This window comes from Dicentrarchus labrax, unplaced genomic scaffold, assembly GCF_905237075.1.
Source record: "Dicentrarchus labrax unplaced genomic scaffold, dlabrax2021, whole genome shotgun sequence".
In the NCBI taxonomy this organism is placed as follows: Eukaryota; Metazoa; Chordata; class Actinopteri; family Moronidae; genus Dicentrarchus; species Dicentrarchus labrax.
Window position 1 is genome coordinate 2,216,692 of NW_026136707.1, and position 101,318 is coordinate 2,318,009.

At 41.8% G+C, this 101,318-nt stretch overlaps 5 protein-coding genes across 12 annotated transcripts; 2 read left to right on the plus strand and 3 right to left on the minus strand.

Annotated features, from left to right (window-relative positions):
• The first annotated feature begins 7,745 nt into the window (after positions 1-7,745).
• On the plus strand, positions 7,746-14,850 carry LOC127367531 (cortexin-3). Its single transcript, XM_051407440.1, has 2 exons — positions 7,746-8,092; positions 12,795-14,850. The coding sequence occupies exon 2, from the start codon at positions 12,872-12,874 to the stop codon at positions 13,121-13,123; it is 252 nt and encodes an 83-aa protein (XP_051263400.1). The 5' UTR covers positions 7,746-8,092; positions 12,795-12,871; the 3' UTR covers positions 13,124-14,850.
• A 2,331-nt stretch (positions 14,851-17,181) lies between these two features.
• Positions 17,182-33,122, minus strand: LOC127367747 (GA-binding protein subunit beta-2). 4 transcript variants are annotated; one of them, XM_051407844.1, is made up of 9 exons: positions 32,961-33,122; positions 31,542-31,649; positions 28,627-28,794; positions 27,001-27,195; positions 23,878-23,980; positions 23,283-23,426; positions 22,159-22,274; positions 21,581-22,045; positions 17,182-18,341 (listed from the first exon to the last, which is right to left on the minus strand). In XM_051407844.1, the coding sequence occupies exons 2-8, from the start codon at positions 31,647-31,649 to the stop codon at positions 21,596-21,598; spliced, it is 1,284 nt and encodes a 427-aa protein (XP_051263804.1). In that variant the 5' UTR covers positions 32,961-33,122; the 3' UTR covers positions 17,182-18,341; positions 21,581-21,595. The 4 variants fall into 4 exon arrangements, with proteins under 4 accessions (XP_051263804.1, XP_051263802.1, XP_051263803.1 ...); XM_051407842.1 differs by lacking the exon at positions 17,182-18,341 and having other exon boundaries at positions 18,440-22,045; XM_051407843.1 differs by lacking the exon at positions 17,182-18,341 and having other exon boundaries at positions 18,440-22,045; positions 31,542-31,671.
• A 1,461-nt stretch (positions 33,123-34,583) lies between these two features.
• Positions 34,584-51,828, plus strand: LOC127367745 (tyrosine-protein phosphatase non-receptor type 23-like). The gene is given in 25 exon segments (XM_051407835.1): positions 34,584-34,846; positions 36,609-36,683; positions 37,869-37,996; positions 38,582-38,658; positions 39,139-39,188; positions 39,289-39,420; positions 39,508-39,588; positions 39,683-39,814; positions 39,977-40,024; positions 40,538-40,594; positions 40,781-40,839; positions 40,948-41,027; positions 41,796-41,910; positions 42,023-42,088; positions 42,485-42,630; positions 43,228-43,545; positions 44,099-44,253; positions 44,414-44,745; positions 44,852-46,256; positions 46,258-47,394; positions 47,926-48,110; positions 48,240-48,344; positions 48,806-48,944; positions 49,372-49,485; positions 50,446-51,828. Coding segments are annotated over 25 exon segments (5,808 nt in total). The 5' UTR covers positions 34,584-34,762; the 3' UTR covers positions 51,034-51,828.
• A 1-nt stretch (position 51,829) lies between these two features.
• On the minus strand, positions 51,830-85,401 carry scap (SREBF chaperone). 5 transcript variants are annotated; one of them, XM_051407839.1, is made up of 23 exons: positions 85,148-85,401; positions 79,754-79,954; positions 75,995-76,115; positions 75,324-75,481; positions 74,182-74,402; positions 72,648-72,753; positions 71,999-72,171; positions 70,882-71,008; positions 68,368-68,480; positions 68,150-68,244; positions 67,793-67,891; positions 66,385-66,597; positions 64,799-65,184; positions 64,099-64,248; positions 59,851-60,052; positions 59,491-59,606; positions 58,505-59,057; positions 58,119-58,204; positions 57,603-57,685; positions 57,091-57,257; positions 56,825-56,905; positions 56,370-56,576; positions 51,830-55,722 (listed from the first exon to the last, which is right to left on the minus strand). In XM_051407839.1, the coding sequence occupies exons 2-23, from the start codon at positions 79,873-79,875 to the stop codon at positions 55,477-55,479; spliced, it is 3,825 nt and encodes a 1,274-aa protein (XP_051263799.1). In that variant the 5' UTR covers positions 79,876-79,954; positions 85,148-85,401; the 3' UTR covers positions 51,830-55,476. The 5 variants fall into 5 exon arrangements, with proteins under 5 accessions (XP_051263799.1, XP_051263801.1, XP_051263800.1 ...); XM_051407841.1 differs by lacking the exon at positions 85,148-85,401 and adding an exon at positions 84,373-84,391; XM_051407840.1 differs by lacking the exon at positions 85,148-85,401 and adding an exon at positions 83,458-83,615.
• A 1,730-nt stretch (positions 85,402-87,131) lies between these two features.
• Positions 87,132-90,737, minus strand: elp6 (elongator acetyltransferase complex subunit 6). The gene is made up of 7 exons (XM_051407384.1): positions 90,445-90,737; positions 90,274-90,352; positions 90,109-90,179; positions 89,412-89,536; positions 89,116-89,332; positions 88,763-88,924; positions 87,132-88,232 (listed from the first exon to the last, which is right to left on the minus strand). The coding sequence occupies exons 1-7, from the start codon at positions 90,496-90,498 to the stop codon at positions 88,107-88,109; spliced, it is 834 nt and encodes a 277-aa protein (XP_051263344.1). The 5' UTR covers positions 90,499-90,737; the 3' UTR covers positions 87,132-88,106.
• Between the last annotated feature and the right edge of the window lie 10,581 nt (positions 90,738-101,318).

Consider the following 101,318-nt stretch of genomic DNA (forward strand, 5'->3'; position numbering starts at 1 on the left):
AGCCAGTCGGGAAAAGAGCGAAAAACATCTTTTCCCATCAAGAAAAGCCTTCAGTGCCGTTCTTTTCTCTTCTTTCAACGGAGAAATACTCTGCAGTTCTGATATAACAGATAACAGATGATAACTTCTTTAGCAGCCGCCAGTGTTGTTTTCAAGTAGTCACCTCCCACATGTCGCCACACACACCTAGCGTTAAACCACACCCGTAGCTCATCTCGTAACTGCCTGTAGTTCCTCAGAGGACGGTGGTCGGTCCGGTACCAGTTTGGTTGGACACAAGCACATAGCTTGAAGACTGCTGAAATGGATTCTTGTGTCTCTGAATCTTGCGAGTCCAGCTGGCAAGAAAAGTTCAAATAAAAACAGGTGGCTTGGCAAAAATGTCTGTAGCATCGAACATAGTGAAGTACTGAAAGCTGGTGTCTAACGTCTGATTAAATGTGTTTAAATTGTTCACTTATTCCAACAGTTCCTGATTTAAAGGACCAGTGTGTAGGATGTTTTGCCATCTAGTGGTGACGTTGCAGATTGCAAACCTTTCAATACCGCTCCCCTTCCAAGTGTATAGGAGAAACTACGTTGGCTATGAAAACTGTGAATGGCCCTATCTAGAGCCACTGTTTGGTTTGTCCATTCTGGGCTACTGTAGAAACATGCTGGTTCAACATGGTGGCCCTCTGTAAGGTAACGAAAACACAAGTCTTATTTTCAGGTGATTATAAACTAATGAAAATGTTTATTTATATTCAATTTCTGCATAGAAATACAACTGTTTATTTTGTCAAAAGTAAAAAAAAAATGGTTGCATTTAAAACCATTCTTATATTCCTCAAAGTCAAGTTTATTTTTGGCACTGGTAAAACTATCAAAACAAAAGTATCAAAACACTTGATACACAGCCCTGCTGGGGGAGGTTTAGTGGGATAAATACAAGACATTTGTTCTTATATTCTATAAGTCAGTTGGAGATTCATCCCCAGTATCAGCAGGCTCCATTTGTGGACTCTCTGCTTGTCATCTTCCAGAGTTCACGTCAAACCAGGCCCCCCCTGGGTCCCAGCCAGTTCCCTGTGGTTCCCAGGGCACATTTTCTGCTGTGTAGCACTTCAGATCTTCTGCTGCCGGCCACCCCCGGAGTTATCCAGTCAGTCAACCCCTCTGCTCCCCGGTAGGTTGTTGACCCCAGCACTTCTTTAGCCAGCCATCCCTGGTCAGGAATTCTCTTTTCTGTCTTCCAGCTTATCGGTTTCTCTGAAGCAGTTTCTTTTATAAAATGTTAATCTCCTGCCTTTCTGCCAGCTACTTTACCCTCTGCCTCTCAGTCAGCTAACTTTCCTTATGGCTCTCAATCTGAGATCCTCCTCCAGTCCCTTTAATCTATTAGTTTACTTGGTTTCCCAGAAGTCCAGGTCCCTTCAAGTGCAGTATCCCCTATTGCTACCTCTGCATCTGGGCCCAAATATGTGTCTCTCTGAGCATTACTCTGAATCTGTCTGTCTGTCTGTCTGTCTGTCTGTCTGTCTGTCTGTCTGTCTGTCTGTCTGTCTGTCTGTCTGTCTGTCTGTCTGAACCTGGAATTGTCTTTGCGTGAGCCTGAACCTGTCTCTCTGACCGATCCTGAACCTGATAATTGTCTTTAACTCTGTGATCTGGAGTCTGCAGTTTGTTGTCTGTTTCTGGCTGAGGAGCAGATAATCTGTTCCTGTTTCTATCCTGTTTCAGATTGAGCTCCAGTCAGATCCATTTCATGTTTCCTAAACAGATTTGGTTTCTATTTCTCATCTAGGGCCTGTATTGGTTCATTTGTCTATTTCTGAGCTTCAGCTCCAGTTTGTTTCTTCTGTTCCTCCTTCGAAGTCAGTCTGTTTCCCTCAGTTCTCTGCCCCTGTCAGTTTCTATATATTTTTAGCCTGCGGCCTAGCCACCACACTGGCCAGCCTGGGGGGAGATGTCGGATTAAGTCCCTAGAGGGCCTTTAGGGACAGGGCTCTCTTCATCCTCAGAGTCCCACTGTGTCTGTTCTGAAAACTTCCAAACTCTGCACTTCTTCCCCTGCCCTCCAGTTGCCCTCAGTGCATTTTCCTCCTTTAGAGATCACCTGATCCAATCACCAGCCAGCCCAGGTGCTCTCCAGTCTAAATCGGACCCAGTGTTTATATATAGAGGCCAAGGTGCTGTAGGTGCTTCCAGCCATTGCTGTCACCTGTACCTGTTAGTAACCCATTTCTTAACTTTAACTATTTGCTATTTGTTGTGCCTTCTGGCCTCAACCTCTTTGGAATTGTTTACCTGATTTAACTGCCTGCCCATGGCCAGATATAAGTCTGTTTTAGACTTTTAAATAAAGCTAAATGTCTGAAAGCATGTCAGAAGTATCTGCATTTGGGTCCAATTACCTGTTGCAGCAACTATAACTGTGACAGAATCTGATAGTGGTTCAGTCCGGCCTCATTGTTAACAAGATTATTCACACAGCACCTAATTATACTTTTACCAGATTAAATAGGAGAAGTGATTACCTTTTACATGCATGAAAATCGTCTATTTGTGTTATCTTGCATGACAAGAACTTTTGGTGTGATTTTCCCTCAGAGCCAGAGACAAAAACACCATAAAGAATCTGGCAAAATTCAGTCTGAAAACAGGAAAACAATGCTGAAAGTCAAATGGTGTGGATATAAATTTGATCTTGTACTTGTTCTGAGGCAGTTAGACCCATCATCAGGTGGCTGTGTTTTGGGTCAACATCAGGCATCCCAGCCAGGGTCGATCAGTGCTTGTGTACTTAATGGATTTCTCCCCTTGATTCATTGCCATCTTGACACAAGCCAGGTAGGATTTACAAAATAAAAGGATAACTGAGCTGCTGAGAGGTATCGAGTGGTGATGAGCAGGTTTCAGCCGACAGCTGCCAAGTTGCTGGCATCGCATCATGCAGCATGTGTTGGCTGCGAGTTTTGGCAACATGCTCGTTTATTTTTCCTCCAAGGCTGTTAAGAAGACAGTGTGTGTGATGGGTGTGTGTATTAAGGTTACAGCCATGTTATAGGTTTTCTGATGCCAATATTAGCCTTGCAGTTAAACCCAGATGTTGGCCAGATAGTGGAGTCTGCTGCCAATATGACAGGGAGAGGGGTGTGATTTTACTCAACCATATTGTAAAGCTGCAGGGATTCCTTCTTTAAGGATCTGTTTACCTGGCTGAACTCATATATTTGTTTGAATAGTGAGTTTTCTAAGACACCAAGGTTACATTTTACTATTTTACTGCATTTCTGTAGACATTATATAAACTAGGACTGCAACTATCTTTTAATTTTATTATTGGTCATTGATTATTTTCTACATTCATTTCTACATTTTTAACTATAAAATGTATAAATATGCAAAGTATAAATTAAAAAAGCCAAAAATATTTTTTACCATGTTGGACAGAGAAAGGCTGAAACTGAAACAGGTCTAGAATATTAGTTTGAAAAAATTAAATTAAATTAACCGCTTATCAAAGTGCTAGAATTGCTAATTAAATGTCTATTGATTCATTTAATCGGTTAATTTCAATAACCTCGGTTTTAGGTTCACATGAGGGTCTAATTTTTTTATTTCTTTTCACCCCAAAGGGAATAAAATCTGAAGAGGTACCATACTTTATTATCTATATATAATTTATCTATTGCATAAAAATGAAAAAATCAGTAGTTGAAGTTCAAAGCATTTCCTTTTCAACCATATAAAAATCTATATGAAGCTAAATATGTATGTACTGTCAGCATATGACTTGTGAGCAGTCAGTTGAGTTCATATAAATTAACATTCACTGCCACCTGCAACCAGTCATCCTCTCATCCACTTCCTCTGGTGTCTCTGTGTAGCTGCATCCAAACCGTTAGCAGTCAGACTAAGGAAATTGGTTGCTAGCCCAAGGAGATATTGGGCCTTACAAGGTCAGCTAGAGATCCTCTGCAAGATTTTTTTCTTTATGGAGAGCTGACAGGAGAGAGCAGAGGAGATGCTCGCCCTGCAGGGGCTCCAAGATGAGCTGGTCCTGCCTCGCTCCTCAGTGACTAATGCATGATAAAACATGGAAAAAACAAAAATCTACTGAATTGAAAACTTGCCTGACTGGGAGATATTTGACTCACCAGAATGATTAAACTGAATATTTACTGAAAGTTCAGAACCACCCAACCAAGGACTTTGAAGTTTTCAGTTGTTCAGAGTGTAGTAGGCGCAGATTGTGGTGACACAGTGTCGTCAGTTTAATACTGCCAGTATGTTAAAGTCCCCCTCCACTCAAAAACATGTTTTTCTTCTTGTTCCTACAGTTGGATGTTTGAGCTTTGCGATGCAGAATAATGAATGTGTAGAGTTTGACACTAAAAGGATGTTTTCATTCATCTACTGAAAGTGGAACGTTTCTCTGTGCTCATTGAAAATCATAATTTTTAAGTTGAGAAACTTGAAGCCACCGGTGCACATACACTGAGAATGGACTTTACAGTGAAGTAGGAGACATCTTGTGTTCAGCAAGGAAAAAAAGGAGTTTTAATGACATCAAACAGGTAGATGCCATTTTAAAGTAAGATCTTTAAACATCACACCAAGTGGCAAATGTTTTCAATCAAGAGGAAAACCTCAAACTGTCATCATGATTCTCTGGGGGAGTTTATGTGTAGCACTGTACCCTTTGTATTCTCACTGGTCACCATAGTGTCACCCCGGATTTTCAGATCCGTTGTTGGCCATGATTTGCTTGACCGAGACAAATCTCTTTGATTTAAAACAAAAAACCCTTGAGTCTGCACGGAATCTGCACTCATCACAACAGGTCCTCTAGTTCAAGCAGTTCCAAGACTGGTCTTCACCTCAGCATGAGCTGTCCCAGATGCTCCTCAGTTTTTAAACATGTTTGATTCTCTCGTAGCCAAAATCAGCATGCGCTTGTAGCTGGAGCAGCTTGGAGATGAGTCTGAGATGGAAGCACAACTGGGAACCAAATCAGGGCAGGGAGGGTGGCAGAGGACACATACACACACTCAGAGGACCAGATAATTAAAATAGTGCAGCACGCAGCCACTAATTACATTTTTAATGCAATAGGAGTCAATAAACAAGTGTCATTGTATTTCTGTAATTTCTTCAAAGAATCTGTTTTTAATTCATTTATTATTAGTTTAATAATAGTTTATTTTTTGCTTTCTGGTCTTCAGTGAGATTTCTGTAGATTAAAGGTTAATTTGTGATTTATTTTCTCCACCGCAACCTCCCTTGTGGCTTCTGTAAGTCCCATCTGTTCTATTTGTATGCCTGCTCTTTTGTTTGGTACAAATAACCGCCTGTGTCTGTGGCAGAATGCATCCAAAAAAACTGAAAATCTACCCAACAGTTTATTGAATATCGCAATCATTTTATCCAATGAGGGATTTATCCAAGTGGAATAATCTTGTAATCAATACACCTGAGATCAGTTGTGTGGCATGGCAACAATACTACTATTCTAAGACTCTAAGAAATTGTGTATTTAAGTGCTCAAAATTGTTGATGCAGATATTTCAAAGTGTAGTTCACAGTCTATGTTTTACCTGAATGATTAACAGACACATTAAAGGAAATTAGTTCTTGCTGTAACAGTAACCAAGATTCAACAGAAGGAAATGATCACATGCAGTACAATCAAACTGTTGCTTTGTTATTTCATCTTTCAAACGGGTGTGTAGTGCAAATACAAAAACATACATATGTGGTTTGATTCAGTGCTCATTGAGTGTTGTTCTTTAATGCCACTTGTGCATCTGCTCCAGCAACCTGCTATAAATGGTGAAATTGTGCAAAAGTAGGCTCTTCTCTGATCTTTGTCTTCTGAAGCATGAACTGAGGGCTGAGAGACTGACACAGCAGCAGCAAGAACCAATCGGCTACCTCCGCTGTCCTAGCTGTCCAATCGAAAACTCCCCCACCCAGCCTTTCACAACCATGTTGTGCACAGTGTATTAGATATATGTGTATTTTCATACTGCATGTGTGAAATACATTTTAATTGGTATAATCTCAACTTTATATTCAGTGAATCACTCATAGTTGATAAACTCAGACCTCGTTTATACAGGTCTTCTCATTAATGCACCTATTAAACATATGTTGTCAAGCTGTCATGTGAAATGCAGTAGCGTATATATGCTTTTTGTAATTCATGGTGCATCTAGTTTATCTCATTTATGTGTACAGCGCATTAAACTTATTTATGCATACAAATTATGTTGGGCCAATAACAAGATATGAGTCTGATCCTGACTGCATTTCAAGCAACCCAAAATGGGGTCCAGACCCCAAAGCTCCTCATCTGTGTAGAAATGGTGAAAATCAGCAGTTCTTATATGTTTTCTGGGTAACTGGTGATTGTTTCCACTGTATTGGTACCTGTATTGTCCACACTCATATGGAGTACTAACACAATCCTCTCATCTGATACTTTAAACCGCCTTTAAAACATTTATTATTAAGATGAAGGTGACACATGCATGAAATAAGGACATTTAAGGGGAAAAACAATAAAGATTAATATTGACCATACAGATGTGACAGCGGTATCAAACTGATACTGAATATGCATTTTCCCCAAAATGTCTAAGTATTCCTGTAAAGGTTTAACTCCTGACTGAACTTGAAGGATCTGCGTTAAAGGTCCAGTGAGGAATATAATGTTTATGTATGTTTCCATCAGTGTTTAATCACCTGAAGATAAGAATTGTTGTGTTTTGGTTACTTTAGGATGAGGCATTTTTATTTACATAGGGAACGGGTCCTCTTCTACAGGGTCCACACTGTTAAACCATGTTTCTACAGTAGCCCAGAAGGAACAAACCAAGCACTGAATCTAGACTGGGACTTTGGTGAGTGAGTTTTCCAGCCACTGAAGTTTCTCCTATACGCTTGGACGGTGTAATATAATGAAAGTTGAACCTTTACCAGCTACTATTCACTATCCTGTGTTCCCCCAACCTGTGTAAAAGAAGAAAAACACATAAAATGCAGGTAAATTGAGCATCATCCATCTCAGCACTTGCAATCCTTTCTGACCTCCACCAGGTGGAGACAGTGCACAGCATTTAGATGCTGACAGTTGAGCAAGGACATTATGTAACTTCAGACCCCCCCACCACCACCACCATCAACTGCTCTGCACAGTCACTCTCTGACCCCTTCATGGACAGTCACGTCCTCCCAGAACTCTGAGGGGGTTTGGATCTGTCAGGGCGAGACAGCAAAGACTCTAAAGCCTGTCACCAAAAAATACACAGGATGCATGTTTCTGCTTGAGATGCTCGTCACACCTTAATCTCAGAAGAGTTGCTGCCCACACCCGGCCTGACCAACCATTAGTCAGGCAAAGTCTGTACTGATTTCCCAGTGGGAGTGCATGTCTTTCCTGCATATTGTTTGTTATTACAAAGCTCATTTTTGCAGAATATGCTACTAATTTCATTTCATTTCACATCATGACAAAGTGTATTCATAATAAAATTAAAGGATTGTGATAAAAAGATATAAAAAGATACCATAAAGGTCACCATAAACTCACCTTTGACCTTCACTGACTTTGAGAATATCACTTTAACAAGATTTTTTTGGTTACTTCTCTTTAAATGTGTGTGTTTGAGCTCTTCTTCTCAGTTATATTTGTGGTTTGATACCATATGAGGACCACACCTTTCCCTCATCCGCTTGCAATATATAGCCTATCCTACCTGGAGGATTGCTATGGCAACAGGTTGCCAGTAGCGACGGGGTACCACTACATCTCTGCGTGTGTCTGCGGGGATGAGCGGCGCGTCAGGACGAGGAGGAAGGAGAGAAAAAATACGCACAACGGAGCAGCAGAGAGGGTGAGGTCTGCCCGGCTCAGTCAGCAAACAGAAAAATAACCACTGCGAGCTTTTTCTGTCATGAAGTGAGGAGCCCTGCGGTCCGCACCGACGCTCCTTGTTGCTGTTTCGGTTAAAAAAAAAAAAAAAAAAAGAGTGAAAACAGAAACGTCTGCCGGAATGGAGAGCCACCGCTGACGGAGATTCCCGAGCTCCTCTGATAACAACAGGTTAGTGTTTACAGACTCGGTCACTCTCACCTGCGGCTGCTGCTGTCACCACCACATTCACCTTCACCTTTCATTTATGTCATTTTATTTATTTATTTATTTATTTATTTACAAATGTGTTGGTGTCGGGCTGTGGAGGTGTGCAAGGTGCCCGAAGACGCACCGGAGAGGAGAAAGATTTTGATGCATCCACGTGTGCGGTGAGGAGTCCAGCTGTGGCTCATACACCGGCGCAATGTGCAGCAGCCGCAGGTGCAGACAGAATGCATGCGGGGGTATTAGCATTATTAATATTTTGCGTTCATTTAAATGGCGGCTCCTTATTTCGCACTGACTTGTTGTTGAGCATTCCTGCGTTGAGGCTGCGGGTGTGTCTACCTTTGATCACAATTGGATTACATGCATTTGGAGGGATCAGGCAAAATAGATTAGACTGTATCAGTGTAAGGATTCGTACTCTTACATGCATTATTTTGCATTCATACATTTATTAGATGCATATTTTTGCATATACTTATCTAGAATGGCGTCATATTTGTAGCTCAAGTAGTAATTTAGTCATGTTTACCCCCCTTTTCCTTTTTTCCCCCTCACATTTCTTTAGATAATAAAAGGCTATGTAACTTATATAAAACAATAGAAAATAAGAGTTACATTTAAGGAATATTAGACTATAATCTTTTTTGATATAGTTATTTATATATATATATATATTTTTACAATTTTCTAATTATTGCTCAGTTTCACTCAGTGTTGTATTGAAATGTGTGCATGTGTCGGCTTATAAGGATTCAAAGGTTAATTTGTCACTTACACAAGCAATATGTGTATTGAAATGCAATGTGGCTAAATAACAGAATTTAAAAATACTAACAAATATTTATACCATTCATTTTATAGTTAAATGTGTTGTATTATATTGTATAGAGCGAGTGCAACAACTCCTTAGTGGCCATTCATAATGTAATAATACAGGACATTTTATATTGGGAAATGATTGACTACATGCTAAAAAATAAAGTCCAACAATTCCCTTAAACCATTTAATTTCACCTCCACTGATGCACTGTGAATTCTCCATTAGTCATAGACACACACACACACACACACACACACACACACACACATACACTCAGCCGTGCAAGTTATCAACTTTTCAACATAATTGGTTTCATTTCTAAATTTGGCTCCATGTCATTGCCACACTTACCTTGTCAATATTACTCTCAGTGCCTGACATTGTTTCATCTCCTCATCACAGCAGCCGTGACTGATCCTGTACAATCGGACCAAAATAACTTGTGCACTTAATAATGCTGGTCAGTTTCTAAAATCAGACAAAATCTGTATCTGTAATTCTGTCATCTGGAGGCTATTTCAGAGCTACAGAGGTCATTATTTTTTCCTGAAGTGGAGCGGCTGATGAACAAAGTCTACAGACAGATAATGTGACCTTGTTCAAGCAGCGGAGATCTCATTTTGAAATGGGAAGTGTATCTCTCTCTAAAGTTGTCATGGGAAGCTTAAATGTTTAGCGTATCTCTGTGTAAGACTGTCAAGAAAAGCTTCAAACTCTGAGCTCTTAGTCATAGAGCTGCTGCTGATGTGAATGTTGGGAGTCTTTGAAGTGCATTACGTAACCTGCCAACAAATAGCAGAGTGGCCCAAAGTGCTAATACCCGGTAACCTCACCGTGTCCTTGGAGGACAAGCAGACAAGATTATGATTTGACAGTAAACGCTTATGGAAAACCAGCAGACAAAGGAAAACACCTCATTCCTTATCATTTTTTTTAACAGCCAGGGCAATGAATCACTGCTGTGAAATATAATTTTTGAGTTTTAAGTGTGATGGATTACAGGCTGCTGATCAGCGAGGCAGGGCTGAAGGCTGAAGGCTGCTCCCTCTCTGTCTCTCTGGCTTTCCACTGAGATCTTTTTTTTTTTTTTTTTAAGGCAGAAGGAGACAGCCCGTCTTGTCACTTCAAGCAGTCTCATAACATCCAGGACCCCTCCCAAGTGATTGTCAGTCTCTGTGACGGCTCTTCGCGCTTACAGAAGCGTAACCAAAGGACACAACCTGCAAAAGATAGGACTCTGGGTTATGCAAACATTCTCAGAGGCAATTGTTAATCTGGTAGTTATGTAATTGATCTTAAAATGATAAGTGGAGCCAATTAAGCAAAGTTTTTCAGCTTAAAAGAAAAGCCACGGTCACAATACACAACCTGGCTCTTATTTTCTTCATTTTTATCTGTATTTCCTTTTACTTGGCAACAAAAGTCATGAGATATGGTGACACAACAGACAAGCAACACAGGAAATCCGTCAATCAGAGAGTTGTGAATTTGTGTATGTGCATTCACATTTTGTCAGTACAGTGGGCAATTGTAAATTATATTTTGGGGGCGTTAACCTCAACGTCATATCAAGACAATTTGAATAACTGGTTCTCAAAAATTAAATCTGATTGGTTGTGACAAGATTAATAGGACAGGAATGTAGAACATATTGTATTGTGTATTTTTTCTTGTTGTTTTGTTGAATTATTTACAGTGTTTCAGGCCTTTTAAAATCATTCAGATGTAGCAAGGGGTTGGTTGAGCTGGCCACTATTAGTTGTAGACAGGCAGTAGTAGATGTTTGTTTTAAGAGATCACAGGTCAAAAAGTTTGGGAAAACTTGGGGTTGGATAATTGCATCTGACAGCTCGTGTTGCTTGCTCTGACAGATTTTGTTGGTGAACAAATAGATTTTATGTCCAAAGCTATAGAAACAATATGTGAATAAAAATTCCCTTTAAGCATGAGAAACAATATGTCTGAGCCATCTCACATCATCTAAGGCTTGTTTGTGGTGTTCCTGCACTGTAAAAGAAAAATATATAAAACTGGTTTGCAGAATCACTCAGTGAGAAACAATAAACAACCAACAGTCCTGCTGGCTGTTTATGGATTAATAAATGTATCTCCAACTCTTTTTATAGAACAGACAAGTCGATGGTCTTCTCCAAATTCAATGTGTCGTGCCTCTTTTTGCCAGAACAAATGATCCACACAGAAAGCTGCAAGCTGCTCCTCCTGTTTTAGCACATTATGTTGAAAAATGTCATGTTACTGGTTTGTTTTCTGGAAAAATTTGTGTCCAGTGCTAATGAGTAGGCAACCACAGCTGACTGACTAACCTGACCTAACCACCTGTAGAGTCAATGCTGTGGGAGTATTCATTGTTCACTCACTCCATAGGTCGGAGCTTAGATATGAAAATACTGTATGAGTTAATTCTGTGTAATCATAACTTAATCTAATTAAATTAACCTTAACCACCTTTAAAATATTAGAAGTATGCATTGAATAAGCCAGGAACTGAACTCAACTTGTTGCATTAAAGGTGAATTTTTTGTCTCATTGTGACCAGTGGTAAACTACTAGTACAAGGCTATTTCAGGCCGGAATTACCTGCCAGGGAGCCAGAGGGCAAAAATGAGCTGCTGCCCCCCTTTTAATCCCCATTTTCCCGACTAGCTGGTGTCACGAATCCCATGAAAAGGCCCAGTAATAGCCAATATAACAGCTGAGCCCTGTAGTTTCTAGCAAATGTAATTCAAACATGAGGAAATAGTGCATTTGTTTGGGACTACTTTCAGCTGTGGATTAATACTAGTGAATATTTGCAGCAGTGGTGTATGTGGACTCAGAATACACTACAGTCTGTGTGTGTTTGTGGTAATAAAGGAACATGTCACTCAAGTACAACGGTGCGGCTCACTGATGTGTTTTCAATATGTTTTGGACAATTGAGCTCTATAGCACAGAGGAATAAGATACGTCAGGCTTTGGATACACAGACAACACTTGTGGGTGGCAGAAATTCATTGACGGTTTTGTTCTTTTAATGGGAAGGCTTGACAATAAGACAAATATAGAATACCGCCAGACTCATCAGTTAAACACAAATGCTTTTAGTGATGTAGGAATCTGCACCACGTACGAGCACAAACTAGATTTTTGACCCAGGGTCCGCTACAAGGGCAGAGCTTCATGATTAGATAATAAAGCAGGAACCATGTTACCGCACTTATGACATATTGAACATAAGTGGTGTGTATTCCTGGGCTAATTTTCAGTTGCATTAGCACAAATCAGTTGACATGTTTGTGTGTATGTAACCTTGTCTGAGAGGAGAACTTCATTTCTTCTCATGTATGACAATGTTTCTAACTAAATGGTTCCTCTGAATATAATTTGCGGATGCAGATTGGTTGCATATGGATATAATTCGAGACAGGGTTGGACATTTCCGAATAGTGGATGTGGACTGTGGTTTAATGAAGCCAGTGACACACCAACTTTCAGAGCAGTGTTTCCTGCAATAAATGTTGTATAACTAACACTCCAAAGTGCCAATTCAAACCCCCTGAGCTGCAGCAAACTCAAGGCCAAAGGAGTCCCCTGAGCCTTCTTTACTCACAGAACGGGCTTTTCGCCTAGAGCTCCAGAAATAAACTCATCTGAGAGCCACTTTGTTCTGGCCTGAGACACATTTTTCTTTGTTTCTCTCATCTCTTTAAAGTCTTGAGATTTGAGACATTTTTTTCTGTTTCTGCGATTACATTAAATTGATATATTGGTTTGCTGTTTCATCTGTCAAACCACAGAGGACACGATCTCTAGTATAATCCGTCTGTTTGGATTCTCTCACAGGTCTTATCCGCTGAGCCCATCTTCCCCTCCAAAATCTTTAAGCAACCGACAAAGAGCTGGAGCCGAGACGATCAAGCATGGATGTGCCCAGGATGGCTGAGGGCCTTTTCAGCAGCACGCTGTCCTCGTCGGGCGGCGGCCATCACGTGCCTTCCTACCTGACGCTGGAGCAGAAGGCGGCCTTCGTCTTCGTGCTGCTGCTCTTCATCTTCTTGGCCCTGCTCATCGTGCGCTGTTTCCGCATCCTGCTGGACCCCTACCGCAGCATGCCCTCGTCCAACTGGACTGACCACACCGAGAAGGACACGTTCGATTACCGCATCGTCTGAGGGGCCCTGCGGGTGCACAAGTTAGAGCAGAAAGGAATAAAATAAAAGACTGATTTGATGCTAAAAAAGCACTTTGGCCCTACGAACAAATGACTGCTGATTCACCAGGAAAACAACAACTTTCGGAAGATCTTCTGAAAGTTTGGACTGAAAAGAATTTCCATTGGCGGTTTGTCGTCAAAATGAGACCTAACCAACAGCTTCTCCCTGCCAAATCAGAAAATTCTCAACTATAACAAGACAACCAGAACTATCTATGCTATGAAGATTATTGATCAAACCGAAAACTATCATGACCCTCAGTCCAAGTGATGCACCAGAGACACTTACTGTTACCCATAATTCCCTTTCCCTGCCATCAGTTCTCTTGTGGACTACCTCGTTCCTCCTCCATCTCATGTGCGAAAGACTTAGTATTTTCTCACATCTCACACAGGGTCGAATATCTTTTGAGGTCCAAGCCAATTGGATAATAACAGTGTTTACATCTTATCATGTTTACGTCCTTAGATTTTTATTGATAATGTAGACAATCAGTGTTTAAAACTGTTGGTGAAAAAAGAATTTGCAGAGTAAATAGTTGAGGTCTTGTTTTTATTGTATTTTTTTCTTAATTTGTGGACAGACACGAGCGGTCCAAAAGAATTTGTATGACTGATTCAGGCGAAGAGGAATTTAATGCCTTACTGTATGTCTTTGTGAGATATTCTGTGGTGGTCATTTCCTTCTTGACAGTTAAGTAAGGCTGGTTTCAAGGTTATAAAGCAGGTTACATAAACACAAAGCAAGAAACTGTAGTGGAAAAGTGTTCCCTTTAATGTTAAGGTTTGGACAGATAGATGCCAGCAGTGAGTAACTGTAACTGTTCTGTGTGTGCCATAAAAAAATTGTCCTTTCAGACTTGGAAGGGATCTGCGGTGTCCACGTCTTTAGATGTCAACAACCAAAAGAGGTATTGAAGAAAAAAAAGTTTACTGTGCTGTACCTTGTGCCTAATTTGAAGTTTAGATTGATGTTTTAGGAATATGAAAGAAAATGGGTTCATATTTTTGTCTTCAAATGTAGGTTGTTGTTTTATTTTTGTGTGGTGCCCATTCAAAGAAACTTAAACAGCATTTTACTGCCTGCAGTTGGTATATTGACAGTTGGTATGCCAGATCTGCAGAGTGTTGATGATGAAGATGGCGATGCATTTTCACATCAAACCCTTTACAAACCGATGTTGTGGCTCTTTCGTTGGGCAATTTTTCAACTGTGCGCCTTATAGTGTAGATTGTTTACAGTATCGTAGGTAGCGGAGACACTGGAAATCAGCCAGTCACTGATGCGACTGTGTCTTTGCACTTCACGGAGATGTCATACAACCCCGCTAAAAAGAAGAAAAAAAACACCTTCCCTGCTCTTGTTTCTGCCGGGGCAGGAAGTGAACTCTGACCCTTTCGGCGACGTGTGTTGTTCTTGTGATCTGCCGTGGCCTTTTCCTACCTATCGCAGATGTTGCGATGTTGTGCTGAGGTGATGTGGTTTTTTCCCCCCCCCTGCATGTATTTCTCGCAGAGTATCCTCTCCGTGCATGATAAATGGTGAAGTGCTTTAATCCTGATGTTGTAGCTGTGGGTCAGTTGCTCAAGCAGCTCTTTCCTGTCTGTACTGGAGCCTTTTGTTTCGATCTGTTTCTCGCCCGGAGCCGCCGTTCGTTTTGTAATAAAAATGATCAGAGTGCAAAACTGCCTTTTAATGTGTTTTATTTCATTAGATTCATTCACCAGGCGGTAAAAGTGGCAGGTGTTAAGGACAAACAAAAAATGGATGAGAAAAAAGCGTTCTTCCAAGCCTCCCTGCCCTTTTCAAGGAGGCCATATGTGCCGGAGGCCCAATACATTCTTTTTCCCGTTTTATCAGCGGCTGGCAGTGGTAGCCGGCAGGTGTCTCGATTGGTTTTCTGTGAACCCAGACACTTTGTCTGGCTACACACACACACACACACACACACACACACACACACACACACACACACACTAGTCTCCAGGCTCCAGGCCCAGACTGCTCTTTGAGCCGAGACCCTCCAGAACGCCATGCAGAATAACAATCTGACACCAACACTGAATATGTTGATATGCAATCATCTGCTGCACACCTCCCTCTAACACCTGCATCCTTTCTCACATAGAAGCAAGACGTGGATAGATTGACCTATGTATTTTGTTTGCGAGTGAATACGTGCATCTGTTGTGTGTTACTTAATAATTCTGCTGATATCACACATCCACAGGTTTTTTGTTTTCTTTTAGGAAGGGCTGGGAGCTGGAACGGATCAGAATTTTAAATGTGAGCTGATCCCACAGAGGAGAAATGTGCAGTCTGCGCTTTTTGGATTATTATGTAAGAGACAACCTACGTCTTTACTGAAGCCTTTTCACTGTTTGCTCATTTTTAAAAGTCAAAATACTGGAGTGGATGCCTTCCTCAGCTGATAACGGCTGTAATATGAAGGCAGAACTAAACATGCATCATTTGTTGATACAGAAACCTGCTCACGCACAATGCATGCTGGCAGCAGGAGGAAGCCAGTTTGTTACACAAGCAATTATAGATGGGGAAAACAATCTTCTGGGATGTAGAAAACACATCTGGGGTGTGATTAGATATCCATCACTTGAAATGAATGACACCTGCACTCAATAATGATTCTGACACAAAAGAAAAACATCTAAAAGTTATCTGTCTTCCTAAAACCTTTGCTTCTCCAAAAATACTTTTGTTTTTCTCCAAGTATCACCCACAGGCTTCGAGATTCTGATCATTCTGAGCGATAACCAAAATAGAAACAAATCATTTTGGAATGAAAGCCTTCATTTTCTGTTTCTGAAATCTCATTAGTTCACGCCAAACAAAGATTATAATCCAATCTAAACACGCCCATACACAGCAAGTAGGAGCAGCAGCGGGGAACATTAACCATTATGGATCAATATCACAGTCATGCTTTATGCAACATGACTCATATTAAAGAAAGCCACTGATAATTGAATTATTTTCATTCTCTGCTGTGCACGCTCAGAGGCTGTATGCTGAATTTATTCCCTTTCCAAACGGCCCATTTCACTATTCAGTCTCCAGTTAATTTAATGGTCTCTGAACAGGTTGGAAGGCACTGTTCCCTTGTGATTGTGAATAGCTGTGCAAGAGGATAACAGAGGAACGACTGATATTGTATAATTGATTTTGCAGCAATCCCTCTTATTCCTGTGACCCGGTGACGTTTACAATACTGTGAGGCTTCAGGGAACATTGGCACCAAAGAAAAGATGATCACCAGCATCATTCAAAAATACTTCTGGTCTGCAGCTTTTAGAGAAATCTTGGATTGCTTTGCGTCTGTGTGTTCAAAGATAAAATGCACTGTTCATTATGAAAGCTTAAGTGCTTGAACAAAAAGTTGACAGAAGATTAATCAACAATTTGGATCATTTGTGAAGAAAAAAAAGCGAAATATTTGCTGGTTCCTGCTTTTTAAATGTGAGGATCTGCTGCTTTCCTCTGACTGTATATCATTGCAAATTAAATAATTATGGGTTGTAGATGGCTGGTCGGGTAAAAAGAGAGGATATGAAGCTATCCCCCTTGGAAAAAGGGTAAAAATAGAAAAATAAGGACTAAATCTATAAAGTTGGTTTCCATAGTAGGAATCAGTGACACCTGCTGACCAGTGTTTCCATGGTAACAATCGGAAGCACCTGCAGTGGCACCATATGACAAAAAAAAAAAAAGTCTATTTGTGGTTTGGCAACAATGTTGTGAAGCGAGTGATGAGGAGGAAATGAGAGTTTTTCCTGAGCCTGACTGATGAGTTAGCGCTGAGCCCCCGCCACATTAAGAGACCACAGCGTCCCGGCTCTGCCATACACGTCCGAGCTGCATTGATTTTACGCTACTGGATGAATTTCCACAGCAAAATATTTGTGTGATTCTTATAAAAACCCTTCTCGTCGTGAGTTGCAATGCATTTAGCCACTTGTTAGCGACCGCCTTTTTTAATACACATAAAAGCTTTGAAATTCACAGGTGGGTTATTTAGTTTATTATTATAAGCTTGTGTTAGCCACGGACCCCATTTCAGGATTTTAACCAAAAACCCATAAAAAAAACATTGCCTTTGAGGATCAGGGATCTGGAAGGGCTCAAATGTTAACTCCAGGTTTTAGGAATTCCTGCAGCACTCTATCTGGAAAGTTGAGGGATAGGCAAAGTGATCACAATTTACCCTAAGTGGAAGTTTCAGTCCTTCCAATATGCTAGTTGTCATGATGTTTTACTCAAAACCACTTATGTCAACCACATGGTTGATCTACAGGAAATGTCAGGGTATCACTAAAAGTCAATAGGATTAATTCCCGGGGGACCATGAATGTCTCAACAAAATTTCCATCCATCCTGTAGTTTTTGAGATATTTCAATGGCACATTGCCGCCCCTAGAGCCAAGCTGCTAGCACGACTAAAAATAGAAATGACCAGCTCGCTGACAGTCTCAACAAAAGCTAAATAATGTAAGCCTCACAATGAAACTATATGTTTTCAGTCTGTTGTATTGGATCTTGTAAGGGGGTATTTTAACCCCCCCCCATTTTAACAAAACAAGGAGGAAAAGGTGATTTTAATGATGACATTGATTCTACTAGCCGTTCTCCTCAGGCAGGTCGTTCTGACCCTCGGGGCCCTGACAGATGAGGCGCTGTCACTCCTCGTCTCTCTGGGACAGCCACAGGGCCCCTGTCAGGTGATCTCAGGCTATGTGAGTGCTCACACAGCCTTCAAAGCTCTATAACATAGCAAGCACCCAGGCCATGAAGGGCTTTTAAGGCAGTCAGTTCTGGAAATTACAGGCAGCCTGTGTGAGGCATCCTACGTCTTGAGAAAAGTCTGGATCTGGTTTGTCAGATTCATGTCAGCCACAATCTGCTTTAGCCCTCAAAGTACATCAGAGGACGACAGCTGTTCAGGGACACACATCACATCAAACACCAGCACTCCCTCCCACTGAGCCATTTAGTGCCCACTTTTTCAAGGGTTTTAGGAACAGAGAGCCGAGAGCATCGATATTCTTCACCACAGTGTCCGACTGCTGGCCACTGGGAGCTGCCCAGTATAATGACAGTCATTACTGGTGACCACTGGAGATCTTCACTAGAGCAGCTGGAGGATAAGAGCTTCCACTGGCTGCAGTACAAAAACATTTACATAAAGGATAGCAATCACATGCAAATAATAACTAGTAAGTCTTTGGATCTTTATATACATAAACACATAACGCCAACTGCAAATAAAAAAAGAGCATTTTTATTGAAATGTAAAACATTTTATTTAAAAATATCCCAGATGTAAAACTCTTAGATTTTGATTAAATATTGTACTATTTTTAAACCTCTTTCTCTCGCATACTAAAAAATAATAAACCATAACGACCACAAAACCACTCAGTAATGAGTACATTAACTTCCTGAATTCACACAGAAAATCTGACTTTAAATCAACCCAACAGGGTTCCCCCGTCTTTTATTTGCAAATCTTTTGGGGGTTTTCTTACATTACATAAGAAATGGTTTTTTTTTTTACTTTTTAGGTGCCTTTTATTGCCTCAGTGAATTACACAACTAAGTTTTACAAAGTAAAGTTAGTACAGTATATTTCTATTGTAAGTTGGGGGACAGATTAAGAATTGTCAAAATCAAAGCAATGGAGGAGGAGTTATCCTGACTTTGAAGGCCCCTTTACACTGTGCAGTCTCATATGACAGACGACAACTGTGAGAGCAACGTGGTGAAATCCTCCTTCGTTGAGCTTACGATGATGGAAGACTTCTAAGACCAAAGACAGCTTGTATCAAAATCCACAAGAAATGTAGGACCTACAACCGCTACAACCTCCTTTACAGGCTAACCATCCTGAATGTGATATATAATGACGCAGGATCCACTGGTGTAATCCTCCTTTACCTCCAACTCACTTCATTTCATATTCTATTCACAGAAGTGCCAGCACTGAGACCAGCACAGATGGAGTTGGTGACATTTCCTGACATGATGACAGTTTTTACATCCTAAAGCTACGATTCATCAGGCTTTAATCACACCTTACAACATGCTCAAACTTGATTTCATACAGTCTGACACAGATGGCGCCCAAGACTTCATCAAACCCACCTCGCACAATGTGACAAGTGATGAACAAACATTGTTGTCGGCACAGTGTATAGGCGCCTTTAGTCTTTTAGACCCCACTCCCCAGCTTTGTAACGCAGCTTTCTGTTCTACATTTTTATTCTGTAAACTGAGATTAACCCTGATAACATCACTATGACGTCATTTGGGGTTTGTTTTCTTTGACTTGACAAAAGACGAAGAAAATATGTATAATATCTCCTGTGGCTCTGGACTCCTCCTCCAGAGCCACAGGAGATATTATACATATCTTCTTAGGCTGTGTAGTCCTTCCCATAACTAGTGAACTACTGTAATGTTAATGTGTAAAATCAGTGGAGTGCCCCTTTAAGAAACTGGCAATGTTTTAGGAAATGATGAAGTATAGGTATCTTTGTAGTTTCTGAGGCACTTCCTTATTTCTCTGTAAGATCTGTCCCAACTTTTACCTGAAAACAGACTTACATGTCAGATTTTCTGCTACTGCATGAATACAGCGCTCAAAGGACCAGTGTGAAGGATTTAGTTGCCTTTAAAGCGTGTAGGAGAAAATATGGCGGCTGCGAAACCCGTACCTATCTAGAGCCAGTGTTTGTCCGTTTTGGGGTTCCTGTAGAAACATGGCAGTTCAACATGGCAGCCTTTGTAAAAGAGGAAGAGGGAGCCTCTGTAGATAAAAACGTCTCATTCTAAGGTAACAAAAACACAACTATTCTTTTTTCAGGTGATTATAAACTGATAAAAACGTACATATTATATTCCATTTCTGCCAGTAGATTCCTAAATGTTACACACCGGACCTTTAAGTGCAAACATGTAAACAAACATCCCCTGACAGCTGGTGGGCTGTGTACATCAGTGGTTCTCAACCTTTTGTTCTGGCCACACAACCAGCTCAGCCTCTTCCTTCATTTGTTCTAGTGGACAATGACACTGATGCTGTCGTGTTTAAAGGTGCTGACGTGTTAAAATCAACACGTCACTTTCACCCACTTTTAGTTTTTTCCTTTAAAAAAAAACAGTCAGATCTGTCTTTTTGTAAATCATGTTGAACTCATAATATCACACAGTAAAAGAAGTGAATGGCTGGTGGTTGAGAAGAGGCTGCTTTGAAAACATAAAGGTCACAAGTTTGATTCCCAGAAAAGATAAGGTGTATCCATCAACTGCTGTGCATTCTGCTGAAGAGTCCTTGAGCCCAACACCGAGCTCCTATCTGCTCACTGTAGGTCACCCTGGATAAGAGAGCATGAAGTGCTCTTACTGTAATTGCTTCATGATTATCTTTGTCCGTACTGTGAACCTCCACTGAGGCACAGTGACACACCACAGTCTGAGGGCCCTCATCACAAACCCTGGCAAAAAGAATGATGTAAACACAAAAAATACTTGAGAATACAACACCGAATAATGAGTAACTATAAGATGAAGAGGAAGTGGGGTGCAAAGGTTTTTTTTTTAGACACTTATAAAGGTGAACTCTTTTGCTAGTACTGTAACTGTCACTATGAGCGAGGACGGCTGAAGGAACAAAAGCTAGAACTGCATTGTAGCAACTGAGAATGTGAATTTGTGTTGCAATCAATATTGGATCAGAAAACTATGGCTACATTCACACTGCAAGCTTTAGCGCTAAATTCTGATTTATAGCTCAGATCACATTTGTTTGGCTGTTCATATTAATGTTTAAACGTGTCCCATATCAGATTCCAGTGTAAACAGGCCACTTCCCCATTAATTCTAGCCAGTTTTGTTCTCTTTTTTTGCCTTAATCAATCACTTAAGACATATCTGTCCCATCTGCTGTGATTGCATGGAGCAGTAACCTAATGTTAGTCATGTTAAGAGTTACGTTTGTAAATCAGCTTACAACAACCTGTACAGCTGCATCAGTCTCATCTCATTATGTCCCTCTTTTTCTGGCTCTGGCACAACGAGATGAGGTTTCCGGTCTAAATCCTACCTACATACATTTCATTGGCTCACAGCTTGCTGTGGAGATCTTCTTTACAAACGTGGCCAAAAAAAAACAAACACTTCATGCAGGTTTGAGTGTGTACAAAGAGTGAGAACCAGTAATGTAACTGTCAGGGTGTCCTAGCGTCTATGTGGCCCACAACAATTATTGCAAGTTTAACCTGCCGTACCAATGCGAATATGTCAGACCCGTTCTTAACCTTTCGCAGCATGAAACTGTGACATATTCACAAAGTCTTTTCCTAATCTTCTACAAAAGGATTATTATTATTAAATAAGTACCACAAGATATGTCAGCTAGTGTCTGCGTCCCCCTCTGCCTCGCCCCCTGCCTCTCCCTCGTCGAGAGGGGGAAGACTTGTCTGTTTCCTTTGTGGCATCGACCTCCACATCCAGCTCGCTCTCAGTCACAAGAATCGCATCTTCTGGAAGTTCAGGGACGACCTCTTCCGCCTCCTCTGTGTATTTCCTCTCCCCCTCTTCCACCTCTTTTGTTGCAGCTTCCTCTGTGGTCTCTAGCTGCTCTTCTACCACCACCTCCGCCTCCTCCTCCTCCTGCTTCACTGCAGCACCATTCTTTAAGGTAACAGTAATGCTGTTGTTACTGGTGGCTATGGCCTGCTCCAGTCTGATGCGATACTGCTCAGCCTCTTGTTCCTTCTGCAGGAGCTGCTGTTGGTACTTTTGGGCTTTGAGTGTGGCTTCCTGCAGCTGCTGCTCTAGCTGCTCGCGACTTTCTTTAACCTTCTGGAAATAAAACAAACAGATTAGAGGTTAAAGCATCAAATGAAATGTTGTTTTTAGAAGATTTTGGTGTATAAAGTTACCCTTTAAATAAGTCGTAAGTACTCCTGACTTACCTTGTCTCTTCGACTGATGTGATAGGCTGTGGAGTCTGTCTTCCTCTTGCGTGTGGGCGTGGCCTGCTCCTCAACCACCACCTCCTCTGTGATTGCGCTGGCTGGCAATGCCACCACTGCAACCGCAAAACAGAAGAGTGTCTGAGACGGTGTGTGTGTGTGTGTGTGTGTGTGTGTGTGTGTGTGTGTGTGTGTGTGTGTGTGTGTGTATACTAGCACATCTATTAGATCTATTTTATATTTTAAAAATGTCATTGTGTGGTCCCCGTCTGTGATTGGCCACCCATCCTCCTCCCTGGCTGCCACCACAACCCATGTAATTGGAAAAGCACCCAGTCCAGTTTGTCACCGCTTTTTGTTTTATTGCATTAGATGTGTGAGTAAAACTACATCTTTGTAAACTGTGTTTCTAAGGCACTTTCTTTTTATTTTCCATCTTTCATTGTTTTAGTCCAATAAACCTCTGAGTTAGGAGTCCTCTATTGCTATATTTCTGTCTCTGACAACCCACAGGCCCTTTTCCCTTTGTACTTAAATATACGTTTGTCAACTACCTCTTCTTACAACAAATGACTGGATTTATGTTGCATATTTTTTCCCCCAAGAGATCCGAATTCTTGTATTTGTCATATTTAGTCATTATTTCTGCATGAACAATCCTCCACTAATAGTCAAATAGTCTCCAGACACTGATTTTCACACATCTGTTTAGTATCTTCTTCCATCACATGAAAACCCCATTTAATAAGCAGCTTTTTGCCACTCACAGTAATACGTATTCAGGATTTGTTCGAGGGTTTTACATAAGTCACGTTTGAATTCAGGAAGCAACTAACCTGCAATGTCATCTTGAGGTTGTCTGAACTAGTTACAGCGGGTATAACTGTGAGACTCCCTGTGTCATTTCAGTGCCTCTGTTTTGCTTGAATGCTCCACAGCGTCTCTGTACAATAAATGTAATAATCTAACTGACTGATTGCCAACGTATGTTTTGATTTTATTTTTGGTATATTTCTGCCTTCTTTTTTTTTTTTTTTTGAAACTATCAGCAATTATGACGTCAGTGCATCCCTATTCTCAGTTAGGTCCGGATCAGAACTGGAGAGCCCACTGAGCCCACTCACTCTGCTGCCCCTGCAGGGTGAAGATGAACTGCTGGCCCATGGCGGCTGGCTGCAGGTTGCCGTGTTGGTCCGTCACTATGGTAATGACCCTCTGTCCGCCGTCGCCCACCACATGCTGTAGGGTTGTGTCCTCCTCTGACTTGCCTGAAGATAACAGTTGGCTTGTATTGTTAGATAACAGCCGCTACCAAGAACAGACATTATGCTGCTGTACAAAAATGAACCAGGACCAGAATGTTACACAATCACATATAAAGAAAAGTTTGACATGTTTGATATTTCCTGACACTCTTTGTTGAGAAACAGGGAAGGATGAAATGAAAGCAGTGAATGGGTGGATGAATTTGGTTTATCTTAATTGTTGTTCTATAATTGTCTGCTATTTTTGTTTCTGTTCTAGATCACACCAGTCCAGGTGTTTCTTGTTTGCTGTCAGATATGATTATACGTCTCTTGGGATAACACAGTAAGTCCCCTGAGGTTTCTTAATTCCCACCTGCACACATTTAAATTCCATCTGCTGTTTATTCATCATTTCTGTCACTTCATTTCTACACCTAAACACAACTGAAGGATGCATGTGTGTGCTGCCTACCTGCAGCGGTCTTGGTGATCAGCTCTGAGAGGTTGACCAGCCCACCAGCAGGGATTATGTAGTGGGACTCGGGGTTGATGTTTACCTGGTTCTGCATGCCGTCCTGCACACACAGAGAAGGAGCTGTGGTTATACTGGATTCTGTTGCAGTTAATGATAATTTACAAACTGATCTGTTACATAAGAGGGTGAAAACATTTCAAATGAAATCATATTTAATTCCATTCATGAGATAGAAAGTGTGGAAAATTCTGCACCAACCCAAAACAGTCAAATTGACCTAAACCTGCAATAACAGATTTTCTGTGGCTGCTTTGCTGGGCAGTGGAAGCGCGCTGTACACAGAACACTGACATACTGGATTTATTGAAAGAGTAGCCCCATGAGACGTAGCATCTCACTTTCAAAGGGGTACTGTACACACAAATACAAATCAAACGCACACAAACAAAAACAGCATTACATAACAAACATGCACTGCAAATACACAGACAGCTCGCTCTCGCCCTCCCACCCACACACATTATCACCTTTCAAGTTGATATTGCAAACTTGTTAGCAAATAATTGCTTCTATACACTCCAGCAGTAATGGAGTTATGTGTTTGTGTCTTTTAGCTCTGTGTTGCTCTCCAACAACTCTTGGGAAACATATCTGGGTCTTAAGCAGTTAAATTCTCCACTATGTTCACCAGCTAGTTGCTAACTTTGTCTGTCATTTGGTGCTGGGCAGGTAATGTACAGTGGGTCTTTACAGCTTCCACTGACTACAGCTGCCTGTTATGAAGCTGTGAAGGTGAGAGAGAACCAGAACACTAAAACAAAAAACAATGAGCTGAAAGACACTAAAATGTTGGTATTGATGGCGACAATTACATGTGGGTTCATCACTATGAGTGACCCCTTTCATATTACGTGACTAATATGATCTATTGTTAATATAAGAATATTATTTATAGCCACTTCAAAATCTCCTGTAACTGCTAAATCTATCTGTTATTTTGTATATTATGCACCTCTTGGTCACCAGTCTTCATAAAGAAATTTTGAATTTAAGAAAAACCCAAATCTAACATTTACATGCCCTTTTGAGGGAGAAAGTGGTATATAATAATAATAGTTCTGATCTCTTATTACATTTTAGATGAATGTGTAATCCAATTAAAAAAATGACAGGCATAAAATGAAACACTTTGATGTATAAAACAGGACCCTGCCAATTGTTTCCATTTTTTATCTCTCTAAAACTAAGATAAAAGGTTTACACACACGATAACAGAACATTCATCTAGCATTAGTGCCTTTCGTTGACATCGCTCAAACAGAGAAGATAGCATCAGTATTCTGTAATTAGGAATGACACTTTCAGCCACTACACTCATTCTATTAGAAAGAGTCAGATAAACAGTTTTTGCCCCGAGGAATTGCAGGTGGAAACTGATCTGTGCTGCTGAAAGTGAGAAATCATTTTGGGAGTAATTTCACTGATGGTTTGACATTCTCTTTGTTAAAACTGCCCCGCTTTCCGACCAAAAGCAATCACGCGGTTAATGGTGGATAGAATATGATGGCCGCAAGAGCTGTAGGTTGACGGTTCAAAACAAATAGTTTGCTTCATTGTTTATCCACTGATTATTCGTTTTCATTGCAGTTTAGCATCTCGTAGGGTCGGCAGTGATTTCTTTTGAAGGAGACTTTTTATCTGCACAGACTTAATAAGAGAGGAGAATGAGAAACGATGTCATTATTTTTGGTTTTATGTGCGTCTCAACCTACAGTTAAATTTTTTTTCTTGGCAGTTAAAGTGTTTCGCTTCTTCAGAACACAGCAGTAAGTTTACTTTACATAATAAACACATATCATGATGCATTTATGGTGATTCAGCCCCTTCAGACACTGTCCTCAGGGGAGCGTTTCACACTCACGGCCGAGGTGGGTGTTTATGTTTCATAAACACGTGTCGGTGCCCTCCTGAATGCAGCCATCCTGCACGGGTCAACCAGCTGCTTTTGCTCGAGGCCCTACTATCTGTATCCTGGCTAGTTGAAGAGTCATGACCAAGGAGGGGAGTTATCTAACGCTAACCAGAACCTCCTACGTACCACCTGAAGGCCCACACACACCTCTGTTATATAAGGCCTTTGTAGGAGAGCTTGTGGGCCTTTCCTAATCAAATTTTTCCAAATACTGTGTCTGATAATTTAACATAATCCTTAACCACAGTTCTGTTATTTCAATTATTAGTGTAGCTTCCTCATGTTTTCAAAGAGGAGGTCTAATCCGATCTTGCGTGAAATGGTGTCTAAATGCGGGTGTTATGGTAAGAACTGTTTGCAACATGGCTGTCTGACAGAGAGAGGCTGCACGGCCACTGAAACCATAGCAACGCCGGCGAGAGTCCGACCGACGCTTCGCGAGTCGCACTTGGAAAACATCAAACGTATTTTTTGAAATCACAGGGGCACTGTGCAAACATGTCTGCGCCTGCAGTCTCACACTTCTTCTTATTCTCTTTTCACTTTTCCTCCTCCTCTTTCCGTCTTTTGGTTAATCTCCTCGGCTCCCCCATTTCTCTTCTTCTCCCCCCCTCCTTTCTGTTTTCGCTCTCCCCCTAATCTCTGTCCATCTTTCTCCCTCCCTCCCTGCCTCTCTCACAAGCCTCTCATTCATCCATCTATGTCTCCTTGTCTTCCCTGCCTTCATCTATCTGTCCATCGCTCTCGCCGTTTCTCCTCCCCGTCTTCATTATTACCTGAAATGTGCTTGGTCATTTTCTGTCTTTTCCTAATGTCTCCTGTTCTCTTATCTTGTTTTATAACCTTGCACCAAAGTGTACAACAGTGATGGCCCGCCTCGTCTCTGCTTTTCTGTCCTCCTTCCTGCATGCCTCACCTGTCTTTCCCTATATCACTTGTCTGTCCTTATATCTATTTCTCTCCCCCGTCATCAGTTTCTCTTCCCTTTTTTCATATCCAACCCCTCATCATCTTCATCATGTCTCTCGTTCTCTTTCCTCTCTCCCATTGACTCTAACTCCTCAAATCTCATTCAATGTCTTTGCCCCGTTCCTGTATGTCTGTCGGTCTCTCTGTCTGTCCCCATCCCCAGCACCCCCTTCATCCACCTGTAGCAGTATCATCAGCTCAGTGTTGCTGGTATCCATGGCGATGTCGAAGGGCGTCTTGTCGAACTTGCTGAGGCAGTGGACGTCGGCTCCGTACCTCAGCAGGAGCTCGGCCACCTCCCTGTGGCCGTGCTGAGCCGCCCAGTGCAGCGCTGTCATCTTCAGCATGTCTTTGGCGTTGATTTCGGCGCCGTTCTGCACAGATTCACGGTGCCCCCCGGTGGCGAGGAAAGGTAACAAACACAAAAGAGAGGGAGACAAAAGGGGAAGTGATGAGAGAAGATGTCTGTGACTAGGCACGTCTGAAAGGTAAAGTAAGGTGAGGTGGAGTGCACACAATCTGATAAACAGTGTAACATTATTATTATTTAAAACACACGTTGAAACGTCAGTCGAGCTTTAAATGTTTTTGTATCTCCAAACAAAGTATAGAAAATTATTTGATGGCTTTTTGGTGCACATGGAAACAATTTCAACACTAAACCTAAGGCCATCTGTAACACATTTACATTGTAGAGGCACAATCTTGCATCATACACTGTATAGCCAAAAGTATATGGACACATGAACATGGCTGTGTTTCATTGTTTTGGTTACTTCTAATTTAGGACATTCTTAATGCAACAACATGCTGTCATATTTAGACCATAGTGTGTTTCCAAATTTATAGCAACAGTTTGTGTTTAGCCATTTCCTGTTTTAACACGACAATGCCTCCAAGATATTTTTTTTTTTTTTTTTTTTTTTATTATATTATTTATTTTTTTTCTTTAAATTTTTTTAAATTTTTTTGTTTTGTCTACCAATTCGTTTTAAAGTTGAGAATTAATTTTTTTTTTTTCTTCCGCCGGGTTAAATATTTTTATTTTTTTTTTAATTTTTTTTTTTTGTTAAATTATATAATTCCTTTTTTTCTTTTTTTATTCCCGGTTCCCCCCTTCTCGTTTATTTTTATATGTTTTGGGGGTAGGTGGGGTTGGGGTTTTTTTTTTTTTTCTTTTCTTTTTTTTCTTATTAGTAGGAGGGGGGGGGGGTGTTGGGTTGATCATGTTTTTTTTTTATGCCCCCTAGTTTTTTTTTTTATTTTTCCTCCTTTATTGGGGTTGTTTTTTGGTGTTTTTTTTATTTTTGTGTTTTTTTTTTTGTTTTTTTTTTTTTTTTTTTTTATTTTAATTATTTTTTTTTTTCATTTCAAAAAAAAAAGATATTTTAAAATATTTCCCCCCCCCTACCCCCAACACAAAGCAGATGTGTGTGGAAGAACGTGACTGGTCTGCACAGAGCTCTGACCACAACCCAATCACCCAACACCTTCGGGATGAACCAGAATGAGCCAGAACTTTTCCCCCAACATCATCGTTGGACCTCACTAATGCTCCTGTGGCTGAATGGGAGCAAATCCCTGCAGCCAGGTTCCAAAAGTCAGGAGAAAGGTCAACAATCATATGGGTGTAATGTTCGAGTGTCCACATACTTTTGCCCAGGACCTTCTTACCTACTATATACTATAATAACTAGAATATTAATACAGTAAATCTGAGAAGACAACTGCAAAACCTCACTTATATTCATATTTAATTACTGCACTGTCAAAATACAATACCACAGACAGATATCGCTCCTCACCCGCACTAACAGGTCCACTATGATGGAGTGACCCTCTGAGGCGGCCATGTGAAGAGGGGTCTTGTCCACCTTGGTTCGGGCATCCCTGCTGACGCCGGCACGCAGCAGCACCTCAGCGGTTGAGTGATGGCCGTACTGGGCTGCGAGATGCAGCGGCGACGAGCCCAGCTGGAGGAAAAAGAGGAGAGAGAGAGAATAAAGTATGTAGAAAAGCAGCTGGAGGTGATGACTTAAAAGTCCACTTAACATGAAGTGCCAAGGTTTGCATTCGCACAGCTGCGCACCGTCACATCTGGGTCCTGCTGAGTTACTGAGATAATGTTCAGGGGAAACTCGGTAGCAGTCATTATGGTTTCTGCAGGTGTCTTTTTTTTGTTGGCATTTCTGCTTTATTTTGAAGTGATAGCTGGAGAGAGACAGGAAAGGCAGGGTAGAAAGAGAGGGGATGACATGCAGCAAATGGCCCAGGCTTGAATTGGCTGCAGTGGTAAGGACTCAGCCTTCATACATGGTACGCGCTCTACTAGGTGAGCTACTGGGCGGCTCCTTTATGAAGGTTTCAACAGAGTAAATTTAAGACGTTTTAAAGACCATTATGGATGCAATTTAAGACACATTTCACGTCCATACTGGCAAAAAAGTATGAAAGGATATAAAGGAAAATCTCTATTGATTGCATGTTGGTTTCATTTAGTTGTTGTTACAGCATGATCAATACATTTTTTTCTCAAAACACATTTTAAAGCAAGACTGAAACATTCTTAAGACCTGTCAAATCATATTAAGACATTCAGATTATTGGATTTTAGACTTTTTAAGACTGAGCTGAATCATCGAAGAAGGATAATGTAAATCGTCAGAAGGTCAGAAGGTAAAATCTCTCTGACTTCCACACTAATTTCTCTGACTTTTAGGATACTGAGGACTTGATCCTAGCTGAAGGGCATTAAAAGAGTCCAGGGATTTAGCACCGCATTTCATTAAAGTTGGGGAACTCTCGAGAGACACCTTAAAAACAGAATGTTTAAAATAAATACAGCAGAGGGACGGATAGCCTGTCATTTAGTCCCTTGTATGGGTCAAGCTCACTTCCCATTAATGCCTGTTAAATGCCCACATCTTTCCAATTCCACACCCCCAGTTTGTTGAACACAGTCTTTCTGTTAAAAAATCTGTACTTTAAACACAATCCAAGATAATTCCCTTGATGTAATTTGAGTAATTTTCTCACAGTGAAGTTCCTCTAGAGCCACAAATTATGCAACATGAGTAGTACTCCTCATGATGTTACATAACTTTAATGAATATAGTGACTAAAACGTAAGTAACACACACACACACACACACACACACACACACACACACACACACACACACACACACCTCTGGCTCTCACTCTTCTCTAATGTAGTGCTCACGACTTACCGTTAACACAACCTACCAGCTGAGAATTTTTTTTTTTTTCTGTGTAATTACAACCGCTGTAGGAGTTTGTCAAAGGCTTGAAAGTCTCCCCTCTGCATCATACACTGCGGCACACAAGACAGCTAATCCACCAGCGTTGACACTCCGAGGTAATGGAAATCTAAATTATCATCAGTTATATTCACACAGTCAGCTTTACTTAGGAAAAGAGTGACAGATTCATTTCATTAATGGATGAATTTGCAAGTCATACATATAAATGATATGGGATGTTGTCGTTTTAAAAAATGTAATAGGTGAATGCTTATATTTCTCCCCTTACTTTAAAACATCATATGAACGTGACAAGAATCCATTCATTCACGTGGCCTCCACTGCACCCATTCTTCTACGTACATTTCTAAAATGTGACACGCTGTCTCAGACAGAACTCCACTTTAAATATGATGAATTTTGACACCCTGCAATCCTTTCTTGTGTAGTAGATAAAGGTGGCATTAAGGAAGAGAAAATTAAATAAAACTGCATTAGTGGCTTACACAGTGCCTGTGAGCAGTAAATTATAAATGAATGTTATAAATAGATATGATAATAAGAGTCAGAGGAAATGCCTGTGGATTCTTTTATGTAGGCTTGAATGCTTTTTAAAAAATCTAAATTATTTAAGACTTCTTTTTCATTATTGTAATGAGTATATAGAGACAATAATTAATGATACAAAGACATTAAATGTTCTATACTTGTAGGAAAAGTTCATGTAAGTACTGTACATTATGGTGTAATGGAGGTTTATCAAAACTGATTATGTGGTGCAGCTACTGGTATCCTTTTGTGATTGAAACTGTGTAAAATATGGATAATGATGGAGCTGAAATAATACGTTCATTAATAGATTAGTCAGTCGACATAAAAACAGTAAGTAACTATGTTGTTAAGCGATCAATTATTAATCACGTTATTGATTTTTCAGCTTCCCAGTTGTCTCATTTGACCGTAAACTGAATATATTAAAATTGAGAGGACATTTTTTCCCTGTTGTCTGACATTTTGTAGGATTAATAGGTTAACCAAGAGATAACAACGATTAATGGATAATTAGTTTCAGCTCTAGACTACAGTTCAATAGGTTTCACTGACAAGTTGTCATATAGTATGCAACGTTTATGCAAATTTGTAAAGCCTTGCACACCTATGGCACTGCAACTGATCATTTTCATTGTACAGCAACCTTGTTGGTCGGCACCTACGGTAAAGCCATAAATCTGTTTATTTTCCTTCAGTAAGAGTCTGCTAAATGTCTCGTTTACTTTGTCTTTTGAGCTCGATATGAGCCCTCAGCATTACTGTCGCACTGCCACTACATGGCGACAAAGTCCAAACACAATAACAGCTGACAATCCCTGTTTCTTGGCAGCAGATGAGCGTTAACACTCATCTTATTCCGGATTAGCCTGAAGATTATTCCACAATTAACCCCCCATCAGCCTCACCCAGTCTGTGGTGAACGGAGCTCCATTGGCCATCAGAGCTTTGACATCATCATCCTGTCCAGTTCGTGCGGCCTCCAGCAGCTGCTGCCCGAGATACATCAGTGACATCTGCTGGCGGGCAGGAGAAACACTGTGATGAGACGTTAGAGAGCCAAAGAGAGACATCTGAACTGAGCACAAGCTGATGTTACTGTGGGCATTGTTTCTTTTGTGTATATACAGTTTTTCTTATAGCAAATCAAATCATAATCTTGACAAACCAATAACTTCCTTTAGTTTAATAGGAAAACTTTCAATGGCGGACTTTTTTACTATAGTGCTGAGATGACGGACAGGAAATTAATCAACACGTTTGATAACCTGTAAAATATTTATTAAGGAAAAATGCCAAACTTGTTTCAGTTTCCTGTGTGAGTAAGTGTGGGCTCTATGAAAACATTTGTATGTACTTTAAGAATTAAAAGTAAAATAACTGACTATGAACAAAAGTAGTTCCTGTCAGAGACTATTATCTATATATTACTTTATATTTACTATTATTATTAGTGATGCATTAATGTGAACCAGCGCTTTATGTTGCAGGAACAGTAAAAAAATGCAATATATTTTATAAGATCATCACATTTTAAATAAAGTGACAACTAACTGCAGCTGTTTAATGACATGGAAAATTAAAATATTGATATTTATAAAGCAGCACAAAATGGAAAGTACATCTACTTTCAAAATAAATGTTACATTACTCCATTGCACACATGTTTCAGTGTTGTTTAGTGTAATGTGTGAGTAATTACAGTGTTAGCAGGGAAATAATAAGCATTTAAATAAAGAATAGCGAAACTGAACTTTAAAATCATCATTTAAACTTGACTTGGAGTAATTTTGGACCATACACAACAATATAATATAATAATGAGAGGAACTATGACAGACTCATCCATCAACTCTTTGCAAAACATCAATTTTAGATTATTTATTTTTTAACACCGAAATGAAAACCTGACTGCGTTTACATCGCTTATCGAAAACAATACGAGCCCCCACTCCCCGAAAAAGAAAAATAACACAACTCGACGAAACAAGAAGAGGTTGCACGTTGCGTGATTTAAAAATATTAAATAAATATAGTTTTATAGGTTTGTTCCGGTGGAAGTTGCTGCTAGCAAATGAGCTATTTCCACATCCGCTACTCAACCCAGACACCGCGGAAGAGGACGGCTCGGCTCGGATATAAAATGACTAATAAACAACAACCAACAGGCTGTTAAACATTAAACTATTCTTGCCTGAACATCTCCGCACTTGTAGTCACAGCCTATAATCTCTGAACTGACAATAAGAGAGCTAACTTGTGACTGTTAGCTCATATTACTAACGTTGTTTGTATAATTTTATATTTTTATCGTGGTGTATACTTGCCTCAAAAAACGACGATGTCGGAGGACTATCTGCTAATTGCGCTGATTTCTTATGTGCGTTAGTTGATTGTTACACTTTCGTAACTTCTTCGCGAAAACAAAATATCATTTGTTTTTATTATTTTGGGGGGGATCAAAAATGGCGGCGACGTGAAGCTGAGGCAGCTTGACACAGAGAGGGCTCCGTTTGGAGCTTTCAAAATAAAATATACACGGAACGCGTTTGAGAAATGTGTGAGAAATCCAGTTGGTATATACAGAACATATTCACTACACGTGTATCACAGGATACACTTTAATAGTATTAGAAATATCGTGTGGTCACGGTATCGTTTTCAAAGGGGTAATAATGTCTGACGCTTTTATTTTGAAGGTACAATCCGGTTACAGCTTTGTTGTCTTTAGTGGACTTACAGAAGACAGCAGAAGAAATTGTCCATGCAGAGTTGTTCATCTAATCATAACACTTTGGAAAATGTATATTTTCCTTAGAAAACTTTTTTTTTATTCCAATGAGGAAATGTAAGAACTTTTTTACTTTAACAGAAGGAGGCCAGTAGAGGACTTATTACTCTGTACTGTCTTTAGTACACTCATAGGCATAGGTATGAATAGGTTTTGCTCTCATCATAATTCTCAAAACTAAATTAATATTAGCTTTATTTTATCGTTTTTCAAAAAATCACAACACAAAACAGATTATTAAAGTAACAAAGTTAATGCTGTAATTAAAAACAATTAATTACATACATTATAACATTTTAAAAGCCAAAACAAGATACACTTATGATAAACAACATATTAATAAATATTTGGATACAGGTTGATGAAAATTCAAGGAACTCCTTACAGTCAGTGTATAACTGAGATAATAACTCAATAACTGAGAGTGAGTTAATGTACAGGAAGTTCCACGAAAACCACTGGGGATTGTTAAACAGCTTACATTACTTATTAATGATTCAACACACAATACAGTCTGAGAATTACTTTATACTGTGGTGATGTGCTTTCGTAAGCTCCAGAAGCTATTTTCATTCTTCATTTTGCTCTCTTAAATGTCTGTTTCCCATGCCAATAGAGCCTATTTGAATAGAAAAAAATGACATTAAGTCTGTTGATGTGATATCTGCCTTGCAGGTACATAACAAACAGAACGAAAGGAAATAATTCAAGATGCATTACTGACTGACCGTGGGGGCCCTGATCAGACTCTTGTCTCTGTTTTGCTCTATTTTATACCTGTACTGTGCAATTATTTACAAATTCTTATACACACATTCTTAAAATTATATAATACATGTACTGTATATTAATAGCCCTATATGTACAGCCTATAATACCTTTAAATTACACTGCTATACATATATTTTGTCCTGTGCAATTATATTTATTTCCACAGCGTGCCACTACCACTGTTCACTCACATTTGTTTATAAAAAGTTGTATATTTATAACTCTTATATTTTTATTTCTATCATATATTTTTTCTATTGTATTCTTATTTAATGTGTTTTTTTTAAATATAATCTATCGTTAAATAAATAAATCCTTTTTTTTTTTTTTTTTAAATCTTATCTTACTACATTTCCCACAAACCTACGCGGCACGTATTGGGAGCTTACGTTACGTGCGCTCCCAGCTTCCGGTTGAAGTGTAAATGGATACATGACACAGTTGTTTGGAGGAAAGCTATCCGTTTGGAAAACCGTTAACGTCCACGGAACCACCGACGTGGGGGGTTTTTTTTTTTTTCCCCCGACATCCTAACGGCTGACAGTCCCCCTCTGAAAGCCGGCCGCGATGGAGGCGGTCCCCCGGATGCCGATGATCTGGCTGGATCTAAAGGAGGCTGGGGAGTTCCAGTTCAGCCCGGCCGTCAGGCAGGTGAGCCGGGGCGGGGAGCGGAGCAACAGGGGCTGAGGTCGAAAGTCAACCGGGGCGAGGATTACCCACTTTTAAAGCCACGGTTCAAACCAACCGTTAGCTCCAAAACCCGACTGTCGGGAAAAGGAGAATTTTCCAGAACTGGTAGCTGTGGTCCAATCCCCCCCCCCCTCTCTCTCTCCGGACCACCGCCTTTTGTTTGCTAACGTTAGCCGCATGCTAGCTGGTAAAAAGCTAACAGCTCATGTCGAAGTTCATTAAAAAAAATAAAGCAAACAGTCGACCGACGTTAAAGGCAGAGGTCTTTTAAGGGTGCTTCCTCCGGGCCCAGACACACTGTCGACACGTTAAATGATAAAACCGTGATCTCATCGTCACATGTACCTGAACACAGGCTGCTCACTAATGTATTAGGGATGTCAGCCAAAAGGGAAGGAGACAGGGCAAAACAACAGCACGCCGAGTCATTAAGCATCCTGTGTGTCTTTTTACAGTTAGAGGAAAAAAAGTTAAGAATAAAAATAACACCAGAAATAGCCAGCGCATACAGTAAATGTCATAATGTGAACACAGAAGACGAGAGGAGATATGGATGATGGATGGGAAGACTGAAGAAGAGAGGTGTAGGGTCTGATGTGAGGCCTCTAGTTAGACTTTGTGCCAAATTAAAAAAAAAAAAAAAAAAAAAGCTTTATTTTTATATTATAATGACAGAATAAGCTGGTGCGTGTTAGGTGTGATATTTAAAAAAAAAAAGGGGTTTCACAGTTGGGGTTGTTGTATTTCAACACAAACACACATAATAAGGCACTTTGATATTTACAAGGAAGGAAAATTCCCATCATTCAAGTGCGTCTCGTCTTTATCTGGTGAGCCATTTTTCCAGCACCTTCCTGATTCAGACACAATAACGGACCTTTGGCCTGTCGTGTGACTGTAATTCTCCTCCGAGATATTTTGCAATGGACTTCCCACGTCTAAACCTTGAGTCAAACAATGCTGTGTGAACAGTTGTTGTCTTCTGAGATTCACAGAGCGGTACTATTTCATATGCTTATGTCTTTAAGAGACCCTTTAACCTCAATATTATATATATATATGAATATATAGCCTCTAATACAACCCTTACTGTTGGACATTTTAAAAGCCTGATCTAATGTTGGAACAAGTCAAACTATAATATGTGAGAGTTTAATGTTGTGTTTTTTTTTTTTTATTGGCATACTGTTGTTGCTCAGATTACCATTAAGACTATATTAAATTGGCTACAGTTTCCTCTGTTTTAAGGCTGGACAAAAGGCAGAATTGAACCATAACTGGCTTGTGGAAGACGGGACAATGCCTGCCTGTCTTGTCGCTGTGTCATTGTGCGTCTTTTTCCAGAAGCCCGGTGACTTTCCTGCGTCCATGATTTAATTAGAAAAAGAAACAGAAGCACTAGGAGAATAATGAGTGTGTCTGCAGTATTGTTCACCTCCTGGCCTGACATTAAGTAGCTCGCTGCTTATTACAGTCGCTCACAGGGACTGAGAATGTCTTGGCAAAGCATGATGGGAGTTTAAACTCTTGGCTCTTGCCCGGGGCAAAATATTAGCCTATTGATTAATTAGCTACAGTTTGAGGACATTTGAATGTTTTAAAATGTGATAAATGTGGTTTAAACCAAAGCCATAAATAAAATTACAATTCCAGTCTAGAAGGTTTGAAGCTGATTCAAAAATGTGCCACATTTACCCACTTGTTCTTTCCGTCTCTTCCCTAGTTCATCCTGAAGAATTATGGCGAGAATCCCGACAACTACAATGAACAGATGAAGAAACTGGAGACGCTGCGGCAGGTAGCTACTGTGTGAAACTACCGTCACCATGTTTGACTAGATGTTCCATTTTAATTCGCCAGTTCCCTGATTCCAGGCTCAGTTCATTCCCATGTATGACCACCAAAGTAGAGATATCAAGAGTTATTACAATGCTTTAATTAAGTCTATAAGACTTAATTAAATTATAGTGGTGAGTAAAAACACCGCTCATAGCAGAGAGTCACTTTGCACATATCAGTTGAAGCCCTGTAGAGCAAATGTGATTAAATTGCTGCTTTTGTTTGGAGAGTTGGAGCATCGATTCTGTCAATGTTACAAGGGTCCTGATGTGTCTACAAAAATCTCAAAACACAATATTATATAAGACAAAACATATGCAAACATAAAACAGAGTCAAGAGTGAAACGTATCAAACACACTATAACTATGGGCTTACGGTTAGGCTCGTACTGCTCTGCGTTAATAGTCTCAAACATGAAGATCAAAAGGACAAAGGCGTTATAAGAACTGTGTTTCCATCTCTCCGGTACTTGAGTCAGATTGGTAGGTGAGATGATGTGGAATCCTAAATGTACAGTTTAGAGCCTTCTGCAGGATTTGGTTGAGTCACGCAAACACACCTGTTAGTTCTCCTTTTTGGGACGAAATAAAATCTCTTTCTGTCGTACGTGCAAATTTTGATCTCCAACGCCCTCCCTCCCACCCACCCCGTCCACTGAAGGTGACAGAAGTAGTTGTGAAGCATCCATCAACTACAGAACCCACTCTGGAATATGATGGAGTCGAGGTCATCAATGATGAGAATGTAATCGTGAAAATATCATTTTATTTCCTGGGGGGGAATTCTAATGGAAGACAAGTGGAATACTCAATCTAACCGCTGATGTGTTTTCCACTCAATACTGGTGTCTGTGTGCCAGATTGCACATCCAATCCCTGATCCAATCCCTGATCCAGTCCCTGATCCAATCCCTGATCCAATCCCTGATCCAATCCCTGATCCAATCCCTGATCCGATCCCAGTCGGGGGAAATAAGCTTTTTGCAAACGTCTTCAAGAAAATGATCCTTTCTGAAGGTTAAATGCTAAAACTCATCGCTCTAAACGGAGGTGTGTTTGCAGAAGTGCAGATTCTGTAGCTGCAGTTATAAAGAACAGCTGATCAAACACAAAAGAAACACAGTGTTTGTGTCTGTTTCACAGAGTGCGGTGAATGTGACGAGGGATTTCGAGGGATGCAGCACACTGAGGAAGTACTTTGGCCAGCTGCATTACCTCCAGAGCCGAGTACCCATGGGAACGGGCCAGGAGGCTGCTGTACCCATCTCATGGTAGTAACACACACACACACACACACACACACACACACACACACACACACACACACACACACCGTCCTCCTGCAGTCTGAACTATTGTTGGCCTGGACACTAGAGGTCTGAAGCTAATTTTAGTGTTCGCTGAAGTTTGCTCTGGAAAAGAATGTCAGCTGACTGCTCTGAATCTTCAGGTACAGGAGTGGACAAAATAATAGGAACATTTTACAAAATCCGGGGACATTTTTTCACAGAACGGGGTCAGACTGATACTGTATGTTTATTTGCTGATGTTAACCTTTTTTTGAAATATTGAAAATCCTGTCATATTCTCCTCCTTTGATGTGAATGAACCTCCTTCTTAAATGTAGCAGCATAAAGTTAGTGTGCTCTATTAAACATTGAATTTATGTGATTTCTTCAGCAGATGATTTGTAACATAGCTCATAACTAGCTGTGTAATATTTCAAATGGATATCTCTTTATAAATTATATTGTTCACAAAATCATGTCAAATATACACACACATGTACACAAATCCACTGTATTTCAAGTGTATGCTGTGTGATATGCCCTTTTTTAATTTTTGTTTGTCTGCAGGACTGAAATCTTCTCTGGAAAAACAGTCACCCATGATGACATCAGCTATGAGCAAGCATGCATCCTCTACAATCTTGGTGAGTTAAGTCACGTAGAGCAAAAAAAGAAATCCAAGTCAGGCTCACAATCTGCAGCTAACGTCTTCGGGATTCATTTGATTATCGCTTTAACTGGCAGCTATTTTCTCGATCAGTTGTTTTGTTCAATAAAACTTCAGAATAGTAAAATATGCCCATCAGAATCTTCAAATAACTTTGTTTAGTTCAACCAACAGACTAAAACCTAAAAACAAAACAGTTGCTGATTGCTGTCGATTTAATAATAGACTTTAGCTCTAGCTACACGCCTTCATCATAACTTTGATATTACCAGTCTCATACTGGATTCCTGTGTCTCTCAGCAGTGCTCTACCAAAAACAACAAAACTGTAGTGAGCTAATGTTCCAAGTAAACAGAAGGCTTACTGTAAGGAACAGTAGTACTGATCATAGTCAGCGTTGTTTTGTAAAAACCAAGCCTGCTAACCTCACTGAACCGGTTTGTGGATTCCCCTGTAGGGGCCTTGCACTCCATGTTGGGAGCCATGGATAACAGGGTGTCTGAGGAGGTAAGACACACACACACACACACACACACACACACACATACATCAAACATGCACGTGTACGCACACACAGTCCCACTGAGACTCTCTGCTCTCCGTCCAGGGAATGAAGGTTTCGTGTACGCACTTCCAGTGCTCGGCCGGGGCTTTCTCCTACCTGAGAGACCATTTCAGCCACAACTTCAGCGTGGACATGAGCCACCAGATCCTTAACCTCAACATCAACCTTATGCTGGTAGGTTACACACACACACACACACACACACACACACACACACACACACACAGAAGAATGTCTCATCAACCTGTGTCTGCCTCCCAGGGCCAGGCTCAGGAGTGTCTTCTGGAAAAGTCCATGTTGGACAACAGGAAGAGTTTCCTGGTTGCTCGCATCAGCGCTCAGGTCAACTTCTTATCATTAAATATTAGATACATCATATCATATCAATCAATAATTAAAATATTAGAGGTTAATAACTGTGGTTGTGGTGCTACAGGTGGTGGATTACTACAAAGAGGCCTGCAGGGCTCTGGAGAACTCAGAGACTGCGTCTATGTTGGGAAAGATCCAGAAGGACTGGAAGAAACTGGTTCAGATGAAGATCTACTACTTTGCCTCTATTGCACATGTGAGTGTAACAGGAGTGTGTGTGTGTGTGTGTGTGTGTGTGTGTGTGTGTGTGTGTGTGTGTGTGTGTGTGTGTGTGTGTGTGTGTGTGTGTGTGTGTGTGTGTGTGTGTGTGTGTGTGTGTGTGGCATTGGATTACTCAGACTTTGTTTTCTCTTAACAGCTTCACATGGGAAAACAGGCTGAAGAGCAGCAGAAGTACGGAGAGCGGGTAGGACCAAATTTCACACATATAATAATTTTTCCATCCGCTGTCTGGGTGCTTGGTCGCTGCATTGTTCCATGCAGAAATGAATGCTCTCTCCAGTAATTTCTGCAAATTCAACCATTGCTTGAAATGTTTTTGAGATTTTCAAGAAAAACTGAAATAAATTCCCCAATTTTACAGCAATTTCCTGTATAATGATTATTCAATTTGGTACCACTTTTACAAGCCGATGTCAAACAAAAAGCCTCAATCTCCACAAACAATCCTTTTTTTAACTTCAGGGAGATGGACTGGCTGCAAACTTTACATATCATCCCAATTTGATCTTAAAACGACAAAAGTAGTTTTCACTTTTTGGAAAAGCTGCAGCAAATTCAGTTGGGATTTACTGCAGTCATAGTAAGCTGCTTTCCCTTCTGCTAAATGTCTCCAATATGACTCAAAACATTTCCCATAATTTTCTATCTTCAGATTTCCACTGCCCTGTGGCTTACTTAAATGTTCTGTTTCCAACAGTTGGCGTATCTACAGAGCTCCTTGGACAAACTCAGTGAAGCCATCAAGCTGGCCAAGGTAGACACATGATAAGATAATTCAGGTGTCACTGTAACCTGTGTGTGTGTGTGTGTGTGTGTGTGTGTGTGTGTGTGTGTGTGTGTGTGTGTGTGTGTGTGTGTGTGTGTGTGTGTGTGTGTGTGTGTGTGTGTGTGTGTGTCCACTGTTTTACAAAACTCCTTTGTTTTGTCTGGGTACAACAAGGGTCAACCCGACAGTGTGCAAGAGGCCTTGAGATTCACCATGGACGTTATCGGGGGAAAGTGAGCACAATTGTCACAATTTTGGTATTTTCATGTAGTTTAGCTGCTGTCTTTGTCCCGGTTTTCACAATACATGTTAAAATGTTGTCTTTGAACTTTGACTTTCAGGTTTAATTCAGCCAAAAAGGACAATGACTTCATCTATCATGAGACAGTTCCTTCTCTGGAGACTCTGGCCTCAGTGAAAGGTAACAGGAAGAAGCTTCAGTATGTTCAGTTTCCTGTATTGACGCAGTGCCTTTATCACTGTGCGCATGCAAAGCTGCATTTACATATAGATGTATTTTGTTGCATGTGTGGAGAGTGAGTGCATACCTTGTTGTGTGTAACTGTGTTTAACTGGGTGTGCCAGTGTTTATGATGACATTGTGTAGATCCTTGTGGAATATTTTGGACTTTTACATGTATTGGGTGACTCTCTGAAGTGATTCTGATACAGTTTTGTTTATAAGTGCACTCCTGCTCAGTTTGTAATTGCAGCCACATTCATATACTTTTAAAGCCACAGTTACTGGACTGTACTTGCAGGTCAAAGCTCAGGTTAGTGAGTTCATCCCTTGGTGGCAAGTTTAAAAATTTGTGATTGTATTTGTCATCAAAGGTGTTAAATAAAGTGATAAAAAATGTTTTAGATATAATTTGATTCTCTGTCTTAAAGGAAGGCAGCTGAGCAAAAGACCTCTTTGCGAATTAGGGCTGCAAAAAATTATTATTTTCATCAGCGATTAATCTGATTATTGTCTTGATTTAATATGTTAATCAAGCAATTTCTTATTATTGGGCTGCCTCACATCCAAAATGTGTCTGCATTCTGTGTTATAAGGACAAACTACAGAAGCTGTAGCTGTAGCTGTTTCTTTTGATTTTGATCTCTTGTCTTCTGTTGATGTATTCTGTATAAAATCGAGCTCATGCGTTACCGTGCCAGTAAAACCGGCTACTTTTGGCCTTTCTAGGTGCCCCACTGGTGAAAGCTCTGCCAGTCAACCCCACGGACCCCACTGTCACTGGGCCAGACCTGTTTGCCAAGTTGGTGCCTATGGCTGCTCATGAGGCCTCTTCACTCTACAGGTAGGCGCCTTCTTTAGATGCAAACTTCATATTAGACAGGTGAAAAAGAGCTTCATCAGTCAGCCTTTCATGCATTAATAAGGTTTATTAATGTCTGTGGTTCTGTGTCCAGTGAGGAGAAGGCCAAGCTGCTGAGGGACGTCATGGTCAAGATTGAGAGCAAGAATGAAACACTAGAGTAAGTACATGAGTTTGTGTGCATCATCAAGCCTATATGAAATTATACCGTTAATTCATGATCATTTGCAAGAAATCAAGTGACATAAACTGAGTTGTCAGAAAGAATGATAGTGACCCCTTTCTAAATATAACACGTTATAGTGTATGTGATGTTTATATGTACTTTATTGAACCCAAAATAAGATCCCACTATGCTCAGTTCCTTAAATCAAATTCATAAACAAAAAAAATCTTTGGACATCTTGCTACAAGAACTTTGGTAGCCTTTATGGCCATTCCCTACTCTGAACTTAATATTGATACTGAAAGCAATAGTCATGTACTGAAAGGAATAGGATTTTATTTATCAGAGCCTGTGCGAGTTTGAGCTGACTGGTCTCGTCTCTTCCCGCAGGCAGTTTATGGACTCTCTGGGTTTGGAGCCGGAGTCGGTGGACAACCTGGACATGTACAGCCACATCCCTCCAGTCCTGATGGAGAAGTGTGCTGCTCTCAGTGTCCGACCCGACACCGTCAAGAGCCTCATCCAGTCAATGCAAGGTCAGTGGAAATATACACACAGACACACACACACACACACACACACACACACACACACACACACACACACACACACACACACTGACTGTGTTTTGGTGTGATAATGCAGATGATAAATAATTAACAAACAATATTCCAAACTTCAGTGTTGGTTTTTTATTACTTTTCCCCCTAGATATGATCCTGTGGCTACTAATGCTTAGCAATGTCAATAAACTCACATCTTGACTGAACAATACAAATCTTAATTTCTGATATAATCAACCCTAAACAGCTAAAACAAACTGATAAACAGGCCACCTGAGGAAAACCATGACAAGTATGTTAATGTTACATTATTATGACCATTACATTAATGATAAACATACATTTTGATGATAATAATGTTCACATTTCTGTGGATTATTAACATTTACGGGTAGAATAGGCCCTGTGGTGTACGCAAGGCTAATTCTACTGTTTCATTGTTAATGATCGCCTAAAACACAGATCAAATCTCCTGTCATAACTGTGTATGCAAGATATTTTTTCTATGCTTGTGTGTTCTATGCAGCACCTTGTCGTGATCTTCTTCTGTCACATTTCTTGCCTCTGTAGGGCTGTCGGGTGTCTTCACTGACGTGGAGTCTTCACTGAGGGAGATTAGAGACGTGCTAGAGGAAGACGAGACCGGCCAGCGAGCCCTCCAGGAGGTCTGCGGCCCCGCCGCAGGTGAGGTGCACCCGGCAGCACAGGCCCAGGCTCTGGCTGAGATCCGCAGGGACCTGGAGAAGTACATGGAGGCTCATGAGAAGGCCAGTTTCACCAACACGGAGCTCCACCGGGCCATGAACCTGCATATTAGCAACCTGCGTCTGCTCGGGGGGCCCCTCGAAAGTCTGAAAGAGGCCCTGCCCCGGCCCCAGCTCAGTGAAGGTGAGTGTGTTTGATGGTGAGAGTTTGTGTGATCTCTTATAATATATTATAGGGCTGCTTAGAGCTGCTTAAAAAATAATGAAAAAAATGTATTGGTAATGAAAATAGTAATTCTTTTTCTGCAGATTGACTAATTGATTAATTGACACAGTTACTAGGTGGCAGATCTTGTTTGCTACATTGTGTTGTGAAACATTTTCAAAACATGTTATGAATATAAAGATTTTGGTATAAGCTGAATGTAAGAAAATAAAACTTTCTTTATTTAGCCTTTTCAAAACCAGTGAAAGGTGCTTTACAGTTACAAAAATATGGCAAAAAAAGCATTTGAATAAATATTATAAGACATATTATATTGCCATATTATAAGAACAAGCAGATTGAAAGAAGGCAAGGAAGCATCAATAAAATGCCACTGAAAATAAACGATGATGTATTTGATGCATCAATCAAGCTGAATTATATTTCTTTCTGTTTTATAATGCGGTTATGAATGTGTGTGTGTGTGTGTCGGTGTGTGTCTGTCGGTGTGTCGGTGTCGGTGCGTGCGCAGAGGAAGTAGCAGGGCTGCAGTGCATGAAGCGGATCCTAGGGAAGGTGCAGGAAATGCGTGAACAGAGAGGCTCTTTGGAGAAACAGCTCCGTGACCTAATCCAGCAGGATGACATCACCTCCACCCTCGTCACCACAGAGAGGGCAGACATGAAGGTATGCGGCTGCCCATGTTTCCCTAGAGTCCACACGAAACATGCAGATTGTAACATGGAAAACTAAGAGAGAAACATTAAAACTAAAATGATTCAAAGAAGACGCTTATATTGCAACCAGAGGGTTTTGTGAGACCGCTAACTAACCTGTGTCCTTCCAGCGTATATTTGAGGAGCAGCTGAAGAAGTACGAGCAGGTGAAGGTGTATATTGACCAGAACCTGGCAGCTCAGGAGAACATCCTGAAGGCCCTGACCGAGGCCAACGTCCAGTACGCTTCAGTTCGCAAGGGCCTGAGCCAGACTGAGCAGCAGTGGAACGGCACCGTCCAGGGACTGGTGGGCTCGTACGAAGCCTATGAGGACCTGATAAAGAAGTCCCAGGAGGGGAAGGAGTTCTACGAAGACCTGGAAACCAAAGCATCACGTCTGCTGGAGAGAGCGAAGACCCTTTGTCAGACCAGGGCAGAGGAGAGGAAGCCCGTCCTAGAAAAGTAAGGCAGACATTGAAACAAAACATTTTTCCTTTGATCTCCAGATAGCCAAAGCAGAACTTACTCATGCTGTATCCTTGCTCTCTGTTGTTTGTCTCTTCCTTAGAGAGACCCAGAAGAAGCCCCCAGCACGGCCTACAGCAGCTAAGCCCTCCTTGAACACAAAGGCTTCAGATGTCGATTCTGCCTGCTCTAGCCTGGAGGACCCGGAGCTGGCCCAGCTTAGTGCAGCCATCTTAGCCTTGGGGGGTGACCTACCTGAGGAACTCCGCAGCCTCCCCCCTGACATTGCTTCCTACCCCGCTGCAGCCCGTCTACCCAATCCCGAAGCCTTCGTACCTCCAAGTTCCAACCTGGGTGGCAGCAGCTCTCTGCCTTGGCCCGGAGCTCCATCTGCTGGTCTTCCTCGCTTCCCTGCCAACCTGCCCCCTCCAGAACTCCTGGCACGGATAGCTCAGTTTCCTTCTTCTGGGGCTCTGCCACGGGGGCCCCTCCCTCAGATGACTCCACAGATGCCTCCACAATTGCCACCCCAGGCAACTGTGTCAGGTTATCGGCCACCCCCTACTCACGGCCCCCAGCCTGGACGTGTAGCCCCAACCGCAGTCCGGCCTTCGACCACCACTGTGGATAGCATCCAGGCTCCTATCCCCAGCTACGCCCCTACACCACACCACCCTGTCCCACCTGCAGCCTCAACTGGCTACACTGTACCACCACAGATGGGGACCTACCCCCACTTTATGCCCCAGCCAGGCATGCCCATTCATGGCCCAACCCAAACTCCTGCACCCCAACAACAGCAGCAGAAGCAGCCACAGCAGTACCCTCAGCCCCTTGGGCAACCACTGCCTCAGGGATACCAGCCTGGACCAAGAGCTATTCCTGGTCCTCACGCCTACCCACATGGATATATGCCCCCTCAGCCTGGTGTTCCTCCCCAGTACCAGCAGCCATTCCCAGGTCAGCTGCAGCCACATCAACAAAATGGCTATCAGCCCCGGCCTCAGATACCCCAAGGCTACCAGACTCCACAGGGCTATGTACCCCAGCAGCACCCCCAGATGATGCCAGGCTCCATGCCAAGGCCACCTCAGGGCCAGATGCCACCTCAGACTGTACATCCACAAATGCCCCCAACTTCTCAGCCAGCACCTCCTGCATCTCAACCCTACATGCCCCACCCCAACCAACAGATGCCCCCTGGGCTCCCTCACCAACACATGTTGCCACAACAGCAACAAATCTCAATGCCCCCCAGTGCCCAGCAGCTCCCCCCCCACCCACATATGCAGATACCAGGTGGCCCCAGAGCACAAATGCCCCCCACAAGTCAGCCAATGCCTCCAGTCTCACAGAACTACATGCCCCCAACTAGCCAGCCCATTCACCCAACCATGCACCCACAGATGCCTCCTGCTTCACAACCTCATATGGTCCCCAGTCCTCAGGTCCACCTGCCGAGGGGCCCAATGCCACAGATGCCCCCCAGCGCACTACCCCCACAACATCACCCCCCACCCTGGACAGCCTCCTATGCCAAACATGCCCCAACAGCCCATGCGGATGCCCAGCCAACCCCAGGCCCAGCCCCCTCATTCTGTTGGAGTTTGCTACCCTGGAGGGGCTCCCATGATGCCTCAGCAGCCCCTGGCTCCACAGCCTGCAGCTCCCCAACAACCTCAGGCCCCTCTTACCATGCCCCACCCACAGCCCTCCACTCTGTACCCTTCAGCTCCAGGAGCGAATGTACCTCCAAGTGCCCCACAGCAACCCACTGCCATGGGCCCACACGGTCCACACGTTCCACACGTTCCCCACGTTCCCCCCGCTCAGCACATGATCCAGCCCTCCCCTGGAGGTCCTTCAGTGGCTCAACCACCAAACACTGTGCCTCCTTCTCCTTCGCCTTCCCCCTCCCCATCTCCCTCTCCAGGTCCTACCTCTTTGGGTCTAAACCCCCAGCAGAGACCCACACCAGCCCCCACCCCCGGAGGCTCAGCTCCATCCACTCTTCCCTCTCCCTCTGCTATCTCTCCCTCCACATCGCTCTTTCTGCCCCAGAACTCAAGCACAGATGACCTCCTCTCTTCGAGTCCCGAGAGCCAACCTGGAGGTACCAAGGCCCCCACCAACGTCCTCCAACCCACCAAAGCTGACCCACAGGATGGGGAGCGTCGAAAGAAGAGCTCCCAGGGAGTTCTCCTGATCCAGGGTGACCCATACCAAGCTCCGGAGCGCGTCGCCCGTCTTCACGGTGAACTGGAACGTTACAGAGCCCAGGTAGACTCCCTGGAGCACCCCTCAGAAAATGAGGGTGGCCTGTCTGTGCTGGACGCCCGCTGGAAAGAGCTACAGGACCAGCAGGAGAAGGACGCCCGCCAACTCTCCATCGCCATCGCCCGCTGCTACACCATGAAGAACCGTCACCAGGATGTCATGCCCTATGACCTCAACCGCGTGGTGCTGCAATCAGGCAAAGATGACTACATCAACGCCAGCTACGTGGAAGACTTATCGCCATACTGCCCGCGCCTTATTGCCACGCAGGCTCCGCTCACCGGCACAGCGGCAGACTTCTGGCTGATGGTGTATGAGCAGAAGGTGTCACTGATCGTCATGCTGGTTTCAGAGCACGAGCTGGAAAAGGTACTGAGTTCAGTTTTCACTGTGAGTTAATGTGGAAGTGATTAAAACAACATGTGGTGTGCTGCTGGAGAACATTTGAATGAACCTTAATAACCTTTTATTCATTTTTTAGTTAACAGTTTCATCTCAATCTCAAAGTCATTTAGTAGCTGTTCAGTAATGTGTGAAGTTATTTCACATGATCTTCATCAGCAGATGGAGTATGCCCAGTTGTCATCGAATTGTAGATTTTCTTTTTAGAAATTTAGAAAGGACTAACAATTAAAATAGGAATAATTAAAGTCCTTTAACCCTCGTTGGTTTAAAAGCTGAAGTTTGTTTTTTGACCTTTGAATCTGCAGTTGAGAAACAATTTTACCACAAAGTCCATTTTGTACTTTGGAGCTTTCAATCGTGTCACATGTTGATAATCGGATACAGATAGAATGGATCATTTCTTTAAAGTTTCTTTTTGAAAACAGCTCCTGCAGAAACCTCACACACTCTGTTGTTACCGTCTGTTTCTAACGTTGTCGCCTCAATCTCTCCCAGGGAAAGGTGGTGCGCTACTTCCCAACGGAGCGCGGCCAGCAGCTCTCTCAGGGACCAATCACACTCAGCCTAACCACTCAGAAGACAACACCGACACATGTGGAGCGCATGATCAGCCTGCAGTACCGCGACCAAAGCCTGAAGCGCACCGTCGTCCATCTCCAGTTCACCTCCTGGCCAGAACTGTGAGTGCTTCCTTTTAATCAGTAGCTTCTGTAGAAAACACAAATGGCTCTGATCATGTGTAGAGGTTGTTGTTGTTGGGATATATTATTATTATAATTTGTTTATTATAATTGAGCATTTCCCATCAGGGGTCTTCCTGACAGCAAGAGCAACCTGCTGCGGTTCATCCAGGAGGTTCATGGGCACTACCTCCACCAGAGGCCGTTACACACACCTGTCGTGGTGCACTGCAGGTAAGAGTGTGTGTAAACATCTCAGTTTATATTTGATGCTTAACGTCACAGTAGCTGACTAGTTTATTCCTCAAGCTTCATTGGCAGACGACCAGCAATCATTTAGAGTCAGTTTCTTGTGAATTTAGGGATTTATGTTAAATGTCTATCCTGTCTTTTTGATGGATTGCTGCTGAGGCCTATTTCACTCTTCATATACATATGTTCCACCATAAGTGCTACACAAAACGAAACGGATGCACAACAAAAAGGATTTTGAATACAATCATACAAAAGACTAGAAAACAGCCTAAATAGCACCTGAAAACATTCTTTTATTGAGATGCATGTAGATAAACTCTACATAGTAATATATATATATAAAGTACAGTGGTGGATATTGTTCTTTGATCCTCAGTCATTTGAACTTCTCGGTGGTGTTGTGTAGTGTTGCTTATCGGCCTGTTCCCTGTCTGTCTCAGCTCGGGTGTGGGACGCACCGGTGCCTTCTGTCTGCTGTACGCTGCAGTGCAGGAGCTGGAGGCAGGAAACGGCATCCCAGACCTTCCACTGCTGGTGAAGAAGATGAGACAACAGAGGAAGAACATGCTGCAGGAGAAGGTCAGACACTGAAATCTGAAGTTGTGTTTGATGTATATCATGAGTTGAATGCTGCAGTAGGAGGGTTGTTCAGGTGGCAGCAAGAGCCAGTTATTAACAGTTTGAGGATTTCATTATGCAAATGTAATTCAATGTAATATGAAGCGCTCCTTGGTGGCATGATAGGAAAAGCAATTTCGGAAAAAGTGATGTCCTGGATATCTGTTAATAAGGTTACTGGGTGTCTATTGTAGCTCCACTTTGTGATTTATTCTGATGAAACAGGTGTGTTGTCACAGATAAATCCTGTGTAGTGCAATTTTAAAACCTGTTTATAAACCTATAGGTGGCAGGATACACAGAATTTCATTGTGAACTGAACCAGTAGCTGGAATTACAGTGTATTCCTCAGGGTGAATACATTCTCACTCTCTGTCTGCGTCTCCAGCTCCACCTGAAGTTCTGCTATGAGGCTGTGTTGAAGCACGCTGAGCAGGTCCTTCAGCGACACGGCATCACTACCGCCACCTGCAGCAAGAACACCAGCCCTGCAGCCCCAAAGGTTTGACACTCACTCACATGTACTAGATGGTTATAATTGTTACAGTGGAACTGGGTGTAGTTTAAAAACTGACCCTCAGTATCCCATATTCCCCTGCGCACCAGTTCATTTAGTGTTCAGGTGATCCTCAGGAACATGTTGACAAGTATCCTGTAATTATGTCATATTTAACATGTTAAACGTATCACACCTGCTAGATCAATGAAAAGGCCAATAATAGAAGCTAGATTATTTGTTCTTATAAGCAACCTGGACTTGCATATTGTTGATCACAGTAACAGGTACATTATTTACCAGTTTTTCAATATTTTCATTTGAATAATTGTTTTGTTTATAAAATATAAGAAAATTGTAGAAAATAGCCAATGGGACATATTTGAATTGCACACTTTGTCCCAACAGTCCAAAACCCCCAAGATATTCCATTTACAATAACATTAAAAATTATATGAAATACATTTAAGGGACTCGTATCAGCAAGTGTTTTTTTATTTTTGCTTGTAAAAGTAACTCAAACTTACCGGTTTATGTCATAATGTCATATCACCGAGCTCACATCTCAGATGGACATTTTGACTCGTCATAGCAGAAGAAGCACATGTGTAACTAATAACATTATTGATGGCTGGTGATCATACCACCATTTCAAGTTCAACAGGAACTTATTTACACGTCTTTAAAGTCAGAATGTCCGCCTTCAGAAAGGAGTAGAGTAGAACTGCTGTCTCTAGTGTAGTCTTTGAATCTCACTGCCTGGTAGTGCCAATCATTGTCACTATAATAAGTTCTAATGTTGCATTTACTTACATTTTGCACTCGCTCCAAAGGAATTCTACGAGTTCTGGTCAGACGAGGTACTCCTTTTATTGTCAGTAGAGCTTTCACAGCAGCAGCAGTTAGAGGCACTTTATTTTCTCTGACTCTTTTTATCTGAACATGTCTCTCTGTTTCTCTCCACAGCCTTACCAGAGACAGGAGTCCCAGCAGGATCTTGTCCTCGGTGGTGACATGCCCATCAGCTCCATCCAAGCCACCATCGCCAAGCTCAGCATCCGGCCGCCCAGCGCCACAGACCCAGCCATGGAGGCCTCCTTTGGCCTGGAGGAGCAGCTCGGCACAATCTTACCCGACCTTGACTCGCTGGGCGACGTCCAGGCGCTGCAGTACCCCCCCACAGATCCCCAGCCCCCTTCCTCCTTCAGCCCGCCTCTCACCTCGCCTACCAACTCTCCACCACCGCCTAACGGCCTGGATGCTGTCTCCCCCTGCACACCACCAGCAGCCAACCATCAGTCAGTCCCAGAGGCGACGCCCAGCATCAGCCCGCCTCCCGCTTCCTCTGCTCCGGCTCCTTCGTCCCTGGAGTTGCTGGCCACGCTAACGCCCGAGGCCTTCTCCATGGAGGGAGGGGGCAAGGGGAAGCAGCGGGTGACCAAGCAGAGCTTCTTGCAGCCAGCGGAGGGTCAGGGTCTCCACGGGACTCGAGGGGAGGAAGGTGACGACCCGCTCAGTAGCCTGGACCCCCTCTGGAGCCTCAACAAGCACTGAGACAAGTCCACGGATCTCTGCTTGTCTTTCACTTTACCACCAGGCGTCAGCGAAGGCCTGTAGCTCTTTCTAACCCTGCTTTTAAGAAGAAACACACACTGAATCTTGAGAGTGGGACCTTTTAGTGGTGTCGAATTACCAAGACGTGCCTGGTGGCAGACGGTAGGGGTTCAGTTTTGAAGTTAGGTGTATTTCCACAGGTTTAGGGGTGTGATACCTGACACACAAACGCACTCGCTTCTCCTCCCATCACCGGTGGCTTCTGGGACCAGATCACTATGCACTCGTCTGTATTCCTTTTACTCCTTCTGTCGCTCTTTGCTGCTTTTATTTCTGCGTCTGTGATGGATGGATGTTCTGCACTTGCAGCACCGGATCTGGGCCCAATAAAAATCCCAGCATGCACTCCACTTTCATAGCCCCACCCCACTTCACAAGTAATCACCAGGGTGTGATGGTGTTCGGCTGCTCCCTTCGGCACTGGCCTGCGATCGTTTTAATGACTGGAATAAAGAGTGCATGGAGTCGCAGGCGGGGCCAGAGGAGCTTGGTGGAGCTATTTTAAGGACACAAAAACCCCACTCAACTCAATCAGTGCGTGTAGCTCAGTCGTCATGGTAACACAGAGCAACATACAATTCAGCACGTCTTAACAAGTTGATTATTTTTCTTCATCTGTAACACTGTAAATATCTTTAAAAAATTAGACTATTCCGAAAGTCATTCTGGAAAAAAAACCCCATCACTAATCATTCATTATTGTAAAAATATAAAATAAATCCAGTAGACATAAAACTGTTGTATCAAAGCCTCTTTATTTGAAAATTAGTAAAAAGTCTTGCGCTTTTTTTTTTGTTTGTGTTACAAAATAGTAAAGAAGTTACCTCCACTACTACAGCCTGTGTAGATTGTAGCCAGCCAATGAAGGGTGGAGGCTAGAGGGGGAGAAAGGAGCAGATCTGGAGATTTACAGACTTCATTGAGATCTTTGTTTTTTTCTCCCACAGCTGTCTAAACAACAAGAAACTAAATGATTTCTGCTTGTTTAGGCAGCCAGCGGGGGGATCAGATGTGGACCACAAAAGCCTTAAATATCAGAGCCGTTACAGTGAGGATGTCACGGCTGCATCCACAAACGTTTGATATGGTACACTGACGGGATGAAAAGGTATGTTTGAAGCACGGCCGACTGTAATGGATTGGACAGAACCGTACTCGTGAACTGACTCTGTTTGGATATGGATTGTTACACGGCCGAGTCCGTATGCGATGAACCAGAACATTCAAAGTAAGCTAAGATTCAGCTGAAACTGCCACACCAACCCTCCCTCCCTCCCTCCCTCCCTCTTTTAAAGGAACAGTTCGACATGTTGGGAAATGCTTTCATTCGCTTTCTGCTAGATGAGAAGATCGATGCCACTTTCATATTTGTCTTTTAAACGGAAGCGAACAGCCGGCAGGAGCGTAGCACAAAGACAGGAGACGAGGGGGAACGAGCAGCCTGGCTCTATAGAACGGTGACGGAGTCGGTGACCAGCACTTCTTACGCTAACTAACGTTAATTAACACATTGTATCTTGTTTGGTAATCAGCACATAAGTGTAAACATGTTCAGAGCCAAGAAAACCCCCCCAAAATAGCCAACGTGTTAATTAGCGTTAGGTTGATTTTGTTACATTTAACAGAACCAGACCAGCTGTTTCCAGACTTTGTGCTACACTAACCGCCTGCTGGCTGTAAGTCAACAGGGACCTTTGTTTTAATGAGTGTAGTGGCAAGAAGTCTCTTATTTAACTCGCTGCCAGAAAGTGAATACCAGTAAGCACATTTCCCCAAATGCCAAACTTTAGCTTTAAATCAAATTCACATTTGCTTGAAAACACAAGTTAAAAAAAAATAAAAAATAAAATCTAAAAAACTAGCTACACATTTTCCCCATTCCTAAAGCTTCTTTCGACTACGGCGTACAACAGAGGACACAAAGCTAATAAATTAACAGGTTACAATGCCAAGGATGTCACAGGTCTGGTTTCTGTGGGATGCAGATGTCTCTTCAAGCTTTTGTGCACAATGCAAACTACTCGGTCCCTGCATCCATCCCAGTTCAACCAGACCCGTAAGCTGCCTCCTCCACATATTTCTGCAGTGTGCGTGTTTACTAGTGCTGCAGGCGTCTACTTATGTCCACATTTTCTATAAGTAAGCTGATGTTTGAAGAAAAAAAAAAAAAAAAAAAAAGTGCCTAACGTGTGTGAGCATGCGCGTCAGAGAGGGTTAGTAGTGCATTGAATTAGTGTTGCGATGCGATACTGTAAAAGGATTGAGTCGCTGGTTTTCTTTTTTTTTTTACGGATTCGTTTGTCAACACCTTCTGGGACGACATTCAGTAGACGCAGCTACAGCAGATGGTTGATCTGGAGAAAATACATTCTGGATGTTGTTGTTGTCAGTCAGGGAAAAGTCTTAAACCTGGACGCTACATTCTTCCAGCGGGTATTCAGAGTGAAGAGGCGCTGACTAGTTACTTTATCAATGACATCAATGTTTTGAAATTGAACTCGTCAGTTGGGATTCTAGTAAAATTTGATAACTTAAAATATCAAAATACTCATTAGAGAAATGAATTAACAGTAGAATACCAGTGAATTTGTTGGATCTGTCACTGTCATTTATAAAGAGAGAAAATAAAATTTAGCAGAAGCAGCTCCAACACGGTTTCTTCAGTCAAACCTCTTTAGGATAAATACACATCTCCAACCAATCACAATAAGCAACAGATATTTGTTGCTGCGTGCTCTATTTCTGTCTTGGCTTGTAGCAAATTGCCTGTAAGACTGGATAACTGGTGCTTATTGGCATTGTTTGGAGTTGTGTGTGTGTGTGTGTATAATGTAAAGCATGTGGAAATGTTTCGTATTGAAGATCTTTCACAATTTTGCTTTTTAGGGGCATAAAAACAGCCAAGGTTTTTTAAAAGAGACACCAAGTCTTTAGGTAGTTTGGAGTCTCTAAATGGAGATTATCTGCTGGATGTATTGACTGACTATTTGTTGCTGTTCTTCACATTTTCACTGACTGGCTGCAGAAAGAGGCGGACAGGTTTTTACAACAGACTCCACTGAAGTTTGCATCAACAACACGTTGTGGCCAAAATAAAAATCCTGGATTGGAAATGATTTAAGTTGAAACAGTTACAGTAAACAATGATTTTTTTAAAAAATCTCTAAAAAAAGGGCACAATTTATAAAAAAAAAATACGACGTGACGTCAGTATTCTCATCCAAAATTCAAGCAGTTTGGAAAAATGGAGGTAGCCTAATGAAGGTGTAGCACACAGGGGCGTCCCCTCGTACAGCATCAGTAACCCCAGAATCAGAGGCCGAGGCTGGGACGAAAGGAGGAACCTTTTCTCCTGCAGCCCCCCCTAAACTCCATCACAACACACACTTCAGTGTTTCCAGTTCAATATTACAAATAATCGTTACATAACCAATGCCCCAACCCTGCCAAACAAATAATCACCATCTTACATTAATGTTGTTATTTCCACATTATTATATTCTTGTTTAGGAGCCGGGATTAGCCATTCATAAACAAAATGTTATTCAAAAAAAAAAAAAGGTATCGCTAATAAATAATAGATTTATACATATAAAAACAGCCCCCTCTGGAGGTTTACTTTTTACAGTAATCATCAGTTCTCCCTCACGCACACATTTCACACATATCCAATCCATTTTTGTTCTCAGCAGTGTTTTGCAATAAAAAAAAGGGCCTAAATTCATTCAGTCTCCAACACACACACACACACACACACACACACACACACACTCACATTAATGTAGAACTGCGCAGCTCATCCCGACAGGCCGTAGAGCCGCCGGGCTCGCTGTGGCTGCACTTCGCCGTCGAGCGAAAGAGGCAGCGGGAATATTAAAAAATAAGGAGACAGTTTTATCTTCCTCTCTGGGCGGGTGGGGTTACCGTGAAGCCCCACCCGTATCAGCAGCATAGAGGGCAGAGCCACAAAACAAACAAACGCACACACACAAAAAGCACAAACTGGTGACTCGTGGATTCTCTTTAAGTGAGAAACATCCAGCTTCTCTTGAACCTCGTGACCCTCGTAAATGTCAACACTTGGGTATCGAGGGTCTGTCACCCCCCACTCCCATAAAATGCAGCAGGTTGCACAATCAGTCCTCAGCGTTTGTTTCCTCCTTACATCCAGGCTTGTACTTTAAACAGCAAAAAAAAGAGAGATGCACATGGAAAACGGTCTAATGGTCGTGTCTCCTTTGGGTTTCAGAAACAACAAAAGAAAGCCAAAAAAAACCAAAAACAAACAGGGAAAGTCAAAATGATGAAGAAAATGATGTTCAGAGTGCATGTTTTTTTTAAAGAGTGCTCCCGCTGCAGCTGCGGCTCTTCACCTTTCCCTCCTCAGTCTAGTTTCTCGAGCACCGAGGGCACGTAAACCAGGCTGAGCTCGCTGCCGAAGTCGCAGACGATGGCGGCGTTGTCGAGCACCAGCAGCTGCCGGACGCCCTGGCCGTCGCTGCTCTGGCCCAGGTAGACGGTCTGCAGCAGGTCGCCGAAGTTCAGGTCCCAGAAGGAGACGCAGCCCTGGCCCCCCGTCACCAGGAGAGACTCGGAGATCACTCCCAAACTGGCCCCGCAACCCACCTCCTGGTGAGGAGAGAGAGAGGTTAGCTTGAGTCACCCAGGGTAAAAGGTAAAAACTGTGCTGTTGTGTAAGAAGGTCAATATAAGATATATATTTTATATATAAAATAATGAAAAATGCCCAGAGCCCAAGATAAATAATAATTTCCCCCTGGGATTATTAAAGTATTTCTGATAAGTGTTTGTACTTGTTTTCTTAATCAAATAGTACACAGGCTAAATGTATTCAACTGACAATGACAAAGGATAAATCATCACGTTTGATAAGCTGGAACGAGCATATGTTCCAACATTTTGCTTCGTCAATGACTTAAAATCAGTGATTATGATTAATTGGCTTATTGTTTGGGTAATGTACTGTACACACAAACAACATTGTTAGTTTTTGTCTTTTAATGGGACAAAATTCCTTCCATTAAACCATCGAAGAGGGTTTGTTTTTGGGACTTTTCTTTAATCTTTTCTTTTTTTAGTCTTTATTCTGTATTGTTCACTCTTTTGGCCAATAAGAATTATTCAAATGTCACAGTCTAAAAAGCAAAACCCCATCTCGAACTGAACAACAAAAATGTAACATTGAACTGCTGGCCCTGGCCGGACGCTCGCTGGCGATTGGTGCGTTACAGCCGTATTAAAAACAAACGCTGTACCTGCTGTATGGAGTAGAGTTTGATCCCCGTGCTGCGGTCCCAGATACAGATGAGGTCATCCAGTCCCGAGCTGATGACACAAGAGGTGGTGCAGACCAGCGAGGTGACGTCTCCTCGGTGACCGTAAACGTGGCTGACGCGGCTCCCTGTCAGGACGTCCCACAGGCAGATGGCGCCGTCCTGTCCGCCGCTCGCCAGAACCATCGTCTGAGGAGACGGAGACAGACGAAAATATGTTGGCAGGAAACAGGAAAAAAGGCTTTGACTGATTTGTTTATGGATTTTATGATTTAAGATGCTTACTAATGTAAAATCTCCACTTATAAATGTTATTAAAATCAAGTCAGTCCCAACCTGAATCACATTGACTTTTATCACTCCTGTATTTGGTGTATGGAGAGTAGAGACTTATACTGTGATATTAAATAGTATTAGGAGGAAGGTGCATTACCAACCTGGTCTATGTAAATGGCTGTGATCCCTCCAGAGTGACCCTGCAGGGTGAAGAGGCAACACGAGTCCTCTAGACGATAAATCTGACAAACAGAGGAAGAACTGATTAGAATTGAACAGTAACACCAATAGATCCACTGTCTAGTAATGTTTAATCTGTACTTTGGAGTAACATACTTTAGTTTAGTTAGAATTTTAGTTTTACAGCTGATTGAAGATCTGGTGCTTTTTCTTCTTACAGATTCTGTTAAAAACATGGAAGAATTACCCGGACAGTGTGGTCCTGGCTACCGGTGACGACCCTCCCGGCGGCCGCTCGCAGCACCGTGATCGGCTTCTGGTGAGCGCACTGTACCGAGCGCGTGAGCTGGCAGCTGATCACATCCTCGCTGCTGTAACAGGGAGACGGAGGCATGCTGCCTCGCCCAGGGGCGCCTGTAGGAGGACGTAAAGATTTAGGAACCTTTATGATCATTTCTTCTTCCCGTTTCATTTTTAATTTAGTGCAATAACTAGTTTATATACTGACATGATAATTTAATCATTTGATCTATTTATTTTCAGAATCAAAAATGCCCATTGCACTTTCCTACATCCCAGGGTGATGTCATGAAATAAAAAAAGTCATAAAGAAAAGAAAAAGCCTTCCTTTGTCACACTTCTTCAGTTCTTCAAGCTCACATTAAACTAATTAAGGCAGCTAGTTCAATAATAACAATTAAACAAGCTGTAAGAATATAAGAATAAAAGTAATGAAAGGCATCCGTTGTTGAGCCTCACCTCTGTACTGCAGCAGACACAGAGGTTTGTTGATCTCAACAGTGAAGAAGTCTAGAGACCCGTTCAGCCGAGCCGCTACGATTCTGAGGAGGAAGAGGAGAAATACAGAGTCTCAGGATAAAAAGTCATCATGCTTGTCTTATTTTACCAATACACATATGAGACACCACAACACTGTTCATTGTAAGGTGAGAATAAGCTTGTATCCACTGACCGTCACTGAAGTTAGCACATCTGAACTGTATTTAGTTTTATATTCACTTAAATGGAGCTAGCTGATATTTTATGACGTCTACATGTAAATAAAGAAATGCAGCAATAGAAACCTGCAGCTGCAGCAACTTCAACCATTAACCTAGTGTTTAGAAACTGGTTTTATCCCAGTGAATTACCTACATGAAAGGAAAACTTATGCTCTAAAATGCACATGAATAAAACTTCAAACAAATGAGAAATGCATGTGGAAGCAAAAACCAAGTATTAGTCCTATCCCTGAGGATGTGCTGTGTGTTCAACCTGTTATTGAGGAAGGCTAGAGCTGTGATCCCAGAGACTCCGTCTTCATTACTGCAGCGTAACGAGCCTTCCACTGCGTCCCACAACTGCAACCAAACAGGAGTTTACATTCATTTTACATGTTCATCATATAGTGTATGCAGCATTGTATTCATTTTAGTTATTAATTATTATTATTACAGAATGAGGAGATAGGGGTTCAGTAAATAAAACATTTAGAGAGGTGCAAAGAGTGAAAAGACAAGTATCTTTCAAAATACACAAATCTTTACCAAATACACAGTGAATCTTAATAAACTTTAACTTTTTGTACATTTTTTAAATGTGGTCATCATCATGCAGACCGCCTCTTCTCCTCGTCAAGGTACACTTATTATTTTACACACCTCCAGTTTACCGCTGCTCCTCCCGGCAGCTATCAGGTTTCCTCTCAGCTCCATGGCCCAGACGGAGCTTTCCCAGTCTGCCGTTGCCTGCGTCCCTGCTGTGGAAGCTCTCTCCTGGGTTAAGAATGCAGCTGCATCTCCTAAGCTGGGTCTCCTCTGGAGCTGAGCTCCTGAGGGCGGCGAGGAGGAGGCAGAGGAAGGAGAGGGGTAGGTGGAGTTTGAGGGGGGCTCGTGCTCTATGTAGGCCCGCTCCACCAGACCTCCAAAGTCAAAACCTTCTCTGGGTGGAGTGGAGAGGTGGGAGGGGGGCTGGGAGGTGAAGTTGGTGTCAATGAGCGGGGTGAGATCGGGCTGGTCGGTGAATAGAGTCGGCCGGGCGGGAGCGGTGCGGTGCCTCAGCGGGTAGCTGTCCTCCTCCTCTGATAGGCCGTCACCACTGACGGAGGGGCCGCGAGCTTCAGAGCCTAAACACTCTGGCTCCGTGGCTCCGCCCACGCTGTCCCAGCCATCCCGCTGCTCCCAGCAGCCATTGCTGCTGCTGCTCCGTCTGAGCCTGAGGAGGAAACGGTACTCAGCTGTGTCAAATAACTTACTTAAGTTAATAAGTTAACTTACTGCAGATATACAGCTGTATCAGCATATGTGTGCTGACAGGATTTATGTAAATGTGTCAATATACTGCTATCACATTTTTAAAACTCAAAAACATATCTGCCCCAAAAGATCAGTATCAGTTGTGCTTTAATTTAGAGTATTTTCTTTTACACATATTTAAAAGCTTAAATTCCATAAAACAGTGAAAGAAGAGTTTGTGTTGTGATACAATAAGGAGTAAGTGTCACCAGATGATACTGAACTCACGTTTAGCTTGAGTCAGCAATAATACAGCAGACCTTTAAATAAAAAGTCTGTTAAGTCCTGGACAATTATACAGGACAACGTTACTGTCAAAGCACTGGAACAAATCGATATTGTGACGTTCTCACCCGTGGTTTGGGATTACGGTCAAACAGTCACCAGTCTGGGCGTCCCAGACCCGAATTTGCCCTGCCAGACAGCAGCTAGCCAGCAGCATCCCGTCACTGGCCAAACATTCGATGTCCTGCAAGACAGAGAGACAAAGCATGAAGCCGATTAAACAATGGGCTTTCATTAACTTCCACAGTCTGAATTTCTGGGTTTATTCTTGGCTAACACCTCTTCCATTCCTGTTCAAATGTCCTTATTTGGCACCGTGAACTACTTTTTTTGTTGTTGTTCCTAACTGAAACTGTAATTGGACTCACGTAACACGATCTAACAGTTCTTTCAGTCATCTTGGTCTATGTGTCTGAGTCCATTCTCACCATACTGTGGCCCCTCAGCAGCAGTGGTGAGATCTCGCTGACGGGTGGCGAGTAGCCGTAATCGTCGCAGGGAAGGTCCCCTCGGCGCCGGCGCCCATGAGCGACGCCGTTCTGACCGTAGTTACGTGGGCAGAGAACCCGGTAGAGACAGAAGAGCAGCAGAACCAGCAGGACACCCGCCGCCAGGCCTAGAGCTGCCACCCTGGAAGGAAGGGAGGACGAAGGAGGAGTCAAATAAAGAAGGTTTCTTGCCAAGCCCAACCACAGCCTTCTATGGCCACAACTTTATATATGTTTATTTAATTATGTAAAAACATTTTTAGGAGACCGCCTCCACTCAGAAATGTGTTTTTCTTCTTGTTCCTACAGTTGAATGCCTGAGCTTCCTGTCACAAATCATGTTTCTAGTGTCAAACTCTGCACATACATCATTCTGCACAGAGAAGTCATTCTTGGTGCTGTATGCAAATTATACAACTGTGAAAGTTGAAGCCACCAGCACACTGAGAATGGACTTTACAGTGAATGAGACATTTTGTATCCAGCAGGAAACTTTTTAGGCATTTAAATGTTAAAATTTTACTTTTTGGTGGATAAAAAAAACCATATCAGACACACATTATTGTACCAAGATGATTATTTGTATTATGTCTTGATACGCGTCTGGAAGTGATCTCTGAACATTTAACTTACAAAATGTGCCACACATTTTCAGTTCACACTTCTAACTGGAATACAATTATTATTAATATTAGTCCTGACCTTATGTTTCATAAACACACATATTCCTGTAAATTAATATTGGCATTCTTTAATTTTCAAACAGCTTTGGATACTTTCAGGTAAGCAACTTTATTCATAAATAAAACTTTTTTGAAGATTTACCTAGTTCAAATTATTGAGCCACATTTAATAAATAAACATACTCTGTGTGTCAAAGAAGCAAAGAGACAAATTCTGAATCAATACAACATGACAGCTACACACTCACACGTTCAACCTTTATAAACCCAATCCTACAATGTGCTGAACTATCCACCTGGCAAAGCATGACGTAGCACATCGGCCTGCTCTACTACCTGCTGTGGAATGTAGCATAACTGTGACAATGAAACCTGCCATAGGAGTGTGACCTACTCCGCCTGAAATACCAGTCCTTTAAAACTAAAACTCCCCTTTTAAACGCAAAGCTACAAGTACACAGTGAATCTGGAAGTGTGAGGAATGTTGCGTCATCGAGCTTTTATTAGATGGTAGATGGAGAGGAAATGAGAGATGTATGAGATTACATGACAAAGGCCACTGGTTGGACAAAAACTGGGGGAGGTGTGAGGACATTTCCATTATCTTAAACTGCTTAAAATGGAGATTTATCCGTATGTGTGTACGTGTATGGTCTTTTAATGACCAATCATACAGTTAAATAAAAAATACAAAAAAACTTTAGTAGCATGCATTTTTTTGTATTTGGTTTCTTTGGGCTCACACTGTCCACTTACCAATGAAGTGGGGTTACAGTGGGGTGTGAGAATATAACTTAATAGACTCACAAAATAACTCACTAATAAGGCTGTTTGAGTAACCCATCAACCCTCTATCCTTTGTAAAGTTGATGCGCACTTCTGGAAATAACTGAACTTCTGTTATCTGATGTAGAAACAAGAGAATATGAGTCAGTACTTTTGTTAGCTTTCAGAGCATGAAAAAAAAGTCAGCCATGAGAAGCAGGGTGTCCTTCATTTGTGTTCTCACTCCTACAAGAGGCCAGAGGTGCAGATGTTAAGGGTGAGTTTGATTTGTTAACAAACTGAACTAGTCAACAGAAAGTCAACATTTGGTGTGTACAAGTTCCGCTCAACTGCAGAGAGAATCAAATCTGATCTTGGCACTACCCAGTCGAGCTGCACATGGCAGTGCAGCACGTACACAGAGAGTCAGAGACAGTGCCTGAACCCCTCCGGCTGAAGGCTGTGCAAGGTTGTGATTCTAGCAATTGAGAATTGTGATCTTGAACAATGTGGAGGGTTCTTCTTATTTTTTGAAAGTGCCCATGAGCTTGTGAACCAGCCGGCAGAGCCTTTGAATGAACACGAACACACAATGAGAGATACATTGGAAATTCAACCTAATTTAAATGCTAATGCAGGAGGCGGTTGGGGATGTGATCAATTTGCTCTGACGCACACAGATCTAGCAGCAATGAGGCGTTGAGTGTTGTTTTGTGCAGACTGAATTGAAATATACGGGCCACAACTGCTTGAAATAGCTTGTGCTCATATATGGAACATTTGACTGGAAATAACTTGAACCTGAACTAAGGCTCCGTTGTTGTTTTTTGTTCCATGCAAAGATCCTTTCTAGCGATTAAAAAAATAATCTGCCTCTTTTGCAACCTGCTCTGTTCACCTTTTATCACACTGGCCTTCTCTCTGTCTCAGGGTCGTCTAAACAAGCCGTAAACTCAGCTGTCACTTCCCCGCTGTAAAGGTCATGACCCTGACCTAACTTCAGCTGATAGCCTTCGTATCTACTATCCAAAGATGAAAAGAAGAACTCAACCTTCCACTTATCAGTCAAGGTCACAACGCAGTGCCTTACGCTACACAGCACAGAGAAATCGACCCTGCGGAGTCTTAACAATACAACAGCGCCAACAACAACGTGTATGAAGTCATTTATGAGACGACTGAATGTTCCCATCTATCACAGGCTTCCCAAACAGGTTTACCCGTAACATTACAAGGATGAACCCTTGATTCCCAGAAGCTGTCAGCACTTCTTTGTTAAATACTTCAGAGGTAAATGAACAGAATCAATACATGATGTTATGTGTTCTTCTTGAAAATCTAATCACTTACCAAAAGTGAAACAATAAATCCAATGTGGCATTATCCCCTTTCTTTTTTTCGTCTTTCTCCCTCTCCCTTTTTTTTTTTTTTTTATACTTTTTTCTTTTTCTCTCTTTTATCAAAAAATTTCCATATTTTTTTTTAAGGTTGGTTGTGGTTGGTTTAATTGGAGGTTTTTAAACCTTCTTTCCCCCCTTTAAAAAATTAAAGCAAAAAACCATAGAACCCCTTGAATTTTTTTTGAAATTTTTTTTTTTTTTTCTTTTTTTTTTTGGGCGGCGGGGCTTTCCTTTTTTCCCCCAATACTTGTTTTTTTTAAGTTTATTTCTTACCAAAATAAAAATAAATCCAATGTGGCATTATCCCCTGCCCAGAGTTGGCCTCAAATCTGTGTTAGACATGAACCTGAGAGCTCGAGATGACCTTGATTGTTCTACCTCCAGATGAAGACTACTGTAGAAGAGACTTCAGCAAAGGTTTCTATGTACACTGTGCAATCAGTTCAATGACACACTGGTGCAAAGACCCAAGGCCAAGGACCTTTAACTGCTGTGGCCTCTGCTTACACTATTCCGAGTGTTGTTTCTTCTTTTTTTTACAAGGTGCAGATTTCCAAATAAATGTTTTTTCCCCCCAAATTGATCAATTTGTGGCAGACTAAAAGAGAAAAGAAAGTCTTTCATTGATTGGATCAGGTTGTACGGACATTTCCATTTCAACATTGTTTGTTCATTGTGTAAAAAAGCCTGATAATGAAATGATTCAATGTTGTAAAACAATAAAACATTAAAAGGTCAATAAGTTGGATACTTTTATGAGTTTATGTAACTATTACAACAAATGCAACGATAACAAATACTTGCACTGTAGTTTACTACAGTATACTTTAGTCTAGTTAAAGTTTTCGAAGTATAAACTGTCACAATATTTACATGGAGAAAAGAAACCAGCAGCCCGAGACACCACCAACCTAATTACTTTAAACAAACATTTACATGCAGCTGGTCAGTGATCTAATTTCTCCCCTACCTATTGCCAAATTTTCTAATGAAGGCTGACATATTTGGAGAGCTTTAGTAATATGACATTACAGCACGATGTTTCTCCCCCTGCCTTTTGGAAGGGATCATTTTTTCAGTTGTTGCAGAAAGAGTGTTTTACAATAACTTTCTGTTGAGCTGTTGAAACTGACAGACTTTGGATTTATTTAGTTATTTAGCATATATGATGCATCACTATGACTGATAATCTTTGTTTGCTGTTTCAGTGTTACATTACTGCCACATTACTGCATGTCAACTCTGTGATTTAGAGGGCTGCTCTTTAAATTCAGGTGGAAGGATGTGTGTGTGTGTGTGTGTGTGTGTGTGTGTGTGTGTGTGTGTGTCTTAGTACTCACTTGTAGAGGGTGAGGTCCGTCTGTAGATCTGCAGAGACTTTGGGAATGGGTGGTGGGGGGTGTCTGGTGTCCTGGGGGTGACGTGTCTCAATGGCCTCCTGGGGACTCACGTGAACGGTGACGGGAATGACAGGCAGGATGCTGATGTATCTGAGGTGTAAAAAGGAGGATATTACAAAACCTGATGGCGAGCACAAGCAAAAACTGGCCAAAGCATAGTTATGTAGGGGCATAAACAGTTCTAGTCAGGAATAAAATGCTAGTATGTTATAGTTATAGCATAAGAAGTTCACTCCATCCATTACAGAGAGATTTGCAAATAGTGTTTGTCCCTGCCGTTCACACCATCCAAGTCAGAAAGTTGTTGTTTGACAGGTTGCTGTATGAAAGAGGTGTCAGAATTCAATGTCTATATCTTGCTTTTTTCAGAACACAATAAAAGTAAGACTTTAGACTTTATTTACAACATGAATCTCTTTTTTTTAAAGATAAAACTGGAGTTAGGGGTTAATGAAGGAGGAGTTTTCCTAACTGACAAATTAGCTTATGCAGTTACGACATCACTGAATCAAGCAATTTACGAGCATTATGAGTCAGTTACTGGTCAACCTAAAATGGAGTCACTGGGGTCAGTGGGGGAAGAGCAACATTCAGATTTATCTTCTACTGGGAGTAAACACTGAATAACTCTCCTGCTCACCTCTTGGCTAAAGTGATGTTGTAGTAGCTGAAGAGCGATGGCCAGTGCCTGAAGGAGAGCCTCCTCCAGCCCTCCTCGTCCTCCGCCCCCCAGGTGATCTGGGGCACAGCGGGTGGAGCCTGGGGGAGGGGCCCTGCCCTGGCTGAGCCATGGTGGCCCTGTGACTGGTTCTCAGGTAAAGGAGTTGGATCTGGTGCGGGGTGAATGCTGAGGGTGCTGGTAGGATCTCCTCCACGAAACACAGGGGCTACTCCCAGGTGAGGGGGCAGACCACCTCCTCCGGGATCTCCCAGAGGGCTTTGCTCGGACACCTGTGCGGCCAGGTACGTGCGTATTCCGGCCGGGTCGGTGTAGACGAGGATGCCGATCCAGATGACCGTGCCAACCTGGAGATGAAGCGAATGAATGATGACTATCAGTCAGTTGAGGTGTCTTATCTGCTCGAGCTGCTTTAACTTTTGCTTTCATTCGACTGATGTTCAGTGAGGCCTGAAAAAGTCCCGTCTCCACCCTTTCTCGTTCTTTACATTCATATATCTTGTTCACATAATATATCATATCACATTGTCAAATGATATAAATCATAAAAGCATATTTTCTATCTGTCAGAAACATTTGTCATAATAACTAATCTCTCTTTTACCAACTGTCATAACAAACCAATCATTCACATGCAAATGTATTCACAGTGTGCCATAGTCAGCAGAGAAACTTCATCAAGCAAGTGGGTGACACATTTAGTCATGTGTCCCTGTCTGTGACCATATAACATATCATTTGGCAAACAGCAGAAAATGCATCTGTTCTACATTATTTTGGCCACACTAAAGCTGGATTTGTACTTGATGCAAGGGGTTAATGGCAGTCCTGCCACAGGTACCTACTGCATAGGTTTTAATTTATAGTTCAGTGTCCCATTTCACTTGTTGACAGCTCCACTGCAACACTACACAGGTGATCATGCTTTCATTGTATTCCCCAAAGCAACTGTGTTCACATTCTTTCATTGACATTATAATATAAAGCACAATGGGAGTCAAAGGTTTGCAGTGGAGATGGCTTTGCTAGACGCAGATTATTAAAAAGGAGAGCCTGTCTACAGCTTCCTTAATGTCGTCTTCACCGTCAACAATCTCAAATGGGAGAAAAAAAAGCTGCTCAGGCTGATCAATTAGTTCTTGAATTTTCTATGTGGTATCTTTGTGGCCCCAGCGTGTGGTCACATTTTGAGGAAGTTCACTTCAGATACTATGGCTATATGCATTGGCTCAGAAGCTATGCTGTAACTCCTTACTACACAATAATAAATCCAGCTTTATCTGGCATTTTCCATCCCTGTGCCTGATTTAAAAAGTGGATGAATCTGTAAAAGCCTGTCTCACATGTGGACAAGGAACACTGCAAAGTCAGCTTGAGGGTGCGGCCACACTGATGTGTCAGTGAAGTAACAAATATTTGACCGGTCCTGTCAGTGCACACTAATACAATCAGAATGCAATTAATAAGAATGTGACTCCAGGCACAGGAACAGTGTCAGTACGTAACGCAGTACACATTTACAGTTAGCTTTGAATCCATCTTCTTACCATGATAATGCGCTGAGCCAGGCGAGTGCGGGCCAGGAAGTACACCACACGCAGCCTCTTGGGAAGCCTCAGGTTCCTGAAGGCCGGGGTCTGCAGGGTGATTGTGTGTGGGGAGGGTCGTGGTGGTGGGGGGACCTCGCGTGGGCGCAGCGGGCCAGGCTTGGGCGGCGGTAGTCCTGCTTCAGCTGGCAGCCGGCGGTTCAAGTCGGCCAGCTGGAGGGGGGGTGTAGGGAGGGGAGTGAGGTGGGTTACACATCTGTTTGCACTAACTGGTGTTTGCCTTCAGTGTCAATGTCAAACAGTTTTTTACTCAAGACAACACCCAGTTGTATCTCCTGCTACAACCTGGTGCTCCAGGCTGAACATGGTGGTCTATGTTGTTGCTGTATTGTGCAACTGTGTTTGTTGAATGACAATAAAGGGTTGACATGAAAGTTGCTTTACAATTTGGCGCTATACAAATAACAGTGAACTGAACAGAACAGATGTAAGGTGGCAGAAGAATGGAAAAGGGACGGCAAACTGGTTTGTAATTAAGGATTTCGAAATCCCTCGTCACTCGTGCTGATTAACGGGGCTCAGCGGGCGGACATGCCGCTCCGCAGATTCTAGAGATTACTTATAACATCTTAGTTCTGATAGTAAATTAATTAAAATCCCATTTTAAATCGGTGTAGTAAAACCAATCGTCCCTTCAACCGTTGATATAAGATCTGATCACCAATTGGCACAAACCTATTGGTCATTTTCCACTATTTTGAAGACTAAAAGATTATTAAAAAGTAAAATAAAAGAAATCAACAGATAGTAAGCCGCAACCATTGTATTCACATATTTTACATATAGCACATATTCTTTTAAGGATTAAGGGTTTAAGGATATTTTAACCAGATTTCTTGTGTAGGTACATTTATAGGCTTACGGTGCTAATGCTCATTTAGCAGGGCACTGAGCTAAAGACCAATGAAAGGTTTCAGTATGTGTGACAGGAAAGAGGCCCGACAGTAGATCAGTAAGAGGTTTTAAACAAAAAGTGCACATGTGGGAAAACAGTAATCTGAAAACATGAATGTATGTGGGGCTGAGACTGCTATCTGACCTCCTGTATAACCTACATCTGCTCATGAGACAGAGGTTGTCCCAGTTTCCATAGTATTCTGATATTTACATTTCAGATTTTTGCATTGTATTATTAAGGCGCTATTGTTTGTCAAGAACAAATACAGGCAGTCTTTAAAACAGCCGTAAAAACTGTCAAACAACCTGAGTTTTATTTACTTTTGAGAAACTGTGACTTAGATCTGTTTTGTCAACGCAATCATGATCATGAAATCATGAAAATGTAACATAAACTGGTGACTTAATGAGGTAAACTGAGGTTTGAGTGTTTGTACGTGTGAGTTCTCACCTCCATGCGTCGGATGTCAATGGATAGCACTGTGGTGAAGAAGAACATCTGCAGGAAGAAGTCAGACACCAGCCCCACAACAGCAAACAGACAGAACTCCTACAACATACAGAAACCAGAGGAGACATCAGACCAGCATCCAGGCAAAGCACATGTTAGCATTTCTCACTGTAACAAATGGTAACAAGCTGTGGCACAAGCAGTGCAGTAGCTTGCCTGTAACATTACATGGCAGATTAGAATGAGAAATGTTCTAGTTTCCAGATTGAGTGTGCCAAAAAGGACATACAATGCTTAGTGTGACAACTGGAATATGGTTGAGACATGTCTCCCATATATCTAAGATATTTCTGTTACCTGAATGGCTGGCACCAGAGTGAAATACCCAATGAGGATGATGCACAGTTCAGTGGCCATGTTCTTCATGATAGACCAGCTCTCATTACTAAGGCCTGGAGAAACAAAAAAGAGATACTTAACATGCCAACTTATGCAGACTCCAAAAGTTGAAATATTTACCATTTCTTTTAGAGAAGAATACGACAACCATTTGGTTACTAGTAGAATTTATTTACCCTGAGCGATGCGGAGTTTGACCTCGAGGTCGACGGGGGTGGACACCACGGACTTGGTGAGGACCAGGACGTTCTCCAGGCCGATCACCACCACCAGGTAAGGAAAAATCTCACTGCAGACAGAAAACAACAAAACTACTAAACAAAGGAATAAAACGGAAAAAAATAAACCAGGACTCACTTCTGAGTGTAGGTGTGCACACAGAAACACATGATCATTACCAGGTAAATGTATCCTTGCCACATTAGAAAATGTTTGTTCTTCTTCTTAAATGTATAAGCTTTAGTTGAGTTTGGTAGAACAAACGTTTCTGTCTTCCAGAAATGGCTGTGAAGAATCACTTTAAAAAACAATGCACACAATGACTCATTCATTTCACCAGCAGCTGTGCAGTCTCTGAAGTGTTGCCATCAAGATGATGATTTACAATAAGGTCAGCTGTAGCGCTGCAACAATTAAGTCAACTGACTGATTAGTTGATCGAAAGAAAATTAATTGCTAAACTATTTTGATATTCAGTGAATCATTTCTGTCCATTTTCAAGCAAAACTGGCCAACATTTGCAGGACCCAGCTTCTTAAATGTAAGAATTTGCTGCTTTGCTTCGTCATTTTTGATAGTAAAGGAGAGTTCTGTACCGTTAGTTCGACAAAAGAAGCAATTTGAAGATGTTTCTGGAAACTGTGATGAGAAATGTTCACTTTAATTGGAAATAATTGGTTAAGAGATAATAACTGCTAGTTGCAGTCCCAGTCAGCTGAATCAGTAACAGAATAGATCAAATGATAACCACACTCAAAATTGTCTATAAATATTTGGCAGGTGTCTGCAGGGAATTTCCCACTCTGTTGAAGTGTACAGAGAGATTAGATTATATAGATAAGCTTGCACTGTAGAGGTAAGTGTATAACTGGGTCACGGAGGAGTCAACAGCTCTGCATGTTACATCAGACGCACCCAGTAACACTGTACATATCAAAAGGAACACACAACTCAACACTACTCAGAAGCCCTGCGTGCAGAGTCAACCATGAGTAAGCAGGATGCGTAGCTTTCATGCATATCTCGATTATGTTGACCTTGATGTGTGTTTATGCAAACACACACAGAAAACGTACAAGCACCAGCCCCACAGTTGACTTGCGTGGATCCTGGTTAGTGGTTGGACAGCGGTGTGCCGTTATCACGCCACGATGTCCGCATTCTAACAATCCTCAAATGATTGGACAACCACTGAATGTCAACACCGGTATATCTCCACCCCCTCGAGAGGTCCCACCCACATCCACGCCCCAGTGCCCCCTTGCTGTACACATTAACGCAAATCCATTTAAAGTCAATGCAGAGGAAGTGGGAAGTCAATAAGTCGGTGTGTGTCTGTGTGTTTGTCAGTCTGTCCTTGTCTTTCCGTGAATAAGATAAGAAATAATGATACTGCAATGGGCTGATGGGGGCAGTAAACATTAACAGGATACATTTGAATGTCAACAGCAGACCACAATGAGGACTTCATAACAGCTGCAGAAGTTCTTCCATCTGTGACCTAGGAGCGAAATCCAAACAAGTTTCTGTGACCTACCATAAGAAAATAAATACTTCTGGTTAGCGCTGTGGCTTCCTCTACAGTTGATCTTGATAAATTTACCTTTATCGAAATAACTGTCTGCACAGCACATTGGCTCCACACTTGCAGGCTTTAAGTTTATGGAAATCATTTCAGTTAAACTATTTATTTTCTAGGGGCAAAAATGAGTCACAGCTCTGTTTTTGAGGCATACTGTAGGCCAGAGATACTCACTGTGCGGCTCGTCAAACTTTAACTGGTGGCTCGCATGGTAGCTTATAACAATATGGTAACACAGCCAATACATTTTTTCAAATGTGCTACATAAATATACAGTGATAACACTGCACTACAAAAACGCAAACATCTGCATTATACTTCTCCTTTCACCTTAATTAATGGTGTTTCCTAAAGGGGGCACTGTCAAACCTGGCCACTTATGGCATTGTTTACACTTGACTGCAGTGCACGCTTGCAGCCAGGTTATGTTAGCTCCGCTAGCCAGCGTGAGATACAGGCACAAAATGGATCGATTTCTAATTAAAAAAAGGGCAAAAACCAGACGGACAGACACACAGCGTTGTAACGAATAGTGAGGAAAAAAGAGTCTGAGGAAGCAGCAAACAAAAATCAACATGAAGAAAGTCAAGGACATGCATGCCAGCTTCCGCTCATCCCAGTATTAAGGTAAATATGGTCTTAATTGAAAATGTATTGGCTGTGTTGTTTCTTTTTTGTGGGATGTCCAATTTATATGTAGAAATGCACATTTGCAAAGGTGACTTGGTATGTTGTCGTAAAAGTGGCTCTCCCCTTGATTCTGCTCTGCCAATGTGGCTCTTGTGAAGAAAATAGTGAGGGTCACTGCTGTAGGCAAACTAACGAACAAGGGTGGAGATTAAAAACCTCTTTGGTAATCTTGTGTGTAGAAAACAGTTGGCATTCCTACCCTCCATTGAGCGTGGGTGTCAGTCCAAACAGGGTACACAGTCCAACAGACATGAGCAGAGAGCTGAGGACTGTCACCACGGCAGCCAGAGCCAGACCCCACTTTGACTTCACCATGTCAATCTTGCCTGCAGGGAGGAAAAGAAGATATTGAGAAGAGGACACAATAACTAGCCATACAACTTTTTACATTAACTATTCACCACCTCATCCATTTGATTCAAGTTGTAATCAATTGTGTTCTAAAAACATGCCAGTGTTGCCAAAAGTTTTAGATGCGAAGAGGAATTCAGGATTTCTAATATAAAATTGTTCCAGTATTAATAACCTTTTAAACACTGACCTTGATCAAATTCTTTTGATTAATCAAAAATATTTGAAGCCAATTTTTTAAACCCTTTAAACCCTGTGTGACAAAAGTGAAAATGTTTCAAACTATGAAGGTTTTCGATTCAAACATTAATTCTGAAAATCCCTCCGTTGTAAAGCTCTAGTAACATAATAACTGATTTATATAAAAGGAAGTATATTTTATAGCTATGCCAGCAAAGAGGGAAAAATTATAGAATTATTATTCTCAAGAAATTAAAAAACAAACAAACCCAATTAAAGCTTCTCTAAAGACATTATTTCTTTGTAATGGGAAGCAAAAGACACATTTTACTTTCGTAAAAATAAAAAAAATAAAATGTTACATGCCATTTGTAACTTTGGCACATTACATTTGGAAAAAAATAACAAGTTTAATTAGATGCCAAATAATCAGCTTGAGTGAGAATATTTATTTTGTGTACTTTGTGAGTGTGTGTTTGTTCCATGAACTAATATTTGTACTGGCGAGTCACTCAGGGTTAGGTGAGTGCATTCTTACAGCGGTGTACAATGTTCTTGTGTGAGGATTATCCCTGCACCAGACAGGAACAACCTTGGCACACAAACACACGTGCACACAAAGGCGCAACAGGCACGAGTCTGGATCTTTGGCACATTTTAAAGATTAAGTGGTGCGAGGAGCGCACAAAGAAAGAAAGAAAGAAAGAAAGCAAGCAAGTCGGTAAAAAAGGAAGGGCAGAATGAGACACACAGGACAGAGCAGACAGGCAGGGAGTTGGACTGACGTGTGGAGAAGTAGATGTAGGCAAAAAGGATGATGTATGTGGTGACGAGGGGGATGAGCTCAGCGATGCCGATCTCCTCTTTGAAGTGGACGTGAACCATGTGGTCGTCTCTCAAGCTGCAGTTGGCTGACGGGTGGAGTTGCTTCAGACGGGCCCGCAGGCTGCCCAAGAACCTGGACACACACACACACACACACACACAGTTACATCAACATCAGCAGCAGCACTGCAGATACAAGCCGATAACTGATTAACGGTATACAGTTACTGTAAGGAAATGGGAGTATGATGCAGATGATTAGAAGTCTGTATTTCGGAGTTTGTCAGAACAAATTAGAGAGAAGCTCAAGCACCTTATAACTTCTGGCACAATCTAAAAAATTTAAATATAAACAGGAGAGTAGACTTCGTATTATTAAAGTCTTGCTATGGTGCTATGGTCTTTTTAAAAAATATACTTAAATTTAAGAGATATAAGCTAATGTTTTGACCAAATGTTCAACGAAATGTACATTTAACAGAGATAAGGGGATTATTGAGCATATTTTGAAATATATACAAAATATATGTAAAACTGCACTATATATACATAGAATATAGTATATATATATATATATAAATAGAATAAATAAATAAATAAATAACTCACCTTGCATCGTAGCTGGACAACACAAGAGTGATTGTGTATGTAACCACCCTCTTCCTGTTGTAGTGACTGACCCCAGTGTATTTTCCAGGGACGCCAAACAGCAGATCTAAAACACACACACACATATTCTTTTTAAAAACACACACAGTACAGCACATTCATGTAGATAACCAGATAGCAATTTTCTTGTAGTAACAAACAGGAAGTCAAAAGACAGAAGATTCACACTCCTCACTAGTAACCAACTTAACAGTCCTGCCGTTGTATTATATTGTATAGAATAAGTATGCTCAATCAAATCTGAGTGCTAAGATAATCTTTGCAGGAGTAAAAGCCTTTTGTATTAATAAAGAGGGATTTGGGTGGGAGTGTGGGACCCCCCCTCTGTCTCGCGGTGGCTGTGAGGGGGGACATACTTTATGATCCAGGTTCTTAAGGCAGTCTGACTGGCCTTCCATCAGCTCAATGTGAACAAGAGTATCAGTCTGACTGTATCTGGCAGCCAAGCTGTCTCTGACTCCAGCTCCAGAATAAGCTTCCCACCTCTAAATCACTGAGCTGGGAGGTGATGCAGAATGCTGAGCTGGCTTTGGCAGGGTGATTTGGTTCACTATGTCAGTGGGTAAAGTTTTAGAGAGAATTCAATAAGTTCCCAAGGAATGAAACTGCTTGTTCTCTGTCAATACGAAAGCTGCTTAGTTTTCTGATACCACTAATCCCCTGCTCACTACTTCCCTACAGTTACTCCTGTTGAGTGATTGCGGACTCCTCGCAACAAAGCAGTCAAAGTATGAGAGCCTCTGAATAAACGCCACTCCTTCATTTTGCACTTTGGTGATACAGTTTAAACAACTACACCAACCATCATCGTGATGTGGTGACACCATAATAATTACTACACACAACTCGCTTGTTTGTAGCCTTTGTGTCAACAGTGCTCAGCATACACTCGAATAGGCTATCACCTCTGAGACTGACAGCCTCTACGGGAGTGTAAAATACATTTCCCTTGGTGAGTCATCGAGGATACACTTAATGGCACAAAACAGGAAGAGCACACTGGACTCGGAGAAAGTTAGTCATAAATCCTCAGAAATCAAAGGCGTTCTTAGAAATGAACTGATGGTGGAGGCAGTCAAATACCAATGAAAACAATTACTATAATATTAGGTTTCATATTACTAGAAGCCTGGTTCATCATTTTTGATGGATTGAGTTGAGATATTTTTGCAGATATTTTCCACATCAGGCTCAATGCCCGTCATAGGTCAACGCAAGAGTCTGTTAGAAACACTGTACAGGAGCATTTGACAGGTCACAAAGACATGTGAACTCAGCCTTAAAATCACATCATGTTCTTTCAGCTCTGAACAACTCAGTGTCTGTAAGTACAAGTCACATCTCACTCCAATTTTCTCGCTTTGATTGAATAACCCTAAAGATAAAAAAAGGGGGGAAGAAACTTTTCCATGAGCATGTGTACAAGCCATCTATTAACCATCCACCCCTCCATCCGAGTCCTCCGAGTCCCTACCTCGCAGCGTAGCCGAGGTGTGCAGGCCTTTTGGTTCATGTTTCTGGATGGTCTTGAGGAGATCGGGGTCCGAGTCGAACAGCTCCCGCTGGTTCTGCCAGTAGTTGCCGGGAGAAACGAGCAGGCAGCCGTGCTCTGGCAGCACCGACTGCATCCGCCGCAACCCTGGAAACAGGCCCGTCACCTGGAGACACAGCGTCTCCAGACTGCGAATCCCGGAGCTGACAGGAGACGGAGAAGGAGAAGACAGAGGAGGAGGAGTTGATGGACTCAAGCTCACAAATACTAAAAAGCTCCTCAGGTGTTTACTAGTTGAGCAGAAGATAACAATCTATTAGTTATCTATCAATTTAACAATATAATTGAACAACAATAGGACAAGGGAAGTATGTCATTCATTCCACTCTTGGGAAAATGTTTTATGTTTGAACAGACGTCATGCGGATAAACTGCTCTGTACAACTTCCAAGCAAAGCCACAAACTGTCCTACGAATCAGCCTTCATATCAGTTGGTAGAGTACAGCTGTCCAACAAACAGAGGTCTGGAACACAGCATGTGCCTAACTTTCACAACAGATCAATGGCTCAGCTTTTTTTTTTTTTTTTCTTCTGTTTTTGTGAAGGTTTGAGATGTTTTTCTTTCTCTCACACCAAAGGCAAAACAGTTTAAGATTTATGGCTTGACTTTGAACATGTGCAGGGGGACAAACACCGACGTATCTTAAAGAGCAGGTGTGCGGGGGTGACAGACTTTAAATATTCAACTTTTCTTTTCCTCCGCTAAAAGTTTATTCTAATCTATTACAAAATTAATCTTCAGCTGTTTTCATAATGAATTAACCGTTTAATTTTTCACAAAAAATCCCAAACATTCTGTTTTAGCCATTTGAAATATTATAGATTGAATATCTTCAGGTTAAGGACAAAAAAAGCAATTTTAAGACTTCAACTTCTGTGCTGACAATTTGACATGAATATTCTTAATCGGTTAATCCTTTTTTTTTACAAAAAAAAAAAGAAAAAAGAGTTGCAGCCGTAGTTTTATCTACATCTGGGAAATGCAGAACTGTATACACGCTGATAGAGCCAGATATTCTTCTACGGGTTCGTCATCTGACCCTGTGTACGTGTTAGTGTTTACCTGTCGGAGTGGACGTGGTTACGGATCTCCTCCAGCAGGCTAAAAGCTCGACTCAGCGGCGACCGAAACACGTCCACCGTCACCAGGCTGCTGTCCCACGGAGACACCGCCGCCTTCACCAACACCTGCTGGATGTAGGCAACTGGAGGACCCCGGTACTACAGCGCACGCACACACACACATGCAAAGGGATGCACAAACATGTAGGTGACACATTCAGACACGACATGAAACGTGTGTCTACTGAAGCAGCCACATTAGCAGCTAGCCTACCACGGTTTGATGAGATGTGAATGTCTTCTGTAAATTCTGTAATTTGTCCCCTCTGTCCTGTCTCAAAGTCTTAAAGTAAATTAAAACTACTGCTGACAAGTAAGTGAGCCATTGCTTTGTGTTCTGCTTTCATTATTTATGAGCCTCCAACTGTGCTGTGAAACCTGCGTGACTAGATCTTGGTCTGAGATCTACTTTCACACTGAGGACAATTTTGTTAAGGTGTGTCAGTTCAGGGTTAGGATTCAGTTTTCAGATTATAATAAGTCTTAGTTTTGGACGAGGATTAGGATTCAAGGTTAAGGAATTCATGCATTTAGAAGGAATAAGGACAAAAGTGACAGTCAGAATTAATATTCTGGGATGTATATAAATGTGTGCGCTTTCTCTTCTCCTACCCAGTCGGGCCGTTCTCCGAGGTCTCCCTGGGGCTCATGGGAAGGGACGCTGTAGTCTCGCACCCCTGTGGTGAACTCCACAGGACCCGTCCCAGGCAGGGGAAGCCTCAATAACGGATAGCTGGGAGAGAAAGAAGGAGGGAGGGAGGGAGTTGGGGGTCACGGGGTACATAACAGATGTGAAACACAATCTTTATACGACATATAATACAGAATATAAGCAGCTGATACGTCACTAGATCATATATAAATATAGTAGAAAGGAGGAGGAGGACAGGTATGAATAATACGACTGATGGTGCAGTTATGTTAAAGCTTCTGTTTATAGGTGTGTGACGGTGCGATGTACGTTAGGGAACATGAAACCAGGGCCTCAGGCGTTTGCTACCTGGAGGGACCCGCTCACTCTTTCTCCTGGGAATGGGTGGGTCCTTAGGAATCACATTCCCTTTGAGCACGAAACATCACCTACTGCTTGTCCTGTGTGTGTGTGTGTGTGTGTGTGTGTGTGTGTGTGTGTGTGTGTGTGTGTGAGCTAGCAAGTTCATTTTCAAATCGTGTTGAGCAACCCTGACACATAGCTTAAAAAGATTAAGGCACAGAGTTCTTCTGATTGAGAAAAGGTATTGTTCCTGTGTACAGGAGTACCGGTGTTCTTTCCTTCTGCTTAACAATCACGTACACCGGCGTAGAAGGTATTAACAAAAACGCAGCTAATTCCAGTCCTTCTAAAACCACAATCGTGGGAGAGAAAACTCTCAGCACTGAAGCATTTCTAAGCCTGTGTGTCTGACTGACATGGCATTCTCAGCTTGTACAGTAGGCGGTCGGCTCAAAAAAAAAACTGGCCGCAGGTCTTTCAAGACCAAGACAAGTCACAGCAAGAGCAAAAGTTAACAGTTCACTGACTTCATCTAAGATTAAATCTGGGATCAGAGAAAAATCAAGGCCAGTAGTAAAATGTGACAAATTTAATCAACTGTACTTAAGTACAAATCAGAGGTACTTGACTACATTTATCAGACAGGTTAAGTTTAGTGGGTTACTAGTTAATTTACAAATAATGACCTTTACACACAAAACATAGAGTTTTTAAAATGTGACTGAAACTGTACAGTTTATTGAAGTACAGTCAATTAATCAATTTGAAACTATTTTTGATGTCAGTTTTTACAAACCAAACAATCAATCAATTCATGGAGAACAGATTAATTCAAATTACTAATTAGGTGCAGTCCTACAAAATAGTTCAAACTGAGCTCCACCAACAGTAAAATGATACTTTTACATTAATGCATGAGTAATAAATATACAATGATATAATAGTATAAACAGTCACAGTGTGAATCTTTCTGCTTTGAATACTTTTAATACTACATTTTACTGATTATACTTTTACTTGAGTTTATTCTACGCAGGATGTTTACTTAAAACACACACCTTTTCCAGTGTGTTATTTGCACTTTTACCTAAGTAAAGTGCATAGTAAATACTTCCTCCACCAAGCTACAAGCCTGAATCTCTATTAGCAACTTTCCTTTTTTATAAACATGGAGCAACAGAGTATACTTTTGTAATGGTGAAAACAGAAGTCTTTCACTATCAAAGTATGCCTTCAAAACTTTGTAAATATAATAACACATCCAAAAAGAGGATGGTTGCAGCTGAGTAATACACATTCATACAGGAGTTGCACATATGGCGCAAGTCTACTCAACTGACCCGTGTTGGACCCAGTCATATAAAACAGATGTCACACTGTTAGCGAAGAGTCCAGTCTGCAGTGGAGTTGCTGATACGCTTCACTGATAAACCAGATAATTACTGCCTGTTTGCTCTTGTTAACATTAAGGTGAAAATACACTGTGTTGATGGTTTTGTTGATGGTTTTCCTGTCCCTTAATCTAACTCTAAAATAATTACTTTTTCTCTGCCGGAGAAAAATCTTTAGGACTTAATAAAATAACCTAAAACACCAAGTGAGTGGACAGTGGCATAGTGGCACACATGACAAAAGGGCTTTGTGTATTCTGCAATGAGACAGTGAATTATTCTGAGGGTAGGCTGAGCGCGCTCTGAATACACTATATATATGTGTGTGTCACTGTATGATGACATTACAAGCCTCTGAGCTCCAAAAGTTAAAGAGCTCAAAGAGTTATTTTGTTAATGAAAGTTTAAAAGCAATTACAAGCTGTAATGTTTATAATCAAGTATTAGTATTTCTCTGTTAACTAATGGTGAGTATCTGGAAGAAAGGTCATGAAACTGAGGAGCAGGTCATAAAGTAGAGTGACAGTCACTGGTATTGATCAATACCATTATCAGCTTCCACGTGGACAGTGTATTATCATTTTGTACTACTACTGGTTAGTACAACTATTACTTTCCTTCTAGAAATGTGCTTGGATCAGTTGGACAGAAACCTCTCTTCACTCTCTGTTTTTCTCCCTCTCTCACCTCTTTGCCTCCCCCCGCTCTCCGAGGTCACTGTACCTCCACAAAGGCCTCTTTTGTGCGGAGCCGGCCCCCCTCCTGACAGGCAGATGGAGGGACAGGCTTCCCATTCTCACAGGGCCATTTTCTCACAGCCCTCTGCTCTAGTCCTGCCTTTAACATCCCCGTCGTCAAGCTCTTTTCTTTCACTTTGCCCCGGGTGGTGGTCAGTCGTCCATTTGGTCGGCACCCCTGCTGCAAAGTGCTGCAAAGACAGCACGCAGCAGGTGCGTGTGCTTGCGTATGTGTGTGTGTGTTTCCGATTGCTGAGATTGTTTTACAAGGTCTTTTACTGATGAAGCCCGGCCAGCTCTCTGACCTATGTCCTCTCTTTTGGCCAGAGATTTAGCAAGAGTAGATATGTGCGTGTGTTAAGTGTTTGTTTGTGTCTTGGTGTCGGTAGGGGGGCTGTTATGTGCGTGCAGATGGCCAGTGCAGATGAGCAGAGCCAGTTACTCGTCTCCTCTGTCCAGTAACCTTTTCTACCATTCAGTCTGTCTGTGACGGCTGAAAAGATTGCTTTTACCCTCTTGCTTTAATGGACCCTGCAGTAAAAGGCACTAAGAGGTCTGGAGTCATACATCCATCCCAACACAAGCCCTGCTGTCAGTCCCAGAAACAAAATATATCTTTTGAGTATAAAATACTTGCCAAATCTAGGCTTGAAAAATGGCTCCAACAGTTTTTTGAAGCTGTAGGCAGCTTTCAGGCATAGCTGTAACACATTTAAAAAGGTGGAATAGCTGTTCCAAATGGCCACACTGGTAAAAAGTAAAGATAGGTACAACAGATTACTCAATTACTAATATGATGACCTGACTGATTTTTTCCCCCATTTGATCTTTTATCCTTCAGTATCTATGACTTGTGAGCACACATGGGGACACATCTCATGTAACATCTTTTACTGGAGGTTCTCAGAAACTAACCGGGGAACTGAATCATCTATCAAGCAGCCAAGAATGATGAGGAGCTCAAAACTATCACAGAAAACCCTGACAGGAGAGAATGAGTATGTGACTGATAGACAACCTCAACAAACGTGGGATTTACACTGCACCTGTATTTCCTGCTTTTATTTAAAATCTTACACAATCATGGTTCTCATCTCCACACAGTTGGCCAATCACAGGGTGAAAAACCCATTTCAGATGATCGGTTTCAGAAAAATTACAGAAATGGTCGGATCCCCACCTGTTTTTCTACTGATGCTCTATATATACAAAGAAAATAAACACAATAAACCCCAGACAGAACACCTACCAGCAGGTGAGGATGCTGGCGGAGGTGAAGAGGATGATGGGTACTGGGTAGGAGGCACACAGCAGTCCGTGGCGGTAGAAAGCCGCCGAAATCTTCTCTCTCAGCTGCTCGCGCAGCGTCATCCTGGTGGGTGGGGTCAACTCCCGGCCATTAGAAAGCACTGCGCGGCCGAGGACGGTGCGCCGCGGGGCATCCAGGGACCTGGTGGAGCCAACGACACAGTAGTTAAAACAGATCATTTAAAAAAAAAAAAACTCAGTTTCTGCTCTGTCTTTCACATTGTAGAAGCTACCACAGCGTATACACATAGATTCACCTCCACATCTACATGTAGAGTTCTAACTTTGAGGTTTTGATTAAATGGAATAAACTCCTGCTCAACTTGACAAAATATGTGAAAACAAAACTGTGGCCTCGGGGTATGTTGTATAAATATCATCTTGAGACTGGTTGGGAAAATCCTGAGGTACATATCTACAGACACACAGTCAACACTGATATACATACATACACACACACAAAGGGAAGCTCTGTCCTGAACACCTAATTAGTTATATTCTCCATGTGGCACTACACGTGCTGCTGACTACAAGCATGGTGTGTTTTTCCCTTCAGACCAGCACTTAGAGGGGCTCACATGCTACACAGAACTTAAACACACAGCCCATTCAACAGCAAAAAAAAAAAAAAAAAAGGTGTGGATACATTCCCATCCATGAAACGTGCAACTCCGGCTGAGCAGCTACACTGACGCAAACAAATCATCCATCACTCCTGAAAAACAACCACCAGATTCCCTGATAACAGCCTTTTGTTAGTGGACAACGGGTAACTTCTACTTCCATTCAGGTAGGAAAGCACACAGCGATGAACTGAGCAAAGTTGGAAAAAAGTTGAATTTAATGGAGGCACTTTAAGTATTTTCTAGTTCTGAAACAAGTATTGCATTCATAGATTCAAAGTTTTGATCATTTATTGGGAAACAATATTCACATTTACTAGTCTACACTTCTAAATATGAGAATTTACTTAATTCTACTTTTATTATATCATTGCAAATTATATTTATAATATATTTAGCATTTTTCACAATCTTCTAACATGAGTAAACTGTCAGTTGCAGTGTTAATATTTACAGAGCTAAGAACTCCAGAAACCAGATGATTTAAGTATATTTATTTTACAGTAGGAAGCCCTGAAACAACGTTGAAGACGTGGATTTTGTTTAGGACTGAAAACAGCTTCTTCAGTGTGAGACTGTGATGCTTTCCTTAGTTTAAGATCACTGTAAACTTATTATCTTTGGGGTTTAGTGGCCACTTCTAACAATTTTCTGACTTTTTCCAAATATAAACGATTGACTAATTGAGAAAACAATTAGTTAATAATTAGTTAGTTGTGAATTCATCCACTACTTCCAGCAACTCAAATATGAACATTTGCCGGTTTTCTTTTGCGGTAGTACCGTAAACGCTCAGGTTTTTGGGCTGTTGGTTGGAAAAAGCTATTTGAAGATGTCACCTTAGGTTCTGGGAAACAGTGATGGGCTTTTTCACTATTTTTAAAAGGCCAGTGTGACTCACAGGAAGTAGGCAGCGGGTATAAGCCTGCCATTGGTCGACTTTCAAAGTCCCCGTCACTACCTGAAACAACAACAACAACAACAACTTCCGAGCTAGCAACTTCCACACGGAAAATACACATAGTCAATATGCGTCTTTTACTGGCCTTTTATTTTGCAGGGATTCAGTCATTTTAATGCCAGGGCTCACCTCCCCACGTACAAATAGTTCACCAAAACAAGTACTTACATGAAGTTTGTAAAATAATAACCCATTACAATATGATTCCACTGAACGTTAGAAATGTGCTAATATTGAATTATTGCCCATGCATACTCAAAAACTATAGTACTACAGTATTGTGGTCCTAAAAAAAGGTGAAATCTTTGCCTTATTGGTGCTTCAGCAACTTAAAACAAGATCAGTCCATTCAGTTTCCCGTATCAACTCAATCTCCTGTTGACTTTCGTGCCCAATCTCAGCTCTTGTCTCGCTGTTTACTCAGCTGCCAATCAGTGTTTGAACTTACACACTGCTCTATTACAATGTTTGACTGGCTATCCTGGCGCACACTCACTGCAGCTGGACTGACCATTATCACCTCACCATCCCTCTCTTAACTCAGCTTCTCACCGTATTATTTGTTAACCAACACCAACACACAACAGCAGCCGTTACCACGCTGTATCCATCATACTAGTCTGGAGCTGTTCAGAGACCGTACCTGCTAATGGGAGACCAGGTTATCTCTCTGGCTCGTGGCTGCTTATGTCCCCTGAAAGCAGCAGCAGTGGGTTTTTTAAGCTTAAGCGGTGCCTTGTGGTTAACATACTGCTCCCCTCTGGATTCAGGCAGAGTGTGTGACTGCTTGGCTCGTCCCCCCGGGAGCAACGGAAACATTCCCAGGGAGGAATTCACCTCGGGAGTCTCTTGATCTGCTGTTATAAATACCCTATACAGTAAAAACAGCAACGTCCTGGCACGCTTGCACAATGGGTTCTGCAAAGGTCAAAACGGGCTTTGAAGTAAAGCCTCTCTGCTCTGTGTTTCTGGAGGAAAGTCGACTCTCGGCCAGGTCGTGGTCCTTCTTACTGTCTTGCGAGGGAACACTTTCAATGAACGCCTCCATCTCTCAGTTGTCTGTCCACTTCACTGCGTGCTGCGGTGTTACGTGGGTGCAGCAGCGAGACCTGATTTGGCAAAGGCTCAGCAGCATCTCCGTCAGTGAACTAATCCGGGATTGAGCCGATCGGAAACTCAACGAGCAGGGCTCAGGGCCTATGGCCACCCCCCACTGCTACCCTCCTCCTCTGTTCACAGCTCTAGGCAGTCTCGAGCATTATATATACACATGTTGCAGCATGCCCGCAGAGACAGTAATATCTCAAAAGCATGACAAGTCTGAAAGGAGGCTTTAAAACTAAAACAACCAGGATGGGAAATCAACAGGCCGAGTGCAGGTAAACTGTTGTTTCAGGCGGGCCGGTTTGTGCTCCCAGCAGCCACTTTGGCGGGTGACCAGCAATTGTTTAGAAAAATCCCATTCTGTCGGGCCGGACGGTATTTGTTGGGATTTACCAGCTACTACGGATGAGAGAATAAAAATAACATTTCTGCTTGAACCCAACAAACTGCAAATAAGTCCTCATGACAACAGCATGGGAAAAGGTATCTTAAAAAAATAAAACCCTGCACATACATGCCAGGCAACTAATAGACTAACAAAGACCAGTCTATACGCCTCCCACGTGAAAAGACATCACATTTGCTTGCAAACAAATACACAGTTGCAGACATTGCAAGTGCAAATTCAGTTAGGGAGATCATAATGGGTCTCTGCAGCTTAATTGGGAGGCTTTCAGATTAAGGCAGATTTATTATGCCACATGCCAACAATATAACTGTAAGCATTTTTTTAAAAGGAAGAACTGTATCAAAGCTATTTCAAAACTAAGACCGTACACTTATAAATACACGACACTGGAGTGGGAGATTTGGAAAAAGGCAAAAATACCAGCTTACCTCTTTTCAATACTCCCTAAAATGCCCAGTTTGAAGGCATCTCCCGGGTTAATAGATTCCAGTGGCATAACCAGCAACTTTCTGTACCATGCCTTATGAAAATAATTTTAATTTAATTACCAATATCCACAAACATTCCAGAGAACTTCAGGCTGTGTCCATTTTCCCGCAATATAACTGCATCAACGTTTAACCCCATAGTTTCATAACGTGGCAGCATGCTCCTCTGATCTGTGAGTCCCATTAGTCCGGTTGTAAATGCAGAGACGAGCTCGATGGGGATGAGCAGATTACTGCAACACCGCCTTTTACAACCGGAGCTGTTGACAAAAGAGGGAAACGTCCTGTCAATCAGTAACCGTACTGTAATAACGAATTATGTGCAACAGTCCGTTTCCGCGCGAGGATTGCTTAATTTCTGACAAATTCTTTAGAGGAAGAAGAAAATGAGAGCAAAGTAAAAAAAAAAACTGTATATATTACATTTGCTGGCCATCATGCACATACCAATAACAGAATATTTAAGCATTACAAGTGGTCTAGAGATGTATTTATTTTTTAACGCTTGCATATTTAGTTCCCCCAAAATGGGCCAGTAGTGTTTGCACATTGTCATTAACTTCTGCTGCTGGACTTCAGGGAGTAAGGATCATTATAAAACCAACCATTAGCCACAGAACAGACATACTGCACTCCATACGGGCCCACGGACAGGTGACACAACTACATGAGATAAAGCATTTTGAGTCGCTTACTCCTTCACTTGAAAGCTGGACAACTTTGTCACGCCTTCACCGTCATGTAGGAAAAACAATCAGCTGGCAGAACACGACTGAACGACGTGCATCAGAGGGGATTTAGAAGTGCAGTGCAGTACCTCCACTGCCTTTACAATCTACACCACGTTACACCAGCTCAAATGGTGAAACAGCTATCACAAGATAATGAACACACACACACACACACACACACACACACACACACACACACACACACAGGGATGAAGGGACTGATGCAACCCTGTCGCAACATCACCTGCCAGGGAGCTCAGTAGGGGGGGTGAGGGTGGTGGTGCCCAGGGGTGATCCAACAATGCTCTGGGATGGTCCTCAAATAAATAAAGATGAATTAGTTGTTATCATGGAGAAACTGTCAGGACAGAGAGATTTACACAAGATCCGAAGAATAACCCATCAGCAGACAGAAGCGACCTGTGACAGCTCCAAGAGAAACACAGCTCACTGCCTCCGAGTATAAAACTGCATGAGAAAGTGTAGAAAACACTGAGCTCACACATGCAATCAATTACCTATTACCTCTGTGTGTACCTGCAGACAAACTTGTGATAGCAAAAAAAAAAAAAAAAAAAAAAAAAAAGGGGGGCTAACATAACTAGCAAGCTACGTCAGCTAGCTAACCCCAAAATCAATTATCCAATTTCACAAACCAACAAGAAAACTAAAAAGGTAAACAAAAACAGAGTCATGTGTGTCGCCGGGGAGCTAACTTTAACTTTATGAGACCAGATTTGGAAACAACAGCGAAACCAAAACACCCAATGAACGCTGAAGCTAGCAGCTTAGCACGGGGACGGTGTTGAGGTTGTCTTGGCTACAGACGTTGGTTTAAATGCTTCAGAGAGGGTTTGTTTTATTTTAAAACGAACCGGATACAGCGGCGACAGAGACATATAAGCACAACCCAGGCTCAGTGGCAGTGACATTAAGTCCTCACACAACCCAACCATGCTTCTCCTTCCGCCGCGGAGCTAACGCTAACGGGCTGTTAGCTCCGCTGCTCTCGCACTCACCTGGATAAACTTCAGAGATTCAAACAAAACACGTCCAACAGCCGCGTTACTCCTGTTACTCCTTTTTCTCCTTTTTCCTCCTTTCTCAGGGGAGCTGGAGGCCTTGGTGTTGTATGCTCACATGCAAGGAGCAGCGTTTCAAACTCTGCTGGTTGTCAAAATCCCGGGGAGACCTCTCCACTCCGACCTCTCACCCTGCAGCGGGGAGCGCGGGGAGAGGGCGACCCCTAGTGTTCACACACACAACCACAGCTCCTCCTGCTCCTCCTGCTCCTCCTGCTGCTGCTCCTCCTCCTGCTCCTCCTGCTGCTGCTGCTCCTCCTGCTGCTGCTCCTGCTCCTCCTGCTCCTCCTCCTCCTACCTCCTCATCCTCCTCCTCCTCCTCCTCCTCCTCCTCTCTCCTACTCCTGCTCCTCCTCCTAATCCTCCTCCTCCTGCTCCTCCTCCTCCTGCTCCTCCTCCTGCTCCTGCTCCTCCTCCTCTCTGCTGCTGCTCCTCCTCCTCCTCCTGCTGCTCCTCCTCCTCCTCCTGCTCCTCCTGCTCCTCCTGCTGCTCCTCCTCCTGCTCCTGCTCCTCCTCCTGCTCCTCCTCCTCCTCTTCTGCTGCTGCTCCTGCTCCTCCTCCTCCTGCTCCTCCAGCTCCTCCTCCTCCTCCTCCTGCTGCTGCTGCTCCTCCTCCTCCTCCTCCTGCTGCTCCTCCTCCTCCTCCTGCTCCTCCTCCTACCCTCCTGCTCCTCCTGCTGCTCCTGCTCCTCCTCCTCCTGCTCCAGCTCCTCCTCCTGCTCCTCCTCCTCCTGCTCCTCCTCCTCCTCCTGCTCCCTGCTCCTCCTCCTCCTGCTCCAGCTCCTCCTCCTACTCCTGCTCCTCCTCCTGCTCCTCCTCCTCCTGCTCCTGCTCCTCCTCCTGCTCCTCCTCCTGCTCCTCCTGCTCCTCCTCCTCCTCCTCCTGCTGCTGCTGCTCCTCCTCCTCCTCTTCTTCTGTTCATTCATTCTTTATTATTTTTTAATACAGAGTCGATGTGCAGTAGTGACAGAAACAACAGGGTGAAACATTTTAATAACAATCATTGAAAAACAAATACAGAAAATAAATACACAAATAAAAAGAAATTAAAAAATATACCAGATTAAAATTTAATTAAAGATAATATCTTTCTGGAAATACAACACAAAAAAGAGGTTTCACTTTTGCACGTTTACATTTGAGGGTGTAAAACTTTTATAATGAATTATAATGATTAATTAAATTAGATTAATTAAATAAAATTGTTTCTCAACTGAAATGTCACTCTGCACATTCTGCAAGAGGAGCTTAAAGTCACAGAAAATAGTATCTGAAATAAATCTACAAATATCTTGCCACAGGTTTATGGACTATTCCAGTTTATAAGTGCATTACCACCACCAGCTGGACTGGAGTGAAACTGGCATGAAAAACTAAATAAATAAACAAAATTCTCTCTGTTATTCTTATTATTCTTATTATATTTATTTATTTAGAGGGGCTTTTTCCGTATATTACATATAGATAAATAAATAAGTAAACTATTACGTACTTTTCATGATTTCTTTCCAATGATTTCAAAGTAATATTTCCCTCATCAAATGCTGATATTAATTCCCTTTCTTATCAATTTTCTTTTAATTTCTCTGCAAATGTTTAATATTTTAGCACAGGTTTTAATGTAAATTCAGATTTATCTCAGGTTAAACTTAATGTATTTAATCTACTGTGTTATAGGTTAATTTTAATTTTAATGTATGTTTGTATGCTGTATGTATAAAGTACTATTATATTTTGCTGCAGTCTATTAATATGTTTTCAGTTTATTACAATGAATGCATACAGTCCATTAGGGTGTTTGCCTCTGATATGGAGCGTATGATTTAATCCTGGTTAATGACACTATCTCCACTGTTTTATTATTTTATTCAACCAACATCAACAGCAACAACTCCATTCAGCATTAAGAAGGCGACTCTGGATGGAAATAATCATCTTTATTCATCATTTCACCATTTTTACTCATTATTATTATTATTCTCTTGGCCAAATACCAGCACTCCCTGTCACCAATGTACTGGTCTACAGCAGTGGTTCTCAACCTTTTTTTTATCAGAGTCAACAGCCGACCCCTGACTAAACAACATATCTTTAATATTTCATATTATATATATTATAATGGCGAACAATAACAGTACAGAACAACTGATGAACTGTACAGTGAACACAGAGCAGCAGATTATTTCCTGTGAATATTGTATTAAAGACAGTTTTCTTGATACTTTTAGGAACTTTGTATACAATATTCTGTCAGTTATTATGTATATTTTTATTTTATTTATCTATTTTTTAAGAATCACACATATACTTTAATAGGCTTTTTTTTGGGGACAAATTCAGTGTTTTCTTCTCCCTGATGCTTGGCCATTGTTCTATTAGCACCGTGGTTGTTTTAACTGCATACTTTTCTAACGCAGGACAAGACTGAGAGAGTGAAGGCTCTGTGAATATAGCAAAATAATCAGTCCATCCACTGTCCAACAAAATGTTCACTAACCATTACAAATGTAAACGGTCTGCATTTATAGCATGCTGTCAACACACAAACACAACTCACATAGTGACCAAATAATAACACGAGTCTGTAGTCACGCCTTCAGCAGAGCAGCCTGACCATCAGACGGTCTTAATAGAAAAGCTGAAAGAAATCAGAGTAGTGAGCAGCAACACAGAGATCTGGAACCAGACTATCAGCTGGCAGGATCACGGTGTTCTTCCCAGACTGGGTCGGTGACACGAGCGAGCACCAAAGCGTAAAGCTTGGCTCTGGCTGGTGAAGTCTACCAACCACTGTTAACATCTGTATTATCTGTATGGTATTTGAAATATAACAGTCATTTGTCACGTGCCAGAGAAGAGACAAAAAAAAAGGCAAACGGAGAGGTTGAAAAGTGGCACTAGAGGACGGCGCTGGATGTCCCGCGAGCAAAGAAGGAGGCACCTTTATCGTGGACCTTGTACTGAAAGACTTTCTTCTGTGCGTGCTGCCCATCGCCTTGTCTCCTCCTCCAACACACTTCCACCTGAAAATAAAGAACACTACTGGTTTAATAACATCTTTATTGCAGGAATTTAACATCTTTTTAAGCGTCTTCAACTGCAGATATTTGTAACCCCTCTGACCGACTTTAGGCCATGTGTATCATCATCTAGTGTCAGTTATTTATACTGTGTGTGCACTGATTTCACCCAGATATTCATATTTTTAAAAGGTACAATCCATCCCCCCACTAGTGACTAGTCACTTAATCAATGAGGCAATAGATAGAAAAATGAATCGGCAACTGTAACTGATCATTTAAGTATTCTTTAAGCAAAAAAAAAAATCAGTGTCCAGCTTTTCAAACGTGAATATTAGCAGTTTTTTGTATTTTATTACAGCAAACTGAAGTTTTTCGACAGTTAGTTGGACAAATAAAGCTCTTTTAATACTTTGTAACTGCAATTTTCTGCCATTCTGTTAACCAAAAGATTTACTGAGACAATAATAAAGTATACTTGGACTATACGCACATCAGAATCAGAAGAACTGTATAGAGACAAACACACGTACCTGCCCGTGAATGTCCCTGCAGTAGCCAGTAGGGAGACCCTGTACATGAAGAGTGAGGCTACACTGGTGGGTCAGGCCCTTCAGAAGTCTCTCTGAGCCCTCATCATCTTCGTCGTCCTCCTCTTCTTCCCCATCGCAGCGTGCCAGCATCACCACATTACCCTGCAGTCACAAACAGAGTAATGATAAGACGGAGAGTTTTTTTAATTTTTTTTATTGGAGCTGTTGAAGATACCGTACAGGAAGTCAGTGCGTCCCATAAAACGTCTCAAATAAAGCTTTCCTCCATTTAAGTTACAGCTCAAACTCCCAAAGGCAGAAACACAATCATGCTTTGACAGCAGTGATCTAACCTGTAGCTGGGAGCAGACGGTGGCTCTGCAGTAGTGGCTGAAGTCCAACACAGCTCCAACGCTCACCCCCAGACTCAGAAGCACGCTGAGGTCGTCCACCAGCAACACCGGGGGTCCCCACTCCTCCGCCCCATCCGCCCCCTCGTCCCTGCCACTGGAACTGCTCACACTGGACCGGACAAACTCGTACAGACTCTTCAGGCCAACAGCAGGATCCCTGAACACAGAGACACCAGGGAGATGGAGAATAGACTTCTCGTCTGTACAGGTAATAAAAGGGGATTATTTGTTTGTACCTGAGGAAGTCCATGGCTTGACTTCCTGTGTTTGTTTCTTGAGGAATTAAAACAGACAACGACTCCTTCAGGCCCTCCAGGAAAACCAGCTGCCCCTTTTCCTTTGCTTGTGCAAGGCTTACACCCTGAGGACACACACACACACACACACACACACACACACAACACAGTTCAATGTGAATTCTCTTGTGATGGGACCAGGCGAAAGGCGAACACTGCTACCTCTTAGCTCCTCAATGAACCCAGCGAACCCAGGTCCTTTAAATGATTAATAAGCATTTCACAAATACATATTTTCAGAAACGGGGTCGTAGGTGCCAGGAGGGGGGCCGGTGTTACAGATACACACAGATTCAGTGTAATTATTCGTGCCTCCTAACGAAGCCAAGTGGACACATCAGAGTTTGACTGGAATCCAATGTTGGGAAATACTTAAATTTCTAAGCAGACAAAATTAGTAGCAGCCAACTAATAATGACAAAATCTGAGCCCAAAAACAATGTTATAATACAGAAGTGACAGGAAAACAAATAAGAATCAAGTACAAAAGTAGAGGAGCTTTAACGGTTTAAAAACGATAACAAAAAGATTCATAATGTCAGCACTCAGTTAAAAAAAGGCTTTAAAACACCCTTAAAGTGTAAATGTTAAATGAGAATACAGCACAAGGATGGCAGCAAATATGGGGGGGTCTCACCAGTCTCTGGCTGACAGCACTGTAGTGGTTGAAGGACTGCACCAGACCCAGAAACCAAACTCTGCAGCGAGCTGAGGTCGAAGAGAGAGAGACACATTACCTGTAGTTCAGACCCAACTACATAAACTACAACACACCTGTGATGACACACGGATGTAAACTCACCTCGCAGGTACAAAGAGAGGAAGTGGTGAATGAGGAAAGAGGCATCACTCCGTCTGTCTGAGACCAAGATGAATTCTCCCTGTAGGTTCACAAACTTCACATCAGACAAAGTATGGACGCATCAGCAGTATCACGGTGCTGGGTTCATTTAAAGCAACGTTACATCCTCACCTGTGTGAAGCTGTCGGGAGTGCTGTTCAAGATGCTGTTGAGCTCTGTAAACATAGCTCACCTTTGCTAGTAACTAGTAAACAACACAAGGTAAAAACTGGTCGTAAGTGAGCTCGAGTTACGTTTCAAAACGCGGGCTTAATCTCAAACTGGGTCTTGTAGGTTTATAGGTTAAAAGAAAATTAACGTTAGATATTCTACTTTACTGTATAAGTTGACAGCTTCTGCCTTTCTCTCCACTAGCTGCCGTGCTAAGTGAGTTAGCATTGTACCAAAGAGGAGTGAAAACAAAACAGGAGGTCTCACTCTGCATTTAAAGGAAGAAACATTTCGACCACGAAGAAACCGTCGACCGACGCTTAAATATCTTACGTTTCAGAATCATTTGAACGACTTGTATTAACTCTAAACCCCCACAAAATATATAAATATAAACCCTTGAGGACTGAATTGTAAGATTTCAATCCGTATTTTATTTTATTTTTTTCCCCACCACCTCAAGTCTGTGACACAATGGTCTCCATGGTGACAGCTGTGTACATCCATCTTAATAGACGATCTTTGCGAGCACATGGCGACTTCTTCGACGCGTCTCCGTCCTTGTTGAGTCGACGGACAGCGCCCCCTGCTGGTAGTGCGGTTAAATGAGTATTAGAAGAGTAGTAGCAGTGGTAGTAAGAGTGTAGGGATAGATGTAATGTCATTATACCTCAGAAAAACACAAACCTGAACTCTACTCTTAATTTTTTTCCACTCTAGATATGATTTTTTTTTTAATTCATGCATTTTTAGCATCAAAACATGACTCAAGAGATCGCTTACTCTCCGTTAAAGGTGTTTCTGTACTGACAATAAACCGTGCAAGTGTTTTATCCTCCTTTATCCTTTTTATTACTTGTTAATCTGTCTGTAAGCATCCTCTGCCAGAGTCTCTTCCATGCTCAAACCTAAAAACGTATAGATATTTGCACCAGAAAAACCAGCTGTGAACCTCATTCATTCCATCATTTTTCTTTGCTTTTCATACATATGGGTTTATTCCAAGTATGCAGGGCATCTCCCTTTATGTCAGGAAACACGGTAAAAACGTACTCAGGAGAGGATGACTCTTTTTTTGTCTCTTTCTGCTCCACATGTGATACGTCAACCCTACACTAAAAGCTGAATGTGGAGGACTCAGTGTCCTGTTACTCTGCAGCACATTACAGTATAATACCGTAGCTGAACCTGTTAGTTTGGATATGCTTTGAGTTCATCATTTAGAAAGAAAAGAGGAATATGGCTCACCCAGTTCAGTTCACTCACTTGACAACTCTTACTTTTGTTTTGAAATATGATTTTTTTTATTTTCCAAAGTGAAACCAGCATCAAGTCATACTGTAGTAGAAGATGTTATTTACGAAGAAGCACTTATCAGGAAATACTCAGTAACCTCAAACCAGAGGTTTCCTACCTGATGCTTTTAAGTGAAAAAGTAAAATCAGCGTGCATATGTTTGTTTTTCTTTGTTGTTGGTTTAATCCAGTAAACAGCAGTAAAGCAGCTATAATCAATCTCTTTATAAAGAACAATGTATCAAATGACAAATACTGATTGACCTACGGAGAACTATCCCCTGAATCCTGACAACCTGTTGTCAGATAAATATTTTATCATCCATTATTTAAGAGCAATGACGATAAAAAGTCTGCGTTTTAAAAAAAGGTTTGTGTTTGTCATCCATCTTATCCTCGTGGTTCACACAGAACAATAATAAAACACTTTCAATTAAAATGGGAGAAAGAAAATTAACAACTGCTTTGTTTTTTGTTTTTTTAATCAGCAGATGGCAGTGTGTAGCTCTCAAGCAGCTCAATGTCAAACACATCAAGACTGTACATGCAATGAATCTGCATTTTAATCTTTCAACATGTTTTCCTGTTGCCCTACTAATAACACAGCTCTCATGAACAGACAGAGCAATGCCATCCCTGAGCCGCTGCACTGCAGTTCGGCTCACATGTTTGAGTGATTACGCCTGACTAAAGCCTTTCCATCTCCATCTCCGCTGTTTCTGTGCCGCAGCAACTTGGATTGAGTCTGACTCGGCAAAATCACATTCGAGAAAAGAACCTATGCAAATGTACGTTTGTCACACCAAAAGATAGCTTTCGTTTTAGTCATATAACTTGTGTTTTATCTTGTTTTTTTTTTAAATAATATAACCCAAAATGAGCAATTAAAGCTGCATTAATTGTCTTTTTGGGCCACTTGGGGGCAGCAGAACAAGCTGTAAACACAACGTTAACATATTACCATATTTGTAAAGTTGTGTCTCCTGAAGGAAATATCTGTCTTTTTACCCACATAGTGATATTGGTCTGGCCCAGACACTCGGCCCACATAAAGCAATGAATTACGGTTCAGATCTGGTAGCCGCATATGGCCCATGATATAGCCAACTATAGGATCACAGCTGGCCTTATTCTGGGCCCATATCTGACCAAACAGCACTCTTTTTGTTTGTTTGTTTGTTTGTTTGTTTGTTTGTTTGTTTTGGAAGGTTTAGTATTTACTGGCTAAATTTCCTCATTTAACTATGTAGCTACACATTATTACACATGCAGTGTTGACAGGGGAGGATATAGAGAGACAAATGGTGTGATTTAAAGAAATCTATAAATATTTTGTTCACAAGACTATCGTGTGGTTGAGGCATTTTTCATCTACGCCAGATAAGGTAAGTGTGCGTATTAATCAAGTGGCTTGTGTTTAATCAAAGCTGACATGTGGACACCAACATAGAGTTCAGAATAGGGCCAGCTATGGTCCAACACTTGGCTGAGATAAGGCTGTGTCATCAGCCATAAGTGTCTACCATATCTGGACCACCTGTGGACCATAATTCATTCCTGTATTTGGGCCGAGTGTAAGCGAGTGTAAGTGAGGACCAATTTCGCTGTGTGAGTAGCAGCTAAATGCTCCACTTTGTTCACCCGACAGTTACTATGTGTTGTTTGGGTGCTGTGCAGGCAGTGCACGGTGGGTTTTATCAGAGCTTCCTTTCCACCTGAAAGAAATAAAGTGAATGAGAGCGGTGAGGCTGAACCAAAACTGTAAAACTGCAGGCCTAAAGAAAACCATTAGAGATGATCAAGTTCCAGTTCCCAGAATGAGAATCTATGGTAACTGCAACTTTGTCTGTCTGCAAGAAAAACCCTCTTCCAGCAGGGATCAATAAAGTATCACATAATTAATATTATACACTTGAATACAAACATCAGTATTATTTTACACTGCTGAGTCAGCTGTGAATGGACCAGGAGCAGAGGACAGACAGCGTCATGTGAGAAGAGTAATATGGGACAATCCAGTGAGCTGTCATTGACTTGTTGTTTGGCAAACTGCCGGCCTGTTCGTGGTATAATTGTTGGCACGGATACACAAATGTATAAATAAGTGCTTGTGTTTCTGTCTCTGTGGAGGTTATCAGCAGGCTGTGTGGTTAGAAACTCCTACCGTCCCTGAAGTGTTCCTGAGAAAGACACTGAGGTTCAATGCTGTCACAGTGCAGTTCGGTATAATACTGCTTGGCATACATATATATATATATTGTATAAATATATACTTCAATTCTTATCGCTAATACAGATTGGTTTTTCATTATTGCTTGTAATCATATTTCTATTTTATTGTTGTTTCCTGCTCTTTATTTTTCATTGTTAATTATTTTTTCATGGTTTTACATTATATTTTTTTCTGTGACGCACTTTGTAGATAATTCTCAGTTTCAATAAACTGAAGATGAATGAAAAAATAAATACAAAAGGATTTTTTTTCTTGTTTTTTAAAAAATAAAAAAATGCTAATGTTAGTTTTTATGGCATTACACAGCAGCAGACACAGAATATAAATAAATAAGCTTTCTAACACCCAATAACCTTTGCTATAACAAGACCACAATACCACAACATAACAAACATTGGGTATTTATCTCCAAAAACTCTTTGTTCTCTCCTAAAGAAGCTGTACATATAGCACTTCCCAGTTTCTGACATTTATATATTTTTGGGAATGCAGACTTTTTGACAGCTGCCAGAGGAGACCAGCGGTCCTCTGCAACAAAATGCAAGCTGCCGTCCACTTCCACATCTTTAAACACCTCCTCCAGCTTCCAGTTTCAACCTGACATACAGTTTGTCAAACTATGGAAGCAAAACCCCATAGAAGTCCTTATTAATGTTACTTTCCCTGAATAAAAAGCTTCTGGTAAACGCCATCAAAATTCAACATGTGCATTCACAGAACTATTTTCAAGATGACAGCCAGGACAACGAGATATGAGGAACAGTTGAATCAGGGGGTGTAGGGGTTCAGAGTCCACGGTCTGGACAGCTGAAGCTCATTGATCATGGAGGCTGGCAGCGAGCGAGTGCTGACCGGGCTGCAGACAGAACAAGGCGGAGAAGGAGGATACATGTCATCCTCCCACCGTAGGACGCGGCCCTTAGCCCTGCTGGGGCCATTAACAGTCTTGGTACGGGGCCCATTGAGGATTTGCGGTTTGGTTTTGGGCATCCTGTAGAGGTAGACGTCGTAGCGGGCAAAAGGACCTCTGGAAGGTTTGATCTTAGTCCTCTTGGAAAGGTGGAGCTCCAAGTCGATGGTTACCTTACAAACAGGAATAGACTTGTTAATGGCACGTACAAATAATTGGACAGAGATACAGAGGCATAAACACACAGAGTAGATGCATATATAGATCAATATCCATTGTGCTACTACCACACAGGACAGCCATGCTCTGTCTGTGAGGCTGTAGTTAGACACAGTGGTGCTGAAGTGCTCACAATAACATGCTGTTTCACAGGTACAATGGCGGTAACATTGTAGATTTGTTAACAAAAATGTTTATAATAAAGTTTCTGCCATTGCCATCATCTTAGTGAACCCTACCCTAACCCTAAGTCAAAGGATCACCAGAACCAGCACGATTCCTGTCAATGTCAAATTAAATAGCAATCCATTTAATAGTTGTTGAGATATTTCAGTCTCAACCAAAGTGGTGGACAGACCGAACTGCAGCACAAGGACTGTGTACAGCAGTTAGTTTAAGTAGAAAAATGCCCTCATCCATACCTTTTGATTGATAGGTTGATAATTTCTGTATAAGCAGTGAAAAAATATCACCACGGCCACAAATGAAGGTCAAACAAAAGAAAACACTAAATCATTGACCACAACAACGACCACAAAAGTACCGGCCAAGACTTCATTTAGTCACACAGCCTCATCATCATCATCATCATCATCAGTCTCTGCTGAAGCGAACAGTTGGGTCACATCACTCTCTCACCCCTCTGAAGTCGCTGCCATCAAACCGCCCTGCTGCCAAACCAGTCACTCATTCACATGTAGTGCAAGACGGGGAAAGGGAGCTAGGGTTGGGTGGGGGGTTGCTCTGCTTTTAGACTGGTAATGTATCACTACATTTCCATCAGAAAAGAAGCCAAAGGGTCCTGTTCTGATCAGCAGCATTCCTCAGAGCCTCATTAGTAAACTAGACGGTGCCAGAACGATTCATTTAGACTTTACCCAATCCCCCCCCAAACCCCAACCCCCTCGCTTCTCTCCTCTTCTCTTTTGGTTTCAATCCTGTCTTTTCAGGCGTCTTTGTAAGGCACACTGTGAGCTTGTGTGCGTGCATGCATGTAATTCTAAATTAAGTGCAGTTTTCTGTATGTGCGTACACATGTGTCACTACGTGGCTCGCGTGTGTGCGTTTATATGTGTGCGTGCAACGTAAATCCAAATGTGTACATTTTGTGCTACTTTGAGCATTTTCATACGTGTGTTTTTTGCATACATGCATGCATGACTTTGTGTGTCTCCATCGTGCACTACTACGTGTGTGCATCTCCGCATCAGCCAATCACGACAGCCCCTTCAGGATCCTAACACCATCATTCCACCACATCGTCAGCCAATCACAGGCTGCTGATGAATCCCAAGTCCCAGCAGGTTTGACTCGGAACAGCAGAGGAAAAGAAAAAAAAAAAGAGAGAAAATCTTGACACGCCTTCACTATGTTCTCTGTTTCTTTTCCTGAACCTTCTCTTATACCCTCAATACCCTCTTAAACTTACTTAAAGGCTCCTTAAAGTCCGGCTGTAACAAGAGCAGGGATGCATGATTTTGGATAAAATGAAAGTAATTTACAGTAGTATCATTTTTTACTACTTGTATTCTACTTTACCAGTATTTCCATTTTATACTACCTTCAACATTTCAGAAGGAAATATTGTACTAATATTTTACTACACTGCATCTGTGTGACATTTACAGTTACTAGATACTTTGCAGTTTTAGATTTTACATACAATATAACAGTGTGCGCATTATACCTTGCCTTTCAGGGGAGCTCACTTTTCCTCAAGTGGGGGTGGTTGTGCCTGCCTCAAGAGAGGACTGATTGACTCACATTGTGCTGACTACAAAACAGAGCAGACTGAGTGGGACTAAGAAAGTTTCTTATATTTGAGTTAAAGTGAGTGAAGTTAATGATATTGTTGATGGGAGGAACAGCATGCATGCCGGTATCTTTATTAAAGTGAATTAGATCACCCACCATGCATGAATCATACATCAATGTTATCCTAATTGTACGTATGATTCATGATGATGAAGATAGAGAAATGCATCGCAAAAATAGCATGTTGTCAGTATTTTAGAGACCCTCCAACATGTCATATATATCTATATATGTTTTTTTAGGAAAGCTCATGTATCTCATATCTAAGAGGAGCCTGTAGTTCGCAACATAACCAATGAAAATATGATGCTGATGATGTTATAGATTAATCCACTGGTTCCCAGAGTTTGCACGCAGACTGTCATCATCCTGATTATTGATAGCTGATACTAAAAATGAAATTAAATGTTCCAGTCGATACTGTTGATATTTAAATTCTTTGCTAAGACTAGAAACTAAAATCTGACTGGAGTCATGATTAGGACCGGGCTCTCTCTCTCTCTCTCTCTCTCTCTATCTCTCTCTCTCTCTATGCCCTGAGACAACTGTAACTGACAGCTGGCCAGCTCTGTAGGAGAGGATTCGGGTTGTCTCAAGAGATCTCAGGGTTTAACGTTGAACCTAATGTGAAGTTGAAAGTTTTAATGTTCCGATATGCTACAGTTTATTACTGGATGACAGTAAAGCTGCATAAGAGTCCCTTAATCTGCCTCGTCCGTGTGTGTGTGTGTGTGTGTGTGTGTGTGTGTGTGTGTGTGTGTGTGTGTGTGTGTGTGTGTGTTCGTGTATGCTTGTGTGTTTGTGTGCATGTGTTGTGAAGGCAGAGAAACCCGGAGGTCACTGAGTTTGGATCTCGTCTGCTCAGACTTTAGCATCAGAGCGGGTCTCCATGGCAACAACGCCCTCTCTGTCTGAAGATGCATGAAATCGCCGCCAGCAGCAGATAAGTGAGAGTGAAAAAGAGGGAGAGAGGAAGAGAGTGATGTAGTGAAAATGTTCAAAAGGTCAGAGGACATGGAAAACACACACACACACACACACACACACACACACACACACACACACACACAAGGTGAATGTGTCCTTTTCCTGCTGTAATAAATACGGATCAACCAGTTTCCGCTTTACTTGGAGGGGTCAGGTGTCCACATTATTGGTTAAAATCAGTTCCTATAAACTCCTAAACTCCTATTAACACACAGTTACAAGAATGTTATGTGAAATATTTTGCAGCTCTGACCTTGACCTCATTATCTAATTCCTAGAAAGCACCATACAACACCGCCCGTACAACACAACATTTCATTTTACACAAGTTTATAACGGGGAAAAAAATATACAGCAGCTTTAGATCCTGAAGTTCTGTCAAAATGTTTTTTAGTTTTTATGGAAATTGAGCTTTATCATTCTCCATTTTGCCATTGCAGACTCTGGTGCCTTGTAGCTTTTTCCAAAGGAAAACATTTGGTAAGTGATGTGTGTGACATTTCTGGCTGCAGCAGCAACATTTTGTTTGGAATAAACAGTGGGTAGTTCAGCTTCAGCAGCGATAAGCATCATGACTGAACAAAGACAAAACCTCTGGTGGTTTTCACACTTATTTGGATAAATTGACTTTCAAGTGTGAAATAGGATTCTGCCTTTTTAAGATTATCTTCTAAAAGTTGTTTTATCACACCAAAGTTAAAAAAAGCAACAACAAACAGTAAAAACTCTTTCATTTCAGTTTGCAAAGAGCATGCTGGTGCCCTACTGTCACCACTGTCGCCACAAACACAGTAGAAATGCTTTCTTTCATGTCCATCTGGTTCTGAGATACATTTTAAATAGTTCTGTTATCTCTACCTACAGTACAATGTGAGGCCAGTATTTGTAACATGCATCTTTTCAGGAGGGTATTTTTGAAAACTGCTTTTGGGAAATATCTAGATGAAGACAGAAATTGAGAAAAATGGCACGTTTTAGATTAATCTGACCCAGAACATTAAAGGAGAGAGACGGTGCTGTCCCTCCCACAATGCTTAAATGACAGCAGAGACCACAGGGATGAACACTTATCACCAAACATGGAGACAAAATAAAATTAAAACGTGAAAACAAATGATCTTGTGGATTCCCCCTATGCAGCTATACTTTCCGGTTGATGGGTACACATTTTTAAGAATCTATTATCATTTCTAACTGTACTTTTAGTGGCCGTAAATTGATGAGGCTCGTTTCTTTCTTTTAAACAAGCGCATAAAGGTTCACTCTGTCACAGTGTTACTCTCAGAGGGATGAGGGCACCTCCCCCATCCTGCTTCACTTCTCCCCGTTGGTAATGTAATGCCCACTTGTTGCCATGGCGTCCACTGGTACTTCTGGCTTCACTCGTTTCAATTCAGAGGACCCTCCTTTAGTGTGTGTCTGTGTGTGTAGGTGTGTTTGAGCATGTGCAGTCATGTGCTACTGCATGTGCCAACTTTCACAAGTGTGTGTGTGTGTGTGTGTGTGTGTGTGTGTGTGTGAGTGTGAGAGCGAGAGAGAGGCTGACAGGAATAAAAGACGGTGATAATCACTGTTGTTGCTGTTTTTGTTGCTCACCTACTGCTGTTTCCTATTCTGGATAAAAAAAAAAAAGTCTTTTCTTCTACCTTCTGGGTGTGAAATACTCTCTTGCCCCCCCGTCTTTATTTATTTGAAGAAAGAGAAGTGCACCCAGACCTTCCCCCACCCTCCACCCATCAGCACCCCTCCACCCTGGGAAGGATCCCCCACAATAACAGCAGTTTAACCCGTCGCTTTCTCAGTGATCCAAAGGAGAAACCCGACAAAGGGCCAACAACACTGCGGCCTCATCTGAGACCCATTCAGGGTTGTTTATCACATGGGTGAACGTGTGTGTGTGTTGCTGTTGTACTTCTATCCTTGTGGGAACCAATTTAAGTTTTGTACTTTTAGAGTGAAAGAGAATATTTTGTTTGCACAAAAGGGCTGAGATTTGGTCGAAGGGTTATGGTTAGAATTAGAGCTGTAGACTTGAGACCCGACTAAAGTGACGTGAAACAATGACTTGACTGTTTTAAGACTTGACCCACTTTAGACATGACTCCCTAAAGACTTGACTTAAGACTTGGAAATAAACATATTAAAGTCTCAGAAGTGTGAGACAAATCTTGTATTTTTAATCATTAGGGGTAATTGCTTTGTTAAAAAAGATTAAAACAGAGTTTAAGAAAAATGCTCAGGATCATTGACCTGAAAGACTTGGCTCTTGAATTGTAACTTGGTTATGAAGACTTGTGCTTGGCTCTAAGCACTCAAATGATGTAAGACTTGACTTTTTAGATTTGTCCCAAAGGAACTCAGACCTGATTTGGACTTGACCTGAATGACTTGAGACCAGATTTAAATTTATCTCAAATTCAAGACTCAAGATTGAACTAGTCTCAAACTACTTGAGACTTTTATCAGGTGACTTGGACCTCTGTAAAATGGCTCGAGACTTGATTTGAATATGTTTTGAATGACTTAAGACTTGACCTGACCATGTCTCAAATGACTGGTGACTTGACTTGAGACACATCTTGTCTAACTTGGGACTCTTCAGGAATGACTTGAGACTTGATTTGATGTTGTCTCAAATGACTTGAGGACTTGAACTAATCCCTCACTTGAACTTGTCTCACTGTCTTGACACTTGATTTTAATAGGCCTTGAATTACATGCAACTCAACTTATGACTTGTCTGAAATCACTTGAGACTTGACTTGGACTCAGACTTGGATTTTAAAACACCTCTGATTTAGGTTAGGTCAAAGGTCAGCAACCTTTACTATCAAAAGAGTACCTACCAGTAGGCCAGCAGCGTTTGTGCTGAAAGAAAACAAATCTGTCTGCGCTATTAAATTCTCTATAAGGAAGGGACTAATGAATGCATTATCTCTATGAGGGTCCTCACAAGTATAGAAGTATAAATGTATGTGTGTGTGTGTGTGTGTGTGTATGAAAAAGAGAGCATGGGAAGCTGACAGATGCTTTGTGCATGTATGAATGTAAGTGTGCATATGTGTGTGTGTGTGTGTGTGCTCTATTGTTCCAGTTCAGCATCCTGAATGGAACAAAAAGTTCTATAGAGCCGAGCTGAAACATGTGGGAGGTGTGAGTGTGTGTGTGTGTAGGCGTGCGAGGATGATGAATATGAATTAATTTCTATACATCCCTTTGAAAGGATAAGGTTGAATTCCTGCACAATGTCAGCAGTGAGTTTATTACAGATACAACATTTCTGTCATCGACCCTCATCCGACATCAAATTTCCGAAATCAAACAACATCTTTATGTATGAGCCACGAACACTAACTCTAACATTAACTCGGGTAAA

What these genes read in the sequence shown, in the direction of transcription:
- LOC127367531 (XM_051407440.1), top strand. Translation starts at nt 12,872, where the DNA reads ATGGATGTGCCCAGGATGGCTGAGGGCCTTTTCAGCAGCACGCTGTCC.
- LOC127367747 (XM_051407844.1), bottom strand. Translation starts at nt 31,649, where the DNA reads ATGTCACTGATGTATCTCGGGCAGCAGCTGCTGGAGGCCGCACGAACT. An exon ending in CACCCTGCAGGGGCAGCAGA is followed by an intron (nt 22,275 to 23,282) that starts GTGAGTGGGCTC and finishes TTGCGGTTGCAG; the next exon opens with TGGTGGCATTGCCAGCCAGC. An exon ending in ACATCAGTCGAAGAGACAAG is followed by an intron (nt 22,046 to 22,158) that starts GTAAGTCAGGAG and finishes TTTTATTTCCAG; the next exon opens with AAGGTTAAAGAAAGTCGCGA.
- scap (XM_051407836.1), bottom strand. Translation starts at nt 82,215, where the DNA reads ATGTTTCCGTTGCTCCCGGGGGGACGAGCCAAGCAGTCACACACTCTG. An exon ending in TTGTCCAGCTACGATGCAAG is followed by an intron (nt 72,172 to 72,647) that starts GTGAGTTATTTA and finishes GTGTGTGTCCAG; the next exon opens with GTTCTTGGGCAGCCTGCGGG. An exon ending in ACCGTAATCCCAAACCACGG is followed by an intron (nt 59,058 to 59,490) that starts GTGAGAACGTCA and finishes TTTCCTCCTCAG; the next exon opens with GCTCAGACGGAGCAGCAGCA.
- elp6 (XM_051407384.1), bottom strand. Translation starts at nt 90,498, where the DNA reads ATGTTTACAGAGCTCAACAGCATCTTGAACAGCACTCCCGACAGCTTC. An exon ending in CTCCCGACAGCTTCACACAG is followed by an intron (nt 90,353 to 90,444) that starts GTGAGGATGTAA and finishes GTGAACCTACAG; the next exon opens with GGAGAATTCATCTTGGTCTC. An exon ending in CCTCTCTTTGTACCTGCGAG is followed by an intron (nt 90,180 to 90,273) that starts GTGAGTTTACAT and finishes CTTCGACCTCAG; the next exon opens with CTCGCTGCAGAGTTTGGTTT.